Raw genomic sequence first — 144,179 nt, 5'->3', positions numbered from 1 at the left:
GGGACAAGTGGAAGCTTGGATAGTGATGCTAGTGGCAACATGGTGGATCAAAAGATGTATCGGTCTATGATTGGAAGCCTACTCTATGTGACCGCATCAAGGCCGGATGTGATGTTTAGTGTATGTATGTGTGCTAGATTTCAAGCCTCACCTAGAGAAAGTCATTTGAAGGCAACAAAGAGAATATTGAGGTACTTGAAGCATACACAAAATATTGGATTGTGGTATCCCAAAGGAGCAAGATTCGAGTTGATTGGATATTCGGACTCCGATTATGCGGGATGCAAAGTTGAGAGAAAGAGCACATCGGGTACATGTCAACTATTGGGAAGATCACTTGTGTCTTGGTCATCAAAGAAACAAAATAGTGTAGCACTTTCAACCGCCGAAGCGGAGTACATTTCAGCCGGTAGTTGTTGTGCTCAATTACTTTGGATGAAGGCTACTTTGAGTGATTTTGGAATCAAATTCAAGCAAGTGCCATTACTATGTGACAATGAAAGTGTCGTAAAGCTCACCAACAACCCGGTTTAACATTCAAGAACAAAGCATATTGATGTCCACCATCATTTCATAAGAGGTCATCAACAAAAATGGGACATTTGCATTGAGAGTGTGGGCACCGAAGATCAACTTGCCGATATCTTCACCAAGCCACTTGATGAGAAGAGGTTTTGCAAGCTAAGGAATGAATTGAACATACTTGACTTCTCCAATATGTGTTGATGCACCCCCCACTTATATGACATGCCTCTTCTTCGAGCAATCCAAGGTAAAAGTTGATTGGCATGGCATACATCCTTGCTAAGGACATGTTTAGTGCATCTAGACATTTTTCACATTTGAATAGGCTCTTTCATGAAAATCAAATGAATTTGATGCTTGTATGGTACCGCTATTGCTTGTATGCTTGAAATGATCTAGTGGTAGCATATGACATGTTTGTGGACTTGTAAACCTAGTGTTTGATCTAGAAAATAAGCTATAAGTGTTTAACTCAACATGGTACAAGATAACCCTTATTTGGAGGTGTGAAGAAGCTTGTCCTTGGATCAAACCGAGTTAAATATCTTTTGCAAGTAATCTAGATTGAACCAAATTCGGAAAATGATCCTCATTTCACATGGTTTCACCCCAACCTATCTATAATTTGAGCCCACCTTTTGTGCTAATTGTTGACAAAGGGGGAGAGAAATTCACAAAGATAGTAAGATAGGGGGAGCAAACAAATGAAATGACATTGTAAGGGGATTAAATCAAAATTGTACACAAGTAGGGGGGGCAATCTCATAAACTTGTATGTTGCATTTGAATGTGCATTTCACATATTTGCTTGCATGACACAAGTTTTTAAATTTCAATATACATGCTTGTGTGGTGTATGCTAGTTGTAGGTTTGAATGATGAAATGAAAAACTAGCATGCATAGGTTATCTAGTGTTTGTATTTCAAAGTCTCCAAGTGGTATCAAGCTAATCATGGTGCTAAGGATGGTATATTGGTGCACTCCGATTGGTATCACGCTTCAAAGGTCCATCTTCTATACCTTAGCATCATTTGGTAGACATTGTCTCCTACATTTCCTATCTAAGCATATGTGCAAGCTTCAATCCAAACTCTTAGCACATATGTAGGGGGAGCAATTGCTACCATATGAGATTCATGAAACTTGTCCATATCTTTTTACACATGGTAAATATGCAAGCAACATGGATTCAATTAAATTTCAATTCATATCTTTATGTAAGGGTTGTCATCAATTACCAAAAAGGGGGAGATTGAAAGCTCTAGTTTGGTTTTGGTGAATTGATGAAACCCTTAGTGCTAACCTAGTTTATCAAAGTGATTATGAGATAGGTAGCACTACTCCAAGTGATGAAGAAAATGAAGATCATGACATGATAATGATGATGGCATGGTGATGATCTAGTACTTGGACTTGAAAAGAAGAAAGAGAAAAACAAAAGGCACAAGGCAAAGGTATAAATGGTAGGAGCCTTTTTATTTTAGTGATCAAGACACTTAGTGAGTGTGATCACATTTAGGATCGATAGCCATACTATTAAGAGAGGTGAAACTCATATTGAAATGCGGTTATCAAAGTGCCACTAGATGCTCTAACTCATTGCATATGCATTTAGGATCTAGTGGAGTGTTAACACCCTTGAAAATGTTTGTAAAAATATGCTAACACATGTGCACATGGTGATACACTTGGTGGTTGGCACATTTGAGGAAGGGTGAAGAAGATAGAGGTCAAAAGGAGTTAGTCATGCTGGTCACAGAGTGACTAGACGTGTCTGGTATGGTGACCGAACATGTCTGGTATTGACGATGAACTGAGCGACCAGACGTGTCCGGTCGCCACACCGGATGCATCCGGTGTGAATCAGCAAAGTTGTTTGGTGAAACAGTTGATCAAACACTGGCTACGTCTGGTCCGGAGTGACCAGACACGTCTGATCGACTGTGGGTGCTTACTGGACTCGACCAGATGGTGAGGCTCAGCATTCGGTTAGTTTCTAACAGACACGTCCGATCAGCCTTGGGTACTCTCTAGACTCGTCCGGACACTGCGGCTCAATGTCCGGTCATTTCAATTTTTGTGTCCGGTCTGAGCGTCCGGTCGTCAATAGTGTGGGCAGCAATGGCTAGTTTGGTTTGAACTGGACACGTGGTGGTCTGGGAGCGATCGGACACGTTCAGTCGGCCTACCGGACACGTCCGGTATTCACGGTCGATGCGTCCGGTGTAGTGTTTGGTGCATTCGAGCAGCGCGTCCGGTCGATGCGCAGTCAGCCCAATAATTGAGCCAATGGCTCTATTTCATGGGGGGCTTCTATTTAAGCCCCATGGTTGGCTCAAGCTCACTCTCTTGGCCATTTGCATTGACATAGCAACCTTGTGAGCTTAGCCAAAGCCCTCCCACTCATCTCCATCTTTGATCCATCATCATTGTGAGATTGGGAGAGAATCCAAGTGCATTGCTTGAGTGATTGCATCTAGTGGCACTTGGCATTCGTTTTTCGCTGCAGGATTCATTTGTTACTCTTGGTGGTTGCCGCCACCTAGATGGCTTGGAGCAGCGAGGATCATTGAGCGGAGGTTGGTGATTGTCTTAGGCTCCGATCATGGTGATTGTGTGGGGTCTTGTGCCTTCCCCGGCAGAGAGCTGAAAGGTAACTCTAGTGGATTGCTCATGTCATTGAGTTACCTCACTTGTGGCTAGGTTCTTGCGGTGTCCAATTGTGTGGACGAGGTTCATGCAACACCTCTTAGCCGTCGAACCACCAAGTGTTGGCCGACACAACGGGGACTAGCGTGCCAGCAAGCACGTGAACCTTGGGAGAAAAATTGGTTGTCTCTTGCCCTTTGGTATTCTCCCGATGATTGATTTAGTATTCATCTTGTGATGGGTTCACTCCTCTACACGGTGGTATAATCACCCTACTCACTCATTTATATTCTTGCAAACTAGTTGTGACAAGCTCTTTAGTGTAATTAGAATTGAGAGCTTGCTTTGTTATTTTAAGTTCATCTAGTGGAGCTCTTTAGAGTAGCAAGATCGAGAGCTCTTAGTGAGTAGTAACATTGCAAGTTGTGTGCCTAGTAATCATTGCAACTAGAATTGTTGGATAGGTGGCTTGCAACCCTTGTAGAGCTAGAGCAAGTTTGCATTTCACTATTTATCATACTAATCAAATTGCTCTAGTTGATTTGTAGATTTTTAAATAGGCTATTCACCCCCCCTCTAGCCATATTAGGACCTTTCAATGCAGGCCCTGAGCATCTGATCACTCTTTGTGCCAGCGTCTGGTCACGTAACTAAGACCACGCACTAACTGCTGCCACTGACTAGACGCGTTGGTCCTATTGAGGCTAGTGTTCGATCACTCACAGTGACCTCCTTTCACCTCCTTTTCTTCACCGAGTTGATCCATTTCAACTCTAACTTCTTTCTCCTTTGCAAATGTGCCAACACTACCAAGTGTACACCACCATGTGTATGTGTGTTAGCATTTTCACAATCATTTTCAAGGATTAGCCACTCAACTTGCCACGCCACTCGATCCTAGCGATGATGCAAAGTTAGATCACTCGAGTGGCACTAGATGATCGATATGCAAACAAGTTTGCCCCTCTTGATAGTATGGCCATCTATCCTAAATTCGGTCATCAACTTCTCTACACACCTATGACCGGTGAAATGAAATGCCCTAGGTTATACCTTTGCCTTGCGTATTCCATTTCATCTCCTCTAATGTCGATGCAACACATGCACCAACACAATCAATAATGATATGATCCACTTCATATCATCATGTGATCATATTGGTTCATCAATCTTGACTTCACTTGCTTTTCACTGTTGCCTTCGTCCATTGGCGCCAAGTCTTGCTCAAGCTTCACAGCCACACGGTCCATCGCTCCAAAGCCTCCAACTTGCCCTTCACGCTTTGTCAACAAAAGATGCTTGGTAGTCCTCCGAGGGGTATCCCACGAAGGTAGATTGATCAGTGGAGGTGCGCGTGATAGGAACCAGAGGGTGACACAAGGCGTAGAGATGACAATTTAGACAAGTTTGGGCCATCTGATCGACGTAATACCCTACGTCCTGTGTCTTTGGTGTATTGTATGATATGTATGTTCATGTCGACTAGGGGACCCCTACCTCTCCTTATATACTCTGGAGGGGTAGGGTTACAAGGAAAGTATCCTATTTGGTACTATACAATATCTTACGGTGCACGTCGACCAGTGCTGTGCACACCTTGATCTTGTGGGTTAGGCCACCTCTGATGGTGCGGCCCATGTCTTGTCTTGTGGATACCAGGGGCCATACCCCCATAGCTAGTCCCCAAGCTTAACAGTAGGTGATGTAGTCACATGGTGCCAGGGTCAGAAAGTAGAAGAAAGGCAGAAGATCGGCCAAGCAGGCAACCAGTCCACGGGCGGAGCCCTAAATTGAAAAGCACACATTCACCGCAAGGTGAAGTGTGCCCACTTAGTCCCCGAGCCTACTAGAAGATGAAGAATGAATCTTGTAGCAGGGTCAAAGAAAAAGAAGTCTGAAAGCTTGCCAATGTTGTCTGACATGCACGTATCAAGACCCCAGACATGCTGCCCAAGACCAACACCCTAATCCAAATAGCATGGAGCAGCTTGATAGCACATCGATGAGGCATAGCATGATCCGACCATCAAGGGAGTCCTCGGCATAGCTAGCGATGTTCGAGCACCAAGGAGTCCCCAGCGTAGCTAGCGATATCCAAGCACCGAGGAGTTTCCAGCGTAGCTGGTGATGTCCAAGCACCAAGGAGTCCTCAACATAGCTAGCGAGGTCTGAGCACCGTGGAGTCCCCAACATAGCTAGAGATGTCCGAGCACCGAGGAGTCCCCGGCATAGCTGGTGATGTCCGAGCACCGAAGTAGTCCTCGGCGTAGCTGGTGATGTCCAAACACCTAGGAGTCCCCGGCGTAGCTTGTGATGTCCGAACACCGAGGAGTCCCCGGTGTAGCTAGCGATGTCCGAGCACCGAGGAGTTCCTAGCGTAGCCGACGACGTCCAAGCATCGGGGAGTCCCCAATGTAGCTAGCGGCGTCCTAGCACCGAGGAGTCCTCGGCGTAGCTAGCGACGTTCGAGCACCAAGGAGTCCCTAATGTAGCTAGCGATGTCCGAGCACCGAGGAGTCCCTAGCATAGCTGGCGATGTTCGAGCATCGAGGAGTCCCCAGCGTAGCTGGCGATGTTCGTAAGGTGAAGTGGGGTGAAGTGTGCCCACTTAGTCCTCGAGCATGAAGAATCCGAGCACCGAGGAGTAACCAACATAGCTGGCGATGTCTGAGCACCGAGGAGTCCCCAGCATATCTTGCGATGTCCGAGCACTGAGGAGCCCCTAGCGTAGCTGGCAATGAAGCATGAGCGATGAACAGTCTGGTCAACTGGTTGGTGGCGAAGTGAGCATTGAGTAGAAGCGACCAGCGAACAGTCCGATCAACTGGTCGGCGATGAAATCCATGAACCTAGCGGTTTGACCAGTTGATCGGTGGAGAAGTCCAACAATACAAATATGTAGAATGGGTAGTACATGATGTAAAAATATATGAGCTCTAAGGAAAAATCAGCAATGGCGATGAAATAGCGTATGCAGCTCGGCGATCAGTTGGTGTGAAGATGTATTTATATTTAATATAAACCACCCAACTAGTTAGTGTGTAGCTGAGTCTCCAGCCCTAGCTAGCCCGTTAACCATAACACGGAGTGTGGAGCCCATGTTCGTGTAGGAAGAACAAAGCGTCGCTAAGGAGCCACTGCCGACCACCCATAACGCAAAGGGCAGACGCTCGTGCATGTGTAGGGAGGAGCCAGAGACAGGGCCATCTCTGGGGACGTCCGAGCATCAACATGACTATTCGGAGGTTCGAAAAATCATTTGGAGAGCAAACATGGAGAAAACAGCTCGGAGAAACATTATGGCGATATACGAAGATTGGAGAATATTTAGAAAAATATTAAAGCATGACTTAGCTTTAGACAGAACGTCTAGTCGATGGTGTATGGCGTTATCTGGTCGGTGACGCGGGCAGCTTGCTTAGCAGCTCACTTGATGGCTAGAACGAAGTTGATCTCATGTTGGAGTAGAACAGACATAGTCAGAGCTTAGCGGTGTCAATCCGCGTGGTGTTGTCGTAGAGGTCCAGAGAGCGTCGCTTGTATACAGACTCTTCGTTGCTTTCTTATTAGCAGATGGAAATGTACGCACCCTAGGACATGTACATCTTGGATTTGGATTGCTCAATAGCTTGCTTGCCTGTTTGACGTTCGAGTTGTCATTGAGGAGGCTTTGGCCAAATGTAGGGACAACTTCCAATACAGTGGTGTAACTCGGAGATGCGCTGAATCAACACGGAACCAACTTGTCTCCGAAGAGCTCGGCACTGCATCGATCCTAGATTCACTCACACCTACTAAAAGTAGACTGATGCGATAGTGCCCATGCAGAGGCAGGCAAGCCGCTACATGGCATCATTCGTGCCTCACGTACCCATGAAGTCGACCTCAAAGATGTTGTGCTTTAGATCTTCCAAAGTTTTTGCCACCGTTTGTGGATGGATTCCGTCACCAGGAGTTTCTCAGAACGACGATCAGATAGACACGTTGGTCCATAGCAGAGGTTGTTGAGTTGCCATCGTAACAGATTGATTCCATAGCCGGGTTATATCAAGCATGTCAGGCTACTAAAGTACGCCGCCGCGGGAAATCAAGTTGCCATGAGCGGTGTCGATCTTGAGATCCCATCTGGTTCACCATGGATCAGCATGCACACCCCTATCTGGCAAGCCAACTATTGACAAAAGATGCTCAATAGTCCTCCGAGGGGTATCCCATGAAGATAGATTGATCGGTGGAGGTGCGTGTGATAGAAACCAGATGGTGACACAAGGCGCAGAGACATCGATTTAGACAGGTTTGGGCTGTCTGGTCGACATTATACCCTATGTCATGTGTCTTTGGTGTATTGTATGATATGTATGTTGATGTCAACTAGGGGACCCCTACCTCTCCTTATATACTCTGGAGGGGTAGGGTTACAAGGAAAGTATCCTATTTGGTACTATTCAATATCTTGGGGTTCACGTCAACCAGTGTCATGCATGCCTTGATCTTATGGGCTAGGCCACCTCTAATGGTGCAGCCCATGTTTTGTCTTGTGGATATCAGGGGCCATACCCCCACATGCTTGCAACCGGTCCATCAAACCAAGTCTTGTCTTGACCTTCTCCTCCTTGATCACATGACTCAATGTCATGTCTCATGTGCAATGAGCTCCTTCATCATCACATGTGTGAGCTTTGCAACATCTCTGAGCCATTTCCACCTTCATGGCATATGTTTCTCACACATATGTACCTATGGACTAATCACCTGTGTATCTTACATAAACACAATTAGTCCACCTAGGTTGTCACTCAATTACCAAAACCACACAAGGACCTTTCAACCACGCTTTCCTCCAAATAGGAAAGCGTGCTCGTTGACTTCCTCCATGCCAATAGAGATATATTCACATGGAAACCATCAGACATGCCAGGCATTCTGAGGGAAGTCACTAAGCATGCCTTGAAGATCAGGCCAGGCTCCAAGTCGGTAAAGCAGCGCCTGCGTCGCTTCGACAAGGAGAAGCGTAGGGCCATTGGTGAGATCGCAAAGCTTTTGGCGATCAGATTTATCAAGGAAGTGTATCATCCTGAGTGGTTAGCCAATCCCGTCCTCGTACAAAAAATGAATGGGAAATGGAGAATGTGTATTGACTACACGAGTCTCAACAAGGCATGTGAAAGCTCTAGTTTGGTTTTGGTGAATTGATGAAACCCTATGTGCTAACCTAGTTTATCAAAGTGATTATGAGATAGGTGGCACATTCCAAGTGGTGAAGCAAATAAAGATCATGACTTAATAATGGGGATGCCATGGTGATGATCAAGTGCTTGGACTTGGAAAAGAAGAAAGAGAAAAACAAAAAGCTCAAGGCAAAGGTAAAATTGATAGGAGCTTTTCGGTTTAGTGATCGAGACACTTAGCGAGTGTGATCACATTTAGGATCGATAGCCATACTATTAAGAGGGGTGTGACACGTATCAAAATGGGGTTATCAAAGTGCCACTAGATGCTCTAACTCATTGCATATACATTTAGGATCTAGTGGAAAGCTAACACCCTTGAAAATGTTTGTGAAAAATATGCTAACACACGTGCACAAGGTGATACACTTGATCGTTGGCACATTTAATCAAGGGTGGTGAAGTTCGGGGTCAAAAGGAAAAGTTTTGTATTGACCAGACTCTACCTTGGGCAGTGACGAGACTTTGACCCCACGTTCGGTCAGTGGCGTGTAGTGAAGGCAGCTCTCAGTCCCTTGACCAAACACTGAAGAGAAAGAGGGACCGGACATGCAGAGGGTGCGTCCGGTCACCTAGTGACGTACACTGACGCAAGCACATAGAGAGAGGCTGAGTTGACCAGACACTAGCCTAGGTCTGATCATGAGCCACTGGACACATACGGTCATGAAAAATTGTCTCTAGAACCTTACTGGAAACGACTGGACACCAGTGATTGAGCGTCCGGTCACTTTGAGCAGCGCGTCTGGTCACAAGTTAACACGTGGCGCGAAGCAGACTAGCCGTTAAGATTAGGCTTTCAACATTTGTGGCTGATAACACATGGCTAGCATCAGGCGACCAAACGCTGGGGTGCTGCATCCAGTCAACCTGACTGGCGCATCCGGTCAGCCCGTGTTTCACTAGACAGAGGAGCCAACGGCTCTATTCGTGGGGGCTCTCTATTTAAGCCCCATGGCCGACTCAAGCTCACCCTCTTGGCCATTTGCATTGACATAGTAACCTTGTGAGCTTAGCCAAAGCCCTCCCACTCATCTCTATCATTGATTCATTATCTTTGTGAGATTGGGAGTGAATCTAAGTGCATTGCTTGAGTGTTTGCATCTAGAGGCACTTGGTGTTCGCATTTTGCTGTGGGATTCTCTTGTTACTCTTGGTGGTTGCTACCACCTAGATGGCTTGGAGCAGCAAGGATCATCGAGTGGAGGTTGGTGATTGTCTCCGGCTCCGATCATGGTGATTGTGAGGGGTTCATGACTTTTCCCCAGTGGAGAGCCAAAAAGGTACTCTAGTGGATTGCTCATGGCTTGTGTGATCCTCATCTTGTGTTGGTTGTGTGGCATCCTATGAAGGGTTTGGCATGTGATGCCAATTAGCACATGAACCTCCAAGTGAGTGAATCGCCACAACGAGGACTAGCTTGCTGGCAAGCAAGTGAATCTCGGTAAAAATCATTGTGTCATCATTTGATTCTAAAGTGATTGGTATTCATTATTGTGATTGATTAGTTCATTCATCGACTCGGCAGTATAACCATCTTGCTCTCTCTTTTTATATTACCACAAACTAGTTGTCAAGCTCTTTAGTCTAGATAGTCATGAGAGCTTGTTAGTTTGGTTAGTGTGGCTCTTTAGTTAGCCTTTGAGAGGACACTAACTTAGTGTAGTAACATAGCCATTGTGTGGATAGACTATAGAAACTAGAATTGTGGTAGGTGACTTGCTATTTAGTAGGCTAGCGCAACACTCGCTTCACCTCATATTTGTCTAACCGGTTTGCTAAGTGTTGTTGTAGAAATTTTTAATAGGCTATTCACCCCCCTCTAGCCATTAGGACCTTTCAGCATGTCCAAAGGATCCGTTTCTTTTGCCATGTACAGATCAAGTAGTCAACTCGACCTTGGGGTGTGAAACCCTCTACTTCCTTGATGCATACTCCAGGTACCATCAGATCGTAATGAAAGAATCTGACTAGCTCATGACTTCTTTCATCACCCCATTCAGATCGTTCTGCTATGTCACGATGGCATTCGGTCTAAAAACATAGGGGCTACATACCAACATTGTATGCTCAAGTGTTTCGGGGACTTCATTAGGCGAACCATTGAGGCTTACATAGATGACATCATGGTCAAGTCAAAATAGACTGACTAGCTCATAGAAGACCTAGAGCAAACCTTCATGAAACTACAAAGAAGATCTCAGCCATCACGAGGATGGGCCTAATTTAGAATCTAAAGGGAGTACAACGAGATGCCTCGCCGCACTTAGCCATTTTATCTCATGCCTAGGCGAACAAGGCCTCCCCCTATATTGGCTTATGAAGAAAATTGACTGATTTGCGTGGACGCCCGAGGCTCAGGAGACGCTTGACAAGGTCAAGGAAATCTTGATGAGAGCCCTGATTCTGGTCCCACCTACCGATGGGGAACCACTCCTACTTTACATTGCGGCCACCATGCAAGTGGTCCGCACCGCCCTGGTGGTAGAACAGGAAGAAGAGGGACACGTCCTCAAGGTGCAGCGTCCCATATACTTCGTTAGCGAAGCCTTGTCCAATTCCAAGACTCGCTACCCCCAAATCCAGAAGCTCTTGTATGCCATCCTGATCGCCAAGAGAAAGCTATGTCACTACTTTGAGTTGCACCCAATGACGGTCATGACGTCCTTCCCTCTCGGTGAGGTCGTCCAAAACTGGTATGCCACAGGGAGAATCATGAAGTGGGCACTTGAGCTGATGGGTCAAGGCATTTCATATTCCCCTCAAACGGCCATCAAGTCCTAGGTGCTGGTCGATTTCATTGCAGAATGGACCGAGATCCAAATGCCATCAGCAGCCGTCGATCAAAAGTACTGGATGATGTACTTTGGTGGATCATTGATGAAGAAGGGCACTGGTGTGGGGCTAGTCTTTGTTTCTCCCCTTGGAGTGTGCATGAGGTACATGGTTCACATTCACTTCCCTGCCTCTAACAATGTGGCCAAATATGAGGCACTCATCCATGGCCTATGCATTGCCATCGAGTTGGGCATCTGACAGCTTGACGTCCTGGGTGACTCACAACTAGCCATCAATCAAGTCATGAAGGATTCAAGCTACCATAGTGCCAAGATGGCTATGTATTGCCAAGAAGTCTGCTAGCTAGAGGACAAGTTTAATGGCCTCGAACTGAACCACATCCTAAGACGACTAAATGAGGCGGCTGACACGCTAGCGAAAATGGCATTCGGCCGAGAGCCAGTCCCGACTAGCATCTTCACCAGCGATTAGTACAAACCCTCGATCCACTACGAGGAGCCAAAACAAACTGGTGATGGGCCGCCTACCCTAGGCTCGAGGGCTGACCGACCATCAACTCCTTCCGACTTTGAAGTCATGGAGCTTGATGAAGACCCAGTGGTAGAGCCTGACCCTCTAACTGACTAAACGGAGGTGCTCCCGACTGACAAAATGGAGTCTCGATAGCTCGCATGCCATGCCAAGTCCTTCGTCATTATTGAGGGGGAACCCTATAAGCAAAGCCATACCAAGATCCTATAGCGCTGCATCCCCATCGAACAAGGTAAGCTACAGCTGAGAGATATCCACGGTGGGGTCTGTGGACATCATGCCGCACCTAGGACCCTGGTCGGGAACACATTCTAATAGGGCTTCTACTAGCCAACCGCGATGGCTAACGCCGAGCAGACTATGTGCACCTACAAAGGATGTTAGTACTACACTCGTCAAACCCAGGCGCTCCAGACGATCCCGATCATGTGGACGCTCGCGGTCTGGGGGCTTGATCTGGTCAGACCCCTCAAAAGAGCAACTAGTGGCACTTTGATAACCGCATTTTGATATGAGTTTCACCCCTCTTAATAGTATGGCTATCGATCCTAAATGTGATCACACTCACTAAGTGTCTTGATTACCAAAACAAAATGGCTCCTACAATTTATACCTTTGCCTTAAGCCTTTTGTTTTTCTCTTTCTTCTTTTTAAGTCCAAGGACTTGATCATCACCATGGCATCACCATCATCATGTCATGATCTTCATTTGCTTCACCACTTGGAATGTGCTACCTATCTCATGATCACTTGATAAACTAGGTTAGCACTTAGGGTTTCATCAATTCACCAAAACCAAACTAGAGCTTTCAATCTCCCCCTTTTTGGTAATTGATGACAGCCCTTTCACAAAGATATGAATTGAAATTCAATTGAATCCAAGTTACTTTCCCACGCATATTTACCATGTGTAAAAGGATATGGACAAGTTTCATGAACCCCAAATGGTAGCAATTGCTCCCCCTACATATGTGCTAAGAGTTTGGATTGAAGCTTGCACATATGCTTAGATAGGAAATATAGGAGACATTGTCTACCAAATGATGCTAAGGTATAAAAGATGGACCTCTGAAGCGTGATACCAATTGGAGTGCACCATTATACTATCCTTAGCACCATGGTTAGCTTGATACCACTTGGAAACAATCGGAAATGAAATCACTAGATAACCTATGCATGCTAGATTTTCATTTCATCATTCAAATCTACAACTAGCATACACCACACAAGCATGAATATTAAAATTTAAAACTTGTGCCATGCAAGCAAACATATGAAATGCACATTCAAATGCACCATATAAGTTCATGAGCTTGCTCCCCCTACTTGTGTGCTCTAAATCTTAATTGATCCCTTTCCTTTGTCATATCTCTCCCCCTATGTCAAGTTCTCCCCCTTTGTTATCTTTTCAGAATCTTAGTACACTAATATCTTTGTTTTTCTCCCCATGTACTATTATCTTTGTTTTTCTCCCCCTTTATCATCAATGACCACAAAGGTTCAAAATGTAGATAGGTTGAGATTATCAATGTCAATCAATGGGGTGAGGATCATTTTCCCAAATTTGGTTCAATCTAGAATACTTGCCAAAGATATTTAACTCGGTTTGATCTAAGGACAAGCTTCTTCACACCTCCAAATAATGGTTATCTTCTACCATGTTGAGTTAAACACTTAGAGCTCATTTTCTAGATCAAACACTAGGTTTACAAGCCCACAAACATGTCATATGCTATCACTAGATCAAAATAAGCATAGAAGCAATAGTGGTACCATATAATCATCAAATTCATTTGATTTTCATGAATGAGCCTACTAAATGTGAAATATGTCTAGATACACTAAATATGTCCTTAGCAAGGATGTATGCCATGCCAATCAACTTTTACCTTGGATTGCTTGAAGGAGAGGCATGTCATATAAGTGGGGGTGTATCAACACATATTTGAGAAATCCAATATGTTCAACTCATTCCTTAGCTTGCAAAACCTTTTCTCATCCAATGGCTTGGTGAATATACCGGCAAGTTGGTCTTAGGTGCCTACACTCTCAATGCAAATGTCCCCTTTTTGTTGGTGATCTCTTATGAAATGGTGGCGGACATCAATGTGCTTTGTTCTTTCATGTTGAACTGGATTGTTGGTCAACTTGATTGCACTCTCATTGTCACATAGCAATGGCACTTTCTTAAACTTGATTCCAAAATCACTCAAAGTGGCCTTCATCCAAAGTATTTGTGCACAACAACTACCGGTGGATATGTATTTGGCTTCGGCGGTTGATAATGCAACACTATTTTGCTTCTTTGATTACCATGAAACAAGTGATCTTCCCAACAATTGACATGTGCCCGAGGTGCTCTTTGTAACAGAACCGACCAATTTATAAGAGCACAAGTACGAAAGCAATCACCAGAGTGATCAAACCGTCATACTTGAACCCATATAAACCTGGTAGTCAACTGAAACCATGAAGGATTTCAAACCAACTTGCATACAACCAAGATCACAGTAATTCAACATAACAAACCACATGTTACATCCATTTCACAAGTAGTTCACAAGTACCTCATACATCAGAGTACACATAGTTATTACAAAATGAGTTCACAAATAGCGGAAGCAAAGTAGTTTGAGACCATCACACACACTTAGTTCAAATACAAGCCAGCTCCATAGTCATATCCAGCAAAAGCAGTAAGATAAGATAACATAGATGATCATGCCCATGATCTAGTCTTCATCCCCCGCAGGGTGGAGACAATACTTGCAGTAGCCGTTATAGAGCACGTCATCTGCAACAAGGGGAATAAACCCTGAGTACGAGAATGTACTCAGCTAGACTTACCCGTCGTAAACCAAAAGTAAAAGACACCAAGGAGCATGCAAGGCTTTATCGGTGGATCTTGCTTGACAACCATTTTGCATAAAAGCTTTAGTGATATGAGAGCATAATTTACATTATTAGTAAGCAGCAAATTATCCAAATTAACCTATCAACTAGATTAGCACCTGTACTAGAGCAAGCAATTGATTTAACTCCAAACATTAGTAACCATATCTGGTACAATATTGTATCATCATCATCATTTAACCATCAAGTTCCATTAAGTGCTTCTACGTTGCCGCTGCTCAGTCAAGTTCTCACTATCCAGGAGAGACAGCGATTCGAATCGATTCCTATCCAGCTGGAGGGGTATTCCTAACACACACCCATGCATACCACGTGAAGGCAGCCTTAGGTCACCTTTGGTACAACTCAGGAATCACGGTTCTGAGCAGCACCGCACCCTTAGGGAGTCCACTCTACCAAGTGGTCAATCTCACCTTGAACTTACGCCAATAGCTCCCCGCACATCCTTACTACCGCCAGGGTGCGCACTTTCACTTCCCAGACTTCTGGCCTGAGTTGAGCTACTCAGCTTCACAGTCAGAACGAGTTATCTGGCCAACTAAGTGATAGGCATGCATTCAACATGACATGAGAACATACAGCGAATCGGTCCTTAACCGACACAGACGGGGATTGATCCACACCCAAGATCTCCTTGCCTTGTTGCTTCTCTATTGACATCCCGCCCGGTCATAATTCATTATTAACACATGGTTATCTTCCATGATAGCAAATATAGCCAACTATGACCGGACATCATCCTAACTTGCAGGTGACAGGAAATCACCTGACTTTTACCGGTCTAAGCATGGCTAAGCTTTGATTCACTCCTGGACCTAAATAGGATTCCGGGTACGTATACTAGCCAAGGAATAGATATATATGCAACAAGTGTTTGCATCCAATTCCTATCACTTAATGCATCAACAAATAAAGATACTCAAAGTAACCATTTTCAAAACATAGGAGACTTAGAATGCTCTGGGGCTTGCCTTTTAGAAAAGACGAAGGTTGATGATCGGGACACTCAAGAACTTCTTCGTCGGCTCCTTCTTCGGGGGCCTACACCTCCTGCTCCTGAGCCATGCACAAGAGATAGAAGGTGATGATGAAATGTATAGCCATGTATGAATGGACGCATGAAAGACATAATGATACAAGATTAACATCGATTTTTACCGAGTAGGTGCATATCTCTTTTAGAAAACAAGAACGGCACACTCACCAAGTTCTAATAACCTAAAATAAAGTTGTTCATCTTCAGTAAGAGGTCTAGCACTTGCAACTAACAATTTATCTTAATTAGCCTAGCATCTAAATCATCACATCAACTCATATAAAGCAAACAAGTCATTCACTGCACTCAACAGTTTTCAGGCTGCAAACAGCAGCTACAAGCTAGATCCATAACTGGAGTTCTACAGATCCAAATACCATGATTTAAGACTTTCTGGAAATCTTATAAAATTGTCTACAACTTTTGTCTAATCACCAGAGTCTAATTCAAACTTGAACTAGGTCACCCAAACTGATCTTGCAAAACTGTCCGTAGATTCCAGAGAGCAGGCAGTTGGGAGTGCTGTCTTTTAACTGACATAACTCTCAAACTACTAAGCCAAATATCTTGAAATTATAACACAAGCTAGATAAATAAGTTTCCTACAACTTTATTATTGACCACTTTCCCAGCAACCCAATTATCATGGTGAACTTTATAAAGTTCCCAGAACTGTCCAGAAAGACACAATGCAAGAAAAATAATTATTAACTCACGCTGTAAACCTACAAATGGACAAAACTAACTTTACTAACTCATCACACATGTTAAAAGGACACCAGAGAACATAGTGGCTATTCCTAAATAAATTATTTTTATACCTTTATTAATTTATTTAGATACTTAGGTTAAATAATAAACACATATCCAAAGTGTATAGAAAATTCCACAACAATTACAGTAGCTTATACCTGTCTCCAATAGGCTACTACATAAATTTCACATCATTTGAACAGGTATAACATCCTACACAAAAATGACAAGGCATAAAGGCTTAAAATGGCATAAATAGGAAACCCTAGTGAAAAGTGTCAAGTAACAGATTTTATATTTTTCCTAGCTTCACTAAGGTACTAGGACACCCTCAAACAAATTTCATGGTCATTGGATTCATAAATAAATTACTAAAATTCACACAAGGATCATCCAATGATAAAAGGAAAACCTATAAATCAAACACCATACATGAACTGACTCTCAAATTTTTACCAGCAATTCTACTCATCAAGAAGAGCTCACCCACAAAATTTCATAATTTTTGGAGCATAGGAACTCAAGATATAAATTAAACAAATTTGCATTCATTTAAAAACACATTCCAAGTTTTAAATTAATTCATCCAAAACTTCCACTACAAGTGTTAATGTTATATTTTTCCTAAATACTACACTTCACCAAGATCCTAACAAAATTGGAACCACATAATTTGGATCTATCAAACTTGAGATATAAATTTTACAAAATAGCATCAAAATCTGAAATAATGAACTAGCTTCTCTGGCTTGAGTCACTGGCGCTTGGGACCCACCGACCTCTACCTACAGCGACGATGTGCACGGCGGACGGCGGTGAGGCCACGGTGGAACTCCGGCGATGGTGAGCCCCCATTGCTCCACCCAAGCTCGACGGCGACGGTGAAGCTATCCAAGAAGAGAAAGGGGAAATGGGGAGCCTCTAGTGCTCTGGCCACGGTGAGCTCGATCTCCGGCAAGACTCCGGACATGGCGGCGGTGACAGGACCGGCCAACGGACCCTCACCTGACCACGAATAAGACTGTGAAGAACTCAGGTGAGTAGAGCATTGCAAGGAGCTTCTATGCATGTGAGCAATTGCTTAGCAGCTGACCGGCGGAGGAGCTATGCGACGGCGACGCTCTCAGCAGCAATGGTGCGGCGGCGGCTGCTGCGGTCACTGCAGTGAGCGGAGGAGAAGATGAAAATGGAAATGTGAGCGCTAAGAGGGAGTGGGCGACTGCAGGGCATGTTGAGGCACATGGCAGCCCGACATGGCCAGCGCGGTCAGGCCGACGGCGACACGCGGTGGACAAAGTCTAAAATGGTCGACCACTATAGCTTCCATTCAATTAACCCCACTGACGTCTGACAATGAGTTTTCATCGACCTAAAACTCCTAAACCGTGATGATCTAGCTCTAGGTGTAGTTGACAAAATTGGAGATTGAAGTGAGGACTACAACTTTTCCAATTGGAACTCGAGCTGGTTTGGTCTGGTTAGGGAGATGCAAAGCTCCAAACAAAGATACAAGAAACTAAAAATCAGTTTTCACACTTAGGAAATTTCTAAGTGTTGAATCCAACCCCAATTCTAACTTGTGGGACCTTTTTGAGCATGTTGTGCACATTTTCATGAGTTGGTCATAAAACAACTTTTGTTCCTTATAAAATTTGTACAACTTTGCTTTAGGTTACTCAGACATGCAAACACTCTAAGTTGTACTTTTTAAACAGTCAAACATAAGAGCTCTAGGGTCAACACAAGTCAAACTACCACTTGGAAACTTAATTAAGCAAAATGACCAACATGAACATTGTTCCTAATGACATTCTAAGTATAACTAAGGTATTTTAGTTACCCACATTCATCACTTGCACTCAATCACCCATGATCATAAAGCATACATACAATGAAACTTAAAAGAATAATAGCATGTTTCACATGTTTCATAGCAATGTTTCATATAGAAATGCTTATGCATGAATGAATGATGCTTATGAATGAGATGATGATGCACATGCTCATGTGATGCAAATGTTTTAGTGCAACCATAACACTGAGGTGTTACACTCTTCCTTTCAACCTTGCATTCGGCATAATCTGAGTCGGAGTAACCAACTAGCTCAAACTTTGCTCCTTTGAGATAGCATAAACCAACATTTGGTGTATGCTTCAAGTACCTCAATATTCTCTTTGTAGCCTTCAAATGACTTTCTCTTGGTGAGGCTTGAAATCTTGCACACATGCATACACTAAACATGACATCCGGCCTTGATGCAGTCACATAGAGTAGGCATCCAATCATAGACCGATACAATTTTTGATCCACCATATTTCCACTTGCATCACTATCCAAGTTGCCATTGGTTCCCATTGGTGTGCTAATGGCCTTGCTATCACTCATGCCAAACTTCTTGATCATGTCCTTGATATACTTGTCTTGACTCACAAATATACCATTCTTCAATTGCTTGATTTGAAGACTAAGGAAGTAACTTAACTCTCCAATCATGGACATCTCAAACTCATTAGCCATCATCTTTCTAAACTCATCACAAAAATCTTGATTGGTTGATCCAAATATGATGTCATCTACATAGATTTGCAACACAAATAAATCTTTTCCAATCTTCTTGATGAAAAGAGTGGTGTCAACCTTGCCCATCATGAACCCTTTAGAGAGTAGGAAGTCCCTCAATCTCTCATACCATGCTCTAGGTGCTTGCTTCAAGCCATACAATGCCTTCTTCAACTTGTACACATGGTCAGGCTTCTTGTCATCTTCAAAACCAGGAGGTTGCTCAACATATACTTCTTCATTGATGTAGCCATTGACAAATGCACTCTTAACATCTATTTGATAGAGCTTGATGTTGTGGGCACAAGCCTAAGCTAGCAAGATTCTAATTGCTTTCAATCTAGCAACTGGGGTATATGTTTCTCCAAAGTCAAGACCTTCAACTTATGTATAGCCTTGTGCTATAAATCTTGCTTTGTTCCTTACTACTATCCCATCTTGATCTTGCTTGTTTCTAAAGACCCATTTGGTTCCAATCACATTGTGTTCCATTGGTCTTTCTACTAATTCCCATACTTGATTTCTTGTGACATTATTCAATTCTTCATGCATAGCATTCACCCAATCAACATCCTTTATTGCTTCATCTATCTTCTTTGGTTCAATGGATGACACAAATGAGAAATGCTCACAAAATGAAGCCAATCTTGATCTTGTTTGTACACCTCTAGAAATATCACCAATCATAGTGTCCAATGGATGATCCCTTGCAATATTTGTTGGTTGGAGGATTGGAACTTGATTGCTTGTATTTACTTGATCATTGGGTTGAAATGATGTACTAGCCACTTGATCTTGTTCATTATCATGAGAGACACTTATGCTAGCTTGATTTGTATCATCTTGCATATTTGAGTTAGAGAGCACTTGTACTTGATCATCTTCATCATCATTCACTTGCATAGGCCTCAATTCACCAACATCCATGTTCTCATTGGCATTTGAAAGTTGAATGCCTCTAACATCTTCCAAGTTCTCATTCTCTTCTTGTGAACCCTTGGTTTCATCAAATTCAACATCATGAACTTTCTCAAGAGTACCACTATCCAAATTCCAAACTCTATATGCTTTGCTAGTGGTTGAATAACCAAGTAGGAATCCTTCAACACATTTCTTGGATTGGACCAAAAACTGGTGTCGCAGCACCCTGGCAGATTCTGGATGTTGACTTGTTTCGATGATTCCTGTTGATTTCGAAGAGCTTTTGACGTGAAACCACTTGGATTGGCTTCCTTATCAAATTAGCTTTCCATCCATATGTGGATCATTGAAAATGGAGTCCGGATGCATCCTGGGTGACCAGTTTAAGGCAGACTGGTTCTGGAGCCCGAACCGGACTCGAACTTGAGTTGGACTCGGCTTCCACCACGAAAAAGATGAATTGGACGCCCATGCTGGACGTCCTCCTCTATTTAGCTTGTATGCAATGAAGTAGTGATGTCCTCATCACATTGGAAATGCTCATGTCATTGGATATTGCAATCTTACCAAGCCTCTTGACTTTGCCATTGTCACCAAATGTAATAATATCATAACCATCATTGCCATTAGTGTTGATTGAATTGAACATTCTTGCATCACCGGTCATGGGTTGAGTGCACCCACTATCAAGAACCCAATGCCTTCCTCCGGCTTTGTAATTGACCTACAAAAGAAGATTAATTCTTTTTAGGTACCCAAACTTGCTTGGGTCCTTGAAGGTTAGTGACCAAGCTCTTTGGCACCCAAATAGCTTTCTTCTTTGAGCCCATCCATGGTGTACCAATGAACTTAGCTTTCACACCATTTGTACCATTAGTAAGCACATAGAAAGAATTAATCTTAATTGAGGATACATTAGCATTTTTGTTCTTATTCTTGCACTCATGCTCTTTATGACCAACTTGCTTCAACTAATGTAAAACTGACCATTGTTCTTCAAAAAACTAGTCTTGTGAGGAGCAAAGGCCACCTTGCCTTTCTTGGGGGTATAGTCCAATCCCTCTTTATAGAGAGAAGCTCTTTGGCTACCCAAGCACATAAGCAAGCGGTCCTCACCACCATAGACCTTAGCCAAGGTGTGAGTGAGCTCATTGACCTCCTTCTTGAGGGTCTCATTCTCAACCATTAGTGAGGCATCACATGTGAAACCATCATTACTAGATGAGGTGGAAGTAGAAGTGCTACAATACGGGTTAGTGGGAGCAACAATGATAGGCTTACAGAATGATTCATCAATTATATCACAAGTTAAGCCTACATCACATGTCTCAACATGCTTCTTCTCATTTTGTTCATTAAGCAAAGAGGAATGAGCTTTTTCAAGCTTCTTGTGAACCTTGCCAAGCTTCTCATAGGCTTCCTCTAGCCTCTCATGAGATGCATTGAGCTTATCAAAGGCTTGCTTAAGGGCTTTTAGTTCCTCACGCAAGCTTTTGCATTCCCTTCTCTTAATGTCAATGTGTTCTTTAGCATCATCTAACATGTCAAGTAGTTCATCCTTAGTTGGTTCATCATCATCACTATCACTTTTATTTTCATTTTCATTATCATGTTCCTCATCACTTCCATCGTCACAAGTTTGTACCTTAGTGGCCTTAGCCATGAAGCATGATGGAATATCGAAGAGAGAAGGCTTCTCATTGATAGCAATGCTTGCAAGTGTCTTCTTCTTGGTGGTCTTATCATCTTCACTATCATCATCATCACTTGAGGAAGCATCACTATCCCAAGTGACCACATATGAACCACCCTTCTTCTTCTTGAAGGTCATCTTGTCCTTCTTCTCTTTCTTTTCCTTCTTGTCCTTCTTCTTGCTCTTCTTGTTGTCATCATCATTGTCGCTATTGTATGGGCATTGAGCAACAAGATGATCTTTGCTTCCACATTTAAAGCACCTTCTTGACTCTTCCTTGTTCTTGGATGAAGATTTCTTTCTTCTAGCACGGTACCCTTTCTTCATCATAAACTTGCCAAATTTCTTGACAAAGAGAGCCATCTTCTCATCATCATCATCATCCCATGAGCCATCATCTTCACTTGATGTATCTTGCTTTGCCTTGCCCTTGGATGATGTGGCCTTGAATGCCACACTCTTGTTCTTCTCATCCTTCTTCTCATCTTTCTTCTCCTTCTTTTCTTCCTTCTCATCATCATCTCCATATGTATCATCGGTCATTATATCTCCCAACACTTGGTTTGGTGTCATGGTGTCCAAACCACTCCTCACTAGAATAGTGACCAATGTGCCAAATCTTGAAGGCAAACATCTCAAGAACTTGTGGGAGAAATCCTTGTCCTTCACCTCTTCTCCAAGTGCTTTGAGATCATTGACAAGCACTTGAAGCCTATTTAACATCTCCAGCACACTCTCATCCTCCTTCATCTTGAAGCTTGCAAACTTCTCTTTGAGAATGTATGCCTTTGCACCCTTCACAGCTTGAGGACCCTCAAATGATTCTTCTAACTTCTTCCAAGCCTCATGTGCCATCTCAATATTCTTGATTTGCTCAAATGTTCTCTCATCAATTGCATCATGAATGGCACTTAGAGCAATGTCATTGTTTTGGAGAAGTACTTCTTCAGCCACGGTGGGATTCTCTAGATCACCAATCTTAATTTTGGTTTCTACCACCTTCCACACTTTTCTATTGATTGACTTGATGTGTGTGGTCATCTTTGATTTCTAATACGGATAATTTATGCCATCAAATTGGGGTGGCTTCTTGGTGTTGTTGATTTGAGCCATTTTTACACCGAAGGTTGTTAAGCCTCAAATCACGGTGACCTCAGCTCTGATACCACTTGAAAGGTCCTAATGGCTAGAGGGGTGGTGAATAGCCTATTAAAAAAATTCTACAACAACACTTAACAAACCAGTTAGACAATTATGAGGCAAAGTGAGTGTTGCGCTAGCCTACTAAAAATACAAGCCACCTACCACAATTCTAGCTTATGTAGTTTCTATCCATACAAAAACTATGTCACTACACTAAGTTAGTGTGCTCACAAAAGCTAGCTAAAGAGCCACACTAACCAAACTAACAAGCTCTCACAACTAGCTACACTAAAGAGCTTGATAACTAGTTTGTGGTAAAGTAAAGAGAGTGAGCATTTTGTTTATACCGCTGTGTCGAGGAAGGAGCCAATCAATCACAAGAATGAATACCAATGAAGACCAATCACCTCGGAATCAAATGATGAACACAATGATTTTTTTACCGAGGTTCACTTGCTTGCCAACAAGCTACTCCTCGTTGTGGCGATTCACTCACTTGGAGGTTCACATGCTAATTGGCTTCACACGCCAAACCCTCAATAGGGTGCCGCACAACCAACACAAGATGAGGATCACACAAGCCATGAGCAATTCACTAGAGTACCTTTTGGCTCTCCACCGGGGAAAGGTCAAGAACCCCTCACAATTACCATGATCGGAGACAGAGACAATCACCACTCTCCACTCGACGATCCTCGCTGCTCCAAGCCGTCTAGGTGGCGGCAACCACCAAGAGTAACAAGCAAATCCTATAGCGAAACACAAACACCAAGTGCCTCTAGATGCAAACACTCAAGCAATGCACTTGGATTCTCTCCCAATCTCACAAAGATGACGAATCAATGATGGAGATAAGTGGGAGGGCTTTGGCTAAGCTCACAAGGTTGCTATGTCAATGCAAATGGCCAAGAGAATGAGCTTGAGCCAGCCATGGGGCTTAAATAGAAGCCCCCACGAAATAGAGTTGTTGTGCCCCTTCACTGGGCACAACACGGGGTGACCGGATGCTCTGATCATATCGACCGGATGCTAGACCTCAGTGGCCGGTCACGCGATGTGTGCCATGTGTCCCCTCTCTTCAAATGTTGATCGCCTAATCTCAACGGTCAAGTGACGACCAGACGCGCTGCTGCGAAGTGACCGGACGCTAGACCTCAGCGTCCGGTCGTTTTCAGTAAGCATCCAGAGACAATTTTTCACGACCGGACGCATCCAGTCATGCTTGACCGGACTCACCCAGTGTTCGATCACTTAGCATTTTCCCTATGCATGACCATGTCAGTGTGACTGAACACAGCCAGCTAGCGTCTAGTCGTTTCAGTGCCAGTGTCCAGTCAACGACCGACACTGCGCTTCTTCTGCTGCTACTAACTGGATGTGCTGGTCCTTTAGAGACCAATGTCCGATCACTTACAGTGACCATGTTCACCTGAGTTTAGGGCACCGGTGGCACCATCGGACACTCCACTAGTAAAGTTTCTAACCCTTGCTCAAATGTGCCAACCACCAAGTGTATCACCTTGTGTACATGTGTTAGCATATTTTCACAAACATTTTCAAGGGTGTTAGCACTCCACTAGATCCTAAAATGCATATGCAATGAGTTAGAGCATCTAGTGGCACTTTGATAACCGCATTTCGATATGAGTTTCACCCCTCATAATAGTATGGCTATCGATCCTAAATGTGATCACACTCACTAAGTGTCTCGATCACCAAAACAAAATGGCTCCTACAATTTATACCTTTGCCTTGAGCCTTTTGTTTTTCTCTTTCTTCTTTTCAAGTCCAAGCACTTGATCATCACCATGGCATCACCATCATCATGTCATGATCTTCATTTGCTTCATCACTTGGAATGTGCTACCTATCTCATGATCACTTGATAAACTAGGTTAGCACGTAGGGTTTCATAAATTCACCAAAACCAAACTAGAGCTTTCAACTAGGCGTTGGCATGTTCCTCTATGGCCTAGAGCAAATCATCCTACTCCTTTCGTAGCCACTCGGCCTCCATGGCATCCATGCGTGCCCTCTTGATTAGGGCCATGATCTTCTTCCTGGCCTCGCGGGCATCATCGTGAGCGTCCTTCTCCCTGACTCGGAGGTCGGCCAGCTCCCGGGTGGTGGGGGCAAGCTCAGCCACCTCCTGATGGGCGGCAACGAGGTGTGCGGCCAGCCCCTCACTCCACCGTGTCACTTCAGCGAGGCGGTCCCAAACTTCATTCTCACGATGAAGGAATTGGGACTTCTCCCAGTTGCGGACCATAAGGGACTGTGGAGAGGACAAGACTTAGAGGCGTGGAAAGGGAAAATGAGAGTTGAAAACACAGCCACATCATACTTGGCCAACCTAGGCGATGACGTCATGCAATGAGCTCAGCGCGGTGGTCAGGGCACAAACCGTGGTCCCAACCTCTGTGTGGACGCTCCCCTATTCCCTCTTCTCCATGGCGTCGTCAATGGAAAAAAGCATCACCCCTAGGTCCCACCAATCTGTCCACTAGATCTGGGATCCTCCCCACGCATGCGGGTCGCCACCCACCCAGACCAGAGACCGAGATGGCTCCGCGCTGATCCCAAGTGGCAATGACCCCTCTTGCAGCAACTCCTCTAGAGAGGCTCCTCTAGTGGTAGAGGGGGTGGGTGATGTGGACACAGAGGCTTGCCCTATCACCACATCTGCTAAGGACGCCTCGGGTGCGCCCTCCCCCGCTTGCCCCACCATAGACACGGCCACCTGCATGGACGATGACTTCGGTTGTGCTGTCTCCGCCTATGACATCGTGGCCACACCCGGTCATGCCATGGATGCCTTGGGTGCGTCCTCCTCCATTTGTCCCACCATAGAGGCAGCCACTTGCATGGATGATGACTCCTGCTACATCATTTTCTGCCTATGATGTCGCAGCCACCTGCCTGGATGATGGCCATGGCTGCGCCGTTTCCACCTGTGATGTCGTGGCCACACCTGACTATGCCACATTTGCCACGAGCGCCCCAGACACACCCGCCTCTATCTGCTCCTCTACGGACACAGCCACTGGCTATGCCCCTCTAGTTGACACCATGTTCGCCCGCTGCCACTCGCGCTCGCCTCCAGCATAATGCTAGCCAGCTCCTAGCGCGTCTACCAGAGGGTGAGGCTCTTCTTCGGCACAAGCCTCAGGAGAGTCTCGCATCCTCTAATGCTACGAAGGACATGACGGACAATTTATGGCAAAAATTTGTTAGAGCGAAGGAGCGAAGAAATTCTTAACTCACCTCGACGCCATCGGACAGTGACATTTTGGGGTCGGCCTGCCCGACCCTGGCCACACCTTGTTGGCATGTTGCCATTTTGACCCTTTCCTCTGCTTAGAAGGCTCGGATGGAGTGAAGTGGATGGATCCCGCCGACTCCGGGGCGCCTCGGATGGCCCGGATGGAGCGAGCGGCCTGATTCTGCCAGCTCCAGGGGTGCGTCCTCCCCCTCCTACCTTGGGGCATGCCACGGGAAGGGCCCCGCCTATGGCAAAGATGAGTCCTCATCCCCACCTCCCAGCTCATCCCATTGGATGGGCGACCCAGAATCATCGCCTCCTGCTCTTTCTTCTTCTTCCTCCTCCTCCAAACCTTGCTACCGCCTTCCTTGATCTAGCTTTGCCTGCTCTTTTGCCCACCACTTCACTTTCTCCTCATCCTTCTTCTTCTTCTTCCTCTTCTCGTTTGTGGCACGGTTCGCCGCCCTCACGGCTGCATGCTCTAGCAACAGCGCGACGTAGGCCCGAAAGCTCAACCTCGCCGGCAGCTCAATGAAGCCCGCGTTGGGCCACATCACAGGATGTCCTAGGATCAAGAACACGGCGTTGGACTCCTCTGTCGCCTCCTTGATGCGCTGTGTGACCTCACTATCGTGGAGTGGCCCTAGGAGAGCACCGTCCCATCAAGCTACGTGCCGGGTGTCATCCCGTATAGTGAGAGGGCATGCGCCATCAGCGGCGCCACCCTCCTCGCATGATATGCCTCGATGACACCGGCCCCATGGAGACCATGGTTCTTTAGAAGCGCGATGGCATCTAAGAGGTCATGGAGCCTCTTCTTTCCTTCTCAGGAGGTCCCCATCCCCACACTGGCGGCAGCTTTTCGATTAGGCGTCTAGTGAAGTCTGGTACGGGGCGGCAGTGTCGTTCTTCATGTAAAACCAAAGAGCGTGCCATCCCTTGTTGGACCTCAACAGCGGACATGTCATGTACTTAGCAGACCAGTGGCCCCGAAGGTGGATACCTATGGATCCCCTCGACAACTTCCTTATGCAGGGAGACAGAGATGAAGTACCTCCATAGCTCGAAGTGGGGTTCGATCCCTAGATACCCTTCGCACAGTGCGATGAAGGCCACGATGTGTGGGATCCCATTGGGATTCAGGTGCTGCAACTCGATCTAGTAGTGGTGTAGCTGTCCCTGAAGGAATGGGTGGGGAGGAATCATGAGTCTGCACATGTGGAAGTGCATGAAGGACACGATGTAGCCATCAGGCGGCACCGGCGCCTCCTCACGACCAGGCACGAGCCACTCCACTACCTTGGTTCTCCCATAGAGAAGACCGCACTTGACGAGGCCCTCCATGCACGTGTGGGTGACGTCAAAGTGATACTGTAACACCCAAAAAATACATTCCTTTAAAATTAGTAAATTTGATTTATTTAAGCAAATATGTGTGCATTAAAATATAGGAAAATAATAAATTTTGTGGAAATAAAATTAAAAATAAGGTTAGAAACTTCTTGATGCATACATGCTGCTGCATATCTAATTTTGTGATGATTGATCTTGATTCAAAGTTCAAATGAATTCAAAACCTATTTGAAAATGCTTTTAGAAATCTATTTGGAAAAAGAAAATGCAAAATTCATTTTTCCCCTCCCTTCTTTATTTTCGGCCCGCAGGCCTTCTCCCCTCACTGCGCCAGCCCAGCTCGGCCAAGCAACTATTGGCCCAGCTCCTTCGGGCCGCTGGCCTTTTCCTCCGCACCGACCCAGCATAACGTGCGCACCGCCATGCCTCCCCCGCGCCCGGCCCCTTTTTAAGTGAAGCCGAGCCCCCCCCCCCCCCCCCCCGCGTGCACCCTGCTGTTCCCCGCTCTGTTTTCGCTCGCTCTCGCCTCGGAAGCCCCAGCAACCGCTGCATGGAGGAGCACCACCGACCGAAGATCGTCGTCCATGTCGCCGCCTTCCCCGAGCTGACTCTGTCACCGAGTTCCCCGCTGTGAGCCTCCCCTTGCTCTCCTCTTTCTCCCCGGCCTTTTTCTTTGGCGTTAGATGGTTCCCAGCGCCGTAGCCGTGAGCGCCGAATGCTCTTGGACGCCGGCCATGGCGACCGCCGCCACGGCAGCACCCTCCGGCCATCTTTTTGGGCCAGCCATGATCCCCTGCTCCTCCGCTTCTTCCCGGTGCCCTCGGATATGCATTCCATGGCCCGTGGGGCCCTAACCGAGCTCGTCGGTGAGCTTTCGCCGCCGTTCATGGCTGAGCCGCCGCGCTGCCACTGTTCCGACCGTCATCTCCTCTCTCCCTCCTCTGATCTAATCTGATCCGTTCATTTCAAATCTGACAGCTCTCTGTGGCTGATAGCCCTTCGTGGGTTATTTTTCTAAAGAGCCCCTCGGTTTTCATCTATTTGAACCTGCAATCCATAGCGTAAATCCCCGAATACGCTTTCTCGTTTTGAAAGCGTAAAGTTCACTGCTTAAGTCTAAAATACGTTTTCAGTATTTACAGAAATGCCATTTGAACTGTTTTGCTTATAAAATTGTCGTTTTAGCTCCGAATAAATCCGTTCAAATCGCGTTAGCTTCGTAATTTCATGATCTACATGTTAGAATCACTGTTAGTCAAGTTTGGAACTTTGTAATTTCATGATTAGATTTAATGAAATATATTGCTAAAGGAAATCCCGTTTAAATCATAACTTTCGCATTTTAGCTCCGTTTTTCGTGAACTTCGCGTTGACGTGATCGTAGCAAGACGTAGATTATTTTTACAAACATTTTATCTTGTTTTCTATACTGTTGGTGTACTGTTCTAATAATAGGAATGTTTGCTTTGCATGAATGCTTTTGGAATGTTGTATGTTGCCGTGTTGGTCGCGTTCAGACGATGAGGAGAACGTTGGAGACCAAGAATTCTTCGACGACCAGCAGGACCAGCAAGAGTTTGTGAACCAAGGCAAGTATAGCATGGGCCTACCTTGATGTCCTAATTCACTTTAATCAGTTACTCATTTGTATGTGTCTAATTTTGATACCCGTAAGGACATCCTAGTGATTGATTATCCTATTCCTTGTCTCCTATGGGTTAATTGCATATGGGTAGATTGCTAGTGCTCTAACTGAACTTGATCTACATGATGATGAATGGTTCTATGGAACTAAAAGTATAACATGATTTATAACAATTGTTCCATAGGGCGAAGGTGCAAATGACCTTTGATCATGTTGCTCCCAGCCCTCCATAAGGACTTATCTGTCGGCAAAAGCTGGGACTAACAGTGCAACCGGGAGAGTCATATGGCTCTGACTTTAGCTCAGTAATAGGACCTTTTCTAGCTAGTTAGAGGTTACCTTTTTGGTGCAAATGGGGCTTGCCACATTGGGTATAGGGCTGCCTCTGTTTCTATGAGTATAGTCACGATGGATATGTGCCATAGGAAAGGGGGGTTCCTACATCTGCCTGCCAAGGAAACCTAGCGGCCCTAACTTGTTAGAGAAACCTATGAAATGGCTTCATAGTGTACCCTGCCCGCTCACCTTGGCAGTGACATGGGAGTAATTAACCCGGGCATATGGGGATCACGACTCGCGGTGAATGTGCACCACCTCTGCAGAGGGTAACAAACTATTATAACAGCCGTGCTCACGGTCACGAGCGGCCTAGAAAACCCATAGAATAACTGGTTACTTGTTGTTGATCATTTAAGTTGTTCTATGATGATACATGATACACTTGACCCTGAATCTGTTCATATGGGGTTAAATGGGAGCTTAAGCATAATTTGATAATATCTGTTAATAAAAGCTTGTCATACTAAAAATGCTAACTGCAGCAAACCAGTGTCAACCTTTTGAGCTTCATAACGCCATGTTAACTTGTTAAGTACGGGATGTACTTACGCTTGTTTATTCTCTTTATTTGGATAAAAATCCCGGATGGGTAACAGATGACAACGGGTATGAAGATTTTCCTAAGGATTTTTAGGCTTGTGGTCAACCAGTTGACCTTCCAAGTGATGGTGTTCCACGTGAGAGAGTTACCTTTTATTTTCCGCTGTGATGTATAAGACTAAGTTATATTATGATTCTGATGTATGAGACACCGTGATAATACTTTATGTAATTTGTCAGCTTGTGTGTGTGATTGATTCCTGGGCACATACGAGTTTTGTGCATTCAATTTTATCCTTAAAATTGAGTGTGACAAATTGGTATCAGAGCCATGTTGACTATAGGACGCAAGCCTAGTTAGAAAATGGTCATTTTAGCATCTTTGCTCCTATGGTTTCTTGCTTACTGTCTTATTCTTGTTATTTTATTAAAACATTTATGCTTTTCATACCCTAATCTATTATTTAAAATTGTTGATTCTAATTCTATCTCACTTTAAATCTATAGATGTCTCATAACCCGAAGACTGCTCGCCTCAGCACTGCTGGCTATCATGCTCTGTTCACCCCACGTGCTCCATAGGTGGAGAAGGAGGTTGTGATCATCTCCGACGACGAGGAGATGGCTACCCCGACACTTGCACTTGCTCCTACTCCAGTTGTCGCGCCGGTCTATCCTATCATAGCTACACCTGAGGAGTCGACGGCTACTTCCCCTACACCTGCACCATCCCCAGCTGTCCTCGTGGTGGATGAGGAGATTGGTTGGAAGTGCAAGTACTACTTCAAGACAGCCCCAGAGACAGCCTACTACCACACCCTCCTCACTCATGTGCTGGACGACTACTACCCTGACTTGCACGCCTCCATCAGCTACCACTGTGCTGAGTACCAGCATCCATTGGAGGCTACCTTCTGGAAGGTAGAGCTGGTGGTCACCGCCTGGAACGACATCAAGAATGGACATGAGGTGGAGACTGTCCACTGTGCCCCTGCCAGGAGAGCCCATGCCTTGGATGGCATGGAGGATGCAGCACAGAACGCCTACATCCACTACCATGGGCGTCGTTTTGAGGCCATGAGGGAGGATCGCTTCAGGTTCCTTCCTCGCAATGATCATGAGGGTGTTTGGTAGGTTTTGGCTCCACCAGAGAGTGACCCAACTCTGGAAGCAATGGTGCAGCATGTCCACGCTCTGTAGGGGGTGGATGAGGAAGTCAAAGGAGAACTGCGTGCATCCCAGAGGGCTCAGAGACGCCTCCAGAAGCAAGTGGATGAACTTCGAGCACAACTTGGGCAGCCTTCGATCTACAAGAAGAAGCGCCGGTCCTTCACCATGATTGACACCGCTCCATAGGTGTTAGGTGCCTTGATCTAGATTACCCCGTCGTTAGTTCATGTTTCATAGTTAGATTTGTTTGGTCTTGTGAACTTGGATGATTAGATGTTTAATTTGTGAACTTGGTTGATTTGGTATTTGTTTGATTGCTGGAAGTTTGTGGGCATGTCCACAACTTCCTTAGATTGGAACTTTAAGTTTAGAATGAAATCTTAATGCAGATGCCTCGCTTTATCTTATCTCTGCTGTGCTGATTTCTGGAGCAGTCTGTGTTCTTTATCTGGTCTCTCGAAATCTGGGCTGTCAAAAATTCTGAAATTTTTGTGGAGATAACTAGACTTCTGTATCTTTCAAATGTCTCTGGAATCACGTCAATAGCTGTTCAGGTTTGTGAGATCTAGCTGACACAAGTTCATGTTCCTGCGCTGTCTGGAACCCAGAACAGTTTCGGTTTAGCTCTACTTTTGACCATGTGTGTGTCAGAATTTGTAAAAGTGATCTAAATAAAAGTTGTAGCTGATCTCCTAAGCTTTCTAACAAATCTTGGTGCACCTCTGTTGGATCTATGAAACTCGAGTTATAACAGTTTTACTGAACTGCTGAATTTGAATCTTGTCCAGAAAATTCTCAGCAATGTTTCTTATCTTTTGTAAGCTCTCTATAATTTGGAAAATCTCTAAATTTTGCACATTTGTTGGAAAACAGATGACCGCAAGAGGAGGAAGAGGCAGAGGCTGTGGTCGTGGACGTGATGCTCTCATAAATCCACCACCACCGCCGCCTGTGACCATGGAACAAATATTGGGAATGCAAGCGCAGCTGATGCAAGCTATGATGCAGCGCTTGGACAATGAACCTGCAAGAGGACCACCGCCTGTTCAGGTCAGAGATAAGCGTGGAGAGTTTATGAAGGGTCGACCACCGGTGTTCACCCATGCCTCAGACCCTATGGAGGCAGATGATTGGTTGCGTGCTATGGAGAAACAACTGAACATAGCACAATGCAACGACCTTGAGAAGGTGTTGTATGCTTCTGGGCAACTCCAAGGAGCTGCTCAGGATTGGTGGGAATCAATCCAGTTTGGATGTCCCAACAATGCTCCTGCTATCACTTAGTAGGAATTCAAGGACAATTTCCAGTCATACCATATTCCCAATGGACTAGTGGAACTGAAGCAAGAAGAATTCAGGTCCCTGAAGCAAGGATCCATGACTGTGGCAGAGTATCGGGACAAGTTCGCACAACTATCTCGCTATGCTCCAAATGATGTAGCGGACGACAAGGATAAGCAACGCCGTTTCCTCAAGGGACTCTATGACAGACTGCAACTCCAACTGATGTCTAATACCTACCCTAACTTCCAGTCTTTGGTGAATCACGCTATCGTGATTGACGATAAGTGCAAGGAGATGGAAGCTAAGAAGAGAAGGCTCCAAGGGCAAGCTTCTAGAAGCAACACTCGCCCACGTGCTTATCCCTAGCAAGGTTTCTAGCAGAGGAATCAAGGATCAACTCACCAGTGAAACCGTGGTCAGTATCCTCAGCAGAACCAGTTCTAGCAACGCCCTCAGTACCAGCAACAGTTTGGAAATCAGCATCCCCCGCAATAGACCAGCAATCCTGCAACATGCTAGGGAGTGCCCAACAATGCTCCTGTGAAGAGTGGTGCACCCAACAATCCCAACGCCTGCTATCGCTGTGGAGAAGTAGGTCACTATGCTCATCAGTGTCCTAATAAGCAGAACCAACAAGCACCTCAGAACCAGACCGACAATCAAAAGTTCAACGCCTGACCACCTCACACTGTGAAGGTGAACTATGTGTCATCTGATGCAGCTCAGGAGACGCCTGAGGTCATGTTGGGTACGTTCAGCGTCAACTCTATCTCTGCTACCGTACTTTTTGATTCTGGTGCTTCGCATTCTTTTATCTCCCAAGCTTTTGTTAGAATGCATTGCATACCTTTGTGTGCCATGAAAAACCCCATACTAGTAAATTCCCCGGGAGGTAGTATGACCACTTCTTATTGGAGCCCCTCAACTAGCATTTCCTTAAGGGGGTAGACTTCAAAGTGAAGCCTATTGTGTTGAGAACAACAGGAATTGATCTTATTCTGGGAATAGATTGGATGAAACAACACCGAGCAGTGATTCAGTGTCAGGAGAAATATGTGGTTGTGATATCACTCAATGGAGATAGAATCTGTGTAGAAGTGGTAGTGCAAGCTCAGCCTACAGCCACAGTGAATCAGTTAGATGGTGAAGCCAATGAACGAGATTGTGTCGTGGAGGAGTTCCCGGATGTCTTCCCCGATGACTTGCCAGGTATGCCACCTGACCGAGACATTGAATTCATTATTAAATTATTACCTGGAACTGCACCAATAGCTAAACGTCCATATAGAATGGGAGTCAACGAATTAGAAGAGCTTAAGAAACAACTAAAAGAGTTGCAAGAAAAAGGTTTCATTCGCCCCAGTTCTTCCCCATGGGGGGCACCTGTGATCTTTGTGGATAAGAAGGGTGGTAGTCAACGGATATGTGTGGATTACCGTTCACTTAATGAGGTTACAATCAAGAATAAATATCCTTTGCCTAGGATTGATGATTTGTTTGATCAGTTAAGAGGAGCCCAGGTGTTCTCCAAGATTGATCTCTGCTCAAGGTATCATCAACTTAAGATTCAAAACTCGGACATACCCAAGACAGCATTCACTACATGGTATGGATTATATGAGTACACCGTTATGTCTTTTGGATTGACCAATGCACCTGCATACTTCATGTATTTGATGAATAAGGTGTTCATGGAATTTCTAGATAAATTTGTGGTGGTATTTATAGATGACATACTAATATTCTCCAAGACTGAAGAAGAACATGCTGAACATATAAGGTTGGTCTTGCAAAAGCTTAGAGAGCATAAGTTGTACGCTAAGCGGAGCAAGTGTGAGTTTTGGTTGAAGGAAGTCTCTTTTCTGGGTCATGTTGTCTCCAATGGTGGAATAGCAGTGGATCCAGGCAAAGTGCAAGATGTATTGAATTGGAAACCACCAACCAATGTAAGTGAGATTCGTAGCTTTTTGGGATTGGCTGGATACTACAGAAGGTTCATTGAAGGTTTTTCCAAGCTAGCCAAGCCTATGACAGCTCTGTTGGAAAAGAATGCTAAGTATGTATGGTCGGATAAATGCCAAGCAAACTTTGATGAGCTAAAGAAGAGATTGACTACAGCTCTAGTATTAATTCTGCCTGATTTAAGCAAGAACTTCTCTATATATTGTGATGCATCCTGTTTGGGCCTTGGATGTGTGCTTATGCAAGAAGGAAGAGTGGTGGCATATGCATCTAGACAACTAAGGAAGCATGAGTTGAATTATCCTACTCATGACTTGGAATTGGCAGCTGTGGTTCATGCTTTGAAGATCTGGAGACATTATCTAATTGGACATAAGAGTGATATCTATACTAATCATAAGAGTTTGAAGTATATCTTCACCCAATCAGATCTGAATCTGAGACAACGTCGTTGGTTGGAATTGATCAAAGACTATGATTTGGAAGTGCATTATCACCCGGGAAAGGCAAACGTCGTAGCGGATGCACTTAGTAGAAAGAGCTATGCCAGTGGACTTCAGATAACATCTATGTCAGCAGAGTTGTGTGCTGAAATGGAGTATCTCAACTTGAGCCTTGTCACTAATGCAATGGAATTGGTGATAGAGCCTACATTGGAGCAAGAGATACGAAAAGGTCAATTGGAGGATGAAAAACTTAAGGAGATAGCAGAGAATGTAGTGCTTGGAAAGGCACTCGGATTCAGAATGGATGAGTATGGCACTCTTTGGTTCGGAAAAAAGGATATGTGTACCTGAAGTGAAGGTTATCCGTGATGCAATTCTACAAGAGTCCCATGAGTCTGCTTATTCTATACATCCTGGAAGTACCAAGATGTACTTGGATCTCAAGGAGAAGTATTGGTGGTATGATTTGAAGAGAGATGTGGCAGAATATGTGGCTTTGTGTGACACTTGGCAAAGAGTGAAAGCTGAGCATCAAAGACCTACAGGGTTGCTACAACCAATGAAGATTCCTGAATGGAAATGGGAAGAAGTTGGTATGGATTTTATAGTAGGATTGCCCCGCACTCAAAGAGGCTATGATTCAATATGGGTAATAGTGGATCGACTCACCAAGGTTGCCCACTTTTTACCAGTCAAGACTACCTATACGGGTGCAAGACTAGCAGAGTTGTATATGGAAAGAATAGTGTGCCTACATGGTGTTCCCAAGAAAATTGTGTCGGATAGAGGCACTCAGTTTACGTCGCAATTCTAGCATAAAGTACATAGATCTTTGGGGACAAAGTTGAATTTTAGTTCTGCTTACCACCCGCAAACTGATGGACAGACTAAAAGAATCAACCAGATTTTGGAAGATATGTTGAGAGCTTGTGCATTACAGTATGGTGATAGTTGGGATAAGAGTCTGCCATACGTAGAGTTCTCATATAACAATAGTTATCAGAAGAGTCTCAAGATGGCACCTTTTGAGGCGCTGTATGGGCGCAAGTGTAGAACGCCTTTGTTCTAGAATCAGACTAGAGAAACTCAAGTGTTTGGACCCGATGTCCTTAGAGACGTGGAAGAACAAGTGAGAATGATTAGAGACAATTTGAGAGTGGCTCAGTCCCAACAGAAGAGTTACGCTGATACTCGTAGAAGAGAGCTGACTTTCAAAGTTGGTGACTATGTGTATCTGAAGGTGTCGCTAATGAGAAGTGTGAAGAGATTTAATATGAAGGGAAAATTAGCACCAAGGTATATAGGACCTTTTAAGATCGTAGAGAGACGTGGAGAAGTAGCTTATCGTTGGAACTGCCTGAGAGTTTGTCAGGTGTGCACGACATGTTCCATGTTTCCCAATTGAAGAAGTGTTTGAGGGTACCAGAAGAGCAAATTCCTTTGGAAGAACTTGCTGTCAAGGAAGATCTTACTTATGAAGAGTATCCGATAAAGATCTTGGAAACTACCGAAAGAGTTACGAGAAGCCGAATCATAAAGATGTGCAAGGTGTAGTGGAATCGGTATACAGAGGATGAAGCTACATGGGAAAGAGAAAAGGATCTGAGAAAGACTTATCCCCAACTGTTTGAGTAAGTAATCACCCGAATCTCGAGGACGAGATTCATCTTAAGAGGGGTAGAATTGTAACACCCAAAAAATTACATTCCTTTAAAATTAGTAAATTTGATTTATTTAAGCAAATATGTGTGCATTAAAATATAGGAAAATAATAAATTTTGTGGAAATAAAATTAAAAATAAGGTTAGAAACTTCTTGATGCATACATGCTGCTACATATCTAATTTTGTGATGATTGATCTTGATTCAAAGTTCAAATGAATTCAAAACCTATTTGAAAATGCTTTTAGAAATCTATTTGGAAAAAGAAAATGCAAAATTCATTTTTCCCCTCCCTTCTTTATTTTCGGCCCGTAGGCCTTCTCCCCTCACTGCGCCAGCCCAGCTCGGCCAAGCAACTGTTGGCCTAGCTCCTTTGGGCCACTGGCCTTTCCCTCCGCACCAGCCCAGCATAACGCGCGCAACCGCCACGCCTCCCCCGCGCCCGGCCCCTTTTTAAGTGAAGCCGAGCCCCCCCCCCCCCCCCCCCCCCCCCGTGCCCCCCCTGCTGTTCCCCGCTCCGTTTTCGCTCGCTCATGCCTCGGAAGCCCTAGCAACCGCTGCATGGAGGAGCACCGCCGATCGAAGATCGCTGTCCGCGTCGCCGCCTTCCCCGAGCCGACTCCGTCATCGAGTTCCCCGCTGTGAGCCTCCCCTTGCTCTCCTCTTTCTCCCTGGCCTTTTTCTTTGGCGTTAGATGGTTCCTAGCGCCATAGCCGTGAGCGTCGAATGCTCTTAGACGCCGGCCATGGCGACCACCGCCACGGCAGCACCCTCCAGCCATCTTTTTGGGCCAGCCATGATCCCCCGTTTCTCCGCTTCTTCCCGGTGCCCTCGGATATGCATTCCGTGGCCCGTGGGGCCCTAACCGAGCTCGCCGGTGAGCTTTCGCCGCCATTCATGGCTGAGCCGCCGCGCTGCCACTATTCTGGCTATCATCTCCTCTCTCCCTCCTCTGATCTAATCCGATCCGTTCATTTCAAATCCGACGGCTCTCTGTGGCTGATACCCCTTCGCGGGTTATTTTTCTAAAGAGCCCCTCGGTTTTCATCTATTTGAACCCACAATCCATAGCGTAAATCCCCGAATACGCATTCTCGTTTTGGAAGCGTAAAGTTCACTGCTTAAGTCGAAAATACATTTTTAGTATTTATAGAAATGCCATTTGAACTGTTTTGCTTATAAAATTGTTGTTTTAGCTCCGAATAAATCCGTTCAAATCGCGTTAGCTTTGTAATTTTATGATCTACATGTTAGAATCACTGTTAGTCAAGTTTGGAACTTTGTAATTTCATGATTAGATTTAATGAAATATATTGCTATAGGAAATCCCATTTAAATCATAACTTTCGCATTTTAGCTCCGTTTTTCGTGAACTTCGCGTTGACGTGATCGTAGCGAGACGTAGATTATTTTCACAAACATTTTATCTTGTTTTCTATACTGTTGGTGTACTGTTCTAATAATAGGAATGTTTGCTTTGCATGAATGCTTTTGGAATGTTGTATGTTGCCGTGTTGGTCGTGTTCAGACGGTGAGGAGAACGTTGGAGACTAAGAATTCTTCGACGACCAGCAGGACCAGCAAGAGTTTGTGAACCAAGGCAAGTATAGCATGGGCCTACCTTGATGTCCTAATTCACTTTAATCAATTACTCATTTGCATGTGTCTAATTTTGATACCCGTAAGGACATCCTAGTGATTGATTATCCTGTTCCTTGTCTCCTATGGGTTAATTGCATATGGGTAGATTGCTAGTGCTCTAACTGAACTTGATCTACATGATGATGAATGGTTCTATGGAACTAAAAGTATAACATGATTTTATAACAACTGTTCCATAGGGCGAAGGTGCAAATGACCTTTGATCATGTTGCTCCTAGCCCTCCATAAGGACTTATCTATCGGCAAAAGCTAGGACTGACAGTGCAACCGGGAGAGTCATATGGCTGACTTTAGCTCAGTAATAGGACCTTTTCTAGCTAGTTAGAGGTTACCTTTTTAGCACAAATGGGGCTTGCCACGTTGGGTACAGGGCTGCCTCTGTTCCTATGAGTATAGCCACGATGGATATGTGCCATAGGAAAGGGGGGTTCCTACATCTGCCTGCCAAGGAAACCTAGCGGCCCTAACTTGTTAGAGAAACCTATGAAATGACTTCATAGTGTACCCTGCCCGCTCACCTTGGCAGTGACATGGGAGTAATTAACCCAGGCATATGGGGATCACGACTCGCGGTGAATGTGCACCACCTCTGTAGAGGGTAACAAACCGTTATAACAGCCATGCTCACGGTCACGAGCGGCCCGAAAAACTCACAGAATAACTGGTTACTTGTTGTTGATCATTTAAGTTGTTCTATGATGATACATGATACACTTGACCCTGATATCTATTCATATGGGGTTAAATGGGAGCTTAAGCATAATTTGATAATATCTGTTAATAAAAGCTTGTCGTACTAAAAATGCTAACTGCAGTAAACCAGTGTCAACCTTTTGAGCTTCATAACCCCATGTTAACTTGTTAAGTACGGGATGTACTTACGCTTGTTTATTCTCTTTATTTGGATAAAAATCTTGGATGGGTAACATATGACAACGGGTATGAAGATTTTCCTGAGGATTTTTAGGCTTGTGGTCAACCAGTTGACCTTCCCTATGATGGTGTTCCACGTGAGAGAGTTACCTTTTATTTTCCGTTGTGATGTATAAGACTAAGTTATATTATGATTCTGATGTATGAGACACCGTGATGATACTTTATGTAATTTGTCAGCTTGTGTGTGTGATTGATTCTTAGGCACACACGACTTTTGTGCATTCAATTTTATCCTTAAAATTAGGTGTGATAGATACCATGACTCCATGGGAAGCAAGGGCGGAGGAACAAGAATTTTGGTAGCGGTGGAAGAGTGAAAGCAAGAGATCCGAGCGCTTAGGTGTATCACAGATGAAGGGAAAAACCCCTAGTTATAGGGAAAGGTGGTGCGAGAGGTGAACCATTCGCCTCGATCAACTCGCCTACCGTGTCTTGTCACTTTGCCTCTCTAGAAGTCGTGCGCACGCCACCCCCGACTACCCCCTCGAAGGGCGCGCCGGACGATGGTTCGCCCCTCGATGGGCCAAAACTACCACAAGTAAGGAGGGATACGGAGCTAAAAATGTTCCCACGGCCCATTAAGGCCTAGGAGTTCGAAGGTTGTCCCATCCATGGGTTCACAACCACTTCGGGGCACCTTTAGAGTGAGGGGTGGTTAAGGATGGGTCTGCTAGCGGCCAGCACCCGGACGTACGAGCGCCACGAGCATCCCGACCCACTTTCAAGTCTTGGTCGATGCACGGTCCATGGTTTTTGCTTGAAGAAAGGCAACGAGCCCTTGGGACCAATTTAACGGACCCGAGAACTATATGGACTAGCCATCAGGAATCTAGAGTTGGTCACAAGCTGACCCATGCTAGACCCCCGCGAACAGAAAGCCAGGGCCCTACTTGGACTAGCCCATTAACAGCTCACCGAGCACCGTGATTCGTCCATCGAGGAAAACATGGCATGGCTCAACCGCTCTGTTTTATCAAAAAAATGCTTGAGGGAGGGCGACCACAAGATGAGCTGACCCCTCGACCGGACCCTTGCTACACGCGGGGGCTCGGGGGAAGTTGGACTCGCAAGGAAACCGAATACGCGGTCGCATGACAATGGTGGATCGATCGGATCCTAGGGAGGGATCGGAATCAAGACAGATCTTTTCCGACCCCTCGAATCCCACAGCTGCATGCTTTCGAAGAATCCAAACACGATGGAATGGAATTGTGACACTACCAAGACATCCCGCGGCCCGCAAAGGGAGATCAAGACCCTCAGAATCCTTCTGTTTGAAAAAGCGTTCGAAGGAGTATCCTATTCCTCTGTAGGCTCGGGGGCTACTGTCAGGTATCAGTATTAGGGATACCTGGAAGAAGGAAGTTGATGGCCACGAACACTAACTCGCCCGAATGGTCAAGAGCGTATTTTGGTCTCGCCCGACCCCGAAGGTATGGGCTCTGTGTCGCCCGACCCCGAGGGTGTGAGCTCCGTGTCGCCCGACCCCGAGGGCGCAGGCTCTGTCACGCCCAACCCCAAGGGTGCGTGCTCCGTGTCGCCTGACCTCGAGGGCGCAGGATCCATCACGTCTGACCCCGAGTGTACGGGCTCCGTTTAGCCCGACCCCTTGGGCACGGACTTTGCCTCGCCTGACCCCTCGAAGGGGGATTCCGCCTCGCCCGACTAGGGTCCGTACCGCCTCCAACCACTACGAGTCTAAGAGTACGAACCCATGATCAAACTTCTGACACCAGAAGAGGAGTAGGCACGTCTTGACGAGACCTACGGCCACGACGGACCATACCTGAGGACTCATGTCACCAACAGTGTCGGCGTGTGCCGGCGCTATGCTACCTAATCCCCGTACGACTTCCAACGGGGGTATCTGCTAACCATGCCGCCCGCTGGAACGAAATGGAGCGCCACGACCGGCTGACGACGCCCACGTATAGCGTCAGTGATGAACAGAGTCGCGACGTGGAGCCATCCCCGTCATCATCTACAGGACCAGCGGGACCCGCGTAAAGGAGATGAAGGACACCGCGACCCCGGAGGCCTTCTTCCTCCTCGCTTTTCTCTCTCTCGTGTAACCTGTGCCTTCCCCTTCAACTATAAAAACGGAAGCAGGACGCTCACAAAGGGCATGGCTCAACGCTGAACAGCTCAAAGGACTGAGTTCAACTAGACTCAACTCCATTCGATCCTTCTATCAGAGACTTGGGACATTCTTCCTCTCTCGCCCGTTTGTAACCTCTATTACAAATAAGTGTCGGTAACACGAGCAGCCTCAAACTGGACGTAGGGACATTCCGTTCGAACCAGTATAAACCTTTGTGTCTTCTGAGCACGCCATCCGAGCCAGACGCGCAAATACAAATTTACTAGTCGGCGGTTCGAAACACCGACACTACTGCACCATGAACTTTGATATGTTTATTAAAGGCATTTTAGCAAGTTTAAATGCAAACAATTTGTTTTTCATTTTTGAAAGGCAACAACTGAACCATCTGTCGACATGTTAATGACCAAAAGGTGTAGGTAAATAAAAGGGAAAATGGCTAAAAAAGTTGGAGGTCAAATAAAACATTGAAAGGCAACAACTGAATAATCTGTCGACATGTCAATGACGGAAAGGTGTAGTACTGTAGGTAAATAAAAGGAAAATGATTAAAAAAGTTAGAGGTAAAATAAAACAAAGGTGCGGGAAATGATTAAAAAAGTTGAAGGTAAAATAAAACAGAGGCATCTGTAAATTAAGGGGGAGTGATTAAAAATGAGACAAAATAAAAGCACATAATAAATTATTGAGAGAGTTGGAGGTAAAGTAAAACAAAGGTGCGACAAATGATTAAAAAAGTTAGGTAAAATAAAACAGAGGTGTCGGTAAATAAAGGGGGATGGTTAAAAATGGAGATAAATTGAAAACAAATAATAACTGTTGAGAGTGGGATTTGATTGGAGGTAAAATGAGAAAAGCTATAAATTGTTGAGAGTGTGATTTTGATTGGAGGTAAAATGAAAAACAAATATAATTTATTGAGAGTGGGATTTAGTTGGAGGTAAAATGAAAAACATATATAAATTGTTGAGAGTGGGATTTGAACCCACGCCCTTTCGGACCAGAACCTTAATCTGGCGCCTTAGACCAACTCGGCCATCTCAACTGCTGAATTTTGTACCCAAATTGTCTTATTTGTTTTAATGTACAGAGTATAGCAACAAACCGTCCCCTGCGTGTACTCTTCTTCACACGTTCGTCGTGGAATGCTGCCGGCAAAGCATCCGTGTCGTATGCGCGGGCTTCCGACACCAACCCAGCCCAAGAAGCCGTACCAAAGTCCTCTGTCGGATATGCGCGTGATCCCATTTTTCCTGGCTGTATAAAAAGACCTTCGCCCTTCTTCTCGGCTGCCGCGATCACCATTCACAAATCACAAACGACCCATAGATACATACTCCAGCCATGGCCGCTGTCCGTCGTCCTGCCTGCGCTTCCTGCAGCTCACTGCTGCTCGCCTCCCTGCTCCTCATCGCCATGGCCATACTCGCCCTCGCCGCCGTGGCCAAGGGCGCGGGAGAGCCCGACCCGGACCCCGAGCGCGGCAGCGGGAGCCCCATGGACTGCCCGATAGAGTGCGCCTCGAAGCTGACCGGCTACATCATGGAGACCATCAAGTGCTACGCGGCGTGCATGGGAGGAGGAGGGGAGCTGAGTGCCGCTGAGGAGAAGCACGCGGCGGCCGTCATGCGTGGGGCGTGTCGTCAGCGCGTGCTGGGGTGACTCGCTCGTCACCGTCACAGGCTCACGGCGTGTAATATAGAAATATATACAACGGAACTCGATGTATCCAGGTAGCGCGTGAGCGCATATTTATAGACATAGTTACTTCCAAGTGTATGAATTAATGTATCACAGTCCACAGTACGTGTGATTATTTGATTTTGTGATGCTACGTACAGTACTTGTGCTACTCATCCCCGTATCCCTTCCGAAGAGAAATGCTAAAACAGGTGTGGGCACGTGATTTCTGGATGGTCGGACCCGCGCGGGGACGCGATGGAAGCCGTCCGATCCCGTGACGCCCATGCCCGCGGTTCCTTCCTCTCTCTCCTCCGGCGGCACCAGCGTCGGGTTCTGGCGGCGCCGGCGTTGATGAGGTAGGTGTCAGACTCCTCCTCTTCCACCAGAGGCGAAGACGACAGCGACGGTAGCTAGGGTTTCGGTGAGCCTCTCTCCCTCTTTCTTCTCCAACTTCAATGGGTATGGAAGGGGCCGACTAGGGGAGGCAGATAGGCTAGGTGGTGGGGATGGTGGTCGGACGGTTTAGAGGAGTTGGCGATGGTAGCGGTGGCCGGGTCAGGTCGGAGCGGGGGAGGCGTGCCAACGTTGAAGAAGATGACAGCGGCTGAGCTCACCGGAGCTGGAGAAGATGGCGGCATTTAGAGGAGGGGAAGAGGGAACCCTAGCGCCCACGGTTGGGCAGTGGTCGACGGTGGGGGCGAGGACGAGGTCCGGCGACGGCGAGCAGAGGGAGGAGGAAGAAGACCAGTACAAAAAAATATAGGATGCTCCCTCACACTCAAATACTCGGATCCAAGATAGATAGACTCCTTTTGAAACGTCGTCGCCATCTACTCATCTTATCTTTTTTTCGACACGAGGCAAATTCCATTCCTATTCATCAAACAACGGAAATACACGAGTTTTGAACAGCACCATAGAAGAGACAGCGACCAGAGACCAACCGCAACCTGTGCTACCGTACGACTGGAACTCTGACTCAGAACCCAGCCTGACCACAGTGCTACACACCAAAACCAAAAGGAAACATTCAGTCATAGAACCACCATCACAAACTACCGTTACAGACTCCACCGAGCTACTGAAAAACACATCGTCAATGACCTGTGTCCAGCGGCAGATGGTTGATCGAGGACCGTAGTAGTAGTACTGAATAGCTGATGACCGGCAGCAATCGCTGGCAGGCGTGGCAGCATTGCATTGCAGCTGATGACCGGTGACGGTGAGCGCCTGCCATCTTTTCACACGTTCCTCGTGCCGACCCTACTCCAAGCTCCATCCATCTCGATCGTGCTTATCGGTGACGGACGTAGGACGCGAACAAACGAGCTAAATAATAAAGATTTAAGGTTTGGATTAGAAATTAATAATGGTTTAAAGCTAAATAACCATAATTTAATGAAGAAATTAGGCTCACTAAGCAGGCTTAGCCCCGGCAGCCCTCTTTTGATCCGCCCCTGCCTATAACTAGTACAAAACGCCTCTCACGCGCCCTTCTGACTTCACTTTAATTTCACTTCCTCCTGCATGCGGTATATTGTGCTTCCGTCGCAGGGTCCAACACAAAAACGAAACGCGCCAAACAGCCAGAGCCCTGAGAAGCCATGGTTTGGTATGCAGTGCCGCTCCTAGGATTCTAATGGTAACGGGCCCTCTTCACTATGTATAAAATCTTATAATATATAGATGTTAATTTTACTTACAAAACAAAAGTAAATTTAATAATATATTTTTAATTTAACATGTCTGATAATTATCAAAGGAACAATATAGATTAAGCAATATATTTGTAGATATATGTAATTATCGAGGAACAATGTAGATTAAAAAAACAATATATTAGTTTTCTTTTCTCACCTATGATAAATATTTCTTAGGTAACATTCTAAAATTCTAACACCTAAATTAGAAGAAAAATATGACTACATGGGTACAAAGTACTAGAAGTCTGAAATACTATACAAATAATTAATTTGGATTAAAAATAAAAAGAAAAAAAAATATCTTGGGTCTAAACAACTGATCGGTGATCAGAATTTATAAGAAGCCAAGAATCAAGATGTCGTTGTCGTGGAGCCCTGCCTGGTCACCATCCTCGTGCACCGTGTCCGTGTCTCCGGTAGTCTAGCTCTTCGCGGCGGCGCGGCTCGCCAGCTCCGCGTGTGTAAGGCACACGTTGCGAATTCACTATCAGAGTGTGCTGTGTGCAGCGTGACTCATCGCCTCCTCTCTACCCGAGGGCCGTGGGAAAAGAAATTAGAAAAAATTTTTGCTGATGTTGTCTTTTTGACCGTCTGACTAGTTCTATGTCTCTTTTCTCATTAGTTTACTAATGCCTAATGAACTATAAGACCTGGGGTTTGTATACCTAGGCTTTGGTCCCTCCTCCACTTAGGCCTTTGGCCGTCGCACCTCGTGTCCTACCCCTGGGGCTGACACTGGCGGTATGCCCCAGGCGTCGCCCCGCTCCTCATCGTCATCATCATCGCCGCGACCTCGGCTGGTGAGACAGGCGAGCCCGACGACCAGGACGCCGCGCGCGACCAGAGGATCATCCTGGACTGCACGATGAGGTGCGTGACCGAGGCGATGGGCTGCGCCACGAGCGCCGGCGCGCACCCCGACCAGGCGCCCGTGTGCGCCGCGGCCTTCGTCCAAAGTGACATCGGCTGCCTCGCCGGCTGCAGGCCGCCGCAGCCTGGACGACCTGATCAGTCGTCTCCGCCCGCGCCCGTGCCACCAGCCGCGTGATGGGCGTGACGCAACCACTCCGTCGTCCCTCCGCACGAGCGTGCAGTGAGCGTGTGTGCATGCATAGTCGATATCGGTCGACAGGCGGCTCTGCGGTTGCCATGATGCGCACCTAGCGGTAGAACTAGAATGGTCGATTTTGTAACGTCTTTCAATGATATCCGACTCATGTCTGCAATTCATGTCTTTGCCGTTAATGAACATCTTTTAATCAATTAACTTGTTCACGGTCCCAACATAAGCCCACCTTAGGCTTATATTGTGAAAGTATATCCACAATCTATATAATGATACTTATTACACATCATGAATACTACATAATGATTTTGCGTATATTTTTGGCTAAACTTAAAAAAAGATTTGACTCCTGATGTGCATTTATTTTTAGGATGGAGAGTGAGTACATGACATGCTATAAACCGAGTTGCTCACCAGTCAAGCAGGGTCAACAAGTTGATATATATGAATGGGACGTTTGGACGTTTGGTTTGAGGTACGGGGGTGCTATATTATCTTCTCATATCTCTCTTTTTTGGGGTTTATAGTCAAATAGTATGAGTTGATTTATAATAACCCTCGTCCCTAATACTAAGTGAGGTAATTCGTCATGAGTTAATCTAATGAACCTCGTACCAAACATGAAGTGATCATAAAAAGAACTAGCAATGCTCTTCTATAAAATGTTTGGTTTAAGGAACCACCTCATTGTAGTTGATGGTGCGCCATGAGCTCTTCCATAAAATTTAGTTGAATGCCTTTCACAAGAAGGGGCAAGGAAGGGATGATAACAAATGAGACCGTCTCAAAAACCTTATCTATTACTGCTCTTAGTTTTCTAATATAAATCTTCCTCGCAAGAGGATGTATATGATGTTGTGGATGGCTTGTTTCCTCCGATTTTTCTTCTCCCTTATGTTCTCCACGGCGTGGGGTGACAAAAAAATTGGGCCTCATCGTGAACTAGAAATTAACAGTCTATCTTTCAGTGTGGTGCACCATTTTATTTGCTTTTTGATGGCCCCCCATAACAAGCCAACAAAACACAAAACTAAGGGTATGTGTCTCTGTTTATTTCGTGGTGGCGGGAACGTGAATCAAAGAATCTTGCCAAACATCTTGCGACAACCATGATTCCGCCGACCACCCATGAAAAGAAAAATCGAGGAATGAACTGCACCGTCGATTCCCCGTATCACAACCATGGAGCCACGCCTCGACTACTGGTTCCAAATAGGGCCTAATAAGTCTTTGTCAACATGAGAAGTTTCTCTCTTACGTATTTTTGTGTTTGTTTGGTAGAACTTCTACTCCTGATCTCAGTGAAAGAAGTGATTTTATGCTTAAAAGTGATTCTCTTGGATTGTCTAAGATAAAATATATGTAAAGGTGATTCTATGCAAGTGAATAAGGAGAGCCTACTTTTTTTTAGCTTTCAGTTTTATAGTTCATTTTTTAGAAAATCACTTCACGAAACTAGTATTAGAATCACTTCTATGAAAATATGGTTTCACATGTGTGGCAGAACCTCCTAAGTTATAGGACCCACATGCACTTGTCACTGTCCAACGACCATTGACGACTGTGCATATGTTCCTGGTAACTTAAGAAGTCTGTCGGGTGTCCTCGGGGAACCCCGAATCATCCACGATTTCCGAGCAGGATCACATTACAGAGTCATTGCAGTATTACAACATTTATTCAAATATATACATCAGAGTAAATAGCGGAAGTCTTATGATAACTTAGTTTACAAACCAGTTGTTTCAAACCTTACAAACTAAGTACGATTATTATTACAAACCATAGTAGTAGTGGAGTGGCATAATTAACATAAACGTAACACACAAAATAAGTATTCTGCCCAAGGATCACACATTCACTTATCATCATCGACATGAACAACAGTCATGCAGCATGGTCCAAAACAGACCTGCTCATGAGGCTCACCTGCAACAAGGGTCAACGAACCCTGAGTACAAAAGTACTCAATAAGACTTAACTGAAATAAAACTGATAGAACACAGGAATGCAGGCTCAGGAATTCAAGGTAGGACTTTAGCAATAATCAAAGTTCTTTTGCATAAGGCTCTTTAACAAACTCTTTTATATCAACATTTTATCTTCAAAAAGATCATATACAAAGCTGACATGATCCGGAATGAGATCATGAAACTTCATATCCAACACTTTCTCAAACCTTACTCAAGTTTCAGTTATTAACTACGATGATGAATAGAGAGTTGAGTCTCCATAACCGAGGAGCAACGATGATTCAAACTGATTATAAACCCAGCTAGGGATTCCAGATCACACGACATATGCAGGTCCCCGACTTACATATATCAACCTACTCTTGGATCCTCTAAAACAAGAATGGGTCCATGCTACCCGAGAATACAGTACTCCACCAATCCAGCCCATTGCCACATGGGTACACGCTATTCCTGCCATCTCTCCACTCCCAGTGCGCGAGTAGCCATTCTCGTAATAGAATAGCCAAGTTAAGGCTTACCGGAGTATGTGGTTAGTACTACAAAGTCTCATCTCACACAGTTCAACAACGGATGGTTCTTAATCGACACAGGCGGAAGGAACCCGCTCACAAGACCTCCATGTCTTGTGGCTCTCACACACTGAGTCCGTCCGGTCTAGATTTATTACTTTACATGCTCATATCTCATGATAACATAAGTAACCAAAGATCCATTTAAAACTCACAGGTGACATGTAATCACCCGGCTAAGCATGACTAAGCATAACTAGGCATTTATAAATTAAAACTGGTAACAAGGTAGATATAGAAAAACAAGGTTGGCAATGCACCAATTAGGTTTCCACTTGACTCCTAATCACTTAATGCAGTATATAAAAGCAAAAGCGATAAAATTTGTAAAACACAAGGTAGGGTTAAATGCATCTGGGGCTTGCCTTCGTTGACGGAAAAGTTAGGTTCCTGCGACGTTCCACAATTATCAGATCCGACCTCAACAGACGGATTAACCTCCTCCACAACTTGATTAACTACCACGTGTTCACCTTCATTCACTACACGTAGTAACAATGCCATGTTTAACATGATGCGGGATACGAAACATGATGCTTGATGATGGATGCAAAATTAACAACTCGAATACAACTTTCCTTCGCGGTACAGTTGCAAGTCAAACTAACTAAGCCTTTTTCGTAACACATACTTCAATTGTCAAGGATCATTACCAACTAATGACCCAAGGTCATCACTCAATCCAAAAATTCAAACAAAACCTAAATCATTAAAGGTTACTATTTGCTTTTATGAATTAATTATTTAATTCAAAATTATGAAATAAATCAACTTATTTCAATTGACCTCAAAATTTTTGTAAATGTTCATCTCATGATAACTAAGTGGCAAAACAAGTTTCATAATTTTTGGATAAAGAAATAAGCCTAGAAAAATCATGGAAACTCATTTAGTAATTAATTGAGAAATTTTTATCACATTCAAAAAGTACTGAAAATCAACATTTTATATTTTTCCTAAATAATATACATCACAGAGAGGTCACACAAAAAAATTCATAATTTTTGGAACTTTAAATAATTCTACACAAAAATAACAAAAATTATCACTATTCATTCAAATCTGCAAAATAGAAAAATCCATTTTGAACGCTGAGTCACTGACAACGGACCCCACTTGTCATCTTCTACCTCCCGTGTTTGACTACGGCGACGACGGCACTGACTGGCGAAATCTCGCCGACGGCGAGGGCACCAGCGACAGCGAGGTTACCAATACGATCACAACAACACGACGCATCGATTGGAGACACTAGCTAACTCAATTACAGCACGATTCAAGGCTGACGCCGGCCATGGCGGATGCGACAGCACGGCGGCGCTACGCCGGTGACAGGAGACCGGTAGCAGTTAAACAAAGGGTACAGGAAACATCAGTAGCTCACCCCGAACGCGTTGGAGTCAAAGACCGAGCCGAAGGAGCAACAGCAAGGTGGTTCGACGGTCTGAGCAAACACGACGGAGCAAAACGTCGTCGGTGGCGGTGTTCCGGCGACTGCAGTGGATAAAACGATCAAGCAACAAGGTATTAAGCACCACGGCATCGAGACGAAGCTAGAGCTACCATGATCAAGAGCCAAGGCTCACCAGAGAATGCTGGCCACGGTGATGCGCTTGCGACGGTGAGGTTGCCGGCCGCGAGGAAGAAAGGTTCGCACAGCGGGTTCTCGGCGAAATCAGGCGACCAAAGCTGGCTGGATGGATGCGCAAGAAGGAGACGGAGCTGGAACTGGCTTGGCTGCGACGGTGGAGGCACTACAGCGACGGTGCGGGCTCGCCGGAGTTGAGCGGTGGCGACGGGAAAAGCAGAGGAATAGAAAGGAGACGAACGGCGACGGCTCCAGGGCTTTATAGGGCGGCAAAGGCGCAAGGAGGTGACACGCAGTGGCCAGCTCGTGCCAGCGCGAAGCCGAGGGCGGCCACAGGCGCGACTGGAAGCCAGGAGAAGGACGTCGGCGGTGTGGCTTAAGCGGCGAGCACTGTTCACCATATTTAGAAAATTGTCATTCGTCTAAATTTTCAAATTACTCCCAAATTTGTATAATAATTCAAAAATCTGCAAAAATAAAAGTTGCTCAAAATTTAAAGTTCTACAACTTTGCTTTTATAACCACCCCCTAATTCGGTCTACATTTTGAAATGCAAATTTGAATTCAAATAGGGGACATTTAAAGAATTTCGCCTTTTCAAATTACTTCAAATTTTTCATAACAACTTTGAAAACTCCAAAATCAAACTTTGTATAACTTGACAAGCTCTACACTTTTGCTTTTAGGCTTAACCCCAAAATGTGCTTAGATTTTGAAATGGGTTTTCAGGGTAGGATTTAAATACTGAAAATCAGGGTTTTCTTGAAAATTCAAATGCAACCAAAATTTTGAACTTGATTCAAACAATACAATTCAACACATACCACATAAAGGTAAACTTGTTTTAGTGTATGCATATCAAAATTTTCACTAACACATGAATGATGTGCTATGCATATGATGACATGACATATTTTAATATTTAAACACCCGAGGTGTTACAACATGGCTCCTCATGGATTTAGTTTGGAAGCTATTCTAAGAGCCCTGCCAAACATGTGTGCTATATGCACATCTTTTTGGCCCCATAGGAGCAATGACAGTGCCAATGAGAGGGCGAAGCTCACATTGAAGGGCGGTTATAGTATGTATTTGTAGTTTCACATATGGGAGAGCTCACTAGTTTTAGTTTTGTTTGGGCTAAACTATTATGCACTCCCTCTGTCACACAGAGAAAGACATTATAGGACTTGTAGCATAAATTAAGGATTAGACAAAATGACTTGGGTACCCTTTAAAAAATACTAGTAGGCAGTTTGGATACCCTTCAAAATGTCTATCTTTGATGACAGATTTTCAATGCTACAAAGTATTTATGGGACGAAAAAGTATATCTATGTTGGGCTAATAAGCTGAAATAGGCTGACTCGGCTGAAAAGTAGTTCAAGCGAGTAAAATAGGAACAAGAATGCTATGATATTTTTATAAATTTTTGCACTGTAGAAATGCAACTGTTCCTAAAACAACGTTTGTTGAACCAGAAATGTGGTCATGTTTGACGTTCTCGAGCGTTAAGATTGCATCCTTTGCGCAAAGAGAAAATGTTGAAATTATTTTATTTTGTCCATAATGTCCAACAGTTTTCATGTAAGATTTTAGCCCTTGGAAAATACATATTCTTTTAATAATAAATGAAATCTATATACTCTCTTTATTTTAAATTATAAGGCGTTTTAATTTTTAGATATATAATAAAAGTACTCCTATCTTAGAAAGAGATTATTGTCTTATATACGAAGGCTACATTCGCATTCCCACGTTGTAAACCGTCTCTGCGTGCACAAAGCGGAGAATGTCTTGCATTCCGTAACCGCTGTTGGTTTGCGTAACAGCAGCCACTTCGCCTCTCGGGGTTCTTCTTCCCGACCGATCCGACCCCGTGAGCTAAACCAGACAACCCAGCCGTGGAGGAGCCTGGGACAAGCCGCCCGCCCGCCTCTGGCACCGCCGCCGGCGACTTCCCGGAGCTCCTAGGTTTCTGCGCGCGCGCGGAGGCCCTCATCGCTGAGCTGCTCCTGCTCTCCGACCGCGCACCTCCGCTGTTCGCAGACCGCCGCTTCGACCCCGTCCTCTTCGACGTCCGGTGACATCTCTCTCTGTTCTCCGCCATATATAATAAACTCCGAGCCATCGCAATGCGAAAGTGCAACTGTGTGAATTTTCCTCCTATTCGTAGATAGAAATTCGGCACATCTCGAGTCCCACCGTAGCTTTGAGTTTTAAACTGAGGTTCACTTCGCTCGCGGCGCAGATACTTCGATTCCCCGGGCGATTTTGAGGTGAGGATCGAGGGAAACATCGAGCTGGAGGCACTGGAAGACCAGCTCCGTGACTCCTGCGGCTCGTGCATGCAGAGATTCTTCTCCTTTCTGGATGGCGCCGTCACTTACCACGGGGAGCTCTGCAATTACCTGAATGATCTGCAGGTTAGGCTACTCTGCTCTGTTGCGCCGTTGCACAGTGTCTTTGTAACTCGTAGATTGATGCCATTGTTGCTAAATATTTTTAGAGGAACGAACCAGAGCGTCAAACATGATGCCCCCTGTCCCAATTTTAGTGACACTAAACGAGTGTTCTTTCTTGTTTAGGAAGGGTTATATGTCCATTGCACATTAGATCATGTGTTGGAGAATAACTGCGCATGCCAGTTACTCGTGGAGTCAATGACTCTGTTCGGATGCATGATTCTAATAATGGAGCACAAAATTGGTGGGTTGCTGCGCGAGAGGCTCCTCGTGGCGCACCTGCGGTACAGACGCTGTTTTAGTTATCCGAATCTAGAGCAGATATGTGAGCTCTGTCGTCAGCATGTGCCTACCCCTGGTACTTCTGCTAGTTCTGGTTCATCACCATTTAGCTCGGACATTATTTCTATTCAGAAGCCCGAGGACCTACTCAGGAGGTTTCCGTTGCCCGAACCTGTTGTGAATGCTGTCATAACCTGCTTGAGGAATGGAGATGTGTACAACAACCTCCGCTTCTATCCTGATCCGCAGCACCGGACTACTGCTCTGCCTCTGCAAGGTGGACATCTGTATGTTCTTTTGTTTTACTTTCATGACCTTCTGCACAGAGGTTTGGCTATGCGAGAGATTGTTGACCGGTTCTTCAAAGACAACTGGGTGGTTCCCATATTCTTGCATTTCTCAGTGGACTTACTTGTCTCTTGGGATGCATACAAAGAAGCAAAATCATCATTAGTTTCCTGCCTTTCTCCCACTTCCATTCGTGATATCAATCTTCACCATTATACAAAGGTGAGTATAGCAAAACATTTTATTCTATTGTTATCAAAGATTTTCCTGTTTTGGATGTTGGTTGTGAATTGCAGCTCAATACCTACTTTTTTCTCTAATTCTTAAATTAGTTGAACTTGAAATTTTCTCTGCTCCTCTTAGATTGACTATCTGAAGGGTGGGCCTGGTGCAAGCGGTAGAGTCTTACCGCCTGTGAACGGAAGGTCCCGGGTTCGAGTCGCGGTCTCCTCGCATTGCACAGGCAAGGATAAGGCTTGCCACTGACACCCTTCCCCAGACCCCACACAGAGCGGGAGCTCTCTGCACCGGGTACGCCCTCTTAGATTGACTATCTGTATTCTTTTCCTGATATTTTCTCACTTTCCTTTTTTTGACTTCTGCATGCTGTTTTTTTTTTCAACTTCAGGTTCCTTATTTTTTAGCTGACTTGGATATTCACATGCATGCCATAAACAAGGAGTATGTGTTTGATAATTCTCAGAGTCTTCTTTCTGTCATTAGAGAATGCAATTTCACTCTCCGTTGGCTTTTGCTTCACCGCATGGTATAGCTCTATATTTACATTAATCATTGATGTACATCTTGTGAAGCAGCAAACCATTGTTATGCTTGTCTTTTTGTTATTTTACATTCTAACATGCTATATCATAGACCAGTGATAAGAAGGCAAGGGACCTGGTGATCTCTGTAGGGTCATCGCAGCAAGTAGATGAAGGAAGTCTGTTACAACTTTTATTGAAGACTGCTAAAGTGAAGACTATTCTCAGAGAAATTGAATATTTTGAAGTTGTATGATTTTTTCTGATTCCAATGTTTCTCGGTTTTGTTTGTATATTATAGCTTGAGTTTGAGGTGAAGCAACTGCATATTGAACTGTTGAAAACTAGAGAAAGTATGTGGTATGAAAAGAAAAATGATGCTTTGGAATGTATGGACTTGTCTCAGAACTATATTGGGACTTGGGTACGTTCTGAACTTCAAATATACTCCCTCCGGTTCTCTAAAGCAAGTCGTTTTAAGGTTGTCTTAAGTCAAATATTTTAAACTTTGACTACAAATAACTTCTTTTGGGTTGAGTTTGAAAATATGAAAGTGACGTAAGTAGATTCATCTCGAAATATGGTTTCATAAAAGTATATATTGACTATATTTTATAAATATTTTATAGCAAAAAGTTGTAGTCAAAGTCGTTTCTTAAAGACCGTGTCGATGTCCAAAACGACTTGTTTTAGAGAACCGGAGTACCTTGCTAGACATTCACCTGTAGATGCTTTGTTCTCATTCTCTGTTACTTTGCTTATTATTGAGCTTATTGCTTGAATTAAGTTAGGGTCTGCACATGTATATCAAGCTATGAGTTTGTCTTAAAATGTGAAGTACCATAAGAATGATGATGTTTTCTTCTTCTTCTGACTTTCTGTTATGACCGGGCTGCAGTATTCCAGGCTCAAGCCCATTAATGGCTAAGAGAGCCTGTTAGCATATTTAGTTTTATTTCTCAATTTTATTCATGGAAGTATAAATACTTGTAATCAGGCACAATTGGTTTTTAAGCAAGAGTAATCATATTACTCGGCTTCCTTAGGGAGCCAGAAGTTTGCCCTAGCCGCCTCTGTTCTCTTCCTTGCGCGCGAGATCATGGCGCCCCGCCGCCGATCCTCCATCTTCAAACCACGTCCAACCATCACCCATTCGTACAACCTTCGATCCATCAGAGGGAGAGCACCGGTCCATACCAACTTGGTATCAGAGATGTCGACCCCCCTGCCCTCCACCGTGCCACCGCTGGCCGCAATCGCGCCGCCACCTGCGTCCACCACCGCACCGCCACCTGCGTCCTCCTCCACGTCGGCGATGGTGCCGACGTCGTCGCTGCCGATGGGCGTGCCGACTGCCCCGCGGGTCATCTTCACGCCCGAGCAACCGACGGCGGCCATCGTCGATCTCAGCAATGGCATGGCGGACATGCGGCTGACGATGCAGTCCATCCTCCAGTACCTCCACTCGCCGATGCCGTCCTACGCAGCACCACCTCAGCCGTCCCTGCCGCCTTCCCAGCAGATGCTGCCGATCTCGTACCCCTACGGGATGCCCACCGATGCCATCCCATCGTCTTCCACCTCTACGCCGCTGCCGTTGACGAATGTCCCGATCCACATGATCCGATTCCCACCATCGCCATACCAGATACCAGCATGGGCCCTGGGGCAACCCAGCCCCGTTTATACCATGGCCCCGTCCCGGCCGCACGTTCCCGCGACGCCCTCCACCGGTGCCGTAATGGACCATGGGGGACCCGTGGCGTCGGGTACCCTTTACGGCGGGATGGATGGCACCCTCTTCCACGGCAGCAGCATGCTGCCACCGGCCACCAGCGCCCCGAGCTCCAACGACAGTGCCTTCGAGGGTGGCGCTCCAGCACCGCGCAGGGCAGCATGCCCCCAAAATTCCACAAGCTAGTTCACAACTTATGACGGCTCCGTGGATCCGTTGAACTAGCTCACGCATTGTGAGCAATTCTTTTGGGGCCAACTCACGCCGGTGTCACAACGCACATGGATGGCATCCTACCACCTCACTGGAGCGGCCCAGATGTGGTACTATGCCCTCGAGCAGGACGAGGGCATGCCTCCATGGGACTGTTTCAAGGACCTGTGTCGCCAATGTTTCGGGCCTCCTATCCGCGACACCCGCCTGGTGGAACTGGGCCGGCTGCCATTTCACTCTTCGGTGGAGGAGTTCGCCGGTCGCTTACAGGCGGTCCTGGCACACGCCCGGAACATATCTACATGCCAGAAGGCCGAGCTGTTCGTGGGTGGTCTCCTGGACCACATTCGCATGGATGTGGAGATGCGAGATCCCGGCGACCTCCAGACGGCCATGTACTTGGCTCGTGCTTTCGAACGTCGCGCCGAGGCCATGGTGGTGCCTGCGCAGCGTGGCACCCATCCTCCTCAGCAGTCGGGCCCTCCAGCATGGGCTCCCATGGGGGGGGGGTGCTACTCTAGCGGCCGCATCCGCCCTTCCAATGCCGGCATCTGCAGGCTCGGGCACAGCGACGCCTGCTCGGCCGTTTCGACGTTTATCGTCGGCCGAGATGCTTGAACGCCGTCACCAAGGCTTGTGCTATAACTACGATGAGCAGTATGTACGTGGACACGTGTGCCCCCGCTTGTTCTACCTTGAGTCCGCAGACTACATTGATGACGAGGGGCTCAACGCCGCGGACGCCGATGTGGCTGCACAACCCGAGGAGTCGACACCTCCGGGGGGCACTATTAATGCCCTTGTTGTTTTAGTGTACGCTCTTGCAGGGATCCGAACCTACCCACCTTGCTGCTGCCGGTTGTGGTCAATGGGGAACGCCTCCTCGCCCTACTGGACATGGGTTCCACCCACACCTTCCTCCAGGGTACCGTCATGCGCCGCCTAGGGTTCGTTCCGTGGGGGCGCCCACCTTCTTGTCACCGTCGCCAATGGCGAGCGTGTGCCATGTGAGGGGATCGCTCATGACGTCCCTATCACCATCGGCGGCGAGTCTTTCCCCGTCACCTGCGTCAGCCTCACGCTCGGCTGCTTCGACTTCATCCTCAGCGTTGGCTTCCTTGAGACGTTGGGTCCCCTGCTCTGGGACTTCGAGGGCCTGACCGTGGCCTTCCAGAGGGACGGCCGACGCGTGACGTGGCAATGCGTTGGCGCCCCCGGTGCTCCGACGAATCACCAGCCCCTGGCTGTGGTCACGGCTGACCCGCACCACCCGATGCTGGAACATCTACTGCTACCTCATGGCCTCCCTCCAGCGTGGCCCTACGACCACCGCATCCACCTCCTACCTAGGACCGCGCTGGTGGCGGTGCGCCCTTACCGGTACCCGTAGCTATAGAAGGATGAGTTGGAGCGGCAGTGTGCCGCCATGTTGGAGCAGGGCATCATCCGGCTGAGTACATCCCCGTTCTCCACGCCGGTGCTGCTAGTCAAGAAGGCGGACAGGTCATGGCGCTTCTGCATCGACTATCGAGCGCTCAATGATAAAACGTCCAAGGACAAATTTTCCATCCTGGTGGTTGATGAACTCCTCAACGAGCTTCACGGGGCTCGCTACTTCACCAAGCTTGACTTCCAGTCGGGCTACCACCAGGTGTGCATGCACCCAGCGGACGTCGAGAAGACCGCTTTCCGTACCCACCACGACCACTTCGAGTTCCTGGTGATGTCGTTTGGGTTGTCCAATGCCCCGGCTACTTTCCAGGCGCTGATGAACGACGTCCTCCATCCCTTCCTCCACAGGTTCATGCTGGTTTTCTTCGATGACATTCTGATCTACAGCACATCGTGGTCCAAGCATCTCCAGCACATGGGCCTCGTCTTCACCGCCTTGCGAGCTCACGGCCTCTACCTAAAGAGGTCGAAGTGCTCCTTCGGGACCCTCTCCGTCGCCTACCTCAGCCATGTCATCTCCGCCGACGGCGTCGCTATGGACAACGACAAGGTGGCCGTGGTCGCCTCTTGGCCGACACCTCGCTCCCCACGGGGTGTGCGCGGCTTCCTCAGGCTCGCCGGCTACTACCGAAAGTTCATCCACGACTTTAGCTCCATCGCGGCGCCACTCACGCGTCTCCTGCGTAAGGAGGCATTCGTCTGGATAGCAGAGGCTGCTGAGGCCTTTGCCGCCCTCAAGCAGGCTCTTTCGTCAGCCCCAGTTTTGCAGATGCCGGACTTCGCGTGCCAGTTCCTGGTCGACTGCGACGCGTCGGGCATGGACTTCGGTGCCGTTCTGCACCAGGGGTCGGGCCCCCTGGCCTTCTTCAGCAGGCCATTTGCTGCACGTCATGTCAAACTGGCGGCCTATGAGCGTGAGCTAATTGGCTTGGTGCAAGCGGTGCGGCATTGGAGGCCGTGATTGTGGGGGCGTCGCTTCCTCGTCCGCACCGACCACTACAGCCTAAAGTTCCTCCTGGACCAATGGCTTTCCATGGTTCTGCAACACCAGTGGATTAGCAAGTTGTTCGGGTTTGACTTCACAGTGGAGTATCGTCCGGGCCGGCTCAATTCGGCGGCCGATGCGCTGTCCTGTCGCAACGAGGACACTACAGCGGTGTGCACCTTGTCGGGACCATCCTTCACCCTCTTCGATGACATCAAGAAGGCCACCACCGACGACCCCGTGGCGCGCGGCCTCCTGCAACAGCAGGACGACACCCACCTGGAGGCACCGTGGGGGACCGTGGATGGCTTCCTCCTCCATGGCAAGCGCGTCTATGTTCCCGATCTGGGGGACCTGCTCCACCAAGTGGTGGCCCTAGCCCACACCACCGGGCATGAGGGTGTTCAGAAGACCCTTGTGCGACTACATCATGATTTCTACATCCCCGGCGACCGCAAGCTTATGCAGGATTTCGTCCGCTCCTACGACGTGTGCCAACGCAACAAGGCACCGACCACATAGCTGGCTGGCCTCCTCCAACCCCTGGACGTGCCATCACAGGTGTGGGCCGGCATCTCCATGGACTTTATCGATGGCCTTCCCAAGGTGCATGGCAAGTCGGTGATCTTGACGGTGGTGGATCGGTTCTCCAAATACGCTCACTTCATCGCCCTCAGCCACCCCTACACCACCGAGGCGCCCTCAGCCACCCCTACACCGCCGCCTCGGTTGCCCGTGCCTTCTTCGAAGGGATTGTGTGGCTACATGGCTTCCCCAACTCCATTGTCAGCGATCGCGATCCGGTCTTCACCAGCAACCTGTGGTGTGACCTCTTTAAGCTTGCGGCTATGAAGCTGCGTTTGAGCATGACGTTTCACCCTTAGACCGACGACCAATCTGAGGTCGTCAACAAGGTGATCGCGATGTACCTTCATTGTGCGACCGGTGACCGCCCGCGCTCATGGGTGGACTGGATTCCGTGGGCGGAGTACTGCTACAACACATCGTTTCACACGGCGCTCCGGGCGATGCTGTTTGAGGTGGTCTACGGCCGGCCTCCGCCGCCCCTCCTTTCCCACAGAGAGGGGGCCGCTGACACGGAGGCCGCGGACACCATGCTCCAGGACCGGGACGCCTTCCTGGTGGAGGTCTGGGAGCGCCTTCTTCAGGCGCAACAGCATGCCAAGCGCCGCTACGATGAGCATCATCGCGCTATGTACTTCAACATCAGCGACTGGGTACTCCTTCGTCTGCTCCATCGACCCACCCACACTCTCACAACGCTGGCAAAGGGCAAGCTGCGGCCACGATACAGTGGCCCTTTCTAGATCCTGGAATGTATAGGCCAGGTGGCCTACCGCCTGCAGCTACTAGAAGGTGCACGTCTCCATGACGTTTTTCATGTTGGCTTGCTCAAGCAGTGGAGGGGTGATCTCCCCACGGCTACGGCGGCCATGTCGCCTGTTCAGGATGGGCGCCTGCTGCCAGCTCCGGAATGTGTTTTGCGTGATCAGCTCCGCCATGGCGATTGGAAGCTGCTGGTCAAATGGCACGGACTTCCCGACGATGATGCGACATGGGAACCGCTCGATGACTTCAATACTCTTTACCCTGATGTCCAGCTCGAGGACGAGCTGTTTGTCGGGACGGGAAGAGATGTTATGACCGGGCTGCAGTATTCTAGGCGCAAGCCCATTAGTGGCTAAGAGAGCCCGTTAGCATATTTAGTTTTATTTCTCAATTTTATTCATGGAAGTATAAATACATGTAATCAGGCACAATTGGTTTTTAAGCAAGAGTAATCATATTACTCGGCTTCCTTAGGGAGTCGGAAGTTTGCCCTAGTCGCCTCTGTTCTCTTCCTTGCGCGCGAGATCACGGCGCCCTGCCGCCGATCCTCCATCTTCAAACCACGTCCAACCATCACCCATTCGTACAACCTTCGATCCATTAGAGGGAGAGCACTAGTCCATACCACTTTCTACATAGGCTGCATCATGCAAATTCAAGAATAAGACTCTGAAAGACTGGTTGGAGCAATTGTTGTTAGAGGTCAATATTGTTTATTTTCCCTTTACATTGGCAATTATTTATGAGCATGGCAAGTTTTATATGTTGAATTTTGTTAATTTGTGGTGATTATTTTCTGACAGCTTATTTCCCTGAACTACACCTCCGTTGGAAGTTTCCATTGAGTGCTGTCTACACTAAAAGATATGGAGATGATCCACCAGGTAGAAGCTTACTAATCTGTTTAACATAACAGTAATCAGTATAACCATAGTGAAGGCAGAATGCCAATCTGACTTAAATTATGTTTACACAGGGATTACAAATATATAGAGCCTTAGCCTAGGAAGGCCAGGGGCTAAGCCCACATAGGGTGGCGCATAGTAGAGTAATTAGGAGTAACTAACACAATAACCAAGGAGACACTATGGTAATCTAACACCCCCCGCAGTTGGAACGTCGCTAGAGCGGACATTCAGATTGGAACGAAATTCTTGAAACACAGTAGAAGGAAGACCCTTGGTGAAGACATCAGTGAACTGGGAGGTGGTGGGCACATGAAGCACATGGACAGCACCAATGGCAACGCGTTCTTGGACGAAATGGAGGTTGATTTCCACATGCTTGGTGCGCTGATGTTGTACAGGGTTGGTGGAGAGGTAGATGGCACTGATGTTGTCATAGTAGATGATGCAGGCGAAGTCGAGTGGGTGGTGTAGTTCCTGGAGAAGCTACCGCAACCAGGAAGCTTCAGCGACACCGTTGGCGACAGCACGGTACTCTGCCTCAGCGCTAGAGCGAGAGACAGTGGGCTATCGTTTAGAAGACTAGGAGACAAGGCTGCCACCTAGGAATATAGCATAACCAGAGGTGGATTAGCGAGTGTCTGGGCAGCTAGCCCAGTCAGCATGAGTGTAGACGATGAGCTGTGTCGGAGAAGTCTGAGGAATAATGAGACCATGATCAAGAGTACCCTGGAGATAGCAGAGGATCCATTTGGCAGCAACAAAGTGAACCTCCCGAGGATCGTGCATGTGAAGGCAAACTTGCTGGACGGCATAAGCAATGTCGGGCCAGGTGAAGGTCAAGTACTGAAGAGCTCCCACAAGGCTACGGTAGGCTGTGGGATCAGCAACAGGAGGGCCATCATCAGTAGAATCCTTGGCGCAGGTATCAACAGGGGTGGAGCATGGTTTGCAGTCACTCATGCCATGGCAAGCCAGGATGTCCAGAGCATATTGGTGCTGGGAGAGAAATAAAGTGTCAACCCGTCGTTGGACTGCCATGCCAAGGAAGTGGTGAAGTGGGCCAAGATCCTTCATGGTGAATTCCTTCATCAGAGCATCAATGACCCGACGAAGGAGCTGCTGGGAGGAGGCAGTGAGCACAATGTCATCCACATAGAGCAGCAAATAAATGGTCTCTGTACCACAATGGCAATTAAAGAGAGATGTATTTGATCTTGCTTCAGTGAAACCCAGGGAGAGCAGGAATGAAGCAAAACGGCTGTACCATGCACGGGGGGCTTGCTTTAAGCCATAGAGAGATTTGTTGAGCCTGCAGACGTGCTGAGGAAGAGCTGAGTCGGCAAACCCTGTTGGCTGAGAGCAGTACACTATTTCTGAAAGAGTCCCATGGAGAAAAGCATTTTTGACGTCTAGTTGATGAATTGGCCAGTCCCGGGAATGAGCCAAAGTGAGGACTGTGCGAACAGTTGCAGGTTTGACAATGGGGCTGAATGTTTCGTCATAGTCAATGCTGGGATGCTGTGTAAAGGCGCGAAGAACCCAACGAGCCTTGTATCTGTCCAGCGAGCCATCAGCGTGAAATTTATGTTTGAAAATCCACTTACCTGTGACCACGTTGGCCTTGTTGGGGCGAGGAACAAGGTTCCAAGTGTGATTTTCCATGAGAGCAGCATATTCATCTTCCATGGCGCGACGCCAGTGAGGATCAGCAAGGGCGTCGTGGCAAGACCGGGGAATCAGGGACAGAGCCTCGGCGTGGAGATGGAGGCGCAGCTGTATGTATCCAGACTTCCCACGGTTCATCATGCCATGAGTATTATCGACCGGTGGGATGGGGACAGCACCAACAGGACATGGAGGATCAGCTTTGATGAACCGTGGTGGAGATGGGATGATGTTGGAGTGGCGAGGAGGAGCGGCAGCTGGTGGTGGTGTCGGCGGTGAAGGAGGAGCAGCTGGTGAAGGGCGCCGGGAGTAGACGTTGTTGAAACGGGAAGTAGGAGGGGCCACAGGGGGCACCGGGCTGCTGCCAGAGGCGGCATAGGGGGTGCTGCTAGGGCTGGGGCAACTGCTAGAGGCAGCACAGGGGGTGCTGCTGGGGCCGACGGGAGCACCTAGGAGGGCGCTGAAGGCACCGTTCGTGGCTGTTGTGCCATGGGCGGTGCGTGCCGAGGCGCGGAGAAGCCTGGTGGAGGAGGCCGGGATGCTGGCCTAGCCGGGCTGAGGGGCCAGAGCACCGACGAGGTGTCGTCAGGCAACTCAGACGTAGCCTGCGGCACGGTCTGCAGAGGGGCATCGAGAGGCCGCACAGATGTACCTGCAGAAGGTGAAAGAGCTGGTAGAGGCTCATCATTAGTTACAAAATCAAGCTCTTCAGGAGGTGAGGTCCGGTGTCCAGAGAAAGGAAAAGTCGTCTCGTCAAAGATGACATGATGAGAGATGATGACACGGTTGGAGGTGAGGTCGAGACACCGGTAGCCTTTGTGATCGGGGGAGTAGCCGATGAAGACACACAAAGTGGAGCGTGTGGCAAGTTTGTGGGGGTGGTGGCAGTGAGGTTGGGATAGCAGGTGCACCCAAAAACTCAAAGTTCATGGTAAGAGGGTGGAGTACCATGGAGTGCGAAGAAGGGAGTAGTCATGTTGAGGGTCTTGGTGGGAAGACGGTTAAGAACATATTTGGTAGTGGAAAGGGCGTCAGCCCAGTAGGAGGGGGGCATGGACGCTTGGAAGAGTAGCGTGCGGATGACATTGTTAGTGGTGCAGAGGGTGTGCTCAGCTTTGCCATTTTGCTGAGAGGTGTAGGGACATGACATGCAAAGAGAGACACCATGAGAGAGGAAGAAGATGCGGGAGATAGAATTGTCAAACTCGCGACCGTTGTCACATTGGACAGATTTGATGGGGCACCCAAATAGAGTACAAACATACGTGAAGAAACTAGAAAGAGCGGAAAAGGTGTCAGACTTAAGGCGAAGTGGAAAGGTCCATAGAAAATGAGAAAAATCATCAAGGATAACTAAATAATATTTGAATCCAGATACACCGAGAACAGGCGATGTCCATAAATCACAATGTATCAGATCAAATGGTTTGGAAGCCCTCGACGAAGAACTAGTAAATGGAAGACGCACATGACGTCCTAGCTGACAGGCATGGCATAAATGGTCATCAATAGGCTGACTACAGGCGATCGAAGAAGAGTGAGTGAGGCATTGAAGAGCTTCCTTGCCGGGGTGACCAAGACGACGGTGCCAGATGGACGATGAAGGAGTGGCGACAAGAGTGCAGGGAGCAGAAGGCATCGATGGTAGCTACAAGGTGTAGAGGGGCCCCGAGCTGTTACATTGAAGGAGGACGTTCCTGGTACAAAGATCCTTCACAGAAATGCCAGAAGGGTCAAACTCAATAGAAACATGATGATCAGTAGTGAATTGGCGAACTGATAAAAGGTTTTTAATAATGCCAGGAGCAAGAAGAACATTGTTAAGGTGAAAAGGACCAGGAATGATCGAGTAGCCAGTGCCAACAACAGGGAGAGTGGCACCGTTACCCACCACGACGGAGGAGGGAAAGGGAGAAGAGGATGTGTGGGTAACAATACCAGGGTTGGAGGCGATGTGGGAGGAGGCGCCGGAGTCAAAAACCCAGTCCGTGCTGTTTGGCGGAGTGGGTGGAGTGAGCGAGACGGTGCTGAAAGCCTGGGCGAGGGAATGAGGATCCCAGGGAGACCACGCTGGAGGTGGCGCATGAGGAGTAGGTAGCAGTGCCGGTGAGTAGAGGCCCGGCCCTGGTGGAGGTGCCAGGTAGCCAGGGGAAGGCACGCCAGCCATCATGGCGTGCTGCTAAGGAGGAGGGACGCCGGCGCGTACTGGTGGAATGCGAGGACTGCCAGGCGTGGGGCCGGGCCACATGTGAATGGATCCGGACCACGGGTTGTAGAGGGACGGCCACTGGGTGCCACCTTGGTTGCCCTAGTTGCGCTCGCCGTGGCGACGCCAGCCACGGCCACTGCCTGAAGATCCCCTACCGGTAGGGAGCACGCCCTGAGGATGTGGGGGGCGCGGAGAGGCAGAACTGGGTGCCGGTGTAGTGGAGGGCGGCCTGCTTGATGAGGAGGCGAAAAGGGCAGAAGGAGCCACTGAGGGCTGCACCATGTTGAGCTCGGCGAGACGAAGATCAGTGCGGACGTCCGCAAACGGAGGGAACGACTTCTGCCGAGTGATGAGTTGAGCCATGAACTGGAACCGCTCATTGAGGCCCCGCAGGACGTTCAGCACCAGTGTGCGGTCGTTGAGGGGTTCACCAAGATCAGCGAGGGCGTCAGCCATGCCCTTCATCTTGCGGCAGTAGTCATCAACAGAGAGATCGCCTTGAGAGAGGTTGCAGAATTCAGCATCAAAGGAGCAAAGCCCGGGACTCACAGTTCCCTAGGAATTGCTGCTCAACCCCGAGCCAAGCCACTCGAGCAGTGACACCAGTCAGTGCTCGTGGATGATGTCGAGGAGGTCGGTGGAGATGCTGTTGAAGATCTAGGAGACGACCACGCAGTCCATGCGGTACCAGACCGGATCGGTGGGGCAGGGAATCGTCGCTGAGGACATGGTCCTTCAGGGAGTACCGACCAAGAGCAAGGAGAAGGTAGCCGCGCCACTTGGAGTAGTGGGTGGACTTGAGGTCGAGGACTGATGGGGACCAGATACTTGATGTTCTAGGACGACGCTAGGCCTAGCTGTGCAGGTGCGCAATAGCAGCAGCCTTAGAGGAGACAGAGTGCTCGTCGTCGTCGTGGGCTTCATCGTTGTGGATGGCCTCCAGATGAAGTCGCTCCCGGATGGCAGCCGCTTGCGCTTCCAGGGCGTCGGCCTGTGCGCGCTCCTTGGACAGGGCATCGGCAGCAGCACTGGACGCGCTCCTGGGCGGTGGCAGGCGGACTTGAGAAGGTCCGCCTCCTTCTAGGAGCTGGACGGCGCGCTCGGTGTTGGCCGCTCGAGTGGCGGTGGCTTCTTCCTCGAGCCAGCAGGGCGGTCGCGGTGGCATCGTCGCGCAGCAGGGCCGCGTTGGCGGCAGTAGCAGTGGACTGCGGCAGCCGAGGCAGCCGGTGCTGGAATCGCCGGTGAGAGGAGGCGGTGCGGCGGCTGAAGTGGCCATGGACGCGAGCGGAAGCAGAGGAGAGGAAGGGGCGGAAGCAGCGTGCAGAAGCAGAGGAGAGGTGGGTGGGAGAGGAAGGGTCGGCACAGGACCCGAATTAGGCGTCTGATACCATGAAGGCAGAATGCCAATCTGACTTAGATTATGTTTACACAGGGATTACAAATATATAGAGCCTTAGCCTGGGAAGGCCAGGGGCTAAGCCCACATAGGGTGGCGCATAGCAGAGTAATTAGGAGTAACTAACACAATAACTAAGGAGACACTATGGTAATCTAACACATAGTAATATTTTTCTTACTCCAATTTTTGTGCAAAAGGTAATGCTGGCATACCATATTGGCTATTTCCACAAGAAAATAACATAGGGTTAGTTGCTTCGGATTTCAACTTAGGCTTGAATACTCCGGCATTTAGTGGGTCTAAATACTAAAATACGGTATGGATCCCAATCAGTAAATGGAAAAATTAGACAACACAGTACCAAAACGTTGTTAAATGCTAGGGAGAAGGCATTGCTAGAATCTAGTATTAAGCCATCATGCCTTTTGATGGTGTTAGAATGCATCTGGATTGTAGATTCTTTTTCTATGAAGTTTCTTTGACCTAGTCTTTTAGATATCCATATTTATCACCCCATATGTTCTGAAATAACAGCTTTTACCTTTGACAAATGACCATTATTACAGATAAATATATGTACTCCCTCTTTTCCAAATTGTAAGCCGTTTTGGCTTTTCTAGGTATATTGTTTTTGCTATGCACCTAGATATACGCTATGTCTAGGTACATAGGAAAAACTATGTACCTAGAAAGTATAAAACGACTTATAATTTGGAATAGAGGGAGTATATTAAACTATGAAGTTGATGCCATGATATATATTATGATACATGTTTTGAAACTAAAAAAAAACTAGACAAACCTAGGAGGAACTAGGTGGTATTTTATTAAGAAGAAAATAGGTACCCAAGTTTGCCTTGACAAGGACTTGAATCTGGGTGGTTTGGGTCTACATCCACACCCTTGAACAACTGAGCTAGCTTAGCTTCCTCTGTGTTTTGAAACTATAATATTTCTAAATTTTTGCTGGGGTGTTGCTATGGGAAATTGGGAAGTGATGGTCAAAGTTGCATGCTGGAGACCATGCCTTGTTCAAAGCGTGATATCTTTTTGAACAGAGGGAATAAGTTTCTTGAGTAAATGATGCAGGTCAAAGAGAGTGTGCAGATAAAGCAAGGCTTCTCCAAAATACAGAATAATCTCCATGATATGATAAAAGTCCTTAACCTAAACCAAGAGGCAACAAATATTTTGTCAGTGGTAAGAACTTATCTTTTTTCTATCTGATCTTTTGATTCACCTAAGCAAAAATCTTTAGCATCTTATATATAAGTTCTTCATTGACTACTTGGAAGTTGACTAAAGTGTCGCTAATAGTCCCCACATAACTAATGTGTTTCTAACTATGACTATTTCTCATTGTTTCTCAGATTACTGATGCTAAATATGCATGGGTTTATCTTACATTGTTTGAGACACTTCTTCAGAAGAATATCAGTCATGATCCATCGGAAACAATATTTTTGCATACGGTGTTTCTTAAATTTCAATCATGGCTGAGTGCACCGCTCCAAAGGATCAAGCAATGTGAAAGGTGTTTCTTCTGATCTTGCACTTTCATGGTCATCGAAGTTCAGATGTAGAGCTACAATATCAGCTGCTGTCAATGCTACTATGCTAGGACATTATTCTTCTTGATGCTCCCATTGGCTGTATTCATTTTTGCTCTGAATGAATTCAGCAATCTTAGAAAGTATATTACCGTCACATTTGGGTGATTATTTTATGAATGAAGTATGCTATGACTTTGATGCGTAGCTTTGTTTTCTGTTTCATATTTGTTTTAAACACATTTGAACATTGTACTATGTTGTTATAATATAACTACTTCTAGGTTTGTTCTAATTCAAACTATGTTATGTTTGACCAAATTTATAGGAGGAAATATCAACATCTAGGACACCAAATTAGTATGATTATACCAATTATGAAATAAATTTGCACAATTTACTTATTTGGTGTTATAGATGTTAATTATTTTGATAAACTTGGTCAAAGCTAAAATAGTTTGACTTAGGAAAAACCCAGAAGTTGCTAGATTTTGGAATGGAGGTAGTACCAAAGTTGTCAGCGGACAGTTAGGATTAGCTAATTTTCCGCTTTTGAAAATGAAGTTAGCTCCTTTATAAATGATACAAGCTGGAAAGGGAATCAGAGAAACCTTGATTTTTGTCACATCTGCTCACATCATGCCCTAGCTCTATTTGTATGTTGATTGTTGAACACTGTATAGGTTAAAGAAGTTTTGGGTCCTAGAGGTGTGATTTACTACTGTTTACCCTGTTAATCATGAGGTTAGTTGAATTTTTATTATAATTTAGAAAATATTATCTAGATCTGTCCTGAAGGTTTTTTTTCCCAAGAAAATACAAAAGTTGTGGCTAAGATTTGGATTCGACCCCTCCACTTCTTAAACATGTGCAGTTTTCTAAATCTTAATTAGAGATACAGTACAAATGAGAAAGATACGGGATTGGTTTTTTGAAGCATGCACATTATACCGTCTGTACGTCCACACATGATGCACCACTCCCTCGAAAATTAAATTAAAATTAAAAATACCTCCACCCACCCAGAAGTGGTTATTTCCTACATAATGAACTTTGATATTATAAATGATCTACAAAAATTATTTCCCCCTTCAGTGTACATGTATTTTCCTCTACATATTGCATATCTTGATATTTGCTGTTCTATCGAACTCATTTTGTTGAAACATATCTTACTCCTTGAGTTTTGAAAATTTGACAGCCCTGATCTTCACTGTGTCTCAACCTACTATTCTTCGAAATATGCATCTAAGATATTTGCAGTTTTGGATATTATCCCGGTAAGTTCCTTCTTTGTGGTGCTAGACAGTGAAACACAACCTTTGTTTATCGTTGGTTAAGCAAGTTCTTCACTTTTATTTGCGTGAGATACGTTGAACCTTTTTATCAGTTTGTGGTCCATTATCCTTCTGAATCATATGAATTATAAGGAAGCATTAGAAATATAGGTACTTGTGCTGATTTTTCTCCAACATTGCCAGGAAAAATTGCTTAAAATTTCCAATGCTGTGGATTATGCAAATGCAGAACGGCCTACTCATCTAGTAAATCGCATCAACCAGGAAGCATTGCAAGAGCTCATGCAGGTATTGGCTGTATAGTTATACCTAGCTAATCCTTTTGGTATTATCAAGTTTCTAAGTTAGTTAAAGCATAGAAAGTTTATGCACCATCTATTTATTCTTCTAAAACCATATGCTCAAGTCCAGTTCTTGTTAGAGTATCTTGGGATATCTCCAGATATGGTAGATTAGGATTGTGTAATCCTGGCTTGCCTTATCTCTAAGGGAGGCTTCCCCCTAAGAAATGTACTCCTATATAATCCGTCCACGAGCGCTTGAGGTTCTTGTGACCTTTGACTGAAGGTCCCTGGCGGTGACCCTCCATTTTTCATGTGGAGCGGCGTCATATTGGTGTGCGGGTGATGAGGAGATCCCCTCCCTCGTGTGGAGAAGATCTGTAGTGTACATGTCAAGGTGATCGGAAGAGTCGGGCTTTCACTTTGCGGCACAGCATGTCTGCTGTTTTTTTTTTGCGTGAAAATTAGATTATGTTGACAAACATGATCAATTTATACTTATTTGGCATGTTGAGCAGAACAATTGTGCTGAATCATGACAAACCTGATAATTTATGTGTTCTATAAGAGTGAGAAAAACTGATCTGAAGATGTTAGTTGTCTTGCAAGATTAGACGTAGTTCAACTTTGTGGCATGTTCTCTTTTTCATTTTGTCTTTTTTCCCCTCTTTCATCCTGATGATTTCATACGTCCTACTTTTTCTCGAACAACATACGTCCACTTCATATGAAGAATTTAGGTGGATGGCTCAAGCAGATGATAAGAAAGGAACTAGCGATTCAGCTTGAAGGAAAATTGAAGTGCTTATCATCTTATGGTATGAAACCGACCTACATTGACTTACACTCTTAACTATTGTGAACATATATTATTGTTATTGTTTAAGTCTACTTGTTTCCACTTAACACTTGATACTCCCTCTGATCCCTAATATATGTCCATTTGGACTTGGGACAATAATCAAGGTGAGTGGTACAGTGACCCTATTTCCCATTAATCATTACTAAAGATAGGTGGCAGGTTTACTGCATTGATTAGTGCGCATTTAAATCGGCAGGCAATGAATAATGAGGCAAAAAACAATACTGGAGTTACAAGGGACATATATTTTGTGCATCTGAGAGAGAGTTATATGCAATTATATTGGGATCGGAGAGAGTACTACACATCTAAGCTTCAAATCAACCCTAAATATGACTCTTTAATCTTATATGTTCTGCAAGCCTGCTACTGAAGGTGTGAATGAGGCAACCAGTTGCTGGATATTTACTCTTATTTCAATGAGATAGTGGCTATGTATTAGAAGATAATACATACATATATGCCATTCTTTTAGGAACTATATGCACAGTTTTCTTATTTGTAATTTTACTTTTGAGAAACTGGATTGGCTGTGTTTTCTAAGCTACACTGCTGGCAGGTGACATGGAGGCCAACCTCAACTCTTTGTCAAACTTTATGCTTTTCCAGATGATGCAGAGGATGGAATTCATTGAGGTGATTGTTTGAATTATTATTTTAGTTTCCTTTTGAAATTTATCAATCACATTTATTTTCAGTTAAGTTAAGAAGACAATTCCCTGGAAATTACATGGTTATGTTCCACACTATTGTTTTTCCTATTTAAGATGCACAGGAACATGTTAACATTTTTGCCAATGGATAAAAAGGACAGGCCCAGTGCCGAAGGCTCCCACATGAGTGGGGTCTGGGAAAGAGAAAAACTGAGGCAAGCCTCTCCCACAAAATCTACGAAAATGCTACTTCGAACCCATGACCTAGTGACTCAGTGAGACAGCTCTCATCACTCCACAAGGCTTGCCCTTCTTACAGTTTTGCCAATGGATGTACGTGGAATTAAAATTATGGTTTCTCTTATGAAACCTGAATAGAAGTAGAGCTATTTTGTATTTATCAGATAAAGCGGCTATATTCTAGTGACCAGTTAGGTTTATTTATTGGGGTGATCAATCACAGAGATTAAACTAATAACAGTATTAGATTTTTTTTCTTGAACGACGCTGGAGAGCGGTGTCCTGTGTGTCATTTTATTGTTAAAGTACAAAGGGAGATGCTAGAACAGCCCCTCTGAAAAAACAGAAGTACAAAAAACGGGCTAGACAAAACAAAAGTACAAAAAAAAGGCTTAACAAACTCCACACACGAAACAAAGGAGACGACCGAAAACTGCCAGGCCACTACCAAGAAGCTGAGAAGATCTTGCAGTGAAGTAGCACCCGTCAAGCACCATAGACTGCATTTCCTCTGCCACAAAATTCAGCAGGTTCTGAATATTTGGCCTCCCTCAAACACACAAGCATTCCGGTGCTTCCACACCTCCCAAGAGACTAGGATAATTAGAGAATTGTGTAAGACATACACATAATCTGCTGCTCTCCAAATCTCTTTGCTGCAGATTGGGAGATCAAGCTGGTCAACTTGGCTGTCCAGTCTCTGCTGCTGTAGCAGTATGGCAATAGGTCACCTCTAGTACAACAGTTGGTGGCTAGTACATCAGTCATATCTTGGTAGTGGGCTGATCTAAGCTTTGTACTGCTAGTACTAGGAGTAGTTGGGGCTGTCCTCAGCAATATTCATGTGTACCTCATAGTTGGTACATGAGTTGTAAATATATCTCACCTAAGGCAATGCAAAGGGGCAGTTCAGTTGCCACATTCAGAGTTCAGAGCTGCTACAGCAGCTCGTGTAGTGTGTGAGTGCTGAGCTCAACTCCTTCTACCTCTAGCCATAGTGAGTGTGTGGGTGTGCTGGTAAGCCAGCTGCTTACCTGTGCAGGGCAGCAAGGGACCAATAAGTGGTATCAGAGCCGTACAACGGCGTAGCAGGACTAACCGCCGGTGATGACAGGTGACAATGGCTCGGAGACAGGCGACAGCAGCGGTGCTGCTGGGGTTGCCAGCCACGGCAGGAGGTCGTTGTGCGCACGATGCGGGAGGTCAGCGGCACCAATTAGCCGGTTGACTCGCACCAACTATGGCGAGTGAGCGGTGACCATGAAGGTCAAGCTCAGAGCCCAACGACTCTGGAATGCCGCAATGGGGGCACCGACAACGAGGAAGACGGCATGTCAGCGATGGAGGCTATCCTCGCTCTCGTGTCGACGGGGTACAGGGAGCCGTAGGGGGCAAAGAAGACTGCTAAGGAGGCGTGGGAGGCCATTGCGGCGATGCGCGTCGGTTCTGACCACGCAAAAGAAGGCGACGTCCCAACTGCTGAAGCAGGAGTACGCCAACCTCAAGTTCCGCGATGGAGAATTAGTGGAGGACTTCTCCCTCCGCCTGCAGTCACTCATTAACAAGCAAGGGAGCCACGTCGTCACCATCAACGAAGAGGAAGCGGTCTCTAAGTATCTCCACTCCGTGCCAGTGAAGTACATCCAGATCCCTCTCTTCATAGAGACGATGCTAGGTCTATCCACCCTAACCATTGAGGATGTGACCGGCCGCCTGCGGGTGGTGGACGAGCACATGGAGCAGGCCACGACAACGACGGACAGCGGCAAGCTGCTATTGACAAAGGAGTGGCCTACCCAGATGAAGGAGAAGTCTAGGGAAGCCTCCTCTAGCCGCGGTGGCGACGGCAAGCGCCACGACAAGGCTTCTTCGGAGAAGAAGAAGAAGGTCGACCCCAAGGCCTGTCGACACTGCGGGAAGATAGGGCACTAGGCAAAGGAGTGCCCAAACCACAAGCAGGAGAAGAAGGCCGAGGCACATCTGGTGCAAGCTGATGATGATAATGATGAGGCCACTCTCCTGATGGCGTCATTTTGTGCACTGCACGACATCGAAGCAGAGGAGAAAGCAGAGGTGGCGGCGATGGCGGAGTAGGGAAAGGCTCTAAAGGCTGTCGACCTCGACGAGCCATGCACCCAAGTCCACCTTGGACGTGTGGGTGGCGAGCAGGAGCAGAGGTGGTACCTAGACTCCGGCACTAGCAACCACATGATCGGCTCCAAGGCTGCCTTCTCCAAGCTCGACGGGAACGTGACCGGCACGGTGAAGTTCGGCGATGGCTCAAGGGTGGCAATCTGAGGGCGCAGAACCATCATTTCAGGTGCTAGAATGGCGAGCACCGTATGCTGACGGATGTATATTACATCCCGCAGCTACGTTCAAGCATCATCAGCATTGGGCAGGTGGATGAGCGCGGGAGCAAGGTGCTAATCAAGGACGACGTCCTTAGGATTAGGGATCAGGAGAAGCGGCTACTCGCCAAGGTGAACGATCCCAAAATTGGCTGTACCTGCTTGACTTGAAGGTGGAGCAGCCCATATGCCTACCGGCACGACGCACGGAGGAGCCATGGCTGTGGCACGCCCAGTTCGGCCATCTCAGCTTTGACGCGCTCGACAAGCTAGAGAAGATGGTTCGGGGGCTGCCTCATATCAAGCACACAGGCGAGCTATGTGACAGCTGCCTGGCCGAAAAGCAGAGGAGGTTGTCATTCCCGAAGACAGCGAAGTACCATGCGGTAGAGGCCCTCGAGCTGGTCCATGACGACCTCTGCGGGCTAATCATGCCAGCAACGCACGACGGGCGCATGTAATTCATCCTGCTCGTGGATGATTGCAGCCGCTACATGTGGTTGCAGCTCCTGACGAGCAAGAGCGAGGCGACGGAGGTGATCAAGAGGTTCAAGGCACGTGTAGAGGTCGAGAACGGGAAGAAGCTGCACGTGCTGGGGATGGATCACGACGGCAAATTCACCTCCGTGGAGTTCACTACATACTGCACGAATCAAGGGGTGGTGCATCACCACACCGCGCCGTACATGCCGCAACAGAATGGCATGGTGGAGGGCAGAACCAGACGTTGGTCGGCATGGCAAGTTCGATTATGAAGGCCAAGAAGATGCTGGTGGAGTTCTGGGGCGAGGCGGTTACCTCGGCAGTGTTCATCCTCAACCGCGCGCCCACCAAGGCCCTAAAGGGCAAGACACCATTTGAGGCGTGGCATGGGCGCAAGCCGAACGTGGCGTTCCTTAGAACGTTCGGTTGCATCGGTCATGTGAAGAACACCAAGCCTCACCTCGACAAGCTGGAGGATAGGAGCACACCCATGGTGCTCCTAGGCTATGAGGAGGGCAGCAAGGCCTATCGACTCTTTGATCCCTAGGGAGGCAAGGTCGTGATCTCTAGGGATGTGGTGTTTAACAAGATGGTGGCCTAGGATTGGGAGGATTCGGGCATGGGGGAAGCTGGTGGCGTCAGCGGCACGTTTGTCATCGAACACCTAGTGATCCAAGGAGGAGGAGTGGTGGTGTTGGAGAGCAGGCTATGGATAGGCCAGGTCCGATAGCTGAGGCGGCCGAGCAGGAGCCGCCAAGTCCGGCCATGATGGGCACGGGCGAGCAGTCTCCACCAACAACGATGCACTCGCCTCCACCACAACAACCTGCTTCGGTTGGATAGGGGACACCTCTGCTCGCGTTCACTTCCCCACCCACTAACATCGACAAGTACATGGACGCTTTCCATGATGGCGAGGAGGTGCGTTTTCGCTAGGTGGACAACATCGTCGGTGATAGGGGAGCACCTGGGTTGGCCACTCGCATCCTCGACGATCCAGAGCTGCTTCTCATCAGCACAGAGGAACCGCCCACGTTCGTGGTGGCTGAGTGTGATGCAAATTGGCAGCGGGCGAAGCTCGAGGACATGAAGGCGATCGAGGACAATGGGACATGGGAGCCGGCTGGCTGCCGGTCGATTGGGCTCAAATGGGTCTACAAGGTGAAGCGAGACGAGCGCGGTGCCATTGTCAAGTACAAGGCTCGGCTCATTGCCCGTAGATTCTTGCGGCATGAGGGCTTTAACTTCGAGGAGGTATGTGCTTCGGTGGCATGCATAGAGTCTGTTTGACTGCTATTGGCCATGGCAGCAGTGAAGGATTGGTGCATCCACCACCTCGACGTCAAGTCGGCGTTCCTCAACGGTGAGCTCACGGAGATGATCTTTGTCAAGCAAGCTCCGGGCTTCACCGTCAAGGGCACTGAGCACAAGGTGCTCAAGCTGCGCAAGGCGCTCTACAGGCTTCAGTAGGCACCTCGGGCGTGGAACACCAAGCTCGATGCCACCTTGGGTGAGGTTCGGTTCACTCGCTACGCCACAAAGCACTTGCTCTACACGCGGCGATGGGGGAAGAAGGAGCTCGTCGTCGGTGTGTATGTGGATGACCTGATCGTCACCGTAGCGTGCCTATGTGGAGAAGCTGTTGGAGCACGGTGGCATGGCAGAGTGCAAGTCGTGCACAACTCTGATGGAAGAGCGGCTGAAGCTATCCAAGCACAGCACGGCGGTGAAGGTGGACACGACGCGCTACCAGAGCATCGTTGGTGGGCTGCGCTACCTCACGCACACTCGACCGGACATCGCGTTCGTGGTCGGGTACGACAGCCAATTCATGGAGGACTCACGCGAGGATCATTGGACGGCAGTGAAGAGGCTGTTGTGCTACGTCAAGGGGATGCTCGATCAAGCGATCATCTTTCCCAAGCACGACGGAAAGGGTGGGCTACGCCTCACGGTCTTCAGTGAGGCACCCCCAAAACAGAGGAAGGTGAGCTGGAGCTCACTGTCTTTAGCGATGTGGACATGGCGGATGATGGAGCACCTCTAGCGTGCTCTTCCTTAGAACAGCCCCCATTGCTTGGCAGTCGCTGAAGCAAAAGATCATAGTGCTATCGACATGTGAGGCAGAGTACATCACAGCGGCCACGACGGTGAGCTGACCAGTGAGGAAGCTCACCCACTAGCTCTGATGGTGGACAACCAGCCCACCTTCGCCCTCACCAAGAACCCTGTCCTCCACGACCAGAGCAAGCACATCGACATCAAGTTCCACTTCCTCTAGGACTACGTCAATGGAGGGGCAAATCATCATTGTGGGGGATATACCCCCGGTATGCATAAGACAAGACATGGATGACACCATCAGAGGTGGCTCAGCCCACAAGATCAAGGCGTGCGCCACACGACACTGGTCGACGTACACCGTAAGGCTATAAGAAGATACTATAATACCAAATAGGATATTTTTTTCTTGTAACCCTACTCCACCAGAGTATAAAAGGAGGAGCAGGGGTCCCCTAGACGATATATCGAATCTGATACACAATCAATACAAAATAACAGAGTACATGATGTAGGGTGTTATGTTAAGCTGACGGCCTGAACCTATATAAATCTTGTGTCTTGTGTCTCTGTTACCATCTGGTTTGTATCATGCGCACCTCCACCGATTCATCCACTATCATGGGTATACCCCTTGGTAGACTACCGATCAGATTTCATCGATAGTGACGTCCTAGGTAGGAGTGTGCGCTTAATCCCATAGCGAGCCAGATGGATTTCTAGATCATCGGCACGTTCTCGGCGACGACCTCGTGCATCCAACTGCTCGAACAGGCTGCCATCGGGAAGGTGCTCCTACGCAAGCAGGCTCGTTGCGCTATTTGATCTCGAGCTACCGCACGGGAGCTGCTTCACTACGTTCACGTGACTAGATCGATCTCAAGATCTCCACCTCCAAGTTGAAATCAGGCCCCTCATCGTCATCGTTCAACACAAGCCGAAGATCGCCGGCGATGTCTGTGCGGATGTCTCCTGCGACTACTCTTTGGGTCGGCTGAACCTGCCGAGGAAGTAGGGCTCTATCAGCGGCACGTTGAGTCGTTGTTTTCCCCTGGGTGGATCGCTCCATCTACAACGGCGGTGGGCGACATCCCCGCTCTCTAGATCCAATCATGGGACGATGAACTACAGGCGGCGTGACTCTCGTCCTCCTCCAATCGGTCCCACTTGGCTTCGACAAACACGGCGAGCTGCATCCGCACAGGAATTTGGGAATCCTACTCTGATCCGATCAGACATGCATAAGAGTCCTGCTCCAGTTCGATACGTGCATAATGAATGCCATGGCATTGTTCCATCACGAACAAGCAAGAAACGTGTACAGGGGCCATGCAAGTTATTAAATACTCCCTCCGTCCCATTGAGTTTGTCACTCGGGAACCGGGATTGTGAGGAGGACACGGTTTTCAAACGACAAACTTAATGGGACGGAGGGAGTATTTGATTTACTTGGCGCATGCATACCTGTACGTGTATGAATTCAAGTCAGATTTGTCAGCAACATGAATGTCAACTAAGAACAGAGCAGCTGTTTCCACGCTGGAGTAGAGCACTCTTGACTTCAAGATCAACGGGATCGACGCCGATAACTTCACCATGTCCATGCTCTGGACTTCGTCAAGCTATGTCAGATTCCACACGTCCTGTAGGCTCCAGCCTTTGCACAGTACACGTACTCCGATTACACCCGTTCGACTACGACTACACATATGACTCCGCGCTTTCATCCGACTGCATCGAGCAGTCTGAGCCCGCCATGCAGTATCGCTTTTCCGACCAGATTGAATGCGGTTACAACAACGATCTCCCCGAATCTGATCTGCCTAAAGTCGATCAGCGGTATAAGAACGACGTCACCTGGACTACTCGTTCCGATCGCCTGCCGCGTCGCAATGATCGCCGCATAGAACGGCGCTATGACAACCGCGATCGCTGCCATGACGACTGGCTAGAAAGCTCGAGGGCCGGACAATTTTGTAACACCCTCGATGTTACACCCTAAATCATTTACTAAAACATGTCATGAGCATCATGTTTATATGTTAATGCATGTAATAGAATGTGTAGATAAATTTGTTGTAACTTAAAATGATCAATAAAAATGTTAAACGAAAGTTGATTCAATAGTTTAGATATATCAGGTAGGGTTTAAAACCAATTTTATTAAGCAAAAAAACTATAGAACATGTGTATAATACATAAATAAAGTTTAAAGTATAAACTTTGTAGATGATAGTGAAATACTTGCTGTCGAAAAATGATATTACAAGCTAATATTTTCACTAGCTTAGAAATCGCAAGTTGAAATCAAATTCAGCTCAACTTAGAAAATTTCCAAGCTGTCAACAGCTAGACATTGCTATGTTTAGCAAATTATTTTGAGAGATTGGGTTAAATGGGGGTGTAGTGTTATAGCTCGATTTGTAGTCTCATATGCATCTTGAGCATGGTGAAGATGGTCTGGCTCCTGGAGCAACTGTTTAGTCGTTTGGGGCGCTTTAAAATTCGTGCGCGTCGCATGTCTTGGGATGGTTGGCGCCGTGCGCGTGGCCACCCCATGTCGCGCCCATGATCGCATCCTGCGCGGTCAGCCCATGCCACCACGCTGGGTCGATCGGGCTGCCTAGGCTTGGCCAAGGCCGGCCGCATCGAGCCATTGGCCGTATGCCCTACTGCCCTGCCTCGCACTGCTACCATGGCCGCGCTGCGCTGCTATCGCATCGCCGCATTGCCGACCAGCCTCGCGTCGCGCCGCTGCCGCTGTCGTCACATCGTCATCACGTCCGTGCCTGTCTGCTGTAACCATGCGCCGCTGCCGGCCTAGTTCAAGGCCGCCACTGCCGCGTGCATGTGGCAGAGCCGCTGTCACCTTGTCATTTAAGACACTACAGCCATGCGGGCCATGCCGGTCGGACACGCGCACACCTTGTCTGTAGCACCTGCATGTGGGAGCCCTGATCGCGCCGACCGTGTCTCGCCAAGGCGAGGATGAGCCGAGCCCACCTGCCGCGCCCCGTCTCTCTCTGCTGCCATCGTCGAACCGCGTTACTAAATTCATCAGGGAGAGATCACCTCAAGTCGATTCATCACGTTGTTGGCTTCGTCACACAGCTGCCTAGCTACCTGTCCCCACCTCTCCTTGAATGGTGCCTAGTCAAGCTCCAATTTTGGAGTTTCCCCACCACCGTACCAATAAGGCCACGTCCAGCCGTGGGTGTGGGCAGCTCTCCCATCGTCCCTCCCGAGCTAATTCACCTACACCACTAGCATCGCATTGACTCCCTCTCCACCTTGCATGCCTTAGTCGAACCGCTACTGCCTCCCCTTCGTCGCTGATGCGACCGTGCCGCCGTGGTGCGCCGCCGCACGGCTTGGCCGCATGTGGCCTACCTTCCTCCGTCATCTTCCACGCCAACTGTCACCTTGGCCTGGTCCATGGATCCTCCTAACGCTCATGGGCTAATCAATTAGGCCTGTAGCTATCCCAGCCCATTAGAACAGTGGTGCCACAGTAGCGGATGGTCGCACGCCGCTGTAGCCTTCCCTAGCCAATCATGTCACCCTGCACCACTGCTTAGCGTAGCTGCTCGAGTCAGAGATGGTGATCGACCCATTAGGTGGGCCCATGCAGGTCCCAGGTGGCTAGCATAGGCGCTCAGTGCCGCCGCTCGCCGCGCCACCATGCACTGAGTCACCGGGGGTGCACGCGGTGTTTGTTAGTTGAACCCAACACTTTGCTCGATAAAGATGATAGTTAGCTTAGTGACTTAGTCATTAGAGCTAGCTTAGTATCTTAGTATGCGTATTCTTATTTTAGAGTTACTGTTGCATAAATGCTAAGTGTTGCATCATCATCGCCTGCATGTAGAGAACGAGTTGGCAGAGATCATGACCACCAGCGATCACAAGTTCGAGGAGATCGTCGAGGAATACGAGGAGGAGATTCTCATGTAGGAGGAGGTCCCAGAGCTGACACTGACTGACTCAGCTGACACTGCGCCTGCCTAAGGCAAGCCCCGGTGCATAACCCCTTATTTTTGGATAATCACTGTTTATACATGTTATGTGCATTTACATTATAGGAATTTTATAAAAACCACATGCATAGATATAATTGTCCTATGAGTCGTACTAGTACAGGTTCGAGTAGCTGCTATTCTTAGGTTTTCAGTAGCGTGAGTAACCTGCCGTTACTCACAACAGATGATTATTATAATTACTCTCATGATAAAATGATGAAAGAAAAAATGGAGACAGGGCAGGGATATGATATGGGTATTGGTGGGTGTAATAGGTTGTGTCCCGTGGCCAATGGGGCTTAGCTTGGTTACACTGTTTTCCCTATCTATGTCGATTGAGGACCGTCCATTGCTGTGGATGGTAGTCAGGTCATAGACTTATTATCCTGAGCACATACTTGCTTATGGGAGCGAAAAGGCTTGTTACACTCTTGTCGTGGATTCTGGCTCTTTTTGGACCAACTAATTAGAGGCGGGGAAAGGTGGAGGTCTAAGCACCATACTAAGACCTGGTCTCAAGTGTGGGCGCTTGGAGTCCAAGTTTGGATGGGGACCTAGACCCCATGACAGGAGTGGAATGGGTTGGTCTTGTTTGTGCCTGGGGTACAAACAGGGCGTGTGTTTCGGGGTACTCAGCTGGGATGCATTGGTTCGCGAATCACCGTTTCTGTGAGACAGTATGACTTGGCTATGGTCTAGCACTATAGTAAGAACTGGAAGATGAAAGATGGTAAAATGGTTCTGATTGCTCAACCCTTGCTTGAAAGTAGAACATGTGCTTACCTAGAATGGTTAGCTAATGAAGTGATCATGACTGCTAATTAAACATGATATTAAGGACGTACTTCTAGTAATGCTTTTCGCAAACAAAAAGAAAACAACAAACTCATATTGCCTATCATATCCTTGGAGTCGGGAAACTATTCCCACTAATCGGGTAAGTCTCTAGTACATTGTGTACTCAGGGGTTATTTTACCCTGTTGCAGGTGTAACTTGATGAGTAGCTCTTATATGGAGGATTCTTCTTGTGGGCATAGATGGATCCTTGTATCATTTCTGCTAGATATTTATTTTTATTCCGCTATTTAATTATCGCACTCTGAGCTCTAGTATTGTAATAAATAATTTTTAAGAACTCTTGTTGTATGAAATGGACTAAGTATTGTAAACTCGTACTCATTATTAGATTCTGAATGTAAAACATGGATTGTTTCGAGTTCTCCCTTAGGGTGTGCTCGACGGAATAGTCCGATATAGCTCCCTTTCGAGGTGCTTAGTGTCTAGTGGAAGATAAGCACCTCTGAAAGCGTGTTATTTTGGGCGGTTCTACCATAAATTTCGTCGACGCTGACCAGATAATGTCATACGCCGCCGATCAGACATTTTGATTAAAGCTAAGTACCTCTACTATATCCGCATTTAATACAACTTTCTCCAATTATTTTTTCTAAGTTTTCGCCATGCTCCTCCAATTATTATTTCTCCAGTTATTTTCCATAATTAAATGTCTCCACATTTAATATCTCTGTGTTTAAGATGTTCCATAATGCAATATCTGACCAGTTGATCGGACTGTTCGGCGCTCACTTCGCCGCCGATCAGTTGGTTGGGCTGCTTGGTGCTCGATCATCATCTTCACCATCTATGGCGACAACTCGGCTCCGTGAGACAGCGATCTCAACTCATGGCTCCAAGGCACATCGCTCTTTGTAAGAGTTCTCCGAAGGTTCAACACTGCTCTTCGTTGGCACCAATCAAGGAGACGGCTACATGCGGCAAGCCAGCAACATGCAGGTCAACTTCAAGAATTTGGCTGCATCACCTGACATCAACTCATCATCATCCTTCGGCGGTGCTCGTCAGCCCTCATCGATGGCTCGCGTGGTCCTCGCTATCGACTCGACATTACGAGGCAATTCACGGCGACACATTGTGATTTTCACTAAGATCAACGTCAATAAGCAAAGGGCAATGTATTATCTACAATACCATGCAAGATAAGTAAACAAACCATCATGATGTTTTGACTGCAACTACATACAACCTCGAGCATGCATGCAAGAAATAAATTCCCTTGCTACCGATCTACACTCACGAAATGTAACTCCAACATCATCAATCCAAACGAGCTAAGTCATGGTTTTTTCCATTGAATATTTTAACATATATATAACTTTGTCTACCTTGATAACTGTCAACAGCAACGGCGTCCCTGTGCTTTTTCCATTTGTTTTCCATAATTTTTCTCAAATTACTTATTTCTCCATGCTAAACATCTTTAAGATGACGTATACTATCGCCATTCAAATCAGACTACGCCCTCGCCTTAGTTGGACACGCTCAAGGGCTTCACCTCCCCATGTGAATTGACTCTGCCAGGCTTCGATTATGCTAGTTTGCCTACAACTCTACGTAGCCGTCGTGCCGCTCGAGCCGTCGAGCCATCGAGCCGCCAAGCCGCCCGAGCTGCTAAGCGAACCGTCGGATTCGTAATCAAGCCGCGCCGCGCCATGAAGAACTCTCCACGGTTCTCCAATTTTCGCCACGATCTTCAATTTTTGCCATGGTCTCCAATTTTCGCCACGATCTCCAAATTTGGCCACGGTCTCTAATTTTCACCACGGTTTTCCAATTTTCACCACGGTTCTCCAAATTTTGCCACGGTCTCCAATTTTTGCCACAATCTCCAAATGTCGCCATGGTCTCCAATTTTTGCCATGTTCTCTAATATTCTCTATGTTCTCCAATCTCGCCATGGTATAGCACTAAGCACTCTCCATGCTCTCCAATTTCCCCACGGTATAGTGCTAAGCACTCTATATTTTCTCCATGGTTTAAGTGCTAAGTACTCTCCAATTTTCTCCAATGGTAAAGTGCTAAGCACTCCCATTTTTTCTCCATTTTTAAGTGCTCAGCACTCTTCAAATTTTACTCCAATGTCTAGTGCTCAGCACGGGGATTTCGTCCTTTTCACTTGTTTCTTTGATCCTGCTACAAGATGCTGCTCTATCTTACAGCAGGCTTGGGGACTAAGTGTGTACACTTCAACTAGCAGTGAGTGTACTATTTTTCCTCTTACTGGTCTTCAGCTAAGCTAGGGGCTGGTTGTGTGCTCGGCTAAGCTAGGAGTCAGTTATTCTGATTAACTGATAGTTGTACTTCTTTGATTCTGACACCAGGTGCATTCTTCACCTACTGTCAGGCTCAGGGACTACAATATATACATTACACCTTGCGGCGCATGTATCAATACTAACATCCTCTTTAACTAAGTCATGGATGATGATCATCTGACTTCGCCAACGAAGCCTAAGTGTGTACACTTCACCTAAGGTCAATGTCTCCGGCAAGCTTCATCGCTGTTTTCTTCGCCGATCAACTGGTCGGACCGCTAGGTTCATGACCTTCGTCGCCAACCATCTGGTTAGACTATTCGGTGCTCACTTCTACTTGGTGCTCACTTCACCGCCGACCAGTTGGTTGGGCTACTCGGTGCTCGATTCTTCGCCAACCAACTGGTCAGATTGTTCATCGCTTTATCGCCTGCTAAGCTGGGGACTTCTCGGTGTTTGGATTGTTCGTCGCTTCATCGCCAGCTAAGCTAGGGACTCAACATTCGGATTCCTCATGCAAGAGTCCCCATCCCTTGGCGGTTGGATCTTACTATGTCTCATCGGCGTGCCATCAGCTTGCTCCATGCTATTCGAATCAAGGTGCTGATCTTAGGCAGCATGTCTGGGGTCTTGATACACACATGACAGATGACATTGGCAAGCTTTTATGCTTATTTTCTTTGAGCCTGCTACAAGATTTATTCTTCATCTTCTAGTAGGCTCGGGGACTAAGTGCCTACACTTCACTTAGCAGTGAATGTAGTGCCTTTTTTCTTGATTTACACTCCGATCTCGCAAACGGAGTCTAAGTGGCTACACTTCGGCTAAGGTGGAGAATTTTTAATTTTTTACCTTGAGCCCCTTACATCCTTCTAGCAAGCCTTACTTGGCTAACTTCGAGATCTGCGTACCAGTTAAACTGGTTGGCTTCGACTTTCACCGCCTAGGTCACCAGTTAAACTGGTCGGCTTTGACTTCCACCGCTCGGATCACTAGTTAAACTTGTCGGGTATGGCAGAACTGCCTAATCTAATGCCCCCTAGGAGTACTTGTCTTCTATTAGACACTAAGTACTCAAGGGAGGACACTAAATTATGAGGTTCCATCGAGCACACCCCAAGGGAGAACCCGAAAATCCACATTTTTCCATCAGGATCACAAATGAGAGAATAAAGCTTACAACATTCTTAACCACCTCTAACATAACTTTTCATGCAACATCAAAGTATAATATTTATTGTGTATAATAGCAGAATATAATCATGTTATCAGAGTTATGAACAATTTAATTTAATAGCGGAATATAAACATATGATCAGAATTACAATGGAAATAAATATCTATTCATGACATGATGAAGCATTGATATATAAGCTATGACAACAGACTATGAAACTTCTATTTATAAAAAAATTAGTGAGAGTTATAAATAAAGACTATGATCGTAGCATAAAGGAATCCTCTCTGGGCCCACCAGGTGGAATCCACAAATAAGAGTCAGCTCTAGCATCCGTCTGTCACCTGCAATAGGGGGAAATAAAACCCTGAGTACTCAATTGTATTCAACAAGACTTACCCGATAGGAGAAAAGAAAAGACTCCAAGGATATGCAAGGCTATCTGTCTTATGGGTTTATTGTATCTGCAGGAGCATTACTAAACGTGCGTCTTTATATTCAATTTTATTAGCAGTCATCAATAGTTAACTAACCATTCTATGTAAGCACCTGTACTACTTTCAAGCAGGTGGTAAGCAATCAGAACCAGTTTTACATCTTTCATATTCTAGTTCTTACTACGATGCTAGACTGTAGACAAGCCATACCGGATCACCTGATGATTCGCAAATCGATGTGCCCAGCTAAAGCCGTACCGGATCACCTGGCAATTCATGAACACACGCCCCACTTGTACCCTAGGCACAAGCAGAAGTAACCCACCACTCTCCTGTCATGGGGTCTAGGTCCCCGTCCAAACTTGGACTCCAAGCCCCCGCTCCTGAGTCCCGGACTCAGTGCGGTGCTTAGACCTCCACCATCCCTGCCTCCAATCAGTTGGTTCGAAAAGAGCCAAAACCCATGACAAGAGAGCAATGAGTCTTCCCTACGCCCATACACAAGTATGTGTTCAGGATAATAAGTCTATGACTTGCCTAGAACCCAATGTAACAGCCGATCCTTAACCGACACAGGCAGAACAAGTGCAATCCAAGCCTCGCTCGAATGTCAAACCAAGTCCAGATCCAAAGTACCATTCCACCCGGTCTCCAATTAACATCCATATATATATTCCAGGTGATAATAATATAGTAACAACAATAATATATTTCCTATCTCTCGTGAGTGACAGGCAATCACTCGACTTCTACCAGAGTCCTGTAGCATAGCAATCTACACGATCCTGTCATACTAGTAGGACTCATATGATAAAGATATATATATGCAAGTGGGTTTCATTCAACTCCTTAAAACTTAATGCACAAGCATAAATTAAAGTGCAGAATAATAGGGGTTATGCACCGGGGCTTGCCTGGGTAAAATATAACCAAAAGTTAGTATTCCATCTTCATGACCTGTTCACCATGGCACCACCTTTTTGGTTTAATACCAGTTGATCCATCGATCCATCATCGTTCCTATTATGATATGCATAAATGCAATTCATGCTTCAGTCAAACAAGCATACACGCAAGCATTACAAAACTTAAGAACAAGCAACACGTCGAAGTAGGACTAAGGTAGCTAATTATCGATAAGAACCTCTCTCACACTCTCATCAAAACATACTCGCGAGTTGGTTACTAACAACATACCACAAGCTATCAACACGACCATTCCGCATTTAACATACACACGCAAGACAGGGCAACATACTAAGCCTATAACCATTACAAACATAATTGAGTAACAATCACTTAGGTAACCAGTAACAAGTAGCATAGAAAAGCATTTATTAACCTTAATCCAACTTCTAGTATTTATAAAAGATTAAATAAAAACAACCATGACATAAAAAGGTGACGCACCAAACATCTCTTTTGGACATAAAAATTTTATGGGAGATACATCTTAACTAATCAGAAATATTGTACAAGTTTCATAATTTTTTTGCATCAACATATTATTTACTAGCAATTAATTAAGATTTAATAGCAATAAAACACGTGACAATGATAAATCAATAACTCAGTAACTATGCATGAATTGAACACGAAATGTTTATCATAGATCAAGCATCTCTTGAATAGCATACCATAAAAATTTCATGACATTTGGAGCACAAAAATTATAGATATGAATTTCTCCATAAAAATCATAGGAAAAAATCTAGAGCAAGATTTTTCTACCAACACATGAAAGATTATACACCTACTGCATAGGTCTAATCACAAGGATTCCAAAACATCTTCATTTTTCATTTTATGATTTTTCTATGATTTACTATGAATTTCTAAAGTTTTAGCTAAAATAACAAAAAGAAAAAGGGCAAGCCTAATAGGACAAACACTTTCCATCAAGGCCCCTAAACTTTATTGAAATTTACAAAGCCCAATATGTAAATTAATGTGTCTAGCATTTTTACAAAGTGAACATGGTAAACAGTTTCTATTTGCAGCGGGGTCCTTCTACCTCTTTACGTAGAGAGCAGTACGAGACACCGGGTCATGGCCGGTGACCCGAGCCAACCGGCTAGCTGGAGGCCGTGGCTGGCGGCGGCTAGCCAGGGCATAGCCTGGCCTAGCTCTCGCATGGCCAGAGGCTGCGACCCTGTAGAGGCATGGCTCGACCGACTGCTGCCTGAGGCAGGCATGGCACTGCTGGTGATGGCGCGGCTCCCGGCTCGGTGACGCCCAACGAGCACGCGTGGGACACAGAGGAGAGTGAGGCAAATGTGGTGGGGCAGGTGGTCGAGCGTGGAAACATGTAGAGCGGCGGTGAGCTCGAGCTAGGCAAAATGGAAAGCGAGGATGCGGCGGTCTAACGCATGTCATGGCCATGTGGAGGACACACGAGCGAGCTCAGTGCGTTAAGGAGGAGCGGTCCGATTGACAGCGGCCATGAGCACGTGGCATAGCTGGCAAACAGGGAAGGACTTGACACGAAGCATTTGAATCGTAGTAGTTGGGTCCGAGCGGGGTCGCCGGCATCGGCTAGTGGCAGAGCAGGGCAGGGAGATGCCCCGTCCTCGCTGTGGCTAGGCCACCGATCGAACGCGGTAGCAGAGGACATGGGTAGGAGAGAGGTAGGTGAGATAGGTGGCGAAACAAGTGCCATGTCAGCCATCCAGCGTTGGCTAGTGGCATCAGCTTAGCCCGTGCACCGTCAGGACGGCAACACGTACACGACGGCCACGCCGTAGCGGCCCTGTAGCTCAGCCTGGCCTCGCGAAGACGGCCGTGACCAACACTAGCATGACATGTGGCTAGGCCAGGGCCGGCCATAGGCACGACCATGGCCTAGAACGACAATGTGCACGCGCGGTGGCTGTGGCTTAGGCCGACCAATGACGAACAATGATGAGCATGAAATTTAAAGCAACACGAAAGCTGCTAATGATCACGATTGTGGTTCAACTAATTCCACGACCCTAAAGTTGATCTTATCAGCTATCTAATGGAGCAACCCGCACAACAAAAGGGCCACGCGAGAGGAAGATACATGCGTGCCAAGATGAGTCCGTCCTTGAAGTTCCGGTTCGCGACAGAGCATTGACACAGAGCTTGCAGCGTGTTCTAATGAACTTAGGCAAATTTTTCCAAGATCCACGCGACACTCAACACGACTATAACCTACAACATTCTTGAGTGCTCACCTTGGGCAACCAACAGTGCAAACACATGAATCTAGTGTTTAAGAAATCTAATCAAAATTTAAATGCCAAAATGGCATCGTCATTAGGTTTTTAGACTTGATCATTTTAGTTCTAGAGGCTGGAATTAAATTCCAACTTCAATCCTCGAGCTATCAAAAATACTATCGAACGACACTTATTTACCGAAACAAAAGCTACATTTACATCTACTAGACTTACACTTCAAATTTTATTTAAATGCTACATACAAGTTGTATTATATTTTTGTTTATAAAAAAATGCTTCTGTGCCAATGTTTTGAACTACTTATTCTACTCCTCGCATTAGGATTTTTCATTAACACCTATAGGCATTTACATAACTAACTCACTATATTGATAGATCTATCTCTCAGGTCATAATCTCAGGGCTTAGCGAGCTCGTAACACTAGGGGTGTTACATCGGCTTCATGTCAAATTGCTCGGACTTGTTCAAGATAGCGTTGCTCAAAGGATGCAAGGCGCTCGGGACTAGCTGCAGGGGATATACCCCCTGGTATCCATAAGACAAGACATGGGCTGCACCATTAGAGGTGGGCCAGCCCATAAGATCAAGGCGTGTGGCGCACAACACTAGTCGGCGTGCACCGTAAGGCTATAAGAAGATATTTTAATACTCCCTCCGTTCCTTAATATAAGCCATATAGTTTTTAGCACCAATATTAACGCACGGCTTGGGGAAGGATGTGAGACCGAGGAAAAAAAGGAAAATCAGGTCATCTTCTCTCTCCTAATCAGATTGCTTCCTAAATCTAAGGGATTGGTTGGGGCATGTGCTATGTACGGTGGGAAGGTTTTCAAACTAATCGGCGTGGGAGCTGATACGTACCTATATTTTAGAATTTTCTTTAGAAATCTATATGGCTTATATTAAAGAACGAAGGGAGTACCAAATAGGATATTTTTCTTGTAACCCTACCCCTCTAGAGTATATAAGGAGAAGCAGGGGCCCCCTAGACGATATATCGAATCTAATACACAATTAATACAAAATAACAGAGAATAGGATGTAGGGTGTTACATCAAGCTGATGGGCTGAACCTATATAAATCTTGTGTCTTGTGTCTCTGTTACCATCTGGTTTGTATCATGCGCACCTCCACCGATTCATCTACTATCGTGGGTATACCCCTTGGTAAACTGCCAACTAGATTTCATCGACAATCATCAAGTTTGTCGAGACCGGCAGATAGCTTGCTGACATCCTCACTAAGTCACTCAGGCCCCTGCGGTTCATGGAGCTGAGGAAGATGATTGGCATGGATGAGGTCAAGGCTTTGGGTTAGCAGCAAGATTAGGAGAAGAATTGTAAGGCATAATCTATTGCTCTCCAAATCTCTCTTTGCTGCAAATTAGGAGATCAAGCCGGTCAACTCGGCTGTCCAGTCTCTGCTGCTGTAGCTGTATGGCAATAGGCCACCTCTAGTATAATAGTTGGTAGCTAGTACATCAGCCATGTCTTGGTAGTTGGCTGATCTAAGCTTTGTACTGCTAGTACTAGGAGTAGTTGGGGCTTTACTTAGCCATACTCATGTGTACCTTATAGTTGGTACATGAGTTGTATATATATCTCACCTAAGGCAATGCAAATGGGCAGTTCAGTTGCCACATTTAGAGTTCAGAGTTGCTGCTGCAGCTCGTGTAGTGTGTGTGTGTGTGTGAGTGCTGAGCTCAACTTCTTCTACCTCTAGCCATAGTGAGAGTGTGTGGGTGTGCTGGTAAGCCAGTTGCTTACCTATGCAGGGCAGCAAGGGACCAACAAATTAATCCTTTGAGAATCTCTTTAGCAACACTCATAATAGCATTGCACCACTAGCTAGAGAACCTTGATGTAGAGGCCAAGTATAGATATTTATCTTCCCAAGAACTTTGTATTAGTAGATTTTCAAATCAATATGAATTAGTTATTTTTATTTTAAAAGTTTGGTGTTTGGTTTGGTTGCATCTACAACCTGAGCTCTTACTAAATAAGTTCTAGCTTGATGGAAAAATTCTTTTCATAAGGTAGAGCATTGACATAAGTTTTAATAATAGGATTCAAGTCCAAAGACCTAGGTTGGAGCCCTGAATCCTCTTAATAAAAAAACAGGGGTGCGATCTGCTCCTTCCCATCAAGTTTTTTTAATAATAGGATTCATGAGTGTGATCCCACAAATGGTTTAGGTGAATGTAAAGTGGTCTTGCAATGGAGGCATCATGTTGCCAGATTGGCAGTTGCATGCACATGAGAGTATATTATGACACAAAGAATACATATAATGGTTCGGGTACCCAATGCCATGGCCTATTATCGGTAAGGACCTGCCCCAGCGACATGCCAAATTGTATGTTTTGTATTAGTGTTACAATCAGCACCATGGAAAGTGTAGGTACATAAGGTGAAACCACAAGAGAGCCAGGTATGACGAGCGTCTCTCCCTCTCCCGTTGCCTCGCCTCCCCCTCCCCCTGCCGATGCTCACCCCGAGCCTGGCGACCACCTCCTCCTTGGTCGCGCAGGTGTCTAGTTCCTCCCCATCGACGAAGGCTTCCCTCCTATGTTTTCTCGCGGTCGCTCCAAGCATGAGCAGTGGGGCTATGATAGCCTGAGCTCGGAGTGCTCCAACGGCTCACCTTCATCCTTCTACGATGTCGTCCTTTCGACTGCTGGTCCGAGCTCCTATGCTCCTTCGGCGTCCATGATGGCAGATGCCTCTACCGTCATAAAAGTTGTCCCTGCGCCTCCCTGTCCTAGGATCATTCTTGTTCGCCGCTTCCTTGCTCCTAGGTGGTGTGGAGGTGGGGGGCGGGTCCTGACGGTTGGGTCGAGGTGGTGTCGCATGGCGTGCAGCGCTGGCGCTGACGTGAAGCCTGCCCCCTCGTTGACCTGTCTCTACTGACTTACTGGGCAAGTGCTTCAACTGTCTATCTATCATTCACACCACCGCCTAGTGCCGTCTATGAACTCGATGCTTCCGCTGCCATTCACTAGGGCACCATTTCCTATGTGTGTCCCAAGGAGTCAGGAGGTGGCGGAGCCTTGAAGCCGGAGCGTGTTCCTGCCTAGAGACGGCTTGGGTCAGCCATGCCACTGCCTGGCGACTTTCCTCGCAACGGCTCACCGGTAGGTGTGCAGTCTGGGGCTGCGGCGGCTACGCCTGTGCATGGCTCGGGAGCTTCTATGAGAGTTTGACGACGCAAATCTCCAACCTAGTTGCCGACCGAAGTTAATCTCTACAACGACATTTTGGTAGGTGACATCTCTAGTGGTAGGGTGGCTGAGATGGATCAGGCTACATGATCGGTTGCCGGTGGAGCTATGGCAGGCCATCATGGGAGACGGGGAGAGGCGGACGCGTCGTCGGTGTCGACCTCATTTTCATTAGCCGCCCACCTCTTCTGTAGATGTTGATCCTACGCCTTCGGTTTCTGTGTCGGTGTCTCCGCCTAAAGCTCCTGTCATGCCTGTGCAAACTTCCCCATGCATTATCAACTGGGGTGATCGCATTGTTAGATTGATCTCTAACCTAACTGGACCCAACAGCCTAGTTGCGCCTTTGATTCGCGCCCGGATCGGGGGCGCCTAGCTCACCATGGCTGGAGGGCCCCTATCACCCTGCGCTATAAAAAGTGGTGGGGGCCGGTGGCTCTAATCACAAGGTTCGCCTGAGCCGAGCTCCCCACCGACAAACCCTAAACCTAATCTAAGTGAGGGGTGCAGCCAGTGACGGGAAGTACCTCCATCATAGCACTGCGCCATCATCGATCTTCACCGCCGGCACTGCATCTCCGACACGTCTTCCCCGACTGTCGCTGCCCATGCGCATACTTCACCAACGAACCCGATGGAGGCCTCTGGATCTACCCCTTCCATGGTGTTAGGTTCGTCAGACCTCATCCACCTCTCTATCTCTCTATCGTTGCACTAGAACGTGTTCTAGGTCTTTGTTTCATCAAGCACCCCGGCTAGATCTATGGTCCTAGTGATTCAACAGTTTTAACATTGGTACCAGAGCCAGGTTTAGGTATAGATCTAGCTTATCAGTCTAGATCCTTTTCAGATCTGAGAAAAGAAGGGGTCTCGAAAGAAAGCTGAACCTTAACCCTAACTGGGTTAAAGAAAGGAGGGTTCGGATGAACCCTAACCCTAACTGGGTTAAAGAAAGAAGAAGGAGGGCTCAGTTTCATGTCTAAACCAAACTCTAAAACCCGCAATCAATTCGGGAAAAAGAAACAGTAAAACCCTAACTTCGATCCCCATCCCAGATCGGTTCAATCCGAGCACCAAAAGAGAACCAAATCCGAAGGGGAAGAAGGGGAAAGGGTGGCCTACCTCACCGCTGCGTAGCGATACTGCCTTGTCGGTGCATGGGGAAAAGAATGCCGAGCCGAGGCGCTACTCGCTGGGCTTGGCCAAAGGGGCACCGCAGCCAGGCCGCTCGACGGTGGTGCGCTCACCCGCTAGGGAACGCGCACGCCGGCGAGGGGGCCGGAGATGGTGCCATGGTACCCACTCGCTCGCTGCGTCCGCTCGGTCACCGCTCGCCTCGCTGTGGTGAGGAGAGAAGAGAGAGCGGTGAAGAAAGAGAGAGGTGAAGGCTGAATGGCCGCTAGGGTTCGGGGATGCAGCCGAGAGGGCGGTTTTGTTCGCCCGAAGACGCCGCGCAGCCATCCAATGCAAACGGACGGCTCAAATCAAACGGACCATGTCGCGGCCCAAGCGGGCGAGCGTGCCACAGAACTTTGCCGGCCCAGGCCCATGTTGCGGCCTGGGTGGCAGCTCGCGCGCACGGAGGCAATGGGCCGAGCCAGCTTTTTGTCGGTTTTGGGCCAAAACAGTAAAGAATGAGCCCGGTTTTGCATTTTTCTTTTTCTAGAAAATTGAAAAATGGAAATTGGCTCAAAAGAAAATAGAAAAAGTATTTTTCCCTGTGGGTAAAATTCAAGAAAATGAGTTCATTTTTTCGCTGCGTATTTAAAGATGTTATTTTCATTATTAAATTCGAACCAACGGGAGAATTTAATTTTGAAAAATGGATATGTTTTAATTGATCAAAATATTGTTATTATTCTGACCAACATTGATTAATGTCAATATTATGATGCTTTGTCATGCATTAATTCTATTTCTGTCCAACGGTGATATAGAATTAGTGTAGAGAACAATTGTATGTTTTAATTTTGACCAACATTGAAACTAAGGCATGCAATTGTTATTGTTATTATTTATGTTCTCACACTATTTGAATTGTGTTTTCAAGCGGATACAACTTGATGAGTTGGATCAAAGAAATCCCCACTCTCAAAGGTGATAACTACATTGAGTGGAAGAAAAAGATCGACCTGGCCTTCATCTTGGCTGAGGTGGACTAGGTAGTCACCACATCGTGTCCCATAGAGCCTATGGCACCGGTGAGGGAGACAAATGAGGCTGATGCCGCTTGGGTAACCAGAGAGAGGGATTTTGCATCCCAAAGAATATCCTATGACCTTGAGCATAGGAACTAGGTCATTGCCAACAAGAAGTGTTTGGCTGTAATAAAGAACACGATTGAGCCTGCAATTGTGGGCTCAATCCCAGAGTGTGACACCATCACTGAGTATCTCAAAAGAATAAAGAGTCAGTTCACTAGCTCTTCAAAGACATATGCTACCCAGCTGATAAAGCAGCTGGTAACAGAGAGGTACTTAGGTATTGGTGGCATTAGAGAGCATATACTAAGGATGAGCAATTTGTCATCCAAGCTAAAACCAATGGATCTGGCTCTCAAGGATGAGTTCCTTATCCATCTGATTTTTGCTTCCTTGCCAAAAGAGTTTGACACTTTTGTTGTCAACTACAACATACAGCTCGAGAAATGGGACATGGAGAGGCTCATGGCTATGTGTGTGCAAGAAGAGGGGAGAATGAAAGCTGCCAATGGTGGCTCTATCAATTATCTGAAAGATAACAAGAAACAGAATAATAATGCCAACTTCTCCTCAAAGTCAAAGGGAAAGGGTCCCATGCTGCATAAGCCTTAGCAGAACCAGTTCACAGTAGAGAAAGACCAATGTCTCTATTGCAAGAAGACGGGACATTATAAGAAAAATTGTCCCGATTACTTAAAGATGATCATGGCAAAGAAAGGTGAGAACATTATTATGTTCATAAATGAATCCATGTATGTACAGTATTCGAAATCTACTTGGTGGATTGACTCAGGAGCAACTGTTCATGTTGCTAATTCTTTACAGGGATTCCATTCGGCGAGGACTACGGAAAGAAGTGAAAGACACGTTAAAGTAGCAAATGGAGTCCAAGCAGAAGTTGAAGCCATTGGCGATCTTTCTCTAGAGCTTGCTGATGGTTTCAAACTTATACTTAGAGATGTTCTTTATATTCCCTCGCTACAGAGAAACTTAATTAGTGTTTCATGCTTGGCAATGATGGGTATGATTGCCATTTTAGAAATGGCAAATGTAAGATAACATTTAATAATACATGTGTTGGTCTTGCTATCTTACAAAATGAGCTTTATTTGTTATCACTATGTGATTATGTGAATGTTGTATGCGATAATGGGAACGTTGCGTGCAACAATGTGAATGTATCCTCGTCTGCGGATGTAAACAGAAAACAAAAGAGAGCTCACGATGCATTGTCAAAATTATGGCACTATTGTTTAGGCCATATTTTGAGGGGGAGAATAGAAAGACTAGTTAAGAATGATATTCTTCCTCCATTAGAGCTCTTAGATTTAGAACAATGCAAAGAATGCATTAAAGGAAAGTATGTAAAGAAAATTAAGAAAGATGTCAAACGAAGCACAGGAATTCTAAAGATTATTCACACAGACATCTATGGTCCGTTTCCTGTAAAGAGTGTGGATGGTTATGACTCGTTCATAACATTCATAAATGATTACTCCCATTATGGCTATATTTATCCAATCAAAGAAAGAACAGAAGCATTGGATAAATTTAAGATATTTAAGGCAGAAGTTGAAAACCAACATAACTTAAAGATTAAGATAGTCAGGTCCGACCGTGGAGGGGAGTACTACGGTCGGCATACCCCATATGGTCAAGTTCCTGGACCTTTTGCAAGGTTCTTATAGGAGAATGGCATAGTAGCCTAGTATTCTACACCGGGCGAACCTCAGTAGAATAGAGTAGCTGAAAGGCGCAATCGTACCCTAATGGATATGGTGTGTAGTATGATAAGTTACTCCACCTTACCGATGAGCCTGTGGATGGAGGCGTTAAAACCGCCATTCCTATTCTCAATAGAGTACCAAGTAAGTTGGTGCCTAAAACACCACATGAGTTATGGACAGGAAGAGTACCCTCACTAAACCACTTACGTGTGGGGGGGGAGTCCTGCTAAGGCTAAAGTATTTAACCCAAACATTGGTAAGCTAGATCCCAAAACAGTAAGTTGCCATTTCATTGGCTACCTAGAAAAGTCAAAAGGTTTTCGTTTCTACTATCCAGATAGATATACAAAGTTTGTGGAAACAAGACACGCTGTCTTCCTAGACGATGAAATGATGAGGGGGAGCATGGTAGCTCAAGAAATTGACCTTGAAGAGAAGCGGGTGTATGCGCCCACTCCGATGATTTATGAGCCATTTTTCTCACTACCTGCTATCACTGCACCAACAGTACAAGATACTGTGGTGCCAACACCTGTTGTTACTCCGCCTGTGGCAACAATGAATGATGATGAGGAACCTATTCTTCAGGATCCTATAGATCCAATTGCCACATATGAGGGGGAGCAACAACAGCCTCAAACAGAAGATGTACCAAATGTGGAGGCCTCTAGAAGGTCTCAAAGAGTTAGAAAATCAGCTATTCCTGCTAATTATAAAGTGTACAACACCGAGGAATTTCAAATGGAGGATGATCCCACCTTATTTGAAGAAGCCATGAGAAGTGATCATTCATCAAAGTGGCTTGAGGCCATGGAAGATGAAATGAAATCTATGAATGCCAATAAAGTTTTGGATTTAGAGATAATTCCTAAAGGAGCTAAAACAGTAGGCTGTAAATGGGTCTACAAAACAAAGCTTGACTCTCAAAGGAATATAGAGAGATATAAAGCCTGACTTGTGGCAAAAGGCTTTACGCAAAGAGAAGGGATTGATTACAATGAGACATTTTCTCTAGTCTCATGTAAGGATTCCTTCAGAATCATAATGACATTAGTGGCATATTACGATCTAGAATTATATCAGATGGATATAAAGATGGCATTTCTCAACGGAGACTTGGAGAAAAATATTTACATGGCACAACAGAAAGGTTTTGTCATGGAAGAAAAAGAACGAATGGGATGCCGCCTAAAGAAATTCATTTATGGATTAAAATAAGCTTCAAGACAGTGGTACTTCAAGTTTGATTAGACAATAAGAAATTTTGGGTTTAAAGAGAATATAGAGGACAATTGTGTCTATACAAAGTTTAAGAATGGGAAGTTCATCTTCCTTGTCCTATATGTGGATGATATCTTACTTGCTAGTAGTGATGTCAGTCTACTACTGGAGACAAAGAAGTTTTTGTCCTCAAAATTTGATATGAAAGATTTTGGTGAAGCTTCGTTCGTTCTAGGGATCGAGATTCACTAAGATAGAAGTAAAGGGATATTAGGACTATCACAAAAGACATACATAGAGAAAATCTTAAAGAAATTTAGTATGCACAAATGTAGTCTCTCACCTGCTCCTATAGTCAAGGGCGACAGATATGGGGATTTTCAATGCCCTAGGAACCAATATGAGATCAATCAAATGAAAGTGGTTTCATATGCTTCAGCTGTCGGAAGCTTGCAATTTGCTCAAGTATGCACGTGCCCTGACTTGGCATTTGTTACCGGGTTACTTGGCAGATTCTAGAGCAATCCTGGAATAGAACACTAGAAATTAGTAAAGAAAGTCTTGCATTATTTGCAAGGAATGAAAGGCCTCATGATGACATATAGAAGATCTGATTCACTACATATAGTGGGGTATTCAGATTCTAATTATGCGGAAGATGATAGAAAATACACGTCTGGATATATATTCACTCTCGCAGGGGGAGCTATTTAATGGAAAAGCTCAAAACAAACCATCACTACATCATCCACAATGTATGCTAAGTTTGTAGCGTGTTATGAGGTAACGGGGCAGGTGAACTGGCTAAAGAAGTTCATACCCGGTTTGAAGGTGGTTGACGACATCTATAGACCACTAAAGTTATACTGCGATAATAATCCGGCAGTACAGTATGCTCATAACAATAAGTCAAGTGGTGCTGCCAAACACATTGACATAAAGTATTATGTTGTGAAAGATAAAGTCCGGGATCAAGTCATTAGTCTTGAGCATATAAGTACAGTAAAGAAGCTCGTGGATTCGCTTACAAAAGGCTTACCACCCAATATGTTCAGAGAACATGTAGCCGGCATGGGTTTAAGGAAAAGCCTATAATTCCTAGACAAAAAAGGCCCAAAGATAAGTCTCTATTTCAGAACAGAGTAGTGTGTTGTAGCTGTTAAATCTATCAGCAATGGACCGTGACGATGAGACATGCTCTATACGCTAATCTGTAATGGAATGAACAAAAGTAAATAATCTGAAAGTGAAAGATGGAAAGAGATCAAGGGGGAGATTGTTAGATTGATCTCTAACCTAACTGGACCCAACGGCCCGGTTGGGCCTTTGATTTGTGCCCTGATCGGGGGCGCCCAGCCCACCATGGCTGGAGGGGCCCCGTCACCCTGCGTTATAAAAAGAGGTGGGGGCCGGTGGCTCTAATCACGAGGTTCGTCTGAGCCAAGCTCCCCATCGATAAACCCTAAACCCGATCTAAGTGAGGGGCGCAGCCAGTGGCGGGAAGTACCTCCATCATAGCACTGCGCTGTCATCGATCTTCACCGCCGACACCGCATCTCCAACACATCTTCCCCAACCGTCGCTGTCTGTGCGTAGACTTCACCAATGAACCCGATGGAGGCCTCTGGATCTACCCCTTCCGCGGTGTCAGGTTCGTCAGACCTCATCCACCTCTCTCTGTCTCTCTATCATTGCACTAGAACATGTTCTAGGTCTTTGTTTCATCAAGCATCCCAGCTAAATCTATGGTCCTAGCGATTCAACAGTTTTAACACCCATGGCTAGGGCAGAAGAGGACCTCGTGCATGCTGTAATCATGACTGTCTGTGGTGCGGAGCCCTTGGCCCTGGCTAGAGTGGTGGCGGAGGTGCTCGCTATTTGTTTAGGCGTCGAGGTAGGCTCCCTGGTGCTTCGTGAAGCTTCCAACTCGAGTTATCGCCTTGTCCTTCCTAACATTGTCTTGGTCGAGCGCTTGGTGGATCAGCGACTGCCCCCCCTCCGCTCGCCTATGTTCACCCTCCTGTGCAAGTGGTGGAGTCAATTGGCCGATGCCTCGGGTCGGGTCCTTCCATGGTTGGTTGATCTCGAGCTTTGAGGAATTCCTGCGCATGTCTGGCCAGCATCCTGTAAGTGCACCCAGAGACCCTCGGGTTGGTGAACCTGGCCTCCCTCAGATGTTCAGCATGGTTCATGGACCCGGCTGCACTCCCATCCTCTAAGGAGCTCTGGGTGGTCGAACCTCCGGTCGCTGCCATGGAAGCCCCCCGGTGAAGAGATTATTGTCCTACCCTATTGAAGTCAAGTGCTCCATCCTGCACGGGCCTGGCATTTCTCCCCCTCCTGCTCAGGGTGGGCCTCCTTCTGCTAGGGGCGATGGCGGGGATGGTTCTCCTGCTCGACGACAGCGTCGACGTCCATTTTCCTTGCTGCCATCTGGTGCTTCTCATACGAATCAGGGCGACAGTGGCGGGGGTTCTCGGCGTCGGATTGTCCCTAGGTGGGTGGGGCCTTCCTCATCTAGCGCCGACCACATGAAGCGTCGTCATTATGGCGGCTTCCTCGCTTGAGGCCCCTCTGGAATAGGTTGCGGGTTTCCAGGGGACGCTAGATGTTCGAGGCTCTCTAGAGATTGAACCCCTTGGTTCTACGCTGCCCGTTACTATGGTGCCTGCCAACGGTTTGAAGGGCCTATCGATGATAGCCCAGCAGCCACCAAGCCTTTCTCGTCAGACGATGTGGCCCCATCAATGATCTCCCCAACGCTTGTTCTGTTTGCAGTCGAGGAGGAATTGAAGCTCCCGTGGACCATCGGCCTCACCACGTTCGCCTCTGTGCTTCTTCTCTGATGAGGCGACGGATTTGCTGGCCTCACCTCGAACCCAACCTTCTTCTCCTCCCATCCCCGAGTTCAGCCTCCTAGTCACTCCACCGCTGTGCTCTCAAGCTCCAGTAAAGCCGCTCCTAGTTTACTCTAGGCGCCGCTTCCACCCCTCAAGGATCCCCACAGGCGGGGATGCGGCTGTTGCTGCTGCCATTCCATCTCCGGCCTCGTCGGTTGGGGGTGCAGCTGCGGCTATGGCTGCTCCACCTCTAGCCTCCACTCTAGATGACCCGGCGACCTCAACGGTGATTCCTCTGGCGGCCGCAACGGTTCCCCCGACGGCCACAACGATGCTTCCTCCGAAGGCAGAGGATCCCCCGGCGGTCGCAACGGTCCTTCCTCCGGCGGCCGTGGGCGGGCCTTCCTATTCGGTGGCTAATTTGGGCGTCCTTCAGGTGCCCCCCTGCTCCGCCTGATGCTCGAGCGGTATTCTTCGACAAGATAGTTCAGCGCACTACAAGCCTATTGCCTGTCCCTGCCGTCAGCAAGCATGGAACCAAGTCACTGCCACCCAGGGTCTGCCTCCACTGCAGCCGTCAGCTTGCTGGCGCCGAGGCCGAAGTGGTCCCTGCAGACATGGGGGGAAGAGTACAGAAGAAGGCGATGAGGTCCCTCGGCATCAGATTATGCGAAGCTGTTTGGGCAGCCTCTCTCAGACTCTCATCTTCAGGCTCTGACTGCACTGTTTCTTTGGTCTCTCCCTGAGGAGCTAGAGCCTGGGAGTGATGATGTACTGATGGTGTTAAATTTTTTTAACATTTTTTATAAACTAATTTTAAATCTAATACCGTTTGTTTTTTTTTCAAAACTAACACTTTTGGCCGCGCCTATTGCCATGGCGCGGTGAAACGCCTGTGCCACGCCATGCATGGTGGCGCGGCGGGAGGATGACGTGGCGACGATCGGGACTGCTGACCGGTGACGTGGCAGGGTCTGCCGCGCCACTGATCTTGGCGCGGCAGTGACGCGCCATAGCCCATGGCGCGATAGGACCAAATAAATAACGCTCGCAAGCCGCCCTCCCGCTCGCCTGCCCGCGAGTCGCCCACCCTCCCTCCTGTCTGTAGCGCCGCCGCCGCCACGCTTGCACGCCGCCCCCGCAGCACCGCCGCCGCCGTGCCTGCACGCCGACCGCTGCGCTTGCTGCGCCACGCACACCGGCGCGACACTGAGGTGAAATTTGGTGTCTATTTCTTCATAATCAAAACCCTCGTACCTTCACTACCCCTTTATATTAATCGTTAGCCATTAGATTGAGAGATTCTTTTTAAAATATACTTTAGCCATTAATTTATCTTACATTGTATTATTATTTATATACTTTAATTGTTAATTTTCTTACCATGTATTATTAATTATAGCAAAAACAAATGTCTAATTAAAAGACACGTGAAATATAAATCTATTTATGTGTTTTTTGTGCACTAGACATACATATATATATATAGCGACAAATTTGGTTGGTTGAGTTTTTATGATTTAAATTGTTATAAGCTTGTTTTCTTACATGAAAATATTAATCCAAATGATCATTTTACTCAAGCATATATTGAAAGCACTGTAACCTCTAAAATCATGCACAACATCGTCGATATCGTACTGCTATGAGTCCATCATAGCATTGTGCGAAAAAAGGTAGACAGCTTGTATTTTTAGATATATTAGTATAGAGTATAGGACTAAGTATGACACACATGATAGTTCTCAATCAATTCATCTTATACTGGGCTACTCATCCCTAGATTAAAATTATAATGAGCTGCTCTAGCAGATGCAGACAAACTATTACAATAATTTAATAAGAAACGCTGGTGGACAGTAGGTCCATACATAGAAGTTGCTTATTTTCCTATTGAAGTTGTTTAATATGTCTGTTAATGTTACTTTGAATATATGTCTGGTGGACAGTAGTTCAAATTTTGTAATGCTACATAATGTTAATTTGAATATTGTTAATTTGAATATTCTAACCCTTTGTTTATCAATTTATAACAGGATCGTCCCTCCCACGCAGCATCCATTGTATCCCCTTCTTGAGGTGGAGTACGACGACCAGCACCGAGCACACATCTTGAGTGACACTGACGCAGACGTGGCCTTGCCACCTTTAAGGCCCCACACACACACCAGGACGCACCAGTGGGATGAGCGTTACGCGCCATACATACGGTGTGTCGGCTTCCTCGAGCTTGTCTGTGTTGTCAACTACGGTCTTCCGCCCCTTGACCCAGCACTACTTACTACAGCTATAGACATGTGCGATTGTCTTCTTTGTACGTAAACATTCTTATAACAAATTTGAGGCAACTAACAGTCGTTCTATTCTTATAACAGGTGGAGGCCTGAGACCTACACGTTCCACATACCTTGCGGCGAGATGACCTTGACCATGCAGGACGTGAAGGCTATCTTTGGCCTTTGGTTGGGGGGACTTCCAGTGACATGTATAGTTGACAACGATCACTGGAGGGAGCTGGTGGCTCAATTCACTAGCTTTCTTCCACTGGACGTCGAGGTTTCTAAGAAAAATAAGTGAACAATTCAAGCCTATTTAATACTTGCATTGCTTTCTTGCAACCATTGGGTCTTATTTTCTTTGGTGAATTTCAGGAAACATTTTGGTGTTTCATCGTCCTGGATCATAGAACGTTTTGATTACTTGGATCCATAGGCTGATGAGGCTCAGATCAACAGGTTCACCTGAGTGTGGCTCTGGCACTTCCTTGGTGCTTTCCTCTTCCCAGACGCCTCAAGCAACACCATTAGCTGGATCTTTCTTGATATACTATGTCAGCCGTGTGAGAACATAGCGGCGTACAGCTGGGGCAGCACAGTCCTGGCTTGGACGTATTGACAGCTATGCGTTGCCTGCCGTCGCACCTCAGGGTATACGAACCTTGGGGGTTGCTCCTACCTACTCCAGGTTTGGTGTTGGGAACGATGGCCCGTTGGGAGGCCCCTTAATACTAGTTTATCGGTAAGTACTTTGGTTCACTATATTCTTCAAGGCAGTTATATATGATGAAATTATTAATGGCTAATTCATTATCATGTTCAATGCAGCATTGGAACAGGCAGGATACACTCCCTACAGCTCTATATATCTGGATGAAAGCAGAGTTAGTTAGAGGGAATGCGAGGCGCAAGTACAGGGTGTACACGGATGGTCTTGACGTCCTGACACAGCACCAGGTTACGCTCTCTTTACTATCATACATGTGTCTTTTTCGATGTACAGTATATCACAACCTAACTCAATTACGAAATGTTCAGGTGCATTGGTGTCCTTATGATGATCCGGAGCTCCAGTACTATCTCAGTCCTGTCACTAGGGATGAGTCAGACGAGTATCGTTGCAACGTCCCTCTTATTTTCTTCCACGTGGTCGAGATTCACTTGCCCATCAGGGTTTGCAGGCAGTTTGAAAGAATGATAGGCTACCCACCACTGCTTTACTCCACCAACCAATAATTGCACGGGTGCGTTAACGATTAATAACAAAGCTACAATTCAGAGGTGTGTGTGGTACAACTAACATCGTTTTGTTGCAGGTATGACCGCAGGAAGAGGTACAAGACCAAGGATTGGTGCGTGACACACAATGCGTACATCCACTTGTGGTAGAACAGGGAATGACAACCGGTCCATGCAGGTCCCCCACACGACCAGCACACCTTCGATGAGTACCTATGGTGGCTTCATAGGTCTACGAGGACACATATCAAGCCCATGTACATTGAGGAGGCGATTGACGAGGATTCAGAGGAAGATATGATCGAAGATGTGTACGACGTTGCCACTAGGGACGACACACAACTATAGAGAGCCCCGCTTCAAAGATACGTGGTAAGATACTCGAATCATACAATTTGTTATCCATTTGGTATTAAGTATGTGTACTAAAACTATCCAACCGTGTTTCTGTACCCAGGCGACACAATTATCAAGGATGTCCAACGAAGCAGCGTTCCGGCTTCACGAGTCTAGAGGGCAGGGGCCAGACGTTCTCGAGGCTTTTGTGGAGGTAAACATAAACTTGTCCATTCTGAAAATGTTTCTTTAGTGTATATGTGTTTGAAAAATGCACTACCTTTAATGTCTATTTATGCAGAAGGTGAAGCAGAGCTGCAGGAAGCTAGCTCAGAAACTGAGCTGCATGGACACTCCTTGGGTGGAACCACCACTCCTGGCACGGTCGGGTGGCACGCCTTTAGGCTCTTTGAGGACACTAGCCGGCTCTTCTCAGCCGATGATAGATGCCACTTCTGTAGTGCGTACACCACCACATCATAGCGCTGGGAAGGACCCTGCAAACGAGGACGACGACGATGACCCCCAGGCTTCCGCAGACAGCATCACCAGTGGGACAATTGGCCACCGGACGAGATCAGCATGTCTTAGCTAGGTGGTGCCCCGCTTGGTATCCAAGGAGCCTCACAGGTATTAACAAAGGTAGTTTCTTTAAATACGTAGGCTCCATGAACTAACGATCATAAAGATTACAAGTAATCGTGCATATCATATACTTGCAGGGTACGAGCCGTACGCACCGGCAACGCGACCATACCGACATTGGCTACACTCCCAATGTGTTGCCAATAAATCCGAAGAGACAGAGGCGTCCGAGGGATCCTTACACTAACTCTAAGCCAGAAGTTTAAGGCAACCGCTAAGGGATTACAGAGGTGGAGCAGCAAAAAGGTTGGTAATGTGAAGTTTCAGCTTGCCTTGGCATGGGAAATCTTGCATCAGTTTGAGATAGCTCAAGATAATCGTTCCCTATCTCCAGGAGAATTGTGGCTAAAGAATAGTCTGAAGAAGCGCAGTCTTGCCCTTGCTTCCTTGAGTAGAACTATTGATAGGCTGCGGTCACGTATTGGCTGGCTCCGGGTGGGTGATGCCAACACCAAGCTCTTTCACCTGCATGCCCGTCATAGAAAGAGGAAGAATTTTATTGGTCGTCTCAGTTCTGGGGATCGCATCTGTACAAGCCACCAAGACAAAGCTGAAGTTATTGATAATTTCTATGAAAATCTACTTGGAAGTTGCACAGACAGGTTGCAAACTGTCAATTTGGATGAGATCGGAATTGATACACATGACTTAGCTGATTTGGAGCTTCCCTTTAGTGAGGAAGAAGTATGGAAGACGATTAACATCTGCCATCAGATAAAACCCCTGGGCCGGATGGCTTTACGGGACGATTTTACAAATCCTGTTGGCCAATCATAAAGGAGGACATCATGGTGGCAATCTCAACGCTTTGGAGCAGGAAATTTATGAAGTTTGGCACTCTCAATTCAGCCTACATCACTCTGCTCCCCAAGAAGGTTGGTGTAGATCAGCCCAAAGACTTCTAGCCCATCAGCTTGGTACACAACTTTGCTAAACTTATCACCAAGTTATTGTCTAATTGGCTTGCTGGTCGTCTTCAGCAAATGGTTTTGCTGAATCAAAGCGCGTTCATAAAGGGGCGCTTCATATAGGATAATTTTATGTTGGTGCAACAAACAGCTAGATATCTTCATCAACAAAAACAGCCCCGCATACTCCTTAAATTGGATATTTCTAAGGCTTTTGATTCGGTTTCTTGGCCCTTCCTCTTGGAGGTCTTGCAACACTTAGGTTTCGGGCAAATCTAGAGAGATATAATTTGTGGGCTCCTATCTTCCTCGACCAACCAAGTTCTCTTGAACGGGGTCCCCAGGGAATGTATTTCCCATCGACGAGGTCTACGGCAAGGTGACCCCCTCTCTCCCATGCTATTTATCTTGGTCATGGATGTTTTGGGACACTTGATAGCCCCAGCTGCAAGCGAGGATCTTTTACAGCCTCTCTCGGCAAGAAATCTGCAGCACCGAATCTCTCTGTAGCGGATGGTGTGGTGCTCTTCCTCCGACCAGATGTTAGTGACATTTCTGTGACAATGGATATCCTCAGAATTTTTGGTGAAGCTTCGGGTCTGAATACAAACCTTCAAAAGAGCAGTGTACTGCCTATTAGGTGTGGTGACTTGGATTTGGCAGTTATTCAGAACCTGCTGCCTTGTGCCCTTGCTGAGTTCCCATGCAAATATTTAGGTTTGCCTCTCTCCTTGAAAAAACTAAATAAGAGTCAAGTGCAGCCCATTGTTGACCGCATTGCTGATCAACTGCCGGGCTGGAAGGCGGAGTTGATGACACGGGCAGGAAGGAGGATTCAGGTTCAATTTGTGCTCACTGGTATGCTTATATACATTGTCATGGCGATTGACCTCCCAGCTTGGGCTATCAAAGCAATTGACAAAATAAGGCGTGGCTTTCTTTGGCGTGGTCGCAAGGAAGCGAGGGGGGGGGGGGGACATTGTCTTGTAGCATGGGTAAAGGTTTGCCGGCCAACTGAGCTCGGTGGACTAGGAATTTCAGATTTAAAAACCCTCGGCTGGGCATTGAGAATGAGATGGTTGTGGCTGCAGAAAACAGAGCCAACCCGCCCCTGGGCTCATCTCCCAATTCATGTCCCTGATCAGGTGAAAGCCTTCTTTGAGGTGGCTATTAGTTCTGAAGTTGGTGATGGCGAGCATACCCTTTTTTGGGCTGACAGGTGGCTGCATGGTCAGTGTATTGCAGAGCTGGCTCCTCAACTTTTTGCTGTCATCTCTAAGAGACGGATCAAGCAGCGTACAGTCAAGGAAGCTCTCAATAACCGGGCATGGATCACAGACATACAAGGGTCTACAACTGTTAGAGTAATGGTTGATGTTCTCCAATTATGGGATATCCTTTCAGACTTTGTTCTACAGCCAGAAAGGGAGGATAAACATATTTGGAGGTTTTCTTCAAATGGCCAATATTCAGCCAAGGCGGCATATGAGGGTTTTTTCTTAGGTGCTACTCTCTTTGCACTATGGGAAAGGATTTGGAAGACTTGGGCGCCACCAAAATGTCGTTTCTTCATGTGGTTAGTGGCACACAATAAGTGTTGGACGTCTGACCGCCTTGCACGTCGTGGAATGCCTTGCCCAGAATGCTGTCCACTTTGTGATCAAGAGGAGGAAACAATCAACCATCTCCTGGTTGAATGTGTCTTCGCTAGGGAGTTTTGGTTTAATTTGTTGCGGCAGGTCGGTCTCCAGGCCTTGTCCCCACAACCTACTGAAAACTCCTTTCTTGATTGGTGGGAGAGAGCTAGTAATGCTACTTCTAATATGGTTAGGCAAGGGGTTAATTCCCTAATCATTCTGGGGGCCTGGATTCTTTGGAACCATCATAATCGTTGTGTTTTTGATGGAGCGGCTCCTAGTGTTGCTAGGGCTTTAGTAGTGGCTGGGGAGGAGAGCGTCGGATGTGGACCACGGCAGGAGCTCGTGGCCTTTCCCTCTTGTCAGCCCATCTCCCAGGAGATTAGTGCTTTGGGTCTGTGTGGGTCGTTTTGCAGCCAGCTTAGGTGTATATGTGTTTTGGCTGCTGTAGTGTGTGTTGTGTGAGTGAGTTGTGTTTGGGTGTCTTGTAAGTGTTGGGTTCTTATACCCTCTTTCTTCTTAATACAATGAGACACAGATCTCCTGCGTTTTTCGAGAAAAAGAAAAGGTGAAATCGCCTTTTGTATAGACGGCAAGTGCATCACTTGATTCCAGGATGGTGAGTTCCATTTGTGAGGCTACGGACTTGCTTTGCCGTATGTGCTTTGCCTTGCCCCTAGAGTCATTTGATGATGAGACCCTAGCTGAGTCGAAATGGTTAAGTGACAGAAAGGTCCAAGCTGCCAAGGTCCATGGGCACCTATTGTCCTATACTCCTATCCCATGGTTGAAAGTGACTCTAAACCTGCTTCTTACCTAGCGTTTAGGGTTTTGTTTAATACTTCATGTCTTTATTGCAGTTGGTTTTGTTTGAAAATTGACCATACATACCATTTATACTCTGTCGTTCTCTCTCTGGTTGCTAGGTGCTAGTTATGAACCTTAGTATTTCAGAAAAAAAAAATTCTCCAAAGATAAATGGAGGTTTGCTTCTCTTTCAATTATGTTGAGATAGTTGGCCATATGCCTAGTTCAGCACGACTGTGTTTGACTAACACAAACCCCATTCAGATTGGATTTGTGTATCTGTATTTTGTAACAACTTGTCAATTTGTTATTGAGCGCAGAGACATTTAACAGCGTACCAGGGAATGATGACATAATTAGTCAAGTCCGTCCCTTCATTATTCATGAGCTGATGCTCCTCCTTTTGTTTAATGTTGCAGGATATACTGCACATTGATGGGAGCTCAATCTGGCAAGAAACATTCACTACTGTGTTGGAACGGTGTGCTAAAAAAGTATGCCTGGATCACCCCTATTAGCTGTATTGTTTCTCTTATCAGATTATTAGATTAATCATTATACTTCTTTTTTTTCTTTTGAGTCTCTGATAGGAGGCTCTGGAGCTTATGGCATGCATGCAAAAGTCAGGTAATGTGGTGAAACAGTTGAATAATATGTCTAGCCCAAGCACATTTTTTGGTAATCTTTTAGATGTGTACCTCTCAAAAGAAGCATGTTCCTTGTAGGTTTTACTACAGTGACATTTGTAGATAGTAAAGCATGGCTCTCTTCCCCTTTGGCTGCCAATAGCAGAAGTCATTTCTTTCTGCAAGTTAGGAACATTTGAATTTTTGTGATACAAGTATCACATTTTCAATTTTTCCAAAATGTAGGTGTATATATTATTGCACCTTAGCAATTTCCATGCAGTGAAGGCATATCATTCATCATCAATGTTACTGAGGATGGCAGCTTGTGTCTTCACCTTAGAGTGAGTCCCAGGCCTAGTTTGGCAGAGCTCCCAACCCACTCCCACTCCTACTCCCTCCCGCTCCAGCTCCCCACTGCTCCTGTTCCCCTGTGCTCCAGGTTCAGAGCGGCGTTGTTTGATGGTGCTCCCACGATAGCTCCCTCCCCAACCCAGCAGAGAAAGAGAAGGGCAAGCTGTGGCGGCCTTGGTCTCGGTGAGGGCGGGCTGGATCTCGGCGAGCTCGGCAATGGCGGGCTCGGTCTCGGCAAGGATGGGGAAGCGGCGACGGCGGGCCAACAGCAGGGGTGGGGAGGCATTGCTAGAGGCAGGGGAGGCGGGGGAGGCAACTCGGGAGGCGACGAGAGGAGGGTGAGGGAGTCAGAGCAGGACCGGAGCGTGGAGAGCAGGTTTTTCTGCTCCCCACCTGCAGTGCAAAGGGCCAGGAGCGGAGGGAGTGATTCTCCCGGGGAGCAGTGCAGAGTGGCGGCGTTTGGCAGTGCTCCATGGCTTGTCGCCGGAAGCTCTGCCAAACAGTGTCATCTAGCAGACCATCAAATAAGCCATTGGCTGTGGTCCATTATGCAAGATGGATGTTTTCTAAACCTTAATGCTCACTGGATGTTGATCACCTTCACCAGTTTGACGCATTTATTATTACAATATTTGCTAGAGTCCCAAGTTTCTGCACTCTTTGGATAACAAAGTTGTAGCTGTATGGTACTGTGTTTGTATCAATTAGTGCTACCTGCATGATAACAAACGATTTCATCATATTGCCTCCATCGCATAAATATAAGGCATACATTTAAAAAAAAATCTGGCTTCAGTTCATAATTTGATGTGTTAGTTATAATGAATTCATCCACCTTTTCTTGTAAATCTCTACTTTTAAAATTTAAAGGTTTAAAGTTATTGAAAGATTGCTGCTAAACAAGGCAATAAGCTCTCATGTAACATTTTTTAATCCCATGTAACAATATTCTTGAGATATACAAAACAAAGATGCTGCCGAATGTTTTGAAATTTAAATAAAATGTCCCCTTTTGCGCAGTTTAGAATAGCACAGATTATGCAAGGACATTTTCTCTGTGTTCATGCTGTTAAACGTCATCAAATTGCAGGCAACTTGCTGCAATATATAGTTTAGTTGACAAATCCATCACTCTCCATGTTTATAGAGGCCACGATTGGTTGGTAAGTGTTATTTTGTTACATGGTGTACTATATATACACAATGGCTTTACAACAGAAGTATTGTCTAGTACATTCACAATTTGGAAACATGTTTAAGTTTTAAGTCCTAACATATGCCTGGATGCTTGTCGATTTATATGGAGCCAACTTTCCTTCTTTTTGTAAATTTTGAAGGGGAGAACCAATTTTCTTCTAGGTAATACATAATTTATTGGCTCAGTTCCAGTTCATTTTTTAAAGCATATGCAAACTTCAACTTATAATGTCGATGTATCTATTGCCATAGAACTGGCATGCTGTAATGTAGTTTTTACTGTTGCATCGCAACTAGACATGGCTGGTAGTTTTTTTATTAGATGCTGCAAGGCATTTCCATATTACAATTTTCAAATTTTGCTACAATTAGTTTCAACATATCTGTGATTTATATATTCTCCTTTATGTATTTTTCTACTTGTTCATTGTAATTTTCTGCTCCAGGTTTGATGCAGGAGGCCATGAATTGCTTGGCATGCGTTTTTTCAACCTTCTGGAATTATGGAAACTTTTCATCTTTACCTTTTTATCTGGAATTATGGTAACATCTTTGCATTTTATCATTTTATTATATGGGATGACGCTTGTGCCCATGGTAGGGAATCGGGTGAATTATGTCTATCCAAATATGTCCTGACAAGCCATATGATTGCTTGCTTAATGCATTATGGGGGTGCTTTATTCTGGAAATAACCTAATGTTAATAAATAACATACCTAGATTCTGTTTATGGATTAACGAAAAATGTGCAAGAGCTCTATTTGCCTCTGTCATTCTATGAGTCGCTTCCTTTTTATGTATGGCTGTTTAAAACTTATAGAATCACTAGGAGCATAGATCTAGCCGGATATTTGCTGTTGAATACAATCATGAACCCTAAAACATCTACTTAGTACAATAACGGTAGGTAGAACGAGAGAAAGGGAGGGGTAGAAGTTGGACGTGTCAAACCTGACGCCGCAGTGGAGGAAGATCCGCTCGCGTCCGCCATGGATTCGGTGTCTGCGCTAGGGCAGCGATAGTCGGTGAAGACTGCGTCGGTGATGCGCGGTGGCGACCGGAGGTGAAGGCAGTGAAGTCCGGTGACGTAGTCCGATGGTGGCGCGGCTGGTGGCTTCCCGTTACTGGCTGCGCCCCTCTAGATCGGATTAGGGTTTAGGTGTCAGTGGGGAACTTTAGCTCAGGCAAACCTTGTAACTTGAGCCGTCGGCCCCCCACCTCTATTTATTGCGCAGTGTGACAGGGGCCCTCCAGCCATAGTGGGTTGAGCGCCCCCGATCAGGACGCAGATCAAAGGCCCAACTGGGTCGTTGGGTCCAGTTTGGGATTAGAGATCAACCTAACAATCTCCCCCTGATCTCCTACCATCTTTCAATTTCATATCATTTACTTTTGTTCATTCCATTACAGATTAGCGCATAGAGCATGTTTCATCGTTATGGTCAATTGTCGATAGATTTAACAGCTACAACACACCACTCTGTTCTGAAATAGATACTTATCTTTAGATCATCTTTTGTCCACGGATTATAGGCTTTCCCTTAAACCCATGCCGGCTACATGTTCTCTGAACACGTTGGGTGGTAAGCCTTTTGTAAGAGGATCCGCGAGCATCTTTTTGGTACTTATATGCTCAAGACTTATGACATGATCCCAGACTTTATCTTTCACAACATAATGCTTTATGTCAATGTGTTTGGCAGCACCACTTATTGTTGTGAGCATACTGTACTGCCGGATTATTATCGCAGTATAACTTAAGTGGTCTATAGATGTCGTCAACCACCTTCAAACCGGGTATGAACTTCTTTAGCCAGTTCACCTGCCCCGTTGCCTCAAAACATGCTACAAACTCAGCATACATTGTGGACGATGTAGTGACGGTTTGCTTTGAGCTTTTCCATAAAATAGCTCCTCCTGCGAGAGTGAATACATATCTAGACGTGGATTTTCTATCATCTCCCGCATAATCAGAATCTAAATATCCCACTATATGGAGTGAATCAGATCTTCTATACGTCATCATGAGGCCTTTCGTTCCTTGCAAATAACGCAAGACTTTCTTTACTAATTTCCATTGTTCTGTTCTAGGATTGCTCTAGAATCTACCAAGTAACCCGGTAACAAATGCCAAGTCAGGGCGCGTATATACTTGAGCATATTGCAAACTTTCGACAGCTAAAGCATATGGAACCGCTTTCATTTGATCGATCTCATATTGGTTCCTAGGGCATTGAAAATCCCCATATCTGTCACCCTTGACTATAGGAGCAGGTGAGGGACTACATTTGTGCATACTGAATTTCTTTAAGATTCTTTCTATGTATGCCTTTTGTGGCAGTCCTAATACCCCTTTACTTCCATCTCAGTGAATCTCGATCCCTAGAACGAACGAGGCTTCACCAAGATCTTTCATATCAAATTTTGAGGACAAAAACTTCTTTGTCTCCAGTAGTAGACTGACATCACTACTAGCAAGTAAGATGTGGTCCACATACAGGACAAGGAAGATAAACTTTCCATTCTTAAACTTTGCATAGACACAATTGTCCTCAACATTCTCTTTAAACCCAAAATTTCTTATTGTCTGATCAAACTTCAATTACCACTGTCTTGAAGCTTGTTTTAATCCATAAATGGATTTCTTTAGGCGGCATCCCATTCGTTCTTTTCCTTCTATGACAAAACCTTTCGGTTGTGCCATGTAAACATTTTCCTCCAAGTCTCCGTCGAGAAATGTCGTCTTTACATCCATCTGATGTAATTATAAATCGTAATGTGCCACTAATGCCATTATGATTCTGAAGGAATCTTTACATGAAACCGAAGAAAAGGTCTCATTGTAATCAATCCCTTCTCTTTGCGTAAAGCCTTTTGCTACAAGTCGCGCTTTATATCTCTCTATATTCCCTTGAGAGTCAAGTTTTGTTTTGTAGACCCATTTACAGCCTACTGTTTTGGCTCCTTTAAGAATTATTTCCAAGTCCCAAATTTTATTGGCATTCATAGATTTCATTTCATCTTCCATGGCCTCAAGCCACTTTGATGAATGAACACTTCTCATGGCTTCTTCAAATGAGGTGGGATCATCCTCCATTTGAAATTCCTCAGTATTGTATACTTCATAGTCAGTAGGAATAGCTGATCTTCTAACTCTTTGAGACCTTCGAGGGGCCTCCACATTTGGCACATCTTCTGTTTGAGGCTGTTGTTGCTCCCCCTCATGTGTGGCAATAGGTTATATAGGATCCTAAAGAACAGGTTCCTCATTGTCATTCATTATTGCCACAGGTGAAATAACAACAGGTGCTGGCACCACAGTATCTTGCACTATTGGTGTAGCGACAGTAGATAGTGAGAAAAATGGCTCATGAATCATTGGAGTGGGCGCATACACCCGCTTCTCTTCAAGGTTAATTTCTCGAGCTACCATGCTCCCCCTCATCATTTCATCCTCTAGGAAGATAGCGTGTCTCGTTTCCACAAACTTTGTATGTCTATCTAGACAGTAGAAATAAAAACCTTTTGACTTTTCTAGGTAGCCAATGAAATAGCAACTTACTGTTTTGGGATCTAGCTTCATAATGTTTGGGTTAAATACTTTAGCCTCAGCAGGACTCCCCCACACACGTAAGTGGTTTAGTGAGGGTACTCTTCTTGTCCACAACTCATACGGTGTTTTGGGCACCGACTTACTTGGTACTCTATTGAGAATATGAATGGCGTTTTTAACGCCTCCATCCATAGGCTCAATGGTAAGGTGGAGTAACTTATCATACTACGCACCATATCCATCAGGGTACGATTGCGTCTTTCAGCTACTCCATTTTGTTGAGGTTCGCCCGATGTAGAATACTAGGCTACTATGCTATTCTCCTATAAGAACCTTGCAAAAGGTACAGGAACTTGGCCATATGGGGTATGCCGACCGTAGTACTCCCCCCCATGGCCGGACCTGACTATCTTAATCTTTAAATTGTGTTGGTTTTCAACTTCTGCCTTAAATATCTTAAATTTATCCAATGCTTCTGTTCTTTCTTTGATTGGATAAATGTAGCCATAACAGGAGTAATCATCTGTGGATGTTATGAATGAATCATAACCATCCACACTCTTTACAAGAAATGGACCACAGATGTCTGTGTGAATAATCTGTAAAATTCTTGCGCTTTGTTTGGCATCTTTCTTAATTTTCTTTACATATTTTTCTTTTATGCATTCTCTGCATTGTTCTAAATCTGAGAGCTCTAATGGAGGAAGAATATCATTCTTAACTAGTCTTTCTATTCTCCCCCTTGAAATATGGCCTACACAATAGTGACATAATTTCGACAACGCATCATGAGCTCTCTTTCGTTTTCTGTTTACATCCACAGACGAGGATATATTCTCATTATCGCACGCAACGTTCCCATCATTGCATACAACATTCACATCATCACATAGTGATAACAAATAAAGCTCATTTTGTAAGATAGCAAGACCAACACATGTATTATTAAATGTTATCTTACATTTGCCATTTTCAAAATGGCAATCATATCCATCATTGTCCAAGCATGAAACACTAATCAAGTTTCTCTATAGGGAGGGAACATAAAGTACATCTCTCAGTAAAAGTGTGAAACCATCATCAAGCTCTAGAGAAAGATCACCAACAGCTTCAACATCTGCTCGGACTTCATTTGTAACTTTAACGTGTCTTTCGCTTCTTTGTATAGTCCTCGTCGAACGGAATCCATGTAAAGAATTAGCAACATGAACAGTTGCACCTGAGTCAATCCACCAAGTAGATTTCAAATACTATACATACAGGGATTCATTTATGAACGTAATAATGTTCTCACCTTTCTTTGCCATGATCATCTTTAAGTAATTGGAACAATCTTTCTTATAATGTTCTGTCTTCTTGCAATAGAGACACTGGTCTTTCTCTACTGTGAACTTGTTCTGTTGAGTGAAAGCTCTAGTTTGGTTTTGGTTAATTGATGAAACCCTAAGTGCTAACCTAGTTTATCAAAGTGATCATGAGATAGGTAGCACTATTCCAAGTGATGAAGCAATGACAAAGATCATGACAATGGTGATGGCATGGTTATGATCAAAGGCATGAACTTGGAAAAGAAGAAAAAGAAAAACAAAAGGTTCAAGGCAAAGGTATAAAATGTAGAAGCTATTTTGTTTTAGTGATCAAGACACTTAGTGAGTGTGATCACATTTAGGATAGATAGCCATACTATTAAGAGGAGTGAAACTCGTATCGAAATGCGGTTATTAAAGTGCCACTAGATGCTCTAATTCATTGCATATGCATTTAGGATCTAGTGGAGTACTAACACCCCTGAAAATATTTGTGAAAATATGCTAACACATGTGCACAAGGTGATACACTTGGTGGTTGGCACATTCGAGCAAGGGTGAAGGAGATAGAGATGATAGAGAGTCAGTCTTGCTGTTTTACAACTGACCGGACGCTGGTCTCAGGGGGACCAGCACGTCTGGTCAAGCGTGGCAGTAATGACCTGGCGTCGGTCATGTGACTGGACGCTGGGCCTCTGACTGACCGGACGCTGGAAGGATGCATCCGATCAGAGCTAACGTAGCTGCACAGATGTCATGGTAACTGACCGGACGCTAGATGTATCCGGTCAAGGTCGACTGGACGCGTCCGGTCAAGTTTTGCCGTCTTTGGGAGCTTACTAGAAATGACTGGACTCTGTGTGTTCGGCGTCCGGTCACTTATGACAGAGCATCCGGTCATGTCATGACCGTTGAGATCAGACAACTCCTATTGAACATAGGATGACACATGGCCGCCATCGGGCGACCGGACGATGAGCCCTACGTCCGGTCAGTAGGACCGGAGCATCCGGTCACCCTGATCAGTGCCCAGTGAAGGGGTACAACTGCTCTATTTCGTGGGGGCTTCTATTTAAGCCCCATGGCCGGCTCTAGCTCACTCTCTTGCACATTTTTATTGACATAGCAACCTTGTGAGCTTAGCCAAAGCACTCCCACTCATCTCCATCATTGATCCATCATCTTTGTGAGATTAGAAGAGAATCCAAGTGCATTGCTTGAGTGATTGTATCTAGAGACACTTGGTATTCGTGTTGCGCTGTGGATTTAGCTTGTTACTCTTGGTGGTTGACACCACCTAGACAGCTTGGTGCAGCGGTGGAGGATTGGCATGAGTTGGTGATTGTTCGTGGCCATCTCCGGTGATTGTGAGGGGAGTTGTACCTTCCCCGACGGAGTGCCAAAAGGTAACTCTAGTAAATTGCTCGTGTCATTGAGTTACCTCACTTGTGGGTAGGTTCTTGCGGTGTCCAATCATGTGAACGAGGTTTGTGCAACACCTCTTAGCCGCCAAACCACCAAGTGTTGGTCGACACAACGGGGACGTAGCGTGTTGGCAAGCACGTGAACCTTAGGAGAAAATCAGTTGTCTCTTGTCATTTGCATTCTCCCGGTGATTGGCGTAATCTTCATCTTGTGATTGGTTCATTCCTCTACACGGTGGTATAATCATCATACTCACTCATTTATATTCTTGTAAACTAGTTGTGGCAAGCTCTTTAGTGTAATTAGAATTGAGAGCTTGCTTTGTTGTTTTAAGTTCATCTAGTGGAGCTCTTTAGAGTAGCAAGTTTGAGAGCTCTTAGTGAGTAGTAACATTGCAAGTTGTGTGCCTAGTAATCATTGCAACTAGAATTGTTGGATAGGTGGCTTGCAACCCTTATAGAGCTAGAGCAAGTTTGTATTTCGCTATTTGTCATACTAATCAAATTGCTCTAGTTGATTTGTAGATTTTTAAATAGGCTATTCATCCCCCCTCTAGCCATATTAGGACCTTTCAAGTGGTATCAGAGCTGTGGTCACTGTTTAATTGAAGGCTTAACAACCTCGGTGTCAAATTATGGCTCAAGTTGTGCTCAACCATGTGGGGGGCAAACTACCATTCTTTGATGGCACATGCTATGATTATTGGAAGAGAAAGATGAGAATGTATCTTGGTTCAATCAATGATCAAGTATGGGAAGTGACCAAGAATGACTATGCTATCATCGATCCTGATGATCCCACCAACCAAGACAATATCAACAAGCAATGCAATATAATGGCTCTCAACACCATATACAATGCCATTGATTCCAAGGTGTTTGAGCAAATCAAGGATTGTAAAAGAGCAAATGAGGTGTGGAAAAGATTGGAAGAAACATATAAGGGCACACCGGCGGTGAAGAGTGCCAAATATATCCTCAAAGACAAGTTGACAAGTTTCAAGATGAAGGATGATGAGAGCATTCCGGAGATATTCCATCATTTGCAAGTAATTGTCAATGATTTGAAGGCATTGGGAGAGAAGATCAAGGATGATGATGTCTCTCATTGGTTCTTGATGTGCCTACCTCCAAGATTTGAGATGTTGAGATTGCTCATCATAAGAGGAGGACTGAAGGAGATCACCCCCAACCAAGTACTAAGTGATGTCATGACCCAAGAAACATACTATGTGGAAAGGGAGGGGATGACAAGAAGGAAGAAGAAGACAAGAAGAAGAAGAGTATAGCATTCAAGGCTAGCTCACCATCATCCAAGAACAAGGGCAAGTCCAAGAAAGAATCAAGTGATGATGATGATCTTAGTGACATTGATGATGAAGCCATGACTCTATTTGTGTGCAAGATGGGAAAATTCATGAAGAAGAAGGGCTATGGTGCAAGAAAGAGAAGATATCACACCAAGAACAAAGAGTATGTGAGAAGATGCTACAATTGTAAGAGCCCCGATCACATTGTAGCAAATTATCCTTAAAATAGTGACAATGATGAGGATGAGAAGAAGAAGCTCAAAAAGGACAAGAAAGAAAAGGAGAAGAAGGAGAAGAGAATGACATTCCAAAAGAAGAAGAAAGGTGGAGGCTATGTAGTCACTTGGGATAGTGATGATTCTTCGGATGGTGATAGCTCTAGTGATGATGACAAGAAATCTATTAAGAGAGCACTAGCAAGCATCGCCATCAATAAGAAGCTTTCCATCTTCGACACTCCATCAACATGCCTCATGGCAAAGCCTAACAAGGTAAAATATGATGAGAGTGATGATGATAAATGTGAAAGTGACTCTTGTAGGAATGAAAATGATGAGGAGGAGGAGGATGAAGAGTACACCAAGGAGGAGCTCTTGGACATGTGTGAGCAAGTGCACGCTTGCAATGAGATGAAGAGAAAGGAGTGCAAAGAATTGCGCAAGAAAGTAAATTTTCTTGAGCAATTCTTTGATGAGCTCAATGCCACTCATGAGAGGCTAATGGAAGCCCATGAGAAGCTTGTCAAAGCTCACTCTAAGCTTGAAAAGGCTCACTCCTCTCTCATTAAGCAAGTCAAAGTGGAGGAAGCCAAGAAGGAGCAAGTGATCATATCATGTGATGTGGGACTAACATGTGATCTTATTGATGAATCTATTTTTAACACCCTTTGTAGCACTACCACTTCTACTTCACCTTTGAGTGATGGAATCACTTGTGATGCCTCACTAAAAGTGGAAAATGACACCCTCAAGAAGGAGGTGAATAAGCTCACTCCTGCCTTAGGCAATGCCTATGGTGGAGATGCCCGCTTGCTAAAGTACTTGGGTAGCCAAAGGTTCTCTCTCAACAAAGAGGGATTAGGCTATATCCCCAAGAAAGGCAAGGCGGCCTTTGTCACTCCCAAAGTTAGCTTTGTGAAGGGCAATGGTCGATTTTACAATAGATGCAAGCAAGTTGGGCATATGGAGCAAAATTGCAAGACTAACAAGAACAAGCTACCTAATGTATCCTCAATTAAATTTAATTCTTGTTACATGCTTTATAAGGGTGCCAATGGTGTGAATACCAAGTTCATTGGTACACCAATTGTAGGCCCAAAGAAGAAGGCCACTTGGGTACCAAAGATCTTGGTAACTAACCTACAAGGACCCAAGCAAGTTTGGGTACCTAAAAAGAATTGATCTTCTTTTGTAGGTCAATTATAAAGCCGGAGGAAGGCATTGGGTGCTTGATAGTAGGTGCACACAACACATGACCGGTGATCCAAGAATGTTCAATTCAATCAATGAAAACAAGTGCAATGGGTTTGATAGTATCACATTTGGTGACAATGGAAAAGGCAAGGTCAAAGGGCTTGGTAAGATTGCAATATCCAATAACTTGAGCATTTCCAATGTGCTACTAGTAGAGAGCTTGAACTTTAACCTTTTGTCAGTAGCACAATTATGTGATCTTGGTTTCAAATGCATATTTGGTGTGGATGATGTAGAGATCATAAGTGTAGATGGCTCGAACTTGATATTCAAAGGATTTAGATATGAGAATCTGTACTTAGTTGATTTCAATGCTAGAGAAGCTCAATTGACAACATGTTTGATCACTAAGTCTAGCATGGGTTGGTTATGGCATAGAAGGCTTGGTCATGTTGGAATGAAACAATTAAACAAGTTAATCAAGCATGACTTAGTTAGAGGCTTGAAAGATGTCACTTTTGAGAAAGATAAGCTATGTAGTGCATGTCAAGCCAGAAAGCAAGTTGGTAACACACATCCAAAGAAGAGTATGATGAGCACATCTAAGGCATTTGAGTTGATGCACATGGACTTGTTTGGACCAACCACATACACTAGCATTGGTGGAAACAAACATGGATTTGTGATTGTGGGTGATTTCACTAGATATACATGGGTCTTCTTTCTTGTTGACAAGAGTGATGTGTTTGCAACATTTAAATCTTTTGTCAAGGGTATTCACAATGAATTTGAAACAACCATAAAGAAAGTTAGAAGTAACAATGGTAGTGAATTCAAGAATACTAGAATTGATGAGTTGTGTGATGAATTTGGAATTAGGCATCAATTCTTGGCCAAGTATACTCCTCAATCAAATGGATTAGTTAAAAGAAAGAATAGAACCTCAATTGATATGGCAAGATCAATGTTGAGTGAGTACAATGTGAGTCATTCTTTTTGGACCAAAGTAATCAACACGGCTTGCTACTTTAGCAACCGACTCTATTGTCACCCCATGATGGAGAAGACACCTTATGAGCTATTGAATGGAAGAAAGCCAAACATAGCATACTTTCGGGTATTTGGTTGTAAATGCTACATATTGAAGAAAGGCACTAGATTGAGCAAGTTTGAAAAGAAATGTGATGAAGGTTTCTTGCTTGGTTACTCCACTAATAGCAAGGCTTATAGAGTTTGGAATTTGGCTAGTGGTACTCTTGAGGAGGTTCATGATGTGGAGTTTGATGAAACAAATGGTTCCCAAGAGGAAGATGAAAATCTAGATGATGTGAAAGGCACTCAATTGGTTAAGGCAATGAGAAACATAGACATTGGTGAGTTAAGGCCTAGAGAGGTGATTGATATTGAAGATGACAAGAATCGAGTGCTCTCTACCTCAAATGTGTAAGCTAGTGGTTCTCATGATCAAATCCAAGCAAGCACTAGTGATGGCAATGTGTAAGATCAATAAGTGGCTAGTTCATCATCTCAACCAAGTGATCAATCAAATGCTAGCAATCAAGTGCAAGTTCTTCAACCAACCAATGTTGCAAGAGATCATCCATTGAACACCATCATTGGTGATATTTCAAGAGGTGTTCAAACAAGATCAAGATTGGCTTCATTTTGTGAGGATTTCTTATTTGTATCATCCATTGAACCTAAGAAGGTAGATGAAGCTTTGAGGGATGTTGATTGGGTCAATGCTATGCATGAAGAGCTAAACAACTTCACAAGAAATCAAGGATGGGAGTTAGTTGAGAGGCCTAAGGATCATAATGTGATTGGAACCAAGTGGGTCTTTTAGAACAAGCAAGATCAAGATGGGATAGTAATAAGGAACAAAGCAAGATTAGTGGCTCAAGGTTACACTCAAGTTGAAGGTCTTGACTTTGGAGAAACATATGCCCCGGTTGTAAGATTGGAAGCAATTAGGATCTTGTTAGCCTATGCTTGTGCCCACAATATCAAGTTGTACCAAATGGATGTGAAGAGTGCATTTCTCAATGGGTACATCAATGAGCTTGTGTATGTTGAGCAACCTCCTGGTTTTGAAGATGAAAAGGAACCCAACCATGTTTACAAATTGAGAAAGGCTTTGTATGGATTGAAACAAGCACCAAGAGCATGGTATGAGAGATTGAGGGATTTCCTACTCTCTAAGGGATTCAAGATGGGAAAGCTTGACACCACTCTCTTCACCAAGAAGCTTGGAAATGACTTGTTTGTAATGCAAATCTATGTTGATAATATCATGTTTAGGTCAACAAATCAAGATTTTTGTGAGGAGTTTGGCAAGATGATGGCAAGAGAGTTTGAGATGTCCATGATTGGAGAACTTAGTTACTTCCTTGGTCTTCAAATCAAGCAAATGAAGAATGGCACATTTGTGAGTCAAGGCAAGTATATCAAGGACATGCTCAAAAAGTTTAGAATGGATGATAGTAAAGCTATTAGTACACCAATGGGGACAAGTGGAAGCTTGGATAGTGATGCTAGTGGTAACATGGTGGATCAAAAGATGTATCGGTCTATGATTGGAAGCCTACTCTATGTGACTGCATCAAGGCCGGATGTGATGTTTATTGTATGCATGTGTGCTAGATTTCAAGCCTCACCAAGAGAAAGTCATTTGAAGGCAACTAAAAGGATATTGAGGTACTTGAAGCATACACAACATATTGGATTATGGTATCCCAAAGGAGCAAGATTTGAGTTGATTGGATATTCGGACTCCGATTATGCGGGATGCAAAGTTGAGAGAAAGAGCACATCGGGCACATGTCAACTATTGAGAAGATCACTTGTATCTTGGTCATTAAAGAAGCAAAATAGTGTAGCACTTTCAACCACCGAAGCGGAGTACATTTCGGCCAGTAGTTGTGCTCAATTACTTTGGATGAAGGCTACTTTGAGTGATTTTGGAATTAGGATCAAGCAAGTGCCATTGCTATGTGACAAAGAGAGTGCCATCAAACTCACAAATAACCCGGTTCAACACTCAAGAACAAAGCATATAGATGTCCGTCATCACTTCATAAGGGATCACCAACAAAAAGGGGACCTTTGCATAGAGAGTGTGGGCACCGAAGATCAACTTGCCGACATATTCACCAAGCCACTTGATGAGAAGAGGTTTTGCAAGCTAAGGAATGAATTGAACATACTTGACTTCACCAATATGTGTTGATGCAACCCCATTATATGGCATGCCTCTCCTTCGAGCAATACAAGGTATAAATTGATTGGCATGACATTCATCCTTGCTAAGGACATGATTAGTGCATCTAGACATATTTCACATTTGAATGGGCTTATTCATGAAAATCAAATTAATTTGATGCTTGTATGGTACCACTATTGCTTGTATTCTTGAAATGATCTAGTGGTAACATATGACATGTTTGTGGGCTTGTAAACCTAGTGTTTGATCTATAAAATGAGCTATAAGTGTTTAACTCAACATGGTACAAGATAACCCTTATTTGGAGGTGTGAAGAAGCTTGTCCTTGGATCAAACTGAGTTAAATATCTTTTGCAAGTAATCTAGATTGAACAAAATTGAAAAATAATCCCCATTTCACATGGTTTCACCCCAACCTATCTATAATTTGAACCTATCTATACTTTAAGCCTTTGTGGTCATTGATGACAAAGGAGGAGAGAAACAAAGATAAGTGATAGGGGGAGAAATAGTGTAGAGAGATAAATAAGATATGACAAAGGAAGGGGATCAATTATAAATAAGATATGATAAAGGAAGGGGATCAATAAAGATTAAAATCTTGAGCACACAAGTAGGGGGAGCAAGCTCATGAACTTGTATGTGCATTTGAATATGCATTTCATATGTTTGCTTGCATGGCACAAGTTTTAAATTTCAAATATCCATGCTTGTGTGGTGTATGCTAGTTGTAGGTTTGAATGATAAAATGAAAAACTAGCATGCATAGGATATCTAATGATTTCATTTCTAAGTATTTACAAGTGGTATCTAGCTATCAAGTGGCATCTAGCTAAAGTAACTAGACTTATGTTCATCATATGAAAACTAGACCCTTACTTGTAGTATTGTTCTTATGGGGTATTCTAGTTTTTATGTATGTCTAGTTACTAATGGTGCTAAGAATGGTATAATGGTGCACTCCGATTGGTATCACGCTTCAAATGTCCATCTCTTATATCTTAGCATCATTTGGTAGAAATTGTCTCCTATATTTCCTATCTAAACATATGTGCAAAGCTACAATCCAAACTCTTAGCACATATGTAGGGGAAGCAATTGCTACCATATGGAGTTCATGAAACTTGTCCATATCCTTTACACATGGTAAATATGCTTGGGCAAGCAACATGAATTCAATTGAATCTTATTTCATATCTTTGTAAAAGGGTTGTCATCAATTACCAAAAAGGGGGAGATTGAAAGATCTAGTTTGGTTTTGGTTAATTGATGAAACCCTAAGTGCTAACCTAGTTTATCAAAGTGATCATGAGATAGGTAGCACTATTCCAAGTGATGAAGCAATGACGAAGATCATGACAATGGTGATGGCATGGTTATGATCAAAGGCTTGAACTTAGAAAAGAAGAAAGAGAAAAACAAAAGGCTCAAGGCAAAGGTATAAAATGTAGGAGCCATTTTGTTTTAGTGATCAAGACACTTAGTGAGTGTGATCACATTTAGGATAGATAGCCATACTATTAAGAGGAGTGAAACTCGTATCGAAATGCGGTTATCAAAGTGCCACTAGATGCTCTAATTCATTGCATATGCATTTAGGATCTAGTGGAGTACTAACACCCCTGAAAATATTTGTGAAAATATGCTAACACATGTGCACAAGGTGATACACTTGGTGGTTGGCACATTCGAGCAAGGGTGAAGGAGATAGAGATGATAGAGAGTCAGTCTTGCTGTTTTACAACTGACCGGACGCTGGTCTCACGGGGACCGGCGCGTCCGGTCAAGCATGGCAGTAATGACCTAGCATCGGTCATGTGACCGGATGCTGGGCCTCTAATTGACCAGACGCTGGAAGGATGCGTCCGGTCAGAGCTGACATAGCTGCACAGATGTTAGGGTAACTGACCGAATGCTAGATGTGTCCGGTCAAGGTCGACCAGACGCGTCCGGTCAAGTTTTGCCGTCTTTGGGAGCTTACTAGAAATGACCGGACTCTGTGTGTTCGGCGTCCGGTCACTTATGATAGAGCGTCCGATCATGTCATGACCATTGAGATCATACGACTCCTGTTGAACATAGGATGACACGTGGCCGCCATCAGGCGACTGGACGCTGAGCCATGTGTTCGGTCAGTAGGACCAGAGCGTCCAGTCACCCCAATTAGTGCCCAGTGAAGGGGTACAACGGCTCTATTTCGTTGGGGCTTCTATTTAAGCCCCATGGCCGGCTCTAGCTCACTCTCTTGCACATTTTCATTGACATAGCAACCTTGTGAGCTTAGCCAAAGCACTCTCACTCATCTCCATCATTGATCCATCATCTTTGTGAGATTGGGAGAGAATCCAAGTGCATTGCTTGAGTGATTGTATCTAGAGGCACTTGGTATTCGTGTTGCGCTGCGCATTTCGCTTGTTAGTTTTGGTGGTTGCCACCACCTAGATAGCTTGGTGCAACAGTGGAGGATCGGCACGAGTTGGTGATTGTTCGTGGCCATCTCCGGTGATTGTGAGGGGAGTTGTACCTTCCCCGACGGAGTGCCAAAAGGTAACTCTAGTAAATTGCTCATGTCATTGAGTTACCTCACTTGTGGGTAGGTTCTTGCGGTGTCCAATCGTGTGAACGAGGTTTGTGCAACACCTCTTAGCCGCCAAACAACCAAGTGTTGGTCGACACAACGGGGACGTAGCGTGTTGGCAAGCACGTGAACCTTGGGAGAAAATCGGTTGTCTCTTGTCATTTGCATTCTCCCGGTGATTGGCGTAATCTTCATCTTGTGAATGGTTCATTCCTCTACACGATGGTATAATCACCATACTCACTCATTTATATTCTTGTAAACTAGTTGTGACAAGCTCTTTAGTGTAATTAGAATTGAGAGCTTGCTTTGTTGTTTTAAGTTCATCTAGTGGAGCTCTTTAGAGTAGCAAGTTTGAGAGCTCTTAGTGAGTAGTAACATTGCAAGTTGTGTGCCTAGTAATCATTGCAACTAGAATTGTTGGATAGGTGGCTTGCAACCCTTATAGAGCTAGAGCAAGTTTGCATTTCGCAATTTATCATACTAATCAAATTGCTCTAGTTGATTTATAGATTTTTAAATAGGCTATTCACCCCCCCTCTAGCCATATTAGGACCTTTCACTGAGGCTGATGTAGCATGGGACCCTTTCCCTTTGACTTTGAGGAGAAGTTAGCATTATTATTCTTTTTCTTGTTGTCTTTAAGATAATTGATAGTGCCACCATTGGCAGCTTTCATTCCCTCTTCCTCTTGCACACACATAGCCATGAGCCTCTCCATGTCCCACTTTTTGGGTTGTATGTTGTAGTTGACAATAAAAGTGTCAAACTCTTTTAGCAAGGAAGCAAAAATCAGATAGATAAGGAACTCTTTCTTGAGAGCCAGATCCATTGGTTTTAGCTTGAATGCCAAATTACTCATCCTTAGTATGTGCTCTCTTATGCCACCATTACCAGAGTATCTCTCTGTCACCAGCTGCTTTATCAGCTAGGTAGCATATGCCTTTGAAGAGCTAGTGAACTAACTCTTTATTCTATCAAGGTACTCGGTGACCGTGTCACACTCTAGGATTGAGCCCACAATTGCAGGCTGTGGGGGTATGACCCCCAAGACTTGGGCCGCACCATCAAAGGTGGCCCGGCCCATAAGATCAAGGCGTGCATGGCGCTGCTCGGCATGCACCGCAAGACATTGTATAGTACCAAATAGGATACTTTACTTGTAACCCTGTCTCTCCAGACTATATAAGGAGAGGCAAGGGTCCCCTAGCGGATAGGCTACATCAAGCTACTTGGTCATCTAGATCAATACAATACACCAAAGACACAGGACATAGGGTATTATGTCAATCAGACGGCCCAAACCTGTCTAAATCGTTGTCTCAGCGCCTTGTGTCACCATCTGGTTCCTGATCACGCGCACCCCCACCGACAAATCTACCATCACGGGATACCCCTCGGTGGACTGCTGAGCATATTCTGTCGATAGTTGGCGTGCCAGGTAGGGGTGTGCGCTTGATCCATGGCGAGCCAGATGGACCTCAAATCAACAACGTGTTCTCATCATCAATCTCATGGAGATCCATGCCGGTCCACGACGATGATTCATCGCTGGCTACATTAGCCCCCACGACAGCAGATCCAATCTCGGAACCACCTCCGAGGTCGTCTTCACCAACAACTCACCGCCCGCTAGGTGCTCGCCGTCAATGCTGACCAGATAATGCCATACGTCGCTGACCAGATGCTCCGTCTAAAGCTAAGTCACACTTTAATATTCTTCTAAATATTCTCCAATCTCCGTATATCGCCATAATATTTCTCCGAACTGTTTTCTCCATTTTTGCTCTCCAAATGATTTTCTGAACCCTCAAACAGTCACGTTGATGCTCGGACGCCTCCAGAGACAGCCCTGTCTCCAGCTCCTCCCTACACGTGCTACGGGCTCCGCGCTCTGCGTTATGGGTGGTCGGCAGCAGCTCCTTGGTCACGCTTGTTCCTCCTACATGTGCACGGGCTCCGCACTCAACGTTATGGACTATGGGCTAGCTAGGGCTGGAGACTCAGCTACACACTAACTATTCGGGTGGTTTATATTAAACATAAATATATTTTCACGCCAACTGATCGCCGAACTGCATACGCCGTTTCATCACCATTGCTGATTTTTCTCTAGAGTTCATTTATTTTTACATCATGTACTACCCGTTCTACATGTTTGTATTGTAGGATCATCGTCCACCTAGTGCTCGGACTTCTCCATCGATCAACTGGTCGGACTGCTTGGTTCATGGACTCCGTCGCCGACCAGTTGATCGAACTGATCGCCAGCTACGCAGGTTACTCCTCGGCACACGGATACTTCATGCTCGAGGACTAAGTGGGCACACTTCACTGCACGGACGTCGTCAGCTACGTCGGTGCTCAGACCTCACCGCCTACACCGGGGACTCCTCGGTGCTCGGACCTCGCCGCCTATGTCGAGGACTCCTCGGTGCTCGGACATTGCTGCCTACGCCGAGGACTCCTTGGTGCTCGGTCATCGCCAGCGACGCCGGAGACTCCTCGCTCCTCGGTGCTCGATCATCGCCAGTGACATCGAGGACTCCTCGTTCCTCGGTGCTCGGTCATCACCAGCGACGCCGAGAACTCCTCGCTCCTTGGTGCTTGGACATCACCAGCGACGCCAGGGACTCCTTGCTCCTCGGTGCTCGGACATCGCCGCCTACGTCGGGGACTCCACACTCCTCGGTGCTCGGTCATCGCCAGCGACACTGAGGACTCCTCGCTCCTCGGTGCTCGGTCATCACCAGCGATGCCGGGGACTCCTCGCTCCTCGGTGCTCGGTCATCGCCAGCGATGCCGGGGACTCCTCGCTCCTCGGTGCTCGGACATCGCCAGTGACGCCGGGGACTCCTCGGTGCTTGGTCATCGCCAGCGACGTCAGGGACTCCTCGCTCCTTGGTGCTCGGTCATCGCCAGCGACATTGGGGACTCCACGCTCCTCGGTGCTCGGTCATCGCCAGCTTCGCCAGGGACTCCTCGCTCCTCAGTCATCGCCAGTGACGCCAGGGGCTCCTCGCTCCTTGGTGCTCGGTCATCGCTGCCTACACCGGGGACTCCTCGCTCCTCGGTGCTCGGACATCATCTCCTATACCAGGGACTCCTCGGTGCTCGGACGTCGCTGCCTACGCTGGGGACTCCTCAGTGCTCGGTCATCACCAGCGACGCTGGGACTCCTCGCTCCTCGGTGCTCGGTCATCGCCGCCTACGCCGGGGACTCCTCGCTCCTCAGTTCTTGGTCATCGCTAGCTACGCCGGGAACTCCTAGGGTGGTCGGACATCGTCGGCTACACCGAGGACTCCTCGGTGCTTGGATCTTGCTACGTCTCATCGGTGTGCTATCAAGCTGCTCCATGCTGTTCGGATCAGGGTGCTGATCTTGGGCAGCACGTCTAGGGTCTTGTTACGCGTATGTCAGACGATGTCGGCACACTTTTAGACTTCTTTGACCCTGCTACAAGATTCATTCTTCATCTTCTAGAAGGCTCAGGAACTAAGTGGGCACACTTCACCTTGCAGTGAATGTGTTTGTTCTCATCTCGAGGCTACGCCCGGGGACTGGCTACCTGCTCGGCTGGTCTTCTACTTTATGACCCTGGCACCACGTGACTGCGTCACCTACTGTCAGGCTCGGGGACTAGTTGTGGGGGTATGGCCCCCAAGACATGGGCCACACCATTGGAGGTGGCCCGACCCACAAGATCAAGGCATGCACGACGCTGCTCGGCGTGCACTGCAAGACATTGTATAGTACCAAATAGGATACTTTACTTGTAACTCTGTCTCTCCAGACTATATAAGGAGAGGTAGGGGTCCCCTAGCGGATAGGCTACATCAAGCTACTTGGTCATCCAGATCAATACAATACACCAAAGACACAGGACGTAGGGTTTTACGTCGATCAGACGGCCCGAACCTGTCTAAATCGCTGTCTCTGCGCCTTGTGTCACTATCCGGTTCCTAATCACGCGTACCCCCACCAACAAATCTACTATTGCATGATACCCCTCGGTGGACTATCGAGCATATTCTGTCGACACAGGCTTAATCGTGTTCTTTATCACAGCCAAACATTTCTTGTTGGTAGTGACCCACTTTCTATGCTCAAGGTTATAGGACATCTTTTGGGATGCAAAATCCCTCTCTCTGGTTGCCCAAGCGGCATCAGCCTCGTTTGTCTCCCTCACCGGTACCACAGGCTCTGTGGGACATGGTGAGATGACTACCCTGTCCACCTCAGCCAAGATGAAGGCTAGATTAATCTTTTTCTTTCACTCCGTGTAGTTATCACCTTTGAGAGTGGGGATCTCTTTGATACAACCCAATAAGTTGTATCCGCCTGAAAACATAATTCATATTGAGTGAGAACACAAATAATAACAATAACAATTGCATGCCTTAGTTCCAACGTTGGTCAAAATTAAAACATACAATTGTCCTCTACACTAATTCTATATTACCGTTGGGTAGAAATAGAATTAATGCATGACAAAACCTCATCATAATATTGTCATTAATCAACGTTGGTCAGAATAATAATAATATTATAATAAGCTAACAACATATCCATTTTTCAAAATTAAATTCTCCCGATGATTCGAATTTAATAATAAAAATAACAACTTTAAATACGCAGGGAAAAATAATCTCAATTTTATGAATTTTACCCATAGGATAAAAAATACTTTTTCTATTTTCTTTTGAGCCAACTTCAATTTTTCAATTTTCCTGGAAAAACAAAAATACGAAACCAGGCTCTTGCTCTTCCTTTCTCGGCCCAAACCGGCCAAAACTAGCTTGGCCCCCTGCTCTGCGCGGCGCTCGGCCGCAACGTGGGCCTAGGCCGGCAAAGTGCCATGGCCGCACGCGCCCGCCTAGGCCACGAGACGGCCCGATCGATCTCGGCCGCTCGTCTACATTGGACGGCTGTGCGCGCGTTGGTTGAACAAAACGGCGCTGCTTCGCCCGAACTTGGAAACCCTAGCCATTCTTTCTTTCTCCTTCCCTCTCTCACTCACTCAGCCGCGCGAACCTGAGCGATGAGCAAACGACGACGAGAGCGAGCAGAGAGCCCCGGCGCCGTCGCCGGCCCCTCACCGATGTGCGCGCTCCCCAACGGGTGAGCGCACCGCCGTCGAACGGCCTGGCCACGGCGCCCCTTTGGCCAGAGCCTAGCGAGCAACGCCCCCCCCCCCGGCTCGGCCTTCTTCTCCCCACGCGCCGGCGAGGCAGCAGCGCTACACAGCGGCGAGGTAGTCCTCCCCTTCCCCAACATCCCCCTCTGATTTTCTTCATCTATTTTGGATTTTCTTCTCGGATTTCATCCGATTGGGGATTAGGGTTAGGGTTAAATCAAGTTAGGGTTAGGGTTTTCTGTTCTGTTCTTCTTCTTCCCGAATTGATTGCGGTCTTAGGGTTCAGTTTCGAGTAGACTTGAAACCGAGCCCTCCTGCTCTTCTTTCTTTTACCCAGTTAGGGTTAGGAAAACCCTCTTTCTTCTCAGATCCAAACTGGATCTGATCGGTTCTCTGCTTTCTTGTCTGTTTCCCCGTTCAAGATCTAAAAACCCTAGAAACCGTGGCTCTGATACCATTGTTTAAAACTTATAAAATCACTAGGAGCTAGTCGGGTACTTGCTGTTGAATAGAATCATGAACCCTAGAACATCTACTTAGTATAGTAACGGTAGGTAGAACGAGAGAAAGGGAGGGGTAGAAGTTAGACGTGTCAAACCTGACGTCGTAGTGGAGGAAGATCCGCTCGCGTCCGCCATGGATTCGGTGTCTGTGCTAGGGCAGCGACGGTCGGTGAAGACTGCGTCGGTGATGCGCGGTGGCGACCGGCGGTGAAGGCAGAGGAGTCCGGTGGTGGCGCGACTGGTGGCTTCCCGTCACTGGGTGCGCCCCTCTAGATCGGATTAGGGTTTAGGTGTCGGTGGGAACTGTAGCTCAGGCAAACCTCATAACTTGAGCCGCCGGCCCCCCACCTCTATTTATTGCGCAGTGCAACAGGGGCCCTCCAGCCATAGTGGGTTGGGCGCCCCCGATCAGGGTGCGGATCAAAGGCCCAACTGGGCCGTTGAGCCCAGTTTGGGATTAGAGATCAACCTAACAACCTCCACTCCCTTTGGCAGCATCTACTAATTTGGAACTTAATTTGAAAAACATATTTCGACCCTTTCTTCTCATTGCCCAATGTTTTTCATATTTGTTTAATTCTGCTCTCTGCTAGAAAGACATATCTGCTTCTTTGTGTAGCTCAGGAGAACTGACATGCAAGTGCGCTTGTTTTTTCAGTTTAGGACAGGTTGGGTTAGCATGCTTGGACTCCTTGGTACACATACTCATAAAGCATAGCATAGAGAATACTGTGACAAATTTACATATTTTGGTATGAATAATTTAAGGCACAGATTGCAGATAATGAAGCTTATTTTATTCTTCGTTTTTGTTGTTGTTCAGTAACACTGATGACAAGGTTGCAACATTTGGCTTCAGGTTGATGCTAAACGCCAGGAGGATCTGGCCAAGCTGGATGATTTTCTAGGCCCTCCTGCGTCTATTCCTCTGATGGGTCAGTCATCATATAAGCAAATGGTAGACATGCAAATTATGCTTTGGAAATTCATGCTTTCTGTCATATTTATGGAACTTACGTGTAACCCATAACTACTGTGCAAAATTATGCATTTTCTTTGCTTTGTTCTGTTGGCCTGCAGTCTCTTTTTGTTTGGTGGGTGGTACCAGGCACAAATGTCTGCATGAAACAATTTTATTGAAATAAACCTGTAAACTGTTTAGGCGCCACCCTTGTTTCAGATAAAAAGCACCCTTGCTACCCTTGGTTAAGACTTGCAAGTAGTTATGGTTTGCATGTTTGGTATGACTACAAAGAGTAATCCTAAGCTGTGAATACAAATGTACTATTTTAGTTATTGAAAGGATTGCATTTTCATGCAATTCTCTACTTGCATATGGCAGGATTTGATGAGGAAAATACTAAAGGGTGGACAATTAAATCTGTATCTGTATTAATTACTGACTTATTTGAACTGATCTCGATAATATGTGGAGTTTTTCTGCTGTATAATATGGCATTAGTCCATGTTGAATCTGATGTGAAGTGCAATTGTGTATACTGCAACATTTTGGGCATAAAACGGATACCTATATTGTGGATGTCGTCATAGCAAGAAATAAGAAGATTGAGGCGAGGACATGGCTACAGATGCTGCTGATTCCATGGCCGGATATAAGTTTAAGTTAATTGAGTTGTTTTGACTTGTTAGCTGGTTATTTGGTTGAGATAGGATTGAGTTAGCATGTTAACTCGAGTCATTAGCCAAGTTTGTTAGGGCCAGCTCTATATATGGAGACCAGGCACATTCATTTGAGATCAAACAAAGAATAATCCTGTTTAATTTATACTCTCCTGCATGTCTGAGAAAAAAAAAATCCTTAAACCACATAATTTGGCAGTTATCTACTAAGCCGTAACAATCTATACATGTGATCTCTAGTAACTTACAGTCAGTTCTATGTTGTGCATAGGTGAAGATTTTATATTCGTCATGGGGACCACTGGTTGAGGAATTGGCAACAATTGGACAACTGCAGTTGCTTCGGACTCTTATAGCCTTCAAACTGAGATCAGCGTGAAAGGTAAGGAAATTGAAAGCCAACCTTTGTTTTTCCATGATGTAAAACGTCTTCCAAGGGCCTTCTTTATGGCAGATTATTGTTCAGTTGTTCCCTAAACATTTTCTGTACTGGAGGTGGCAAAATCAAAGTTGTCACTTATTACTAGTTACTAGAGTAACCTTCCGGGTGTGAACCAGGAGAGCATTAAAGAAGTTTCTGAACTTCAAAATTGAAACTTTTCCTTGTAAACAGAATCAGATTGGTAAGGTTTCAATCAAATTTATGTGTAAGTTTAAACCAAAATAATCTTATCTTTTGTCATACTTCTCTGGCACCACTAAATTGAACCATGATTTGAATCAAGATTCACGCTCATATGTGCTCTTTAATAAGGCATTTTTGTCAGAAGCATTCACATCATGACATTTGTGGATTTATCAAGTTCTCCATGTTTCCCTTTTGTTCTGCATTGCATATATAGTCTCTTGTTGTTTTCTTCTAAACCTTGTCTGGTGATATGTGTCTGGCAGATCAAAGCAAAGACTATAACCTCAGTTGAGGTTTTGGTGTCTTCACTTTCTGTGCAGAAAGGAAAGTCTGAGGTCAGTTTCAACAATGCCAACAATTCAACTTCGTTATAGATCTGGTTGGTACTCATAAGTTGTGATTCGATAGTATGATCATTCATATAGACAGGAGAAGAGGATCAAAGTGTGAGATTCTTACTTCACGGTATAAAGGAGCAGCAAAACTTTTGTGGTTTATTTTCACCTCTTCAAGTTATCTATATCTCGGAGGAGCCTCCAATGTTCTTGACCAGATTGATGTCCCTCTTTTCAATATCACAGGTTTGTTCATGAAAAATTAAGGCATATCGTGAATTAAAATCATATGTTGAATAAGTGCATGACATTATATGTACATTTGGCTGAGTGCAGTTGTCAAGATATGTGCTTGATGTTCATTTAGGGAATTTGACAAGTCCACTAAAGAGGTCCACCGCCGATTTCTCTGCCGTGGTACTGAACTCAGGTCCATTGTATCTGAATAGTGCATTGTGTTACGTCACTGAGTAATCACATTTTTCCTCTGCTAGATCATAGGGCTTGGGACACTCTTGCGGCAGTTTGATTCTTTCTATATGACCCAGTATATTCAGGTAATTCTGTTCCTGTATCATGTGATCCCCTTTCTTAGACATAAACTCACGACATAAATTTGATCTATTTGGGTTTCAGTTCATGGTTCAGTCCATTCGGACGACAGAAGCAGCATTCAATGACACAAGTGGTACACACAAGGGAGCTACTCATTCCTCTGAGGTTGTACGTGCTCAGATATCTCTGTACTTATGAAATCATATAGTGAGGTTTTATTGTATCAACCCCCATGTCTTAAGAACACAACTTGCACAACATTTATCAAGTACTATGCTAAATATATGATGCCATCATTTAGTGATTCTAGATGCTAATATTCACTTGATGCCTACATTTAACTGATAGTGTTTTGTTGAGTCAGTAAATACATCCTTATCACCTTGTGTTCTGTTACCTCTTCTTTTTTAGTATTTATTAACTTTGTTATTTGTCTTGTGTGGAAAACTTTTTTGCAGGCGCCAAAGGCAGTGTTTTGGTTGATGTCCTTATGCAAGTACATGGATATCTCGAGGGATGTAGTGGAATCGTGCTTGCCCGCTTCTGCTCTTTTGTTGTTTGTCCTTATGCAAGTACAGTGAAGGCACCCCGTTCGCTTGATCATTTTTGTGGCTTATAAGCCGGCTGATGTTGTTTTGTTGTGAGAAAAAAAAACACTATACCATGACTGATAAGCATGACTGATACGATCAAGCAAACAAGGTTGCTATCCTCCGGTCATGAGTCTTCTGTTGTTGTACACTAGAACATAATTCAACGGTACCTAGGGTTAGTTAGCTATCGTTCTTTTTAAAAAAATGTATTTTTCTTTCTATTTCATGTAATCATCAGTGTCGACCCTAGGCAGGGGCACGGGGTGCGACGGCCGAGGACCTAGGCGGAGGAGGGGCCCAAACTCATGTATACAAACCCCTAGATCCTATAGTCTATTAGGCATCAATAAACTAATGAGAAGAGAAGTAGAGAACTGGCCAGCCAGCCCAAGATGATCATCGGCCTTTCTAGCTTTCTTTCCCAGTTTTCACCATGACGCTGAGACGAGGCAAGGAGCCACGCCGCACTCTGATCGCAATCACGACTCACGAGTTCGCGTCACGCGCCGACGCCCGACGCACACATGCTATCACATGGAGCCAGCGAGGCGGCGACGAGCCGCGCCACCGCGGAGAGCTAGACTGCCAGAGAACGGTGCACGACGGTGGCGGCCAGGCAGGGCTCCACCTCCACGACGATGACATCTTGGTTCTTGCCTTCTTGCCAATTGAGACCGCCGATCAGTTGTTTCAATTCATGTCCAGGCCCTAGCTATTTTTTCCTTGTTAAATGGCCAACAGTTACCAGACCGAAAGATCTTGGTGGTTTAGGCGTGCCTGACCTTATAGATTTGGGAGAGCCCTCTGGTTGCGCTGGCTTTGGCAAGGATGGGTGGAAGACTCCAAGCCTTGGATAGGCTCAGAGCTTCCATGTACTGATGTTGATCGTCTTCTCTTCAACTCCTCAACCATTATAACTTTGGGTGATGGTGCAAAGACTCAGTTTTGGCACCATAATTGGCTTGAAGGAGAAGCTCCAAGGTACCTAGCTTCGAATTTGTTTCGGCTTGTTTCAAAGAGAAACCGAACAGTGCAACAAGAGCTCTAGAACAACAATTGGGTGCGCTCACTAAGAGGGAAAATCGCCTTGGCTGTCCACATAGAGGAATTTGTGTCACTTTGTATACGAATTCAGGACGTGCACCTGCAATAGGACGTTCAGGACTCCATCATCTGGCAGTGGACCCAGAATGGGACTTACTCCACCCGATCAGCTTACATAATTTAATTCAAAGGCTCGCTCGTCTTGTTCCATACTGAACTCATTTGAAAAGCACAAGTGGAGAACAGATGCAAGATCTTTGCCTGAATTTTAGTGCAAGATAAAATTCTTACGGTGCACAACCTACAAAAGAGAGAGTGGCCACACCAAGAACACTGCGTGTTGTGCAACGGTCCCTTAGAAACTGGCCTTCACCTATGTCTATGTTGCCCTTTTGCTAAGGCGGTTTGGGATCAAATCCTCTCTTGGAAAAACTCCACTCAGTTGCAACAACAACCCCAGGCATACCACATCCATATCAGAGCATGGTGGGAAGAGGCGGCAAGAGAAGTGCCAAAATCTGAACATAGACGACTAAACGGGGTAGTAATCTACACCTTTTTGAATATTTGGAAAGAGAGAAACAGGAGAATTTTCAACAACGAGTAGCTGCAAAGATAAAGGAAGGCATAGAGCAAAGGAAGAGATCACTCGCTTATGTTTAGCTGTTGTTTTTCTTTGGGATGTGTGTTTTCCTCCTATACCTGCTTCGGGAGGCTTTAAGCCCTCATCTGAAATGTTTTTGCTTGTAAATAAACTTCATTTCTCTATCTTAATTGAAAGACAGAGCTCCTGTCATTGCGTTCAAAAAAAATTTCTTGTTCATTTTTTATCTAAATTAATTATTTATATAGTATTTCCGATTTATAGTACTTTGTACTTATATAGTTATTTTTTTCTTCATAATTATCAGACATGTTAAATTAAAAATACATTATTGGATTTGCTTTCGTTTTATAAATAAAATTAACGTCTATATATTATAAGATTTTATACATGGTTCAGAGGGGTCGTTACGACGAGTCCGCTAGAGGGCCCTCAAAATCCTAGGACCGACGCGGGTAATGTCCTACAATATGGACACAGACAATATTCTCCATTACGCAAACAAGCTGGAAAGGAGAGTCGCACCTGATGCGCATGGATCACTGGAATGCAAAGAATGCTGGACATGCGAAATTTATGCTTTCACTCACGGGGTGTGCTACGGGTTCTATGGATGAAAACGGTCGCTCTTAAATTGTTTTTGGCTTCATATATATTTTTTCATCGAATCAGGATTAAAAGGATGTAAAAAATGAATACAGCACGGTATTACAGTAGGTCGATATCGATAGTAAGGGTAAAATCGTTGAAATGGTTGAAAACAGTAGAAATCGTATTATTATTTTCATATTTGCAGTTTCTGTTTTACGTAAAAACGCAATAAAACCTTGGAAAGATAAACGACCGGCCCATCTACGCTCTCTCCTCTATCTACTCCATCTATACTGTGACAGCCGACAGAAATCCCTAACTTCTCGCTTCACTTGTCGCGGCTCACCTCGTTGTCTGCCCGCCCAAGCAGTGGCGGAGCTTGCATGGACGTGTAGGGGGGGGGGGGCTACTTCAAAGCTATGCTGCTACAGTAATTACCAATAGTAGTATAGACAATTGGAATTCTGTGAAAAATCTTTGTTTTTTCAAGTTCTATCTATATAGACTGCAATGAACAATTGAAATTCTGTCAAAGAAGAATGAACAATGTGTGGATTTACATATTTATAAGCTGTGATCCATTCATCAGCAACATCAAGCATGGTACGAGAGAGGCATGAATTAATTACGTGCATGCAGTGACATGCAAACCTTCAGAGTGATACAGCCGGAACAAGAGAGGCTAGGACCCAGTTTGACCCCACATAGCTCCGTCCGTGCTTCTAACCGCGGGCTAACGGGCTATTTGACACGGCTCCAGTAGCAGAAGTGACGAGAAGCTATAGCAAACACCATAAAAAGCTAAACTATTTTTTTGTACGGAAGAGGAGTGACCAATACCTGAGTAAGGGTACGTACGTACCTCAGCCAGAGGTATAACGACACATATTTCAAATCCCCGAAAGGTCACAAGAAACAAGGCGCACTAAATGGGCGGACACTAAGCCTTGGGGCGAGGACTCCATGCGCCACGAGTCTCCTAGAGTAACTCGATGGCAAGGACTCAGTTGTGCCCAGGTCACGCAAGCCATCGAGTCGTGAGGCATAACTAGGAAGTTTATTAGTCTATGTTTATTAGAATCCTACGTCTGACTACCCTTTAAGGGCTTGTCCATGCTTTGATCCCATCCCACAGCATACATCCTCTTTTTTTTTACCGGGCAAGGGGGGCCGGAGCCCACTATGGCCAATACATGGCTCTGCCGACCCCCACCCCACGTCGAGCCACGCCACGTCTGTCGCCACGCCATGCTCCATCCCCTGTCGTGCCCACTCCGCCTCGTCGCGTCGTGCCCGGTCCCTGCCCCTGCGTGTCGTGCCACGTCCCTTATGGTGTCGAGGTGCTGCTAACGTCGTCGTTCCCCACCAAGAGGTCGTGGCCGTTGTCGACGCCGGCGCCGCTGCGACCCTCGACCTTAGCTCATGGCATCATGAGATCCAGAGTGGCCAGACCTGGAGCAGGCTTCTCCGGCTGCACCTCGCGTTTCCTTCCTTCCTCGGATGTTGCAAGCATGTGTTGCAAGCGTATGTTTCAAGTATTTCATGTGTTTTATATGCATGTTGCAAGTGTTTTATGTGGATGTTGCAAAAGTAGATCGGGATGTTGCATATATTGCAATGGCTATACATGTATATTGCAAGCGTCTGTTCCAAATGGTTTAGCTGTTTTAGACGGATGTTGCACGTGTTTTTATCTGGGTGTTGCATATGTTTCACACTTATGTTGCAAGTGTTTTATCCAGATGTTGCACATATGTTTTCACACATATGTTGCAAGTGTTTCATCTAGATGTTGCATATGTTTTGCATTGGCTACACATGTGTTCCCTCGTGTTTTAGACGTATGTTGCAAGTGTTTTAACTGTTTCGGACGTAGATTACAAATGTTTTCTCTAGATGTTGTAAACGTAGATTTGGTGTTGCACATGTTGTAGTGAACCCTATCTGCAACAGCCAGCTGCAGCTGCTGGGCCTGCCTGCATGCGTGTGGGTGTGGAGGGAGCATGAGCGACTGGCACAGAAAACCGTACGGACGTAGATTGAGATGGAAGCGGGCGTGTGACAAGTGGCGCGAAACACATAGCAGGCACAGGACACGAAGCGGGAGGGACCCCACGTGCAGTAGGCGTGCAGTAGAGGCATCCGGACATTAGCCCCCATCCAGACGCCCCGGCGCTAGCCTTTCCCTTTACGTTTTCATCCTTAAATGGGTTCATTCACATTTTGTCGAGACACGAAGGGGCTGATTGGTTGCTTCGGGGGAGGGGATCCGGGATGGAGGGCCAGTCCTGGGTGGAGTGAGACAGGCTGAAACCATACACCTAAGTGTATTTGGTTGCAACTTTGAGAGTGATATTCAGTGAGTTTGTTTGGTTGCCAGCTTGCACCAATTTTAGGAATGAGCTTGTCCTCCTCCTTGTGTTTGGTTTGCAGCATGGCACAAGGTGTGAGCACCCATGTATCACTTTAGTGAGGTTACCACCATTTTCATCAAAATAAGCATGACAACACAAACATTGCCTCGGATCAATTTGTATCATCATCAACTAAGACCTTGGAGCATAAGAGATATTACAAAATAATACAACAATCCAACCAGCTATTAAACATCAACAAATCGGTCCCAGTACCTCACAAGGTCAAAGTAAATTGATGAGTACATGGTTATAGGTTAATCATCACATGCAGTTCTTCCCACGTTTAACAATATGAAAGACTAAACCATGCAAAGAAGAAATAGCCAAGATGGTTTGGCGACGACAGTGGCAACAGGCTTTTCAAGAACTTTTTCATCTTCATAAGTGGTTAACAGATTGGCCTTAGATAACAGTTTTTCCTCAGTTGACCTTGAGCTTGGAGCATAAGAAACACAGAAGGCAACACAGCAATGGTAAGAAACAAACATGAAAACCAATAAGAACTAGACTAGAGTTCCAGTACCTCACAAGCTCAAGGTCATCAGGTTTTTTAATCCAGTACACATGGCAGTTTAGTTATCATCATAGGCTTGACAAGAATATCAAAGACAGTTACAAAGAAAATAGTTGGAACCGAGTGTTGGAAAAGCCATGAAGCCTTGGGACACATCCATCCCCTGCAATCAGGCACTCTAGCCGAGGAGCAAGCAAAAATTCAGATAGGGATTAACAGACAGGGATCATGCATTTGCAGCATACCACATATGTAGATAAAAAAAAGTTAGCCGTACCATAGATCTGAGCGTGGAACAAGAGGAAAACAACTAGGAACAAGTAAATCAGGCATAGCAGGTCATAGATCTGAGTACGTAAGAACAAGAACCCTAGAATCATGGCACGGCTCAAACAAAATCCTTACTTAAATCAACAAAAGCACTGCACAAAGAGGAAGAGAAGAGAGGCGCAGGTGAGGTCTACCGTCGTGGCACCAGAAGACCACCATGAATCCGCCAGTCAAGGTCGACTCTGGCGGTCAACCGAGATCGAGGGGGAGCAAGAGGAAAGGCGCACCAGAGCAATGGAGGAAGGAGAGGCGCAAAACGGGGGTCGGTAACCCTAGACGACACCCGCGCTCGCCGGGACAGGGGCATCACCCGCGCTCGCCCGAAGCATTCGTGTCAAGCATCGAGAGGGAAGTGAAAATCGAGAAGACGGAGGTATGCGGAATGGAGGAGGGCAGAGGTATGAGATTGAGCAGGCGAAAGATACGAGGAGAGGAACCAAACACGACGCTAGAACGAGACTACCCAGGTAAACCGTGCGAGGACAGCCAGCTCCGGGCTACCAATCAGCCCCGAAGCGAATGGTGTTGCACGGCAGGCGGGCGATGGCTAATGTCTCGTTTCTCTACATTAGTAACAGCAGCTTTTATATTAGACAGACTTTTTTTTTTTACAAATGCAGCATAGAAGTCGTCCGAGTTTTGTGGACTGCTGAGAAACTCAACCAAACTGACAGATTTTCACCATATTTCACCTTCCCATGCCACCAAACCAGGTCAAAACGGCTCTCTCTCTCTCTCTCTCTATTTTTCGAATAGTCAAAACGGCTTTCTCGTTGCCTACTATCTCTACGGGCAGCCAGACAAATTTTCGGGTCTCCCAGGTTATTTAAAGGACACCACAGGCTCTGTTGCGAAACCAGACTAGTTTCGCTACCCTCTCGTCTCACCCTCCCTCCCTCACCAAATAAAAGGTCTCGCCCTTTTCCAACAACAATTCACGGGGGAGGGGAAAACACATTCATCCGGCGGCCATGGCCTCGACTCCGGCAACTACCACCGCCGCCATCCTCCTCTTATGCGTCCTCTTCTGTGCCGCGGCTGACAACACCGCCATCGCCACCAACAACCCCGACCTCCCCGACTACGTCATCCAGGGCCGCGTCTACTGCGACACCTGCCGCGCCGGGTTCGTGACCAACGTCACCGAGTACATCGCGGGAGCCAAGGTGCGGCTGGAGTGCAGGCACTTCGGCACCGGCAAGCTCGAGCGCGCCATCGACGGGGTGACCGACGCGACCGGCACGTACACGATCGAGCTCAAGGACAGCCACGAGGAGGACATCTGCCAGGTGGTCCTCGTGCAGTGCCCGCGCAAGGACTGCGACCAGGTGCAGCCGCTCAGGGACCGCGCCGGCGTCCTGCTCACCAGGAACGTCGGCATCTCCGACAGCCTGCGCCCCGCCAACCCGCTCGGTTACTTCAAGGACGTCCCGCTGCCCGTCTGCGCCGCGCTGCTCAAGCAGTTGGATTCGGACGACGACGACGATCAGTAAGACCACGTACCGTCGACCGCTCGTCGCAGACAGCCTGCGCAATCACCTGCTGGCCTACAAATATAATGGTACAGAGCGAACGCATGGATAGCAGTATCTGAGAAAAGAAAAGAAAAAAAGGAAAAGAAAAATGTAACTGCTGTATCTGAGAAAAGAAAAATGTAACTTACAGTTACAGTCCTGTGGCTGTTCTGAGTGCTGGATTCTTGCTATTGTCGCCCATTCTTCGTTTTAACATACAAGTTGCACTGCGAGATGGCAGAAACAGACAGCAATACCAGCTCTGGCGAAAACTCGCCGACAGAAATAACCAATCTAAAATAACCTGCGGTTCTGATAGCAAGATAAACACCATTTCATTTCTATCAGAAATTAATAAGTTACATCATATTCATAAGGACTAGGCACGGCCAAGGTGTATTTTTGCACCTAAAGCACAGCATTTTGATCACATCGCATTTCATGAAGTATGCACTAGTCCTAGGGGATTCTCATGGCAGAGCTTATCCAAGAAGAAGATAGCTCTTCTCTTCTCTACCACGGCTTCAGATCTCCCACTGGTCCGGCGGTCCAGTTGAGACGCTGATCGCCAGGTTGTAAGTATGTACCCTCCGGGTGCGGGAGCTTCCGAGCAAGGCCGTTCAAGATTTGGTGGAACGCGTCCCTTGGTTGCGCTGGCTGTGGGAACAGCATGGCCTGCTTCATCGATGGATTTGCAAGTAACCTTTGCTTCCTTAAAATATCATCTATAGGCATTGACGTGAGGATTGTGTCTAGCTTTGGGACATCCTTCTCCTCAACAAAGACACCGATTTCCTCCCATGGGATTGCATCCGCAAATGGAAGCACGATATCATCAGCTATGATGACTGGAATGCAGCCAAAGACCACAGCCTCAACCAACCTAGGGCTCCATGGTGCCCAGCCCAATGGGCACAGGCAGAAGACAGCACGTTGCATGTCTTCATAGTAAGTAGCAGGGTGGTCTGTGGAAATGTCAAATAGAGGGTTGCTCTTGAAGTTCTCCCATAGCGAAGCTCGTGCACCTCTGTATACAACAACATTGAAGTGAATAAAGGTATCAAACATTAACACAAGATTCAAATATGTTCAAACTTGAAAAGCATTGGTACCTTGCATAGTATCCGCCCTCAGGGTCATTCCCAGTGTCATAGAAAAGTCCCCGGAAGTAAACAAAGATTGAGCGTGGAGTGTCAGGGGAAATCAAGTGAGCTTGCATTTTCTGCGGAGGAGCATAGGGTGGAATAATGATGGAACCCTCCTTGAGACAAACATGATTCTCCTGTCCAAAAGTTTGGACCAATGTAGCACGTCGCAGCAATGGAAGAATTCCACGGTCAATAGCCTTTTCTTCCTGGAAATGTCAGTACAATCGTTACACATACAACTTCTGAGTGAAATGGTAGTCAAGGCAATGAAGGGAAAGATTGCACACAATGAAAAGCATGATGAACATGGGTACTCACCTGATAGTGGAAGCATGCTGCAAAATCATGTGGAACAACAAAGAAGTGATCTGCTCCATCAGTCCTATTCCAGAAGGGCCATTTGTTTGAAATATATTGGATTGCACTCCTCATCACCCGCGGTGACTTAAATGGCAAGGGCAGCCCAGCATTAGTTAAATCACAAGTAGTGTAAACTGGTGTATAGAACCAATCAGCTTCCTTGGGGTTTAGTGTCCGGACAGCACTTGAGAGCAAGAAACGATGCATGAAAATTTCGGCGGCAAACATGTGACTGAGGCACCGTGGATCCTTGGTGACCATCTTCTTGTTGTACTTCCTTGGTAAGTCATAAATGAAGACCTTCAACCTCCCCACAGGATTATCTTCTAACACATCACCAGCACTCCCTACAGTTTCATTGCCGTTTCAGTACACACAAGCAATACACAAGAACAAAATATGAAGTAGACAAATTCAAGAGCAAAACAATCGTATGGAGATTTTTCTACATAAAATTGCGAGCAACCTCTCCGTGTTGACTACAGTCTAAGCTTATGATAGAATAGCCTTTTTAAAGTTGAACCAATTCATGTCATTAAGTTGGGCTCATCTTTGATTCCGTACCATTTCAGCCAACCAAACCCAAATTAACTGTATACAGCTGCATACAAAGAAGGCTCCTTTTCCATGTTTAGATATTTGTTAGGGATCAACCTAACAAGTACTAACAAAAGCAAGAAATTCTGGTGGATTAAATGAAGGAGGACACCCTAAATTAACCCTACAGATAACAATTAAACAGTGATAGTACCATCCACAACTAACTACAAAAGGATCGAGCTTGAACCTGAAAACTTTCACGGCGAAAAAGTAAAAAAAAAAAAAAAGCAAAAATGGAAAGCAAATTCGGCTGAACTGATACAGATTTGTCCATCAGCCCCAAAGACGTCCTAGTCCACAAGTCTAATCAACAGCAACAACTACCCATATTCAGCAATCAACCTATTCAATCTCCAACTCCACAGCTACAAGAGATTAGTATCACACGGAACGAAGAAATCAACAGCTACGTAGGCCTCGGATTCCAAGGTAGGCTACGAGAAGCAACACGTCGAAGGGGAGGGGGGGAAAATCAAGTTCCTAAATCACATAGAACCAACTTCAGAAATGAAGAGGGGAAGAAGGTGGGGCACCTGAGATGCGCTCGCTATGCTGCTGAACGGCGTGTTCGGCCTCGCCGCCGCCGCTGGCTGCTGCTGCTGCGACCGGCGGCCTGAGGGCAGAGGCGGCCAACAGCAGGAGGGCCACGATGGGGAGCCAACCCTTTCGTGATCCCATCCCGGACGACCTCTTCGGCCTCGACCTCCCGCAGCAAAGAGAGAGCTTGACGAGGGGATTGGATTTAGGAATTCGATAAACAGGACCAGGTTGGGGAAACTAACCAAAAGGAGACATTTTGTTAGAGGGACAGATGGTGGGGGGGGGGGACTGGGGAGGAGGATGGAGGAGAGAGAGAGAGAATGGGTCCAGTGACCAACTAGTCCACAGTTATTATCAAACGGAAGCTGCAGCCCCTCTCTAAATCCACAGTATCTATTTTTCCCCCATCGAGTCATAGTTTAGGAATAAGGTTGAACTAGTGTTAATCACAATAATTATTAATAGTCACTAGTGTTTTTGTATTTACCTGTCTAGTGAACTTGTAATCCTCTCTTTCTACAGTTTTAGTACTGAATGCCTACTTAAAAAGTTCTCTTCTTGCCTTGATTGAGAAAGTTTGTTACCAACTTATAAAGAATTATAATTATCGCTGAAGAGTGGTAAAACTTAATATCATGTTTACCGGGCTAATGCCCCTTTGAGTCGCGGGAATGTTTTTCTAAATCCTATATTTTTTCCGTAAAAATTGATTGATTCGTAAAAGATTCGATGCTATTTTTATTAAATTCATGTGTTCATGTTTAAACATGATTTTGTTTTAATGTAATTATAATGAATATTAGTATTTGACTGAACCAAGTTCAAACTAAAAATCCATCCTAGGAGCTTTTGGCTAAAAATTATTTTCGTAGAGTGCTACTACCCACATCATATACTAATCACTTTAGTTGGAACTCTGAAAGTCCCGTTTAGATTTTAGTAATTAATGATAATACTTATGGACTAATGTTTTTTATACAAGACGTGAAAGGTAAAAGCGATAGTCCACAAGCAAGGTTGAACTACAAAGTGGCTATGAGGGAGAGATGGCATGACCATGTAAAAGATCAACAAGTTGAGAGTGAAGATGAAACACAATGGATGCTAGAAGCGGAGAAGATGAAAGACGTATGCAAGGCAAAGGTATAACATATGGTTTTGTTTACCACCAGCCATGAGGTGATTAGAGAAGTGGAAATGATTGGGTTAATAGGATAGATAGTCATACTATAAAGAGGGACAAATCTAATCCCTAATGCGGTTATCTAGTACCTCTAGATAGAGTGATCTAATTTTACCTATATACATTAGGATTGAGTGGCGTGACCCTTTGAAAACTGTTTGCAAATGCTAACTCACTGCTAAGGGTGTTGGTCATATGTGGGAGACCTTTTAGAATTAGCCATTTGAAAAGGTTTGAGAAAAGGAGCTTGGTAGAGTGTTTTTACACTCATTGGAGCCCTCCTGTGTGCACTAGAGAGGCGACACTAGAGCTTGTCTATAGTGCTCTTGCCAGGCTATTGTCGAGTGTGTGAATGTTATCTTATGGTGCCACCGGAGTTGTGAGCACTGGAGCTTTGAAATAGTACTCGTGAAAGAATCTAGCAGCCTGTTCGCTTGCTCGTAAACGATCGTAAATTTCCAGTCGGGAATAGTGTTTTTCTCTCACACCAAACCAGCCAGCAGTAAATAATCCACGATACGATATGGCCTCCCGAACAGGCTGTAGATGGATAAAGGGAGGGTGAATAGCCTATAAAAATTGCTCTACAAAGCACAATTATTAGAGCAAGTGGTCAGTACAAGATATGATCCTAATAGCAACTACAAGCACTAGCTCTAGTTCAAACAAGCAAGCTCCTAGACAAATTCTAGTAACAATTGGCTTCTATGCTAAGGCACTTCACCCCACAAGAGATACTAACCACACTAGCTAAAC

At 45.9% G+C, this 144,179-nt stretch overlaps 3 protein-coding genes, 1 non-coding gene and 1 pseudogene across 4 annotated transcripts; 3 read left to right on the top strand and 2 right to left on the bottom strand.

Moving 5' to 3' along the window:
- Positions 1-42,078: 42,078 nt before the first annotated feature.
- TRNAL-AAG (transfer RNA leucine (anticodon AAG)) lies at positions 42,079-42,159 on the bottom strand. Its single transcript has one exon. It is a non-coding gene; the product is annotated as a tRNA-Leu (tRNA).
- A 7,516-nt stretch (positions 42,160-49,675) lies between these two features.
- Positions 49,676-108,882, top strand: LOC136495715 (uncharacterized; annotated as a pseudogene).
- A 20,602-nt stretch (positions 108,883-129,484) lies between these two features.
- On the top strand, positions 129,485-132,566 carry LOC136495714 (uncharacterized). The gene is made up of 9 exons (XM_066491572.1): positions 129,485-129,578; positions 129,686-129,784; positions 130,739-130,849; positions 131,359-131,430; positions 131,521-131,676; positions 131,767-131,847; positions 131,925-131,987; positions 132,067-132,150; positions 132,444-132,566. Exons 5-9 carry the CDS (start codon positions 131,635-131,637, stop codon positions 132,564-132,566), a joined length of 393 nt encoding a protein of 130 aa, XP_066347669.1. The 5' UTR covers positions 129,485-129,578; positions 129,686-129,784; positions 130,739-130,849; positions 131,359-131,430; positions 131,521-131,634.
- A 6,361-nt stretch (positions 132,567-138,927) lies between these two features.
- LOC136496649 (pollen-specific protein C13) lies at positions 138,928-139,730 on the top strand. Its single transcript, XM_066492379.1, has one exon. It carries the CDS (start codon positions 139,050-139,052, stop codon positions 139,569-139,571), a length of 522 nt encoding a protein of 173 aa, XP_066348476.1. The 5' UTR covers positions 138,928-139,049; the 3' UTR covers positions 139,572-139,730.
- Positions 139,731-139,908: 178 nt separating this feature from the next.
- On the bottom strand, positions 139,909-142,534 carry LOC136496648 (probable glucuronosyltransferase Os04g0398600). Its single transcript, XM_066492378.1, has 4 exons — positions 142,234-142,534; positions 141,059-141,447; positions 140,705-140,946; positions 139,909-140,619 (listed from the first exon to the last, which is right to left on the bottom strand). The coding sequence occupies exons 1-4, from the start codon at positions 142,376-142,378 to the stop codon at positions 140,106-140,108; spliced, it is 1,290 nt and encodes a 429-aa protein (XP_066348475.1). The 5' UTR covers positions 142,379-142,534; the 3' UTR covers positions 139,909-140,105.
- Positions 142,535-144,179: the final 1,645 nt, after the last annotated feature.

Source organism: Miscanthus floridulus, chromosome 12 (genome assembly GCF_019320115.1).
Source record: "Miscanthus floridulus cultivar M001 chromosome 12, ASM1932011v1, whole genome shotgun sequence".
NCBI lineage: Eukaryota > Viridiplantae > Streptophyta > Magnoliopsida > Poales > Poaceae > Miscanthus > Miscanthus floridulus.
This window is presented reverse-complemented; position numbering and strand designations above follow the sequence as displayed.

Coding starts and splice junctions, on each gene's coding strand:
- LOC136495714 (XM_066491572.1), top strand. CDS start 131,635: ATGTTCTTGACCAGATTGATGTCCCTCTTTTCAATATCACAG. Junction 131,677..131,766: donor CCCTCTTTTCAATATCACAG/GTTTGTTCATGA, acceptor GGCTGAGTGCAG/TTGTCAAGATATGTGCTTGA. Junction 132,151..132,443: donor GAGCTACTCATTCCTCTGAG/GTTGTACGTGCT, acceptor ACTTTTTTGCAG/GCGCCAAAGGCAGTGTTTTG.
- LOC136496649 (XM_066492379.1), top strand. CDS start 139,050: ATGGCCTCGACTCCGGCAACTACCACCGCCGCCATCCTCCTCTTATGC.
- LOC136496648 (XM_066492378.1), bottom strand. CDS start 142,378: ATGGGATCACGAAAGGGTTGGCTCCCCATCGTGGCCCTCCTGCTGTTG. Junction 140,947..141,058: donor CAGCATGCTTCCACTATCAG/GTGAGTACCCAT, acceptor TGACATTTCCAG/GAAGAAAAGGCTATTGACCG. Junction 140,620..140,704: donor GAGGGCGGATACTATGCAAG/GTACCAATGCTT, acceptor TGTTGTATACAG/AGGTGCACGAGCTTCGCTAT.